The following is a 144179-nucleotide window of genomic DNA, read 5'->3' on the forward strand; positions in this document are numbered from 1 at the left end:
CCGTTTAACTCGGCCACCAGTTTCTTTCATCAGGATTCCTATTTGCCTGCTCCCTCCCGATTCTATGGCCATTCATGCCACAAAACCCACTTTGACAGGTTGCCCTAAATTCTGCCCACACAATTTTAAACCAGTCACAAAAAAGTCAGGAGAAAAACAATGTCTAAAGCCTCCTGGACACTTATGGGGGAAATTTTTCTCTCCTTTGTGAACAATGTCCAAATTGCAGCTGCAGAGCAGGGAAAAATGGGATCGAGTCCTGTCATGCCAAGAAGATACTAAGAGCTGTTTTTGGAAAGCAACTGCAGGACCTGACATAGGTAGTCATTATCATGGCAGTGGCTCAATTTCTGCCTCAATTCTGGCCAAAATGCAGCAGGCCAAAACTGGGGACACATTTGGACAACAACACTTGAATCTGGAAATTCAGGCAGGGGCAAGTATGTGATGAGGAGGAATGCACATAAGGTGCATGATCCCCAACTAATGCCTGAAAGGAGTGAGGAAAATTATTTTGGAGCTTATATCTAATTTACTTGATGGATTGAAAAAAATTAACAGACCATATCACGTTGTCCTCTGCAAAGTATATGTAACACAGAGTGCTGCAAAGTATATGTAACACAGAGTGTCATGGTACTTATAAGGTCACCTGACACTAACATATATGTAAGTTGTAAACATTTGAGTAAAAGAAAGGTTTGAAAGCCTTGCACATGTTCGTGTAAAACCTATATAACTATAAATATTATGCTATATTAGATCAAAATTCCTAAATGGGAACAGGTCATTTGGCCCAACCAGTCCATGTTGGTGCTTATTTTCCGCACAAACAATAAACTGAATGCTAAACACATACAACCAATGCAGAACATTAATCAACAAAGCTAATAAAAGGTTGAACTACTTAGCCAAAACAGCAGAATACAAGGCATATGAGGCAGTGATTCATCTTTGTAGTGCTCTGACCACACTACACCTGGAATAATGCATTCAGTTGTGGTTGCTAAGAAGCAAGAGAGACCTCATTTAACTAGCTCCACAAATACACCTAATTCTGACAGCTTGAGGAGGCCTTTCCCCTTATCCATCTCCAATGGTCATTTGTCTTTTAAGAAGTGGATGAGACTCCCCCTCTACCCCTCCCCAACCTCCCCCCACCAACGCCACTTAGCAAACACATAGGTAACTCCCAGAAAAGGTGGAAAACAAAGGCAACAATAATCTTTATAGGAATTCTGCCAGTCTTTCAGGCCCATTAATTGCTTTTAAAAAAATCACTGTAATGATCTACAATTCTCATATTTAAACAATTGTGTACAATCTTTACTTAAAATTTCCAAAGGCTTTGTTAGTTTAGGAGAATTCATAGTCAAAAATATAGGCTTAATTGTACATTATTTAGTTTTATTTCTACATCTTTTTATTTTAATAGTTTTTGAATCAAATCTTTTCTATGATTTGATAAATGCTGCTCATAAAATGCAGCACAATAACTTAAAATATTAATTCATTATTTTTTCTATAATATCATCAAAGCATCTCCAGCCTGCAATAATTAGTCGAAAGGCTGAGCTGCCAGCTGGTTCGTGTTTATTACATTATAATTCATTTTTTTCATAATCTGAATTTGCAACAGCTTTAATTTTAATGCTTGTTAACTTATATTGAAATAAATATCTTTAAACAGACAGAACTTTATTTTTGTATTCGGTAATTCAGAGAAAAAAAGATTAAAAAGTAAAGTCCAAAAGTTGTATTTGGAACTTAGACTGAATCCAAAACAAGCACACCTCCAATTAGCAATATGTAGATTGTGATGACAGAATTCTGTTTTTTAAATATTGCAAAATAAATCATAAAGCGGTATTTTTACTTGGGCAGAAATACGTACTCCCATATCAAAATATCCTGGCATCCATTAATATATCTGTTTTTCTACAGCAGTACTTTATAGGCATTGCATGCTCCAAACCTTGCTTTTCAGCTAGCAGGACTTCTTTACATATAATGTGGAAAAAAAGCTGGAAATAAATAACAGACATTTCAGTACCTGAAAGAAGAAAATTAAAGTTCACATTTCAAATGTAGAAGCTTTGCCAGACCACAATCTTCAAGTCTGCATCTGAACAGTTAACTTTGAACTTCTAGAGGTTACTGTTTTTATTTCAGATTTGCAGTATTTGCTTTTGCTCTTGATACAATATATTTACAATATATACAAAGCAACGAATTACCAACTACAAAAAATGAACCTACAGCACCTTTGTGCTTCTCTTGTGGTACTTAGGGCTTCACTTTTCTTCGGTAGACAGTATGTATTTGGTGTTTATATTTGCATGTCCAATTCTGCTACATGCAGAAGCAATAATATTTATGTGATAATGCATACTCAATTATTCCATTAAAGCAATGTCACAACATCCCCCTTTTCCTCAAGTAGAAGTATACAATACATAGTAAGAATAAAACACAACATAACAGAATTGCTGTGAACACTATTTACATAAGAGTTAGACTTCCACCCATCATTTAAGAGCTCATTAAAACTATAGGTGGTTTACTAATATATCCAGACCTTGTAAAAGTTAAATTCTTCTGAGATCTACAATCATCACCACAGTGTCTTGGCTTGTCGATGTAGATGTATGGGTATCCTGCACATTAGCATTGTGCTGGTTGGCTTCACAGTGGTCTTCCACAATTTCACTCTCAGACCTTACCCACAAACATGTCCTTCATGCTATTAAAGTATTAGACAAGATGCAGTTGGATAATTCCCATAGTTGACATCTGTTCCTTCTTAATGTCACTCCATTAGATGTTGTGACTTTGTATGGTCTTGGTTCGCTGCAACTTTACATATCTGTTGGGTGAAAACCTTGAACTTTTGCTGCACAATAAGCTGGACAATTCTGCATCTGCAAGCCGATTGTGTATAGACTTCACTTTCTTCCTGCACTGATGCAAGCCTGGGCCTTTGATGACTCAGAAGTGTCACTCTGTTCTGCCTTCCACGCATGATTTCAGCTGGCGACAGTAATCCCATGTCTAATGGTGTTTCCCGTAAATGCAACATAGCAACCTGGAAATCTTGCTTGTTTCCCTACATTTCACAATAAGCAATTTAACCATGAGAAGCATAATCTTAGCAGGACCGTTGGATCTAAGATAATATAGAGATGCTGTTCCATTGTTTATGCCCCATGTGGCACACATATCCTGAAATAGTTTGCCTGTATATTGTGGACCATTATCTGATACAATCTCCTCTGATGTACCAAAAAGACTAAATGTAACACTTATCATATTTGCTACAGATGTGATGTATCCCTCAACTGTGAGGATAGAGAGTTTTGAAAATGAATCTGTGATAAAGAGAAAATTGTCACCATGAATGGTGCACAGATCTGTTGTAATCCTAACCAGGAGTGCGATGGAACTTTGTGAGGGTGTAGTGGTTCCAGCTGTGTTGGGTTGGCTGATGCACTTGGCACACCTCGCACATCCTCATGGCTCTTTCAACATCACAGTTGATCCCAGAACAGTCCACAAGCTCCCCACCCCACCAGGTGTCTCATTCTCTCAATGCCCATGTGGCCCTGGTACAATTGTGATGACATATCCTGATGAACAGATTCAGGGAGTAGCACCTATGTTCCTTTAAATATGACTCCTCTTAAGATAGTAACACACCTCTATAGGGCCAAAAGCATTTTATGTTGTCTTAAGCCTCCTGTATCTTATCAGGCCAACCATCAACAATGCCTCACTACAATGCTTTCAGCAGTGGATCATTGGCTGCTTCTGCTCTAAGTTGCTTGCACTTGTGTTGTCCAAAGATCACCAAGTAAATATTAAGTATGTCTTTGACCTCTTTATCCATACTGTCAACTTGTAGGTCTAATGAAATATGCACTATATTTTTCAGATTTGGCAATCGGCTCAATGTGTCTGATATAACTATCCTTTCCCCTGGCTTATAATGCACTTCATAGTCAAATCCTTTGCTTTTGACTTGTAACCTTTGTAATCTAGGTGACGCGCTTGTCAGAGATTTACGCCATATCATTTCTAACAACATGTAATCTGTTTCCACAATGATCCGCTAACCAAAATTGTATGTCTAGAGCCTCGTAATTCCAAACACCCTGCCTCATGCTCTATGTTCGGTAATTGCCTTGCTTCAGTGAGACTCTTAGCAACATAGGATTTAGGAGCAGGAGTAGGTCATTCAGCCCTTCGAGCCTGCTCTGTCATTCAATAAGATCATGGCTGATCTGGTCTTAGTCTCAACCCCACTTTACCGTTTGACCCCCCCCACCCCCCACCACCCCCCCCACCCCATCCCCCTCCCATAACCCTTGATTCCCTTGTCTATCAAAAATCTGTCTAACCCTGCCTTGAATACATTTAAATAAATTTAATTTTTTTAACATTTAATAATAACTCTGAACCGAATGCTATCAGTTTCCATTCCTGCACGAGGCAAGCTCCTAGCCCTTTCTGCAACATATTGACTTCCAAGATTGTTTCCTTTCTTGGGTCCTAGTATTGAAGGAAACATGTCTTCCCTGACAATGACTGCTTAAGATATTCAAATACAATTTAACTGCCTTCTTGTCACAAGAACAGGACATCTTTTCCTAGCAATTCTGTCAATGATGATGCTCTCTTAGCAAAGTTGTGTATATAGGGACTAAGAAACTGAATAACCTTAGACATTGCTGCAAAGCTTCTTGGTCTTGGGATGTAGGCATAGATTGTATATCTTCTACTTTGCCTGGATTCGATGTACCCCAGTATTAGAATAAACTGAACTTAAAAAAATTAATGAGCCTTATGTTTATTTCATACTTTTTGCTGTTAAAATCAAAGCCCTCCCTCCCTTCCAGCCGTCTGCATTAACACATAAAGATTTTGATCATGCTCTTCCTTACTGGCACCCATGGCTGCAATGTCATCCACTATACATATGCAACCTGGGGCATTTTCAGTGATCCTAACCAAATGTTGCTGGATTAACTCTTGATTTACAGTTAAGCCAAATGGTAATGCCTTCCAAAAAATGCCTTCCAAATGGTGTTCTAAATGTGCTTAGTTTCTGTGATCCTTCTGATAAATGCCTGGGCCAATAACCATGTTTTGCATCTAATTTGGAGAAAAAAAATTTGCTTCAGCAAATCTTGGGTTTAATTCCTCCAATGTCATAAATCTATGTGGACACCTCTTAAATGCACAATTCAAATGTCTTGGGTCCAAACACACCCAAATTGTTCCATCTTTTTTTACTGTTGCACACAACGAATAATGACATCCATCTTCAGTTTTTCCTGGGTGTATACACTGCACTTCCCAGGGTGGATCAATTGAAGGAATTACATCAGCAATTAAATGCAAAATGGCAAAAGAAGCAACAGCGACATGAGGAAAGACTTTTTCATGCAGTGAGGATCTTGCACTGCTTGAGAGTATGGTGGAGGCAGGTTTAATTGAGGCATTCAAGAGGGAATTGGATTGTTATCTGAAAAGGAAGAATGTGCAGTGCTATGGGGAGAAAGCAAGGAGTGGAACTAGATTAATTGCTCCTACGGAGAGCCAGTGTAGGCACAACAGGCCAAACAGCCTCCTTCTGTTCTGCAACAAATTAAAACTCCGCACATCATCGAACCTGTTTGGGTACTTCAGCTGCAAGTCATGGACTGACTAGATAGGGTCATTTTTAACATTCTCTTTCACCAATGGTGCATTATTGATTTCATGTATGGTCACAATTTTGAGCTCCCCATACGCTGCTACTAATCCTGCTACTAACGGGCCATTCGTGTCTACCAAATAGAAAACCTGCGATGACCATGCAGACTTGTGATAGCTGAATTTTAATACCATTGTACTGATACAATGGATTGGTGACCCATTGGAACTTGTCAACCTGGCTGTCATAGGCTGTACCATTGACTCCCATCGGCATTTTAAGATTCTTACTGGAAGAACGCTGGCACTGGCTCTGGTCTTCATCTTGGCTTTGAGCATGTTTTCCATTTTTGTTCAGATATATAGGCCCATAACTTCCAAGCTCTGGGGCATCATATCCGAGGGTTACTCCAAAGATGTGCTGGGGGAAGTTCAAACTTCCGTTGGGCAATTGCCTTGCAATGGGAACCCTCCGAAACTTTGATTTAAATCAGAGTCTTTGGATGATTCTGACTGTCTTACAGCAATATCTATCCAGAACAAGTTAGAAGAATTAAAACCATTTCTAACTCCTGGATAACTATAGCACTGACTTGCACCGACCCCTCCCACAGGATTCCTCTCACGCACCCAACCCCTGATCCCCCAGCCTCCCCGCCCCCCCCCGAAAACCCAACTACCCCGCATCCCCCGACTGCCTTCCTCACCCCCTGACTACACCCCCGCCCCCCAACTACCCTCCCCACCCTCCAACTGCCCTCCCTACCCCCGACCATCCTCCCCACCCCACCCCTCCAAAGACCACCCAATCCCCCATCTCCTGACCACCCAATCAGCCCAGCCACCCCATACACCAAACCCACCCTACTCCCCTCCACCCATCCTACCCACTTACCTTACACAGTTACCTTCACCCTAGCTTCTCAAAGTGGCTGGACCTTTAAACTTACTTGCTTTATGGCAACTAGTGCTGTAAAAAAGGGGGTGTGGCATCTTTACTTCTGACTCAGCTGCCTTCGACACAAGACCTTTGGAATCTGCTGCAATGCACCTTTCTCACCCAGCCCAAGTCAGAAGGTTGGGCGAGAAAGATGCTGTTACATTTCAGGGTAAGTAACTAGGAGTGGAGTGGCAATCCAACTGCGATTGCTACTCCACGGAAGTTATGGCCCTATATGGTTGAATAAGGCATAAATCTCTAGCTGTGTAATCACGGCCACACATCTTGCCACATTTGTGGTTTAGAAAGTCTGCTCACTTTCAAGTAGAAGAGTTTTCTTCTCAGCATCTTCCACCTGGTCTGTTCTGTTGTCAACCTCATATATGTGTCTGTGCTTGTGTTGACTTGTGGCACACTCCTTGTTGCTGCTGCAAGTACACTGTATGCAATTTTTATTTGATAGTCGCTTATTGTAGCCTCTGACCACACTGTCATTGTCAGATATCCTGCACTGACCTGCTCAATGCCCTTTCAAGCTGCATGCCTTGTAGTGGTCTTGAAACATCAGACAATTCTGCAGCTGGTGCAGCAGAGTGCACTGCCCACAAGGTCTATTCAGTTTTGGCACCTTGGCCACTTCGCCAATAGTTGTAACCAGACCCAATGCTTGCAAGCGTTGCATTCCAGTCACAATGGCTTCATGCTCCCTTCTGCCTTTCAAGGTGTTGATGCCCTTTCTTTTTCTCTGATAGGTTCTCTGGAAGTTTTCGATTGGCGTTGAAGCAATAACGAGTTCCATGATTCTCTCCAACAACTCGGCTTCAGAGAAATCACAATCTCTGCCCTTATCACAGGATCAGCCTTACAAGCTGGTCAATTGATTCCTTAGGCTGTTATCTGAATGCCATTAACTCTAAACAGTGGATCCTGAAAGTCACCTTTATGTAGAGCTGATCTTCCAGTCCATTCCAGAACTTTACCAGCTCTTTTTAATCCTCATCAGATAGACCTGGTGTGTTCATTCAATGGAATCCCTCGTTTCCAATTGGTATTTTCATCTTCACTGCTTGTCTGTCAGGTTCAGCGATGGATAATTCCATTTTCTGGTGAGAAAAAGCTTGAACTCATATGGCCATGGACATCTGTGGCCTTCAAATTCATGACAGGAAATGTAGTTCCGATGCTCCTTGCTTCTCCAGGATTTTTAATTGAGTTTCCTTCAAATGAAATACTAAACAGTACTGCAGAATCACTGTGTCTTTGCCATGCCCAGCCCGGGGCTCTGTATCGCTGAAGCTCTGTGGAACTGTAGCCTGCATCGCTCACTTTTTCTTTTGCCTTGCCCATGAAGCTGTTTTCGTCAGTAACCGTACCACAACATCCAAATGGCTTGCAGCCTGTTAGCCCAATTCCAAATTGACCTTTGCAGCCTGATCCTGAACCGGCTTAATATTCTTGCTGAGCACTGACCCAGTTATCCTCCTAGTCAGTCACTCACTATTTCTTTGGGCACTGATCTCCAAGGGCATTTCTACCTCCCGTTATCTCACTGTATTTCTTCTGTGTTTGTAGCAGACTGCTTGTTTGTCCCAATTTCTTTTTTCTGGCTTCTCCAGATCTTTGGACTGACTCTACTCCATGATCTCTGCACTGAAGCAAGATCCCAATTTTCACTGTTGCACCTTGACTTTATTTCTGCAACACGGATTTCAAAATTGCACAGCTGCCACCATGTTGAGTTACTGGATTCTTCATACAAACTTACCAAATCACACTGATGAATGGTTAAAAAATACTTTGGGTTATTTTTATTGAAGACCCACAACACGATATACAAGATACAGGAGAGCTCTACACACACACCTAACAACATAATTCCTACTGCTGAGTCACATGCTGTGTGACATCACTTCCTGCAGTGATGATGCACACTCACGCAACAGTGAACATTTTAGCTATCCTCCTGTCACAAAGTTATAATGTTTTTCACAATATCATTGTGGTTTATTGTAAAGTAGTTTTATGAGTGTGTAGGATTCTGTCTGTGTGATTTAACTGAATTGGAATCAAATGGACTGCAAGCTTGCAATTATCAGAAGAGGTTAGGAATAAAAGGCATTTGAAATGCTAATGAGTAAACACGGATGAAGTCTTAGCATATAGGGTGTGAAGAAAATTTGCATTTTTAGACATGTGAAAGCGTTGTTTAACTTTCAAAGGGATGATGGGATGCTTATAACTAACAAGATAAGCAAGGCCAAGTAGTGTGCTTATTTTTTCCAAAGGTACTGACTATATTCCTTCAGTGCAATCTATTTCTTATGTTCTTATATTGGCAACATGAAATATTTTTATATTATGGGAAAAGTAATTTTTTATTTTCCATTCATTCATGGGATGTGGGCTTCGCTGGCTGGGCCAGTATTTATTGCCCATCTCTAGTTGCCGTTGAGAAGGTGATGGTGAGCTGCCTTCTTGAACTGCTGCAGTCCCTGTGGTGTAATATGCCCAAAGTGCTGTTGGGGAGGGAGTTCCCAGGATTTTGACCCAGTGACAGTGAATGAACAGTAATATATTCCCAAGTCAGGATGGTGAGTAACTGGGAGGGGAACTTCCAAGTGGTGGTGTTCCCATCTATCTGCTGCTCTTGTTCTTCTATATGGCAATGGTCATGGGTTTGAAAGATGCTGTCTAAGGAGCCTTAGTGAACTCCTGCAGTGTATCTTGTAGATAGTACACACTGCTGCTTCTGTGCATCAGTATGGAGGGAGTGAAAGTTTGTGGATGTGGTGCCAATCAAGCGGGTTACTTTGTCCTGCACGGTGTCAAGCTTCTTGAGTGTTGGGGGAGCTACACTCATCCAGGCAAATGGGGAGTATTCCATCACACTCCTGACTTGTACCTTGTAGATGGTGTGGACAGGCTTTGGGAGTCAGGAGGTGAGTTAATCGCCACAGGACTCTTAGCCTCTGACCTGCTCTTGTTGCCACAGTATTTATATGGCTAGTCCAGTCCAGTTTCTGGTCAATGGTAACCTCCAGGATGTTGATAATGGGGGATTCAGTGATGGTAATGCTATTGAGTATCAAGGAGAGATGGTTAGGTTCACTGCTGTTGGAGATGGTCATTGCCTGGCACTTGTGAGGCATGAATGTTACTTGCTACTTGTCAGCCCAAGCCTGGATATTGTCCAGGTCTTGCTGCATTTGGACATGCACTGCTTCAGTATTTGAGGAGTTGCAAATGGTACTGAACATTATGCAATCATCAGCGAACATGCCCACTTATGGTGGAAGGAAGGTCATTGATGAAGTAGCTGAAGATGGCTGGGCTGAGGGCACTATCCTGCAACAGTATATTGAATATTAAGTATTTTTGACTGTTCATGGTGGTTAATCTATTTGAACATAACAAGTTTCCAATGATTTTACAACAATGACCAAATGGCAGCTGACTCCAGTGCCACACCTTATACTCTATTGTTGATTATTACAATGTTGTTAGCAGAGAAGAATAATAAAATATCATTTTCAATAGGTAGTACATTACTCTACAGTGCATATCTCAGGAATCATGATGTTTTGTTGTGGCATGTTTTCTCCTGTAGACCATTACCAGATGGTGTGGGTTTGTGGTTTCTACTCCCTATTCCAGATATGAGCATGTATGTATCAAGTAAAAAGGAACTGAAAGCCTAAGTTGCTGCCCATGCTGATCCATTTCAAACATCAAAAAGACCCTCTTTATGACAGACATTTTTCATTAAGATTTATGCTTGTCATATTGATTTATAAAATAATTGGTTTCTACTGTTAAGATAATTTTTGATTTATGCTTGATTTTAAAATTCTTGCAGATTTTTATATCATTGGAAAACTAAAGTGACAGGCCACCATGCAGGACACTGCCAAGATGAAAAGGAGAAAAAGAGAAGATTGCTTAATGAGTAAGTAGTGATTAGGTGATGCTAAGGTTAAAAGCTTGCAGATTAAAGGTGGAAGGAAAAGGGAAGGGTGTAAAACAGTCCACAGTTTAGAGATCTAGGCACAGAATGAATTAAACAATTGTTTAAAGAGTCTTGGGGCAGAACTTTTCGTCCTGAGAGAGGGCAAGCACCCAACGCGAATGGGAGTGAAATAGTGCACGATGATGTCGGGCGAGCGTCCCGATATCATCGTGCACTCTTGCGATCTTTCAGTCGGCGGGCGAGCGCGAGAATGCCGACAACGGCCTGCCAACAATTAAGAGACTATTAAGTCCCTTAAGCAAGTAATTAATTTAATTAATTCGCTGCCCGCTCAACCATTAGGTTGGTGGGTGGGGTAATAGGCCAGGCAGCCTTTGCATTTCTTACAAAACGTCATCTACAGGTTCCAACGGTAACTAAAAAAAAATTAAAAAGTTTTAACATCATTTTTAACATGTCCCTCTTCAAGTGACTAAGTCACATGTGGGGACATGTCTATTTGATTTGTAAAATCTTTATTTTTCATTTTAAAGTTCTTCAACTCCCTGAGACAGCTCTGTGCCTTCAGGAAGCATTCGGTGCGCGCTCCCCCACACATGTGCAGACTTCAGTGCTCGCGCTCCTCCCGCCCCCACCCCAGCAGCACTGAGGCTTTCAGCGTGCGTTTCAAGCTAAGCTGGCCATTAATTGGCCATCCAATGCGAATTCACGGTCGGAGCCCGATCGCAGATGGTGGTCCATCTAGGTGCCATTCCTGGGCCCGCCCACCAAGCCCGCCCAACGAGTGGAAAATCCTGCCCTTGAGTTCAATATTGGAAGGATGCGAAAAGGAAGCAAGGCATGTGGCACTTGCAACATAGGAGGTGCATGTGAAAAGTGCAGAGCCGCACTGACCATATTGTTTAAAAGAACAAAAGAAAAATTGTGGTGGAGAACGACATTGGAAGCCAGAATTGAAAGAGGGATTACCTGTGAATGCTTGTGTTCTTGCTTGGTTTGCAAGAGAGGCACTGCCTCCACAGATACAGGAGTCATATTTAAATTCTGGGAGAACTTATTTATGTACCATTGCAAAATTAGAAGAGATAACGATGGTTATTGCGTCATCAAATGATATAAATAAGTTAAAGATGAGGTAACTCAGTCAATGCACTGCAAAAAGAATGGAAGCTGTAAGCACCAAGGCATAGGACTGGATTTTCAGCCCTGCCCTGGCTGGTAATGGAGGCTGGCAGAGCTGAAAATTAGCCCCACTAGGCAGCTTGCCAGTTTCCTGGCCCCATTCTGCCTCTGGGCCGACAGGGCTACCTGCTCACATGCAGGGGTCGTAGATCAGGCTCATTAAGACCCTAATTGAGGGCAATTAAAGGAGGTCAACTGCAAAATTCTAGTCAATCCCCAGCTCCTTACACAGGCGGGTCTCAGTTTAGATGCCTAGAGACAGGTTGGAGGACCAGGGCTCCAGGCAAGCCTCGAAGCCCTCCCTGCCTACCTGGGTGTGAGAACAACCACAGGCCACCCGCTAGGAGGAGCTCCCCCCTGACTGCTGAATTAATTTTTTTAATTAAAAATTTAAAGAAGTTGGAGAGAGGGCCTCACAATGTTGATGCAACCTCACTTATTTCCTCTGTGGCTCCTCTCAGTCTGGAAGGATTCTGATTGCCCCTCTAGCCTTGTGAGCCCACCCAACACCCTTAATTGGACAGCAAACCTGTCTCCATACCAATTAAGTGTAGGGGGGGTAGGTGGGGGCCGGGGGGAGGTGCCTTTTGAAATCCCAATGAGTGACTTCCCCCCGCCCCCCACCGCGGCAGGTTCTGGACCTATGTCTCAAATTCTGTTTCCCACCCGCAGAGGGAAAATCCAACCCATATAGACTGGAATTAAACAGAGAGGAGATGGTCCAGCATCCTTGGCTGAAAAGTTTGGGGGTGAGCGGCCTCCTGGAGCCCAGGAAACCCTAAGCTGATTTTACAGTTTATGGCCCAGAATGGTTGATGTGTGATCATGAATATCATGCACTTTGACACCTGTAAACACACAGGAGGAACAAATACAGTGAGGTCCATAAACTACTAGAATTCTACTAGACAGTAAGTGTTATAATGCCTGGATATAACTGCACATCTGCAATACAGTCTCCAGAACCTTTATAGCTTATTGTGCTCTGCATAATATCCATGTAGAAAAGGTGATTGTTTTGAAATTTAAAGTGTGATGATGATGAAAAGGAGAAGGCCTCCATCCTCACATCAGGAGGATGGTGCACTGAATGGAGAGGAGGTAGACAATGAGCAGCATCAGTTTGCAACCGGAGAAAGGAGGCAGCAAATTAAAGCTGAATACAATGAGTAAATAGGAGTTGTGAAACTGAATAAAAGTTCCTCACCTGATTATGCCTCCCCACGCCAAATAGTTCACAAGAAATTGCATTGCATAAGGCTCCTAAACTTTGTTCCCATCATCACAAGGTCACATATCTAGAGTCGATTCCACCAAGTTACAAACATCCGGAGAAATGTACTTTGAAGTTTATGTGGTCAATGAATTTTTATTTTTCACAACACAATTTACAAAAATCTTCTAATAATTTTATATATTCTAACTACAGTTATATCTTACCACTGTGTTTGTGTATATATACATATAATAAGTATATATATATATCTTTATTAATATAATTATATCTTACCTTTGTGCTATCTACCTCAGCTCTTCCTCTACTTGTACAAGAAATTAAAGAAGAACAATGCACCAAAATTGAATCCTTTTCCATTTAAGAGAACTATAACGTTAAGATGAATAAGGTCCAAAGGCGGATTCACAGCAGTTACAAGAAGCCGTTCTGACAAAGGACTAGACGCTACAACTGATAGAGGTACAGGGAGATCACAATAGATATAATGGTGTTCTCTCTCACCAGTTTACAGAATAAATCTTTCTTCCCCCATCTCCCATTAAAAAGTTGGAATGGAGCCAGGACACAATAGTTTATCAAAAGCATCTTAAAGAAATACAAGAAAATCAGATTATGCATTTGGCATAGAATCGCAACCATACGCTGTAATCTCAACTATTCAGAAAGCTATAGTGGCGGTTTTCAAAATCAACATACTTTATGATATCACAAGCAGATGCACCCTTGTGTATGTACTCTACTCATTCTATGATTGTCCAATGCAGCCTATAATCATAATTTAGGGCTATGATTCCTAATTTTGCAAGTAAATGGCAATAAGTTGCATTGTACAGAAATAAATGAAATTATAGTAAGTCATATTTGTAGAAATCGATGAATTAAAACTAAAGTGCTGAAATGATTATTTTGCCTCTATCAGCACATATCAGAGAACTGTGGCAGCACTGTGTCTCTCTGCAAAGCTCTTAGATTATGTGACGTCTTGCAAATTTCCCAACAATTGCACTTGTGTGTAATAGCTCACTTGGGTGCAGCACACAAATGAGTCAGGCAAAGAGGATCATATGCTAATAATGAAACCTGCCTGATTTATGTCTATTTAAATTTGTGATGGAAAAGCCTGGAAGGGGGAATCTTTGTTTATGGCAGTGCGATGCTCCATGTCTGATTTTGTTCGATGCATTAGGTGCAATAACAGAAAAATTGGCTCATATACTTAACCTATTGAAGCAACTTGTTGATATTGTGAATAAACATCCTCTGGAGATGGTGCAGTTTAATGCATTCCTGTGACATTCCTTCATCCATTATCTTAACATAGACAGTAAGCCAATTATTTTAACTGGGTTAAACCCTCTGCTAAAATAACAGATTGAAGAATTCAATGTAATGGTAGAATTGCTAACAGCTTGCATCTTTTAGCAACATTTTCTGTAAGAAATATCCTTTATTTATAGATAAATATAGATGATTTAAAGTGTAATGTACCTTAACGCACTAACTTCAGAATATTTGTAAAAGTCATAAAAGAAAAAAAATCAATTATCCCAGCAGTAGTTATATTTGTTAACAATTTCCTTATCCAGGAATGTAATAGTGATTTTCCATTGATATGACTTTACTTAACTGTTTTTGTAAGATTGTTATCTCCTCTTTTGAAAGTAAGTTACTCGTATGTAACTGAAGAAAAACTTGTACAAAATGTTTTAATAGGATTATTTTAATAAATAAGAGCCCAACTTCCTTGTGTGAGGAAATTGATAACATAGCTTGTTTTTTTTTAAATTGCTGATCCTAAATGTTTATAACATGCTAAAACTTCAAAGCCTCCTGCAACATCTGAAGGATTTTCCAAGCCTTCCAAGAGTTTCTGTTGATGTTGCATGTCATCTTGAGAGCAAATTCTGATCCAGTTCAATCTTTTCTCCTGCAGAGTAGCAAGACCCGAAACTGTAGAGGTTAGTTGAACAGCTGCTGCAACTGAGTGTCGGAGGTAAACTCAGAAACAGCACTTATAACATTTATTTCATTTCATTTGAGGAATGCTTGGAATATGACTTGCAGTTCAAATCATGTCAGTGGCACTTGAACTGTTCTCATGAGTACACCTGGTTATTTGCTTTTGAAGCTGTAGCTGTTTACTGCCTTTCACTGCAGTATAAAGAGTTCCATAAGTTTTCTATTGTACTTTATATGGCACTAAATGGAAACAGAAACAAAGATGCGTTTTATCTTCCAACATCTGGAAAGAAGTGACATTGTGTGCTGCTGCATTTCTTTATCCTGGGTAATCTGACTTTCAATCCAACCCAAATAGTTCAGATGATTGTCTCTTCTCTTTGTGGGACCAGTAGGTAAGGGAGAAGAGTTTGACCACTTTCAATCTGTCTCCCAATTGACGTGATTCACTGTGATGAAAGAACATTCTCTTTGCTAAAACATTACCCTATATTGCATGATCTTTCTGTAAAATAGCTATACAAGCTTCCTGTAAGACTCATTGCACCTGAACTGTCAAGTATCCCATGTTCAAAGTTTCTTGGGCAAACTTAATTTGTACAATTGTTTATTTTGTAAGATTTTGAGTTTTGCACTGGAAATAATGCATGACAAGAGGGATCCTAGACTTAAGCTGCCTGTGTGTTTTTTGCAGCTTTGATAAATTGTTACCTTACTGATTGACTAAGTTACTGTGAACAATTTAGGAGTTAAAAATGCAAAGCTTTAAGGATACAATTGCCCCTTTATCAGGTAAATAATGCAATAAGAAATCCTGACAATAATGAAGCAACATGCAAAGGGAGATTTTGAATTTATATAGCACCTTTCACAACCTCATGATACCCTATAATGCTTCACAACCAAATAAGTACTTTGAACCATTGCCGCTGTTGTAATAAAAGGCAATTTGCACTGAGAAAGGCTCCACTAATAATATGAAGCAAATGATCAGATAATGGGCGGAATTGTCCCAGTTTTGCACTAAGTGTGGTAGCTGGCATCAAAAATTATGATTTACCCACCACCTGCAATGGCGGATTTCATGCCATATTGTCCGCTTCCCAATGGGATTGCATGGGAAACACACCGGAACGCTGGCGGGTGGGCTCAGATTTGCCCGCCACACTGTGACCTCAGCGTTTCCTCACTCTGGGCGCCATATTTAAAGGTCACCAGAGCGCAGCTTACTTCATGTCTACAAACCATGACTGCTCCAGGTGACGGATGGCCCCGGAAACAAAGGTGATGGCAGCCCCCAAATTTAGTGAAGCCTCTCTGTTGGACACACTGGAAGGCCCCAGCGATGTCCTCTACACCCACTCTGGCAGCAGGAGCTCCACCAGAGTCACCAATCTGGCCTGGGAGGCGGTGGCAATGGCAGTCAGCGCCGACGGAGCACAGAGGAGGTCAGCCATCCAGTGCAGGAAGAGGATGAATGATCTCATCAGTTCCGCCAGGGTAAATCAGCCACCACATCACTCTCAACTCACATATTTCCAAACCCATCATACATCTACAAGGATCTCACACCTCAAGGGACAACAACACTAATTCTCACACACGCCCTAACATCTCCATTAGGCTCATATCCTCTGGAGCTCGTATCCTCATCCCATCCATGGCTCTGCTCACCACACAAACACTCAACACATCCTCATCATCTGCCCTGGCATGCATCCTGCTTACTCTTTCCCCATCTGTTTTCATGCAGGAGAAGCTGGCACACAACAGGAGGGAGAGGTTCCAGACTGGAGAGGGTGGGGGTGGGTGGGGGGGCAGAGGGTGGAGTGACCCACATTAGGCCCCTCACTCACTTTAAGGACCATGCTATCGTGCTAACTGGTGAGGATGTGGACTGTGCCTGCGGTGACAGTGAAGTCGGCGATGAACACCCACGTGAGGATCCTGCTCACATCATCCCTCTCTCAACACAACTGTGAGTGCTCTGTCTCCTGCTTTCGACTCTGCTGCCATGCACTAATTATCTCTACTTTGGTTCACAGTGGCCTCTGCCAAACTACCGACGCCCTCAGCCAGCCAGTCCCTCAGCTCCATCCAGGTCCTCACCTCCAGCCAAGAGGACACCTCCTCCATGGAACAGCTGGAAATAAGCAGCCTGGAAGACCCATCACATTGCTTACCCACACCCTCCACTAGCACAGAGATAAACACCTTGGTGGGACCTAGATCTAGAGCAGGCTCAGAGTCACAATCTGGTGGTCACTACACAGACATGTGTCCACAACAGGAGGAGACAGGTTCAGCTGAGCTCCCCGGCATTCGGAGGGCTGCTGGGGAAGAGGCATCCGTGAGGTCCTGCTCAGATGACGAGCCTCTGGATTCAGCCTTCCAACTCATCATGGAGAGTCAGCAGAAGGCAGGGAACATCACGCAGAACTATTGGAAGCCCTCAACAGAGAGGAGTTCGTCTGCCTGCTCTCTGATGAAGTGGTGCCCACATGTGCGCACATGGAGGTCTTCAAGGGAAGGGTGGCAGACTCCTTGGAGACCCTAGTCCAGCAGAACATGGAGATACGCGCAGACCTGCACTCCAGTGCGGTAACCATGGGTGAGTTCCTGCAGTGGCAATGCGAGAGGGAAATGGGGCACATGGATGTCCCTCCAGGTGTTCATTCCCCTCAAGGAGTCAGACCGAGGTCCTTGGGTGGCCAAAGGGAGGAGAAGCAGCAGCTGGGTCATCCACTCAGGGATCTCTGAGGCTGTCCGCTCTCTCTATGACCCCCTCAACCTCGACCTCTGTCACTGCAGAGGGAGCAGCTGGCCCACTGGAGGACAACCAAAGAAAGTCGGGGCCCTCCAGGCCTCAGGCCTCCAGAGGACGTACGCCAAAGTAATCAAAGGCAATAGGGCCAACCACCCCTGCTGCGGATGTCAGGGCAGCACCTAGAAGAAGTGATAGGCCGAGAAAAGTTAAGAAACTGATCACAAGTGGTTGCATGGGTGAACACATTTTGTCACTTTTTATAATCTGAAAATTTATTCACTTTCACGGGATAATGTCTAATGTTGTCATTCAGCTTCATTGACAGGCTTCATGAGTCCTCCCACTGCATTCACCCACAATGAGCTGTTCAGCTGCACGCAGCCAGTAATTCTGGAGGGAGAAATGTGTGTGTGGCAGGGCCTTTCGGAGTCTTGTGCAAGCACTCTTCCACACATGCAGAGCTTTCATCCATCAGGCTCAGATCACTGTCCCGAGTATTTTCGATGCTGCCTGTTGGGGTTCTCTTTCAGTTGTCCATCTGAACTGATCTGCATCTCTGCCCACGCACTATGTAATCTTCATTTGCAATTACACCAGTCCTCTCTGTTAGGATTGAATTCTCCCATTGTCCCCAATATGCCTTTTGTATCTTTTTCTTCAATTGTGTGGCACGCTGACTCACTGAGCTGGACCTGAACACAGCGAGCACCTGGAGCAATCATTCAAACTGCTCAAACTTCCTCAAAATCAACTTTGGCCGTTCTCAAAAGTGTGTCAGGTGTTCTTCAGTCCTTAATTTCTTAAATGAAATGTAAAAAAGATTTCCATCCCAGCCTCATCACTACTTTTCTGTTGTGTATTACACTAAGAAAAGACTCACCACAAGGACTCACTGCAAGCAGCCATTGTTGAACTAACTTTATTTACACCTCCCCAACAGAAAGGGTAGCAGAGAGGCAGCTGTAATATACCGCAGCATGAATTTCTCCATGTTGGGATTCTTGCAGGCTGGAGCAGGTGACATTTACAACATCTCCCAGTTTGCTGTCCAATGTATAAGAATGGTGACTGATGCTCCTCACGCCAGGAGAGGGGAATATCTAGCATTTCCTCTGACCAGAGTGCAACAAGCTGAGAGGTTAGGAGACGGACTTCCCCTAATACAGGGTGTCTTTGATTGCATGCAAGTGGCTTTGTGGACACTGCCTCTAAGTGCACAGTTGGTGTGCGACAATGCTGAACACATCACATCATGAATGTCCGATATCCTGGCAGCAGTCCTAATGAATTGATTATTTTGCGAGTCTGTTGTATCAGCATTTGAGTTGACACATCAAACCTGAGGGCAGCTGCAAGGCAATAAGGCCTTTCCGCTGATCACCTGGGCTCATGAAATCTGTGTGCAACCTAACCACAAGTGGGCATCAATGACCTTCACTTCATCATAAGGTCAGCAGTAATGACGCTCACTGACAATAAGAACATAAGAAATAGGAGCAGGAGTAGGCCATTCAGCCCCTCAAGCGTGCCCTGCCATTAATAAGATCATGGCTGATCTGCCCCAGGTCTTAACTCCTCTTTCGTGTCAGCACCTCATAGCGTTCAACTCCCCAATATTTCAAAAATCTATCTATCCCCCTTTAAATACTTTCAGTGATCTAGCCTCCACAACTCTCAGGTAGACAATTCCAGACATTCACTACCCTCTGAGAGAAGAAATTCCTTCTCATCTCAGTTTTAAATGAGTGCTCCCTTATTCTGTAACTATGTCCCCTAGTTCGAGACTCCCCCACTAGTGGGAACATCTTCTCAACATTTATCCTGTTAAGCCCCCTCAAAATCTTGTACGTTTCAATAAGATCATCCCTCATTCTTCTAAATTTAATGAATAAAGGCCTAGCCTGTTTAGCTGTTCTTGATAAGTAAACACCTTCATCCCAGGAATCAGCCGAGTGACTCTCTTTTGAACTGCCTCCAATGCCAGTATACCCTTTCTTAAATACGGGGACCAAAACTGTACACAGTATTCTAGGTGTAGTCTCACCAATGCCCTGTACAGTTGTAACAAGACTTCCCTATTTTTAAACTCCAACCCCCTAGCAATACAGGCCAAAATTCCAATTGCCGTCTTAATTACTTGCTGCACCTACATACTAACTTTTTGTGTTTCATGCACAAAAACACCCAGATTCTTCTGTGTTGCACTTTTTTGGAGTCTCTCTCCATTCAAATAATAGTCTGCCTTTTGATTCTTCCGACCAAAGTACATGACCTCACACTTTCCTACATTAAACTCAATCTGCTAAGTTTTTGCCTACTCACCCAACCTGTCTATATCCCTTTGCAGATTTCTTATGCCCTCATCACAACATACCCCTCCCACCTATTTTTGTATCATCAGCAAATTTGATTAAATTATACTCTGCCCCCTCCTCCAAGTCATTAATATAGATAGTAAATAATTGAGGCCCTAGGACTGATCCTTGTGGCACTCCATTAGTTAGGTCTCCCCAACTAGAAAAAGACCCATTAATCCCAACTGTTTGTCTTCTGTGTGTTAACCAATCCCCAATCCATGCTACCACATAACCCCCAATACTGTGAGCTCCTAATTTGTGCAATAACCCTTTATGTGGCACCTTATCACATGCTTTCTGGAAATCCAAATACACTACATCTACTGGTTCCCCTTTATCAACTCTGTTTGTTATATCTTCAAAGAATTCTAGCAAATTTGTCAAACATGATTTCCCTTTCACAAAACCATGTTGACTCTGTTTGATTGTGTTAAGCTTTTCTAAATTCTATTTCTTCCTTAATAATGACTCCAGCATTTTCCCAACGGCAAATGTTAGGCTGACTGGCCTATTGTTTCCTGCTTTTTGTCTCCCTCCCTTCTTGGACAGGGGTGTCACATTAATGGTTTTCCAACCGCTAGGACTCTCCCGGAATCCAGTGAGTTCTGGAATATTTCGACCTATGCCTCCACTATCTCTGCAGCCACTTCCTTTAAAACCCTTGGATGTAGACCATCAGGGCTTGGCGACTTGCCTGCCTTTAGTCCCATTAGTTTGTCAAATACTTTGTCCCTCATGATAGAGACTGTTACAAGATCTTTCCTCTCATTAGCTCCTTGCTTATCTAATACCTTTGGGATGTTTATAATATCCTCCACCCTGAAAACCGATGCAAAATATTGTTTGAAATTATCTGCCATTTCCCTGTTCCATGTTATCAGTTCTTCAGTCACATTCTCCAAGGGTCCCACGCTCACTTTAGCACTCTCTCTTTTTATATACCCATAGAAGCTCTTGCTGTTTGTTTTTATATGTCTTGTAAATTTACATTCATAATTAATTTTCTCCCTCTTTATTAGCTTTTTAGTCATCCACTGCTGGTTACTAAAAATTCTTCTGGCCTACCACTAGTTTTTGCTGCTTTTTATGCCTTAGTTTTTGATTGGATACTCTCCCTGGCCACCTTTATTAACCACGGGTGGTTCATCCTTTCATCGAGTCCTTCTTTTTGAACGGGATAAATTTTTGCTGAGCTTTATGAAATATCTGCTTAAATGTCTGCCACCACTCATTCACTGGCCTTCCCCTTAGTCTATTTTCCCAGCCCGCTTTAGACAACTCTTTCTTCATACCTCTGTAATTGTCCTTATTTAAGTTGAGGACACTGGTTTGAGACCCAGGTTTACCCTCAAACTGAATTTGAAATTCTACCATGTTATGATTGCTACCCCCTAGAGGATCCTTAACTATGATATCTCTTATTAATCCCACCTCATTACACATTACTAGATCTAAAATAGCCTGTGCCTGGGTAGGTTCTGCAATGTATTGCTCTAAGAAACAATCCCTGATGCATTCTACAAATTTGTCTTCCATGTTACCCCTGTCAATCTGATTTGTCCAGTCAATATTCAGATTAAAATCACCCATGACAATTGAAGCACCCTTCTTACATGCCTCCATTATTTACCCATTTATACTTCATCCTAAAGTGAGGCAACTCTTTGGAGGCCTATAGGCGACTCCCACCCATGATTTCTTCCCCTTGCTATTCCTTTTTTCCACCCAAACTGATTTCACATCACGATCTAATCACACCTATATCACTACTCACCACCACACTGATATCTTCCTTTATTAACAAAGCTATCCCACCTCCTTTTCCTTTCTGCCCATTTTTCTGGAACATCAAATACCTTTGATTATTGAGTTCCCAGTCTTGATCACCTGCAACCACGTCTCTGTAATAGCTATCAAGTCATTTTCATTTATTTCTATTTGTGCCGTCAACTCATCAATCTTGTTACAAATGCTGCATGCATTCAGATAAAGAGCCTTAAATTTTGACTTTTTACCATTATTGCTCATTCTGGTTCTGGTTCCTGCTGCACTCCTCTGCTTACATTTTCTGCCCCTTCCTGTCACACTTTGATTATCATTCACCTCTTCACTACCCTGCACCTCTGCTCCCTCATTTATTTTTGACTTTTTAAACTTCCCTTCAATTGAACCTCCCCCCACCGCCCCCCCCCCCCCCCCCCCCCACCCCACTGATTAGTTTAAAGTCCTATATACACCCTAGTTATGCAATTCTCCAGGACACTGGTCGCAGCATGGTTCAAATAAAGCCCGTCCCAACAGAACAGCTCTCTCCTTCCCCAGTCCTGGTGCCAGTGCCCAAGGAATCAGAACCCATTTCTCCCATGCCAATCTTTGAGCCATGCATTTACCTCTCTAATCTTATTTACCCTATGCCAATTTGCATGGTGGGTCAAGTAGTAATCCGGAGATTATTACCTTTGTGGTTCTGTTTTTAATTTAGCCCCGAGCTGCTCATAGTCCCTCAGCTAAACCTCTTTCCTAGTCATACCTATGTCGTTGGTGTCTATGTGGACCACACCAACTGGATCCTTCCCCTTCCACTCCAAGTTCCTCTCCAGCCCAGAAGAGATGTCCTTAACCTAGCACCAGGTAGGCAACGCAGCCTTCGGGATTCTCTGTCTTTGTTGCAGAGAACAGTATCTATTCCCCTAACTATGCTATCCCCAATTACTACTATCTTTCTCTTTTCCCCTCCCCGCTTGAATGACACTCTGTACCACGGTGCTGTGGTCAGTTCGCTCATCCTCCCTGCAATCTGTGCCCTTGTCCACACCGGGAGCAAGAACCTCGTACCTATTGGACAAGGGCACTGGCTGAGGCTCCTCCAAAGCTAAATTTTGAATCCCCAAATCTGCCTCACTCACAGTCACACCCTCCTGTCCCTGACCGCGGTCCAAATTTGATGTTATTAATTTAAGGGTAGTGACGGTCTCCTGAAACACAGTGTCCAGGTGACTCTCCCCCTCCCTGATGTGTCGCAGTGTCTGCAGCTCAGACTCCAGCTCATCAACTCTGAGCTGATGTTCCTCGAGCAGCCAACACTTGCTGCAGATGTTGTCACCATGGATCGCACCGGCGTCCACCAACTCCAATATACTGCAATGCAACACGTTGCCTGCCCAGCCATCTCTATTCTATTTAATTAATTAATTTGGATGTTAAATATTTTAAAAGTGAATTTCTTAATTGCACTCTTCAGCTGTAGTAGCGTATCCTGATTTACCACTTGGCCAATCAAAAGAGACACGGAAGAGATACTCACCAATCACCTACCTGTTTTCCTTTGACGTCACACTTCGGCTCTGACAGGTAGAACCAGGTCCTCCTCTCGTGCACTCCTCTAGGTGCTGCTGTCTCCCTGTCCCAGGGTCCTCCTCTCGCGCTCTCCTCTAGGTGCTGCTGTCTGCCTGTCCCAGGGTGCCCCTCTCACATTCTCCTCTAGGTGCTGCTGACTGCCTGTCCCAGGGTCCCCCTCTCACATGCTCCTCTAGTTGCTGCTGACTGCCTGTCCCAGGGTCCTCCTCTCACACTCTCCTCTAGGTGCTGCTGACTGCCTGTCCCAGGGTCCTCCTCTCGCACTCTCGCTCAGTGTTCAGTACCATTCATGACTCCTGAGATACTGAAGCAATCCATACCTGGGCACGATCCAGACTTGGACTGTGAAGTGGCAAGTAACATACGTGTCACACAAGTACCAGTCAATGACCATCTTCAAGAAGAGAGAATCCAACCATGTTGTCTTCTCACCATCCAGTTAGGCACTTTATAGCCTCCTGGATCCAACATTGAGTTCACCAATTTCAGACCATGAACTCTGTCCTCTATTTTGATTCTGTTTTTTTGCCATGTGCTGGTTTCAATCTTGTTTTTCATGCTTTTGCTTTTGGACAGAGTTATTTATTATTCTTTCATTTCTTTCATTTACACTCATTCCGAACAAATTTGTTTTGTCTCTTTACTATGACCATTACCACTGCCTTTTGTTCCATGACATCTTTTGTCATTTAGTCTCTCCCGCCCTCTACCCTATCCCAGACCTTCCCTTTTGTTCTTATTCCTCCTCCCCACTTTTCAACAGCATAAAACGCATCCCATTTCTACCTTCCTTCAGTTATGAAGAAGTCATATTCAAGTGGAAACATTAACTCTGTTTTCGCTCTCCACAAATGCTGCAAGACCTGCTGAGTATTTCCAGCACTTTCTGTTTTTATTTCAGATTTCCAGTATCCACAGTGTTTTGCTTTTATATCATTATTGTGTACTTGAATGCAGGTTATCATGCTGATTTATTTCTGAAATCTTGAATGAGAAGCCATGATAGTTTGTTGGCTAAACTCATTCTAAGAGCAGGTATCCTCTGAACCAATTGGATTAATTAATTGATCTGATCTTGTCCCTTTATACTGCACATCTCCCTTTAACAGAATGTGCTTATTGTAGGTATCTGAAGGATGGAACAAATACATTTTTAAAACCTCAGAATACACACACTATAAGGACACAATTAATAATATTTGGCCTATCCCATTCATTCCACAGATCATAAGCAATCTCCTCTGTTAAGGACTCTGTGCACTATTGTATTTACCTTCTCTGACTGAGATCAAGGCATTCAGAATTCAACTGGGATTTAAACCAAGGTCGTTTTGTGTACATAGAATTCAGTAATACCCCTAAGACATGCACTTACTCACATAGCTGTCAGAGAAACTTTATGATTTATGCATGAGTCCTAGTACTGCTGAATTGATGAAAACTTAGAAAATTCAGTATTTCTATTTGTAAACTTTATAAATTGCACATTTCACAATACTTAAAGGTGCATTGCAAGCCAAAATAAGGCAAATAGTGGAACAGGTCTCTATGAAGAATGTACTATTTCAGCCCTCCAATAAAAATTAAGTTCCAAATAATCAGGAATGACCCACAATATATCACTGCCTTGCATGATTTCAGCACTATTACTAATCAAAAGGTCTGCACTCAGCAATCTATTGGTCTATTTTCTTATCTCCTCCACTCCGCACCCACACCTCCACCAGACCCCGCCAACAACCCCACCACTGCCACCAGCCCCCCATCCCCAACGCCCTCTCCTCCCCACCCACAGCATAGTATAGGAGCAGACAGAAAAGACATAGTTGAAGTCCAGCTGAGAAACAGGAAGAGAATAGCCTAGAATGGCAGCCTGAAGGGTCCCAGGCCTTAAGAATATCGGCGAGGCTATTAAAAATATATTGGTAGCTACCTTTGTAAGTTTTCCTAGCCTCTGATCTTAGCGGGCCAGGCAAAAGGCCTATTATCAACATAGCTGATGAAAATTAAATGAGAAATTTGATGAAAATTTGATGAAAATTAAATGGGAAGGCTGTTGAGCTCAGCCCCTCCCCCACCACCCTCATTTCCATAGGGTGCAGCCTCTGCATCTTTTGGAGGCCTAAGCAATCACAATTCCTTGGGAAAAACCAGGATAACACAATGAGGGGAATGGAGGGTGTGCAAAGGCCCAATATCATGCGTCCCTATCCTTTCCCTATCTTTTGTAGCTGGGAACTGAACATTCCCCTGATGCACAGATAGGTCATAGTCTAATCTGAATAGCAGATTTGTTGAACTCCAACTTTTATTAGTTGAATGTATAACTCAAAGTACTATTTTTTATTTGAAAGGATGACAAAAGTTGAACTTATGTGACATATCATCCTTTTGGTTCTTTCTTTCTATCACAGTGTACAGAGGATTGAGGAAACAGGTTCATTTAGAGAAAATGGTTCAGTTTGTTTTGATACACAACAGCCCTAAAAAGGCTAACTTATCAATTCAAATACAAATATCAATACATATGAAGTTGCTGTCCTTAACCTGCTACTTTTTAAAATTTATTCTTTCAGGGGATTTGTTGCCCTTCATCTGAATGACTTGCTAGACCATTTCAGAGGCAACCATGTTGCTGTGGAGTCATATGGAGGCCATACCAGGTAAGGGCTAGATGGGTTTTTATGACAGCTGTCACGGTCACCATTACTGAACCTAGCTTTTATATTCCAGATTTGTTAATTATGTTTAAATTCCACAAGCTGCTATGTTGGGACTTGAACCCATTCCCCAGAGTATTAGCCTGGACCTCTTGATTACTAGTCCAGTGACATTACCACTATGCCACCCTAGCTATATTGATTGATAAACAGATTCATCACCAATCCTTGGTGCCGATGGGGGCAACACTGCTCACAAAAAAAGCTCAAATTCTAGAAGGATGGACAGAACACTTTAATCGCATCTTCAATCAGCCTTCATCCATCAATGAAGAAGCAATCAACAGGCTACCACTGGTTGCCATCAACTGCTCTCTTGAAGACTCTCCCAAACTGTTAGAAATAATTAATGCAATCAAACGCCTGTCTAGCAGCAAGGCTGCAGGAGCTGATGCTATCCCAGCTAAAGTCTACAAAGTTAGAGGTCAATGCCTGGTCAAGAAGTTCACTGAACTCTTTCAGTCTTTGTTGGAGCATGGCACCATCCCACACAAATACAAAGATGCCTCCATTTTCCACTTATACAAGCAGAAAGGAACTCACCAATCTTGCAACAATCATAGAGGAACCTCACTCCTCTCCACCACCGGAAACATCTTTGCCAGATTCCTCCTGAACAGCTTAGTGCAAAATCTCAACCAGGATTTGCTGCCAGGCAGTTAGTGAGGGTTTAGAAAAGGTTGAGGAACCACTGATCTGGTGTTTGCATTTAGAGAGCTCCAGGAAAAACACAAAGAACAGAACATGGACCTCTTTATTGACCTGACCAAGGCCTTTGACACAGTCAGCTGTGAAGGCCTTTAAAAGGTGATGCAGAAATTCAGCTGCCTTGAGAAATTCATCACAATGGTACAACAGTTCCATGAAGGCTTGTTCACGCGTGTCCTGGATGATGGTGAGTCTTCTAAGAACATAAGAAATAAGAGCAGGATTAGGTCCTTCATCCCTTCAAGCCCTCTCTGCCATTCAATGGGATCATGGCTGATCTTCTACTTCAACACCATTTTCCTGCACTATACCCACATCCCTTGGGCTGGAATTTTATGGCCCAGTTGTGGCGGGGACTGGACCCTAAAATGCGGTGAGCCATTCTAAACTCCATTGGTTTCAGCAGGAACGTAAAATCCCGTTGCCATAAAATTCTGAGGTTATGTTTTTAATATGTGGAAATCTATCGATCTCAGTCTTGAACATACTCAATGACTGAGCCTCCACAGCAGCGAATTCTCTGGGGTAGAGAATTCCAAAAATCCACCACCCTCTGAGTGAAGAAATTACTCCTCATCTCAGCCTTAATGACTTACTCCTTATTCTGAGACTACGCCCCCAGGTTCAAGACCCCCCCACCCCCACCCCCCCCCCCCACCCCCAGCCAGGGGAAACATCCTCCCTGCATCTACCCTGTCGAGCCCTGTAAGAATTTTGTATGTTTGAATGAGGTCGCCTCTCATTCTGCTAAACTCCAGAGCATAAAGGCCCAATCTATTTAATATTTCCTAATGGAGCAATCCCTCCATCCCAGGAATTAATTTAGTGAACCTTCATTGCCCTCACTCTATGGCAAGTATATCTTTCCTTAGGTAAGGAGACCAAAGCTGCACACAATGCTCCAGATGCTGTCTCACTAAGGCTCTATATAATTGCAGTAAGACATCTTTACCCCTATACTCAAATCCTCTTGCAATAAAGGCCAACATACCATTTGTCTTCTTAATTGCTTGCTGCACCTGCATGTTAGCTTTCAGTGATTCATGAGCAAGGATACCCAAGTCTCTTTGAAGTTCAACACTGCCCATCTTCTCACTATTTTAGAAATACTCTGTATTTCTGTTTTTCCTACCAAAGTGGATAACCTCATATTTTTACACATTGTATTCCATCTGCCAATTTTTTGCCCACTGGCTCAGCCTCCCCAAATCTCCTTGGAATGTCTTTGCATCCTCCTCACAACTCACACTTCCACCTAATTTTGTGTCATCTGCAGACTTGGAAATATTACCTTTAATCCCCACATCCAAATCATTGATATGGATTGTGAATAGCTGGGGCCCAAACTAGTACCCTACTAGTCACAGCCTGCCAACCTGAAAATGACCCATTTATTCCTACTCTCTGTTTTCTGTCCATTAAGCAGTTCTCAATCTGACCCATTCCCAGTCACTAATGGAGTTAATCAGGGCTGCACGCTAGTTCTATCCCTCTTCAGCATGTATTTCTCTGCCATGTTCTAGGATGCCTACCATGATAGTGACCTTGGCATCGAAATCACATGAATGAGAAGCTGCTCAATCTGAGATGACTCTAGGCAAAAACCAAGGTCTCCAAGAACATGCTTTGCGATTTCCTTTTTGCCAATGACTGTGCACTAGCTGCTAGTTCAGAGCTGGACATGCAACGTAGCATGGACTTGTTCACCAATGTACATGACAACTTCAGCCCTACAGCCAGTGTGAAGAAAACTGAAGTAATGTACCAGCCTGCTCCAGGAAAGCCCTATCTCGAGCCCAGGGTTTCAGTCCATGACCAGAACCTGTCAGCAGTGGATAAGTTCACTTATCTCAGCAGCACACTCTCTCGAGTTATCTATATTAATGAGGAGACACATGCAAGAATTACCAAAGCAAGTGTAACCTTTGACTGACTTCGAACATCAGCCTGGGAATGAAGAGGAGTAAGTCTGTTGACCAAACTGAAAGTCTATAGAGCAATCCTGCCCACTCTGCCCCATGCATGCAAGACTTAGACTGAGTACCAGTGTCATGCCAGTAAGCTCAACTGTTTTCACTTGAGCTGCCTTCAGAAGCTTCTGAAGATCAGATGGTGGGAGAAATTACCGGGCATTGAGGTGCTTACCTGAGCTGGCATGCCAAGCATCCACACCATATTGAGACAATCACAACTGAGTTGAAGTGGTCATGTAGCCAGAATACTTTACATTTGCTTATCAAAGAGAATTTTTTATTGAGGGCTTGAGTCTGGGCTTGCTCATTAAAAAAATTACATATAAATGAATAATAGCACTAAAAAGAAAGAAAATTACCCATCACAAAAGTCTGACTTTGATTAAAATATATTTAAAACTATTCCAGTACATTAAAATGTTCAGTCAATGAGTCTTTTCACGGGGGTATATCCTCACCCATTCATCACTTCCTATTAACCGTTAAGGATGACTTTCCTGGCAGTCAAAGGAAGTACTGTCGAACACTCTGCAGACTTCAGTTAGGAGTTTTGATATCGATTTTGAGTTCTGGGAAAAGTTCGCCCAGGATCACTGCACCTGGCACAATCAAATAAAAAACATTGTAGCCTCCTTCGAAAGCATATCAGAGGAAGAGAGAAAACACAGGAAGAGGAAATCTCAATTCAGCAACTCATCTAAAACTCAGTCATCTGCGGTATCCTGTCTCATTTGCAGCAGAACCATCAGACACAGATTGGCCTTAGCAGTCATGTAAGTACCCAGCGGAACTCTACCAAACACCCCAGATGATGAACATGGTCATCTTCGCCTCAAAGGACAAACAAGGAAGGATGTGGATTGGACTGGTGAATCTTCTCTGTCACATCAGGTGATCTGACAATTTCTACAATGTACCACTGGCATCATGTGGTACAACAAGATGTCTAATTCAACTCAATTCAATTTAAATTTCAATTCAATTTCAGTTTATTGTCCAAACGGAAATTCGTTTTGGGTACATTGCTTGATCATTAAAAATATTACATATAAATGAATAATAACACTAAAAAGAAAGAAAATTACCCTATCACAAAAGTCTAACTTTGATTAAAATATATTAAAAGCTATTCCAGTACATTAAAATATTCAGTCAATGAGTTCTAGCACTGGTGTATATCCTCACCCATTCATCACTTCCTATTAACTGTTCTTATAGAGAAAGATACAAATAAGTTCAAGGACTGGTTTGTCCTGCATTTAAGAGATTGTAGTCTTTTTCCTGAATTCAACAGTAAGACTAAGACAAGGGATGATTCTCACTGTTCATAACTCTCTTTACTTTCATCAAAATTCTTCAAAAGCAGATTTCATCAAGAAAGATTTGCTCATCAAATACCCTTTCTGCCTGATTCAATAACCTCTGTACCCTTAGAGTCTATTTTCCAAGGACAACAGTACCAGGAGAGACATCCAAAAGGATAGCACTCTCAACTACAGCCATGTAAAGGAATTTCATGATTTTGGGATCTACTCGAAGGAATGTTAACTTTCTGAGGTAGTATAATTGTGTATATTCCTTAGCCACAATACCTCTACACTGCTTCCCCCCAATTCAGCTTATCGTCTACTTTAATAGCTAGATCCTTGTAGTTAGTAGCTATTTCAATGTCCACATCATGAATCTTCATGGGAACAATATAACTAACTGGCTTTTTCCTTAAGTCAACCACCAGTTCTTTTCATTTTTTTGTTCAGGGGAGGTGATGGTGTAGTGGTATTGTCACTGAACTAGCAATCCAGAGATAATGTTCTGGGGGCCTGGGTTCAAATCCTGCCATGGCAGATGATGGAATTTGAATTTGAATTCAACAACCATTGTCGATTGTTATAAAAAACCTCTGTTTCACTAATGCCCTTTAAGAAGGAAATCTGCCATCCTTAACACAGCACTGTGGTTGAAAATGGCTTAGCAGTTGTAACAAACCAGTACAAAGCCACCGAAAAGGGAAGAAACTAGGTGGACCATCTGGCATCTGAAATGTCAATAGCATTCTCAGCCCTATTGACCCTGCAAGGCCCTTTGGGAGAGCTGTCTCACAGACTAGTCAAGCAACAGCCTGACATTGTCAGCATCATGGAATCATAATGTGCCAGACACCATCATCTCCAGACACCATCATCTCCAGGCCCAGAGAGGTGGCAGCACAGTGGTATATGGTTGGGAGGGAGTTGCCCTGGGAGTCCTCAACATTGACTCTGGACCCCATGAAGCCTCATGGCATCAGGCCAAACATGGGCAAGGAAACCTCCTGCTGATTACCATGTACTGACTCAGCTGATGAATCAGCACTCCTCCATGTTGAACACCACTTGGAGAAAATGCTGGCAAGGGCACAGAATGTACTCTGGGTGGGGAGCTTCATTGTCTGCCACCAAGAGTGGCTTGGTAGCACTGCTACTGGCTGAGTCCTAAATAACATAGCAGCTAGACTGGGTCTGTGGCAGGTGGTGAGGGAAAGACATCTTCACCAACTTGCCTGCTGCAGATGCATCTGTTGATGACAGTATTGGTAGGAGACAAAGTCTTGTCTTCACATTGATGATACCCTCTGTTGTGTGGTACTACCACTGTGCTAAATGGGATAGATTTTGAACAGATCTAGCAACACAAGATTGGGCAATCCATGAGGTGCTGTGGACCATCAGCAGTGGCAGAATTGTACTTGAACACAATCTGCAGCCTCATGGGCCAACATATCCCCCACTCTACCATTACCATCAAGCTATGTGCCCTGACAATATTCCAGCAATAGTACTGAAGACTTGTGCTCCAGAACTTGCCGTGTCCTAGCCAAGCTGTTGTTGCTGTACAGCTACAACACTGGCTTTTGTGGAAAATTGCCCAGGTATGTCCTGTACACAAAAAACAGGATAAATTCAACCTGGCCAATTACCGCCCCATCAGTCTACGCTTCATTATCAGTAAAAAAAATGGAAGGGGTCATCAACAGTGCTATCAAGCGGCACTTGCTTAGCAATAACCTGCTCACTGATGCCCAGTTTGGGTTCCGCTAGGCCACTCGGCTCCTGAACTCATTACAGCCTTGGTTCAAACAAGGACAAAAGAGCTGAACTACAGGGGTGAGGTAAGAGTGACTGCCCTTGACATCAAGGCAGCATTTGACCAAATGTGGCATCAAGGAGCCCCAGCAAAATGGGAATCAGGGGGAAAACTCTCTGCTGGTTGGATTCATACCTAGCAGAAAGGAAGATGGTTGTGGTTGTTGGAAGTCAGTCACCTCAGCTCCAGGACATCACTGCAAGAGTTCCTCAGGGTAGTATCCTCAGGCCAACCATCTTCAGCTGCTTCATCAATGACCTGCCTTCCATCATAAGGTCAGAAGTGGGGATGTTCGCTGATGATTGCACAATATTCAGCACCATTCATGACACCTCTGATACTGAAGCAGTCCATGTCCAAATGCAACAAGACCTGGAAAATATCCAGGTTTGGACTGACAAGTGGCAGGTAACATTTGCACTACGTAAGTGCCAGGCAATAACCATCTCCAACAAGAGAGAATCCAACCATTGCCCCTTGATGTTCAATGGCATTGCCATCACTTAATCCCCCACTATCAACACCCTGGGGGGATTACCATTGATCAGAAACTGAACTAGACTAGCCATATAAATACTGTGGTTTCAAGAGCTGGTCAGAGGCTAGGAATCCTGCAACATGTAACTCACCTCCTAACTCCCCAAAGCCTGTCCACCATCTACAAGGCACAAGTCAGGAGTGTGGTGGAATACTCTCCACTTGCCTGGATGAGTGCTGCTCCCAAAACACTTAAGAAACTTGACACCATCCAGGACAAAGCAGCCCACTTGATTGGCACCACATTCACAAACATTCACTCCCTCCACCACTGACACACAGTAGCAGCTGAGTGTACTATCTACAAGATGCACTGCAGGAATTCACCAAGGCTCCTTCGGCAGCACCTTCCAAACCCATAACCACTAACATCTAGAAGGACAATGGCAGTGGATAGATGAGAACACCACCACCTGGAAGTTCCCCTCCAAGTCACTCACCATCCTGACTTGCAAACTTGCCGTTCCTTCACTGTTGCTGGGTCGAAATCCTGGAATTCCCTCCCTAACAGCGCTGTGGGTGTATCTTCACTGTATGGGCTGCAGCGGTTCAAGAAGGCAGCTCACTACCACCTTCTCAAAGGCAACTAGGGATGGGCAATAAATGCTGGCCCAGCCAGTGAGGTCCACAGCCCGTGAATAAATAAAAAATAGAGTTCTAACATGGCTGGATTTGAGGCCATAATAAAAAAGATCCAGTGACACTGGTCTAGATATATCACTCGCATGCCTGATTGCAGAATTCCAAAGCCCTTTTCTATGGTGAGCTGTAATCCTGATATTGCAACAGAGGTGGACAAATGAGATGCTATCGAGGCACATCAAAGGCCACATATTTTTTGCAACATATTTTGCAACATTAACATTGATAGCAGGGAAAACATAACCACCTATAGGCTGCAATGCCAGCATGTCTGCTGGATCAACTTGAATGAATTTGAAACCATAAGGTTGTGAGATGGCTTCCAATCATCTGGCAACTCACCTAGTGGCCTCATCTGGCTTTCAACCTGATATGTACAACCATGCATCTGGGATTGGGCTCTACTTCCAACAGTACACCCATGACAGCAGAGACTCACCCATTGATTCAACAGGAAATTCCAACATGATTACTCTGTAAAAGTGGAGAAAGGGGCATTAGAGCTCACCAAGCAAGTAATTGCTGTTAGAGTAGATTGTAGCACATATTATAAAATCCCAAATTAATGACCCACTCAACCACAGTGCAATGTAAAAGGTTATATTTGGGGCTTTTGATTCAGTGAATGCAATCTCAACCACTTCACAAACTACCGCACAGTACAGAAAAATGTTTAATGCTTCACAGGATTGTACAAAGTAAGTGAAAAGCAATGCACTTTCTGGAAAGGAGACAGATATAGCTTATCTCCTTCCTTCTCATGCCCTCACTGTGTGGCAAAAAATTTGAACCTCACAGGAAGGAACTGCTGGAAGCAACTCATTCTTTCAAAAAAGTTTTAAAATGCATGGAAAGGAAAGGGGGGTTTACTATCTTTGGATGGGTGCCCTTTGCACATCGGACGCACCCCCCCAAAGATAGTACCCTCCCCTTCCTCCCCGCTTGCACTGCAAAATGCACACCCCCACCCCCTTTACTCCCCTCCCTAAGGTACCTGATCTCTCCCCACCCAATATCCCTCATTTACCTGAGTCTGGGATCTATTGGGGCCTTCATCCTAGCTTGCTTGCTGTCCTAGCAGTGTCCATTACTGAGCTCTAGCTCTACTAGGACTGCAAGAGCTGCCGGCCAATCAGATTGGTCGGCAGCTCCTGAGGGTGGGACTTCCTCCCGGTGAGGGGTGTGTCCCACTCTAATCTGCACGTTATTGTTGAGGGCGGTGTAGTAATTATAGTTTTGATAAACGTTAGGACTGTAGCTTTAAGAATAATCCTGTGTTGTAATCTGTGTAATCCAATCAGTTAACAGCACGGGGAACCTCGAGAAGGAATTCTTCTTTAGTTATAGAGTTTGATGCACACATGTAGCTGTTGCTGTTGTTTTGTAAATAAAATTCATTGTTTCCACCAAGAAAAATTGCCTGGAAAATCAACTCTATAACAGTCGGACTTTTTCTCGTCTGTCGGTTTCCCACCGATTGTTTTAGTCGGGGTGACAAGTAGTATGTTCCCAGTTTTGTAGCCAGCTTGATAACTGTTCTGCTACTTGTCCCCTGATTCCATATGTTTTGACATAGTCAGGAATCTATTACGTGGTCCCTCATCAAAAGCTGTTCTCACACAGCGGGTAAAATATACCAACCTACAGCCGAGGAGTCGTATTTTTAAGGTTCCAATCTTCTAAAAGAGCAAAGATTACCATGTATCAAACTTGCATGGGTAGAGGGGATATTCCCCATGCTTGAAGTGAAGGATGAATGGGAGAAATCCACTATACACATATATAAAACAATTCAAAAATATCTCATAATCCGCTAAAAGCTCTGAAAATTGTGGCAGGCCAAGAGGTAACTGCAGCAACCAGATACCAGGATGAGGTATTAAGAATGTTAGAGGTTTTGAGAATGACAGCTATCTGTACTTCCTAAAAGTTAGTCTGAACATGTCACTCTCGCAGAACTTCCAATATTTAATTAGGGCAAGTTGATCAGTTCTCATACTGACCAGAAGCATCTCTAAGCCTGTGCACAGCACCAGTGGTCCACAGGGAATTATAACGAATGTTACTTTCTTTCCTTAGACTGATTATAATCTTACTTCCTTAAGGTATTTTTCACTTAGCAAGATAAAGGCTAAGGGAAACATAACTCATAGGGACAATAACCTCATTGAGACAAGAATCATCTCAACCCTCAAAGCCATCAGCAAATATGTCCTAGCCACTCATCTCTCAACCTGTGTCAGGGGATATCATGTAGAGAAAAGTGATTAGGAGCATAAGGCTGTAAGAAGTTAGGCAAAAGCTGTAGACATGGTGGTAAGAAGTAATATTAGTATAGTGTTAGAAATTGTCATAATTTAGGAAAACATTATACTAAAAAATGAAAATGATTTGACTAAATAGAATTCCTCATGGACTGAAACTTAGTGGGCTAAGTAGATGAAATATGAGGATATAAGATTTCTATTACTGATGGAAGGTACAGATGCCTTTGGCAATGGAAGACTTAATGAGGTAGTGTGGAGGTGACCAGCCACGAGAGAAGGATTTTTATTTCTTTGTACAACTTTTGTTTTATTGAAAGCAAAAGCAATGATATACTATCTGGCAGTGTGCTGATGCATCTTTTTCTCCACTGTCTCCCAGTCATACAACCTTGTCTCCTGTTTAGACAGAGGTCCACCTCCTTTTTCACCTTTACCCTATTATGCGGTATGCAAGATGCTACTATAACTGTGGACATTCTTGCTGGGCTGAACTGCAGGATGCCAAATTTGTCAGACCTTCAACAAGACTTCAGAATACCAATGGTCTGCTCTGTGCTACTTCCTGTAATCCCATGGGCCTCATTATATTTGTACTACCCCTCTGTCTACGGATGCCTTACTGGAGTCATTAGCCATGACTGTAGGGGATCACCAACAAACATCTTGAAACGTGGTTTTGAATCATCAGAACTATATGGTGGATTGACATATGATAAAAGCATAACAACGTGCAGGACAAGATGACTGACATCATGTATTAGCTGGATATTGATAAAACAAAATTCTTCCTTATTAACGAAATTGAGTGGGTTTTCATGTGAGACTCTCAAGACCACTTGTGACTGGTCCAACTATTGCCACCTGTAGGGAATTCTGCCAAACTGGACTGCATGTTATCTTTGTTTTTCAGGTTTCATTGAGCTACTTAGGAATTTTGAGGGTCAGTTGAAAAGAAAATCAGTGATTTTTTTCACAAAATGTTTAGCTACTGCTTAACTAATGTGATGAAGGCCAACTGAGTCTGTCTGGAAAGATCCAGTAACAAAGAAAAAAAAATCAAGGCAGTGGTTACTTTCATTGCTACAGGTAATTCTGTGTTCTTCAATGAAGTGGACTTCAGGTCTTCAGCCAGTAGGTAGGATAAGTCTTCAGAAAAAGGTGCTGATTATGAGATACAGAGATATAGAAAATTCTAAGTAAGACTTTCTAGATCTACAAAAACACTTAGCGTGGGTACTGACACGTTGAAAACAATTATCTTCTTTGATGCTTTCACTTGGGGTTTTTCTAATCTAACCCTTCACATTTTTAATCTTAGAGGATACAGTTTGGAAGCAAAACAAATGATAACCAATGGTTCCATGGGCCAAGAAGTGGCTTAGAACCTTGGAAAACATTTGTAAGGTTAACAGAATTTAAATAAATGGGTAACTGCTCCATTAGAAAATCAAACAAATACATTAAGCATTCATGCACTAATAATTTGGTACTTCTTAGATCTTTTAGATGACTGGGGCAATATAAAGCAGATGCAACTTGTTGTGGTAGTGTGCTACAATTCACTCAGAGTCTGAGTTGCTGTGGAAACATATACTTTTACATACATGTTGTAGTCTGGAGGTTTGAATAGTGATGGTAGAGGCTCCAATTTTCTTCCCATCACATGACTGACCAGGAATCTCTCCAGCTTTTACCTCCTGCAATTGTCATGTGTTGGAAGGATTTGCAGGTTGCCAGATTATGAACTCACCTTCTTTGGCCATCAAGTCACTGAGGTGGGACTCAAAACCAGAGCTTCTGATTCAGAGACAGGGATGATCCACATTCTGCTACAAGATGTCCCAGATGGCCTTGGATAGGTGTAACTAATCAGGATGGGAGCAAGGACCTAAAAGGAGTGTGTGTTGGATAGTGGCACACAACTTATAGGTGATGAAATATTGCACTATAGTGAATTAATCTATCAGCATGATCTTTAGCTGCAGTTTAAAAAAGGTGATAAATGTATAAGGTTCATAAGTAGACATATAAGGGCTAAGTTTTCTAGCTAATGGTTTGAAAATGATGGGCAGTGTCTGGGAATTTATCTGAGGTGTACAGCTAATCAGTGAGGTTCCCCTTTGGTGATACAAACTTGGAAAATTAACTCCATAGAATGCAAATCAAGAGAAGTTGTATTAGTGTCATTGATCAGACCCTATTTGGAGTACTGTACTCTTCTGGTCACATAGGGCAGCATTTTCTCGTCGGCGAGTGGGGGAGTGGAGCTGTCGGGTCTCGATGTCACATCACGTCATTTAGATTTTCAGTTTGGCGGGTGCGCAGCTGAATCGGCTGCATTTCCGCCGAACTGTCAAAGGCCTATCAAGGCCTATTAAAAAGTAATTAAAGCATTTAAATGAGCTGCCCGTCCAACCTTAAGGTTGATGGGCAGGCGAAGTGCCCAGGCGGCCTTCACATATTTCATGGAACCTCATCCACGGGCGGGATGAGGTTTCATGAAGTGTTTAAAAAATCATTAAAATTTTTTCCAAAATTTCATTAACATGTCCCAGCTCATGTTTCAAAAGTTTAAAAATCCTTTATTTAAAAGCTTAACACTGAAACAAATTTCCCTGAGGGACTTCTGTGCCTCAGGGAGATCTCTGTGCTCTTTCACGTGCATACGCGAAAGAGCACAGGGAACCTCTCAGGGAATCCCCCCCGCCTGCACAGGGAACGCTCAGCGCTTCCAGGCGTGTGTCACGATGGGTGGGCCTTAATTGGCCCGCCCACGTAAAACGGTGGCGCAGACCCGATCGGGGTCGCCAATCGGGATCGCTCCAGCCCCCGCCCATCCCCGCACAACCACCCCAACGGAGGGAAATTTCTGACCATAATTATAGCAGAATTTTTTTGAGCTTATTAAGGCACAGAAGTGAATGACAAAGATTATTTCAATATCACAAATGTTAACTTATGCAGAAATTTAAAGTCAGTCTTTTTTCTTTATTCTTTCATGGGATGTGGGCATCGCTGGCAAGCCCAGCATTTGTTGACCATCCCTAATTGCCCTTGAACTGAATGGCTTGCTACACCATTTCAGAGGGCAGTTAAGAGTCGACCACATTGCTGTGAATCTGGAGTCACATGTAGGTCAGACCAAGTAAGGACAGCAGATTTCCTTCCCGAAAGGACACCAGTGAACAAGGTCGGCTTTTTCTTTGAACAGTCCTTGAAGTGACCATGTGGAATTATTCAAATGATCAAAGATAATTGTTCATTCTTGGAAAGTATGAACTAGGGTTAAAATTATGAAGTTAGCAGTAAAAGAGAGGTCTTGTGGAATTTATTCATCCAAAGAGGTGCGTGGAATAAGTTAACAAGAATGATCATTGACATTGATAGATTCAAAGGATAATTAGATATATTTCTGAAGAAAAAAGGGATTAAGGAATATGATGCGATGATTGATATGGAAGAGTTTGTCTATGAAAAAGTGGAAAGTTTAATGGCATTTTCACCTTCTTGAAATGTGTTGCATCAAACTTAGACAAATGACAAGTCTGAAGAAGCTCAAAAAAGTTGGAGAGGGAGGGAGTCTTCCTTTGTAGATCTGCAAATATGTTCCTCCTGCAAAGTCATATTGATGTGTGACACATACTGCATCTTCTGCAGAAATTTCATAATGTTCTACTTTTCTATCAGGGACAGTTTTTGCTGATGCACCAGCCACCCAATAAGTTCTATTCATGAGTTTTACCAGAAATAGTTCAGAGCCTTTTTCTGATAGTTAGAAATAAAAGTAAAGATAAAATCATTTGTTCTGGCAAATAAGGCATCAGGAACCTGATATATGCAATGCTGCACTGCAGGTTGGTGATATGGCAGATGTCACTAGCTTGAAATAAATTAATTGCACAGACATTCAAGGCACCATTGATTTTGACAGGGCTGATTACTGGAACTAGGGAAGTTAGACAAGATGTTGGAGCTTTCCTTGATTACTGTTGAAGACCAGGGAGTATTTATGTAAAACTTTCCCTCAGTAGAACAAGTCCATAACAGTTTTATTTAAAAATATGGTCTGTGGGAGGAGAGAATGTGAAATGACCTTTACTCATTTTGTGTCAAGAAAACACGCTGCAGAATTTTGATTCAAACCAAAATCAGATTTACTGAAGTCCGGAACAGTGACTTCACTTTAGTAGTATAAAGTCCAAAAGTGCAAACATCCTGGAAGATGCACCTTGCTCTCCAACAAACCAGAGAGCAATTGGCCATTTGAAGCACAAAGCTTTGCTGTCAATCTATGATAATCAATTATGTTAAAAATCCCTTGCTGCAGAATGCTGACTGGCCAAATCTGTTACTTCGGATAGATTAAGGTCAGGCTCACCCTCTGCACTCAAATTTATGAAGCTAAAGCAGACATTTGTATTTCACAGCTCTTACCAGTAGCCTATAATTCAGCTGTTAATGATATACAGTCCAGGTGTGTCCCCCCTGGCTAGGGCGGGAGGCCTAGTGAATACCATCACCTTTTGTTTTACATGTTTCTGTTGGGTAAGCTGTCATGAAAGTGCCTACGTGTATGCATGAAAACAGAGATAATCCAATTAAGAATCTGTCCACTGACTTCTCTCAAAGTTCTCAATCCTACGGTCACTTGAGGACAAAGGGCATATTTACAGCTTTAATTTAAGGGCATCCAGGAAAATTAGTCAATCAAGATTCAAAAGTAAGGTAACACAAAAGTAAGGGTTTGAATTTAGAAGGCACAACAAGCTTAACCAAGCCTCCCTTGACCTTTATAGCTCCTTTTGATTTTTGATCCCTTTCAAAATGGGATCAAATGACCCAGTAAAATCCAATCAACTGCAGCACAAACTAACATTTAGTTTTCAAAATAACTCAAGCTTTTTGAGAAGTTTTATTTTCTAATGGAAACAATGTACTTCAGCAAAGTAATTACTAGGTGTACATCAACTTAAACACAGACCAATGGATTGTTATGTTAAACAGCTGTTGCTACTAGTTTACACAAATACTAATTACTTTTGTAATAAAAAAAGGCCACAAATGAAGTATTTTACGATTATGAAAGATGTGTTTTCTTGTTCATGGAATATTTCTGTGTTTATGCTTTCAAGCTTGTACCATTGCTCCTGGAGGAAGTTGAGCTTCAGTATTTTTAACTTGTTTCATTGTTACAGAGTTTCAGTGACAAAGCTTTGTGTCTCCAAGGAGCTGAAGAAGTTGAAGAAACTTGGAAACACATTTCTGTCAATAGCATTCATTGAGGATTGCTAGTCTTGATTTGACCTATGATTGAAAATTTATTCACCCCAGTTTTAGGATGCAGGCGTCATGGTTTGTAATGTGCCTACACCCATTCAGATTGAAGTGTGCAACACACAAAACTCGTACATTAACCTCATCTGAATGATTGAGGCACTAGCTGGTACACCTCCAGCGCTGCTTTCAGCTTCTTAATGCTGCTGAAAAATGCTGCACACAGCAGGAAGCCACCAGCAGTGTTGTTTGTTCATCAGTAAGGGGTGCATGAGGAAAGAGAAGGCTACGCCTGAGTGAGGCGCAGACAGAGTATGGAGTTGGGAATTTGGTTCATGTGGTAAGTTCTGGTAAGCTTTTCTAACGTTTAAATAGAGATTAAGAGTCAGACTCTGGCAGAGAACTAACAACCTTCTAATGAGTTAAATAGCTGCTTTCCTGGTAATGGCAGCTGTCTGTCAATCAGCTGAAAGTAGTTGGATTAATAGGGAGCGGCTGCTTGGTAGAGGCAGTTATCTGTCAATCAGCTGAAAGATGGTGGTTCAATTGGCATTAATTACTGTAGCAGGAAACTAAACCAGGTAGTAACTCATTAGAAGCTCTATGTGAGACAGGCTCTTCAAACCGCACAGGCCATAAGGGGTGCACAAGGAGACAGGGGTCGACATTGAGTGAGATGTAGATGGAGTGTGGATTTGGGAATTTGACTCACTGGGAATTTGGTGCAAAAAAGCAAGAGATGCTCCATCTGATAGTATTTTTATCAATGTCCAGTAGTTGGTGAGTTTTTTCTTTTCTTGTCTCTAAGCTAGGAAAGTGTAAAATTCTATTATATTAGAAAAATAGAAAACCATAAAAGTTTTACATAACCTTTAAGTATCCCACTTACAGGAACAAGAGAAGGAGCTGATTGGTGAGTAAGTCTACAATACTTTCTAGTCTCCAGGTGATAGTGAATAGTTGAAAAGTAATCTTAAGCCATGGCAGGAAGGCTTGGCCGTGCAGAATGCCCATGCTGTGAAATGTGTGAAGTCGTGGACACTTCACGTGCCTAGACGAGCATATGTGTAGAAAGTGTCATCTGCTGCAGAAACTTGATCTCCGGGTTTCGGAACTCAAGCGGCGGCTGGGGTCACTGTGGTGCACCCGTGATGCTGAGGACTATGTGGATAGTATGCTTAGGGAGGTAGTCACCCCAACAGGTTAGGATCATGCAGGCAGAGAGGGAATGGGTGACCATCAGAAAGTCTAGGAGGACCAGGCACGTGATACCTCTAAGTCTATCTTGCTCATGAACAGGTTTTCCATTTTGGATGCCTGTGAGGGAATTGGCTCCTCAGGGTAGCGCAGCAAAAGCCAAGTTCAGGGCACCATAGGTGGCTCAGCTGCATGGGCGGGAAGAAAGTAAAGTGGAAGAGGAATACTGGTAGGGGATTTGATAGGGGAACAGGCAAGCATTTCTGCGGCTGTAGATGTGACCCCATGATGGTATGTTGCCTCCCTGGTGCTAGGGTCAAGGGTATCATGGAGCAGCTGCAGGACATTCTTAAATGGGAGGGTGAACAGCCAATGTGATTCACATTGGTACAATGACTTAGGCAGAAAGAGGGATGAGGTCCTTAAAACAGATTTTAGGGAGCTAGATAAGCTATTAAAAAGCAGGATCGCAGAGGTAGTAATCTCTGTATTACTACCAGTGCCATGAGCTGGTGAGCACAGATATAGGTTAGAGCTGCTAAATCCATGGCTGGTGGGATAGTGTAGGAGGGAGGAATTTAGATTCCTGGGGCATTGGGACCGGTTCTGGGGAAGATGGGATCTGTACAGCTGAATGGTTTGCACCTCAATGGGGCCGAGACTAAAATCCTTGCTGGGAGGTTTGCTAGCACTGTTGGGGAGGGTTTAAACTAGTTTGACAGGGGGGTGGGAATCTGAGGGTAGACTCAGATGGGGCAAAATCAGAAATGTTAATGGAAGGCAGAAAATCAGTGAGTGTGTCTGGAAGGCAGAGAAAACAAAAGTTAGAAAATAAAAAAGAGAGTTTGGCAGTGCTCAAGGGTATACACTTCAATGCAAGGAATATAGCAAATTAAGTAGGCGAGCTGATGGCACAGATAGAAATGTGGCAGTATGATATCATAGCTATTATGGAAACATGGTTTAAAGAGGGGCAAGAATGGCAGCTCAAGGTTCCTGGTTACAGGGTTTTCGGATAAGATAGAGAGGGGGGTAAAAAGGGAATGGAGGATGACAATTATTGTTTGAGAAGCAATTACATCTGTGTGGAGGGATGATATGTTGAGGCCAAATGGATTGTGCTTAAGAACAAAAAAGGGGCAGGCATACTACAGTGAGTGCACTAGAGACCCCCAAACAGTAAGGAGGAGATAGAAGAGCAAATATAGAAGAAGAACAAGAATAAATCTCTGAGAAATGCAAAAACAATAGGACAGTAATAGTAGTGGATTTTAACTACCCCAATCTGAAATGGGATAGTTTTAGTATGAAAGGGATGGTGGGAACAGACTTCTTAAGGTGCATTCAGGGTGTGTTTTTTGGTCAGTATGTAACAAGTCCATCGAAAGAGATCGTGGTCCTGGACTTAGTTTTAGGAAATAAGGCCGGGCAGGTGGAAGGAGTGACAGGGTGATAGCATTTTGGCGGTAGTGATCATAATTCAGTTAGTTTTAACATAATTATGGAAAAGGACAAAGGTAAAACAGGAGGTGAAGTTCTAAATTGGGGCAAAGCCAATTTTACTAAGCTGAGAAGTGATTTAGCAAAAGTGGACTGGAAACAGCTACATGAAGGTAAATCAGTGTCAGAGCAGTGGGAGGCATTCAAAGGGGAGACTCAACAGGTTCAAAGTAAACATGTTCCCATGAAGAAAAAGGGTGGGATGGCCAAATCTAGGGTCCCCTTTGGTTGTAAAGGAGCTACAGGGTAAGATAAGGCAGAAAAAGAAAGCTTATGTCTGACACCGAGAATTCAATACTACAGAAAGCTGAGAGGAGTATAGAAAGAGGAGAGGTGAAATCAATAAGGAAATTAGGAAAACAAAGAGAGGGCATGAAATAATATTGGCAAGCAAAATCAAGGAGAACCCAAAGATGTTTTATCAATATATTAAGAGTAAGAGGATAACTAAAGAAAAAGAAGGGCCCATAAAAAGGTAACCTGTGTGTGGAGGTGGAGGATGTGGGTATGGTTCTCAATGAATACTTTGAGTCATCTTCACAAAACAGGGGACAATGCAAACATTGCAGTTAAGGAGGAGGAGCGTGAAATACTGGATGTGATAAACAAAGGTAGAAGGGAGGTATGAAGGGGATTAGTATCCTTGAAACTGGATAAATCACCAGGGCTAGATGAAATGTATGCCAGGCTGCTGAAAGAAGCCAGGGATGAAATTGTGGAGGGTCTGACCATCATTTTCCAATTCTCACTAGATACAAGTGAGATGCCAGATTGTTGAAGGTCTGCTAAAGTTATACCTTTGTTTATAAAGGGGTCGAGGGATAGACCAAATAACTACAGGCCAGTCATTCTGACCTTGGTAGTGGGCAAATTATTGGAATCAATTTTGAGGGACACAATAAACTGTCACTTAGAAAGGCATGGATTAATCAAGGACAGTCAGCATAGATTTGTTAGAGGAAAGTTGTGTCTGAGTAATTTTATTGATTCTTTTGAGGAAGTAACAAGGAGGATTGATGATGATGATAGTGCATTTGATGTGGCCCACATGGATTTTAGCAAGGTTTTTGACAAGCTCCCACATGGCAGACTGGTTAAAAAAATAAAAGCCCATGGGCTCCAGGGGGATGCAGCAAGATGGATACAAAATTGGCTCAGTGGCAAGAAACAAAGGATAATTGTTGATGAATGTTTTTGTGACTGGAAGGCTGTTTCCAGTGGGGCTCCACAGAGCTTAATACTAGGTCTCCTGCTTTTTGTGGTATGAATTATTGACTTGGAAGAAAATGTAGGGGGAATGATCATGAAGTTTGCGGATGACACAAAAATTGACCAGGGGCTTGATGGTGAGGAGGATTGTTGGAGACTGCAGGAAGATGTTAATGGACTGGTCAGGTGGGCCAAACAGTGGCACATGAACTTTAATCCAGAGATGTGTGAGATGATGTTTTTGGGGAAGTCAAACAAGGCAAAGGGTTACACAATAAATTGGAGGATACTGAGCAGTGTAGAGGAAATGAGAGACATTGGAGTGAATGTTCACAGATCCTTGAAGGTAGCAGGACAGGTTGATAAGGTGGTAAAGAAGGCATATGGAATCTTTTAATTTACTAGCCGAGGCATAGAATGTAAGAGCAGGGAGGTTATGCTGCAGCTATAGAAAACATTAGTTAGGCCACAACTTGAGTATTGTGTGCAGTTCTGGCCACCTCATTACAGAAAGGACCTAATCGTATTAGAGAGGGTACAGAGGAGATTTATGAGGATATTGCCAGGACTGGAAAAGTGCGGCTATGAGGAAAGATTGGATAGGCATGGGTTGTTCTCCTTGGAACAGAGGAGGCTGAGGGGAGATTTGATTGAGATGTACAAAATTGTGAGAGGCCTGGATAGAGTGGATGACAAAGGCCTATGTACTTTAGTGGAGAGGTCAGTGTCTAGGGGTTAGAGATTTAAAGTGATTGGTAGAAAGATTAGCAGTGAGATAAGTAAAACTTTTTTCACCCAGAGGATTGTGGGAGTCTGGAGATCATTGCCTGAAAGAGTAGAACAGGCAGAAAACCCTCAGCTAATTTCTAAGATGTCTGGTTGTGCACCTCAAATGCTGCAACCTGCAGCGCTGAGGACCAAATGCAGGAAAGTTGGATTAGGCTGGGTGGCTCATTTTTTAGCCAGTGCAAGCGCAATGGGCCAAGTGGCTTCTTCCTGTGCTGTAAACTTTCTATGATTCTATGATGTGGCACAAACAGGCTACCTCTTTAAAAAGATTGCTGCAATGTCAATTGTTGCAAAATGAACACCAGCGCTCACAGAGGGATTACATGAGGCTGTGGAGGCACTGGTAGTGCAGGTTGGCAGGAGGAAAGATGCCATGGTCTTTCAGAAGGGAATGGGAGCATGTGGCCAGAAAGTTGAACTCCCAGAATTTGGACCTGGCAGCAATGGAACAAGAAGTCTAAAGGTGTCACGTGAGTGGTCGATGTCAGCGAATGCACCTTCACATGACATCTCCTACCCACAATAATACCTGCCTTCGAAGGTGCCTCCGTGTTGAGGTGCCCTCGTGGTCCCTGATGTGCCTCAGCAGCACCCACCTCTCCTGGCAGCATGAAAAAACTGAAGGCAGTGGCTACTTTAATGCCACTAGCATGGCTTTCTCCCTCCCCACGCTGCATTAGGCAGGAATCCTTCCAGGAGGCTGCAGAAATGAGTAGCTACCTGCCTGGACAGTCTCAGCCTGAAGAACCGCTCCTCAGACAGGTCCATTTAGATGACCATTGGATTTAGATTACCTTGTGCGTAAGGCATTCTACAAACAATCCCCCTCACCTGAAGGCTTTCCTCCTGCTTCTTATTGAGTCCTCTGCTGCTGCTTGTTTTCTTCCTCCTCCTCTTCCATCACGCAGAGCACTGCTGAACCAGCATCCATGCTCAGATTTTCAGGCTGCAGTGGGGTAAGGGTGCAAAATAAAGCACATAAATGCAATGAAATACACAGCAATAAATTCCTGACCCCAAATGATCAGTTTTAGCACCTGCAACCAATTTTGAGTTTGTGCAGATTGTAGCCACTTTAGACCTGGCAGCCGCTTTAGTGGAGAGTCAATCTGACCAGAGCTTCCGTAGATGGCTTGCCAATGGACTGAAATTCCTTGTTCTGGATGTTAAAATAACACCAGGGTCACAAATGAATCATAGCATTTCAATTTACATAAAAATTAGGAGGTTCCTGCCCATCTGCTGCAAGAGTCTCATCTCTGAAGAAATGCAGCTGGATGAAAATGGAACCATGAAGGGGCTAGTAAGTACACTCAACCCATTTTTAAAAAATTCATTCAGGAGGAATGTGTGGAGGTCGCTGGCTAGGCCAGCATTTATTGCCCATCCGTAATTGCCCTTAAGAAGCATTTCAAATTCCTTACTCGCCGTTTTACCACCCAACTGGGGTTAAAATTGGGGCCCATATCTCCAAAGTTTACGGTTCCCTCAGAAAACGTTATGTATTAAATCATTCTTTCAACAGGATTTAAAATATCTTCTGGTGCATTTGGAAAGTTGTCCTGTTGTAAATAATTTCTGTGCCCAGCTTTGCAAACAATGTAAATTTGTCCCACATTTACAATTGAAAGCAATAGATATTATCTTTACTGCCCGGATAGGTGGAAAATAATTTGACCCGAGGCCAAAATAAAAATAATTCCTAAATAAAAGCAAAATATTGCGGGTGCTGGAATTTTGAAATAAAAAATACTCAGCAGCTGTTTCCAGCACTTTCTGTTTTTATTTTATATTAAAAACAATTCTTGACTTCCATTAATTGTTACTTTTCCAGTTTTTGCATATTGGTTGCAGGTGTCACCGATTGCATGAACTATATCTCCTTGCACCTTTTATTGCCATATTTAGAATTTCTCACTTTAATGACACACCATTCCCAGACAGAGACATCCTGTGTAGCCTCTGTCAATGCACCCTGCAGCCTCACATTAGAAAAATTGCCCTGCATCCCACTTGGACCCTCTCTCTAGATTGATGTTAAACATGGTGGAATTGTTTAAATTCACCATGCAGTGTGTTATTCACATATACAGGCTGGAGAGATCCAACATTCAATGCACCCTCTGTGATGAATTAGCTGATCTCAATCAGGGCAGGATGGAAGTACAACAGTGATCCTGCTCTTTAGCCCTGTTGGTTAAGCATGTACAGGAGTGTTAAGAATAACTAAGAAACTACAGCAGAGAGATGGGCAGCAGGTCATATTGGTGTTTATCCTCCAGATGAATTATGACACCTATGACTGGGATACACCGACCCTCCACCTGACCCTGCAGTCATCCCCTCAATCTACCCTGATCAGGTAGCCTGATGGCAGTCATCAGTTGTGATTCTGTGATCCCGTGCTATCAGAGGGATATGGTGCTTGAGAGAAGCACATCTCAGGGAAAATTAAGATTAATGAATGGAAAATCATGGTTTGCGCCCCTGCAGCGCACTCCCTGTAAAAGCATGATTTGGGAATCGACCTTATATCTCAGCTGGTACATAAAGAATGTTTATTTTCCACATGATAATGAAGGACTGCCAATGCCTCTGGTGTGAATCACTACCTTCAGGAAAGGAGAATGGAGAGCTGAGGAAGATGTCAAAGGCATTAAAAAACAGTAAGTCACAATCTGGATGATTTTTAGCAAGGACCAGCGTCTTATTAATCAATAATGTAATGTATTGGAACTTGACTTCTGTGCTCCTGGTTACCTGCAAAATTACAAGACATATCTATTTGTATCAAACGTGTCTGATCAGATTTGTTCAGAACAATGGCAACTCAGAGAACAGCGAACTAGTGTGCCATAACAGGGTTATGATATTTATAATAGCGAACATCTGACCATCTCAACGCCTGCATTTTTCAGGTGCGATTACCTATAGTCACCCTCAAAGATTCAACTTTTTAACACCAATAGCTATTTTAAACCTTCATTTTGAAGCTGAATGTCCTCCACCTCCACACACCCTAACTGTTAGATTTTTAAAACATCTCCAGATGAACTGAAATCACAAAACAAAAAATCGGTTGCATTCTATTTATATGTTGTTTGTGTTTATAACTTATGTGGCATGCAGGTACAGAGGCAGGAAGTGCTTAAGGCCTCTTCCCACTGTGCAGGCTCAAAGCCTCACTACCAGCAGAAATTAGCCTGCTCCGGTGGCTGGTCATAGTGCTTTATTGAAATGCTTAAATTTATTGCTGGTTGAAAATCATTATCTTTTGTGGCAATGAAATTAAGCACATACATCTGGTCCAAGATATTAAGCTTGTGCTGCATGTTTTTTTTTGTAAGTAAATAAATGAATAAAGTCTGTAGGAAAAAAAGATTGAGGACAAGTCAGCATGCACTGTCTATGGGCTTGAAAAAAAAGATACAAATTCAGAACATAACATCCAAAATCAATGTGGATAAAATGTGCAAAGGTATGTAGGCACAGAGAGAAAAATGTTGCACGGGCAGTTATTACCTAGTGCTAATGAGGCAGCAAACCCACTGGCAACCCAGAGACTATCAGCAATTACTGTCAAAGTTGTCATGTACTGATGGCCTGTCTCCATGCGCTGCTCTGCATGGAGTCTTGACACAAGTTGGAGCTGGACACCTCCATGCTCTGTGAAATTATGTACTAGATTCCTGGCAGGATGCCCAGTGCACCTAGCATTTGGTGGTATCCGCCTATCAGCTTTCTTCAGTAGCTTGGGCCCTCAAAGTCAACATTAGAGTCTGATGCAGCAGAGCTGACATGCATTCCCAGCCTCCATCATGCTGGCAAACATGGAATCATCTTCCCCTGTCCTAACTCTGGTGGTTCGTCATGGGAAAACCCCCTCTCAAGCCTACAGATGAAAGCAAAATACTGCAGAAGATGGAAATCTGAAATGAAAAAAAAAATGGCAGCATCTGTGGAGAGAGACACGGAGCTCACGTTTCGTCGTGGCCGACGAGGGAAAAATTCAGGCTGCAGGTTAAGTGAATGGGCAAAAAATTTGGCAGATGGAGTATAATGTGGGAAAATGTGAGTTTATTACTTTGGAGGGAGGAATAAAAAAGCAGAATATTGGCCAGAATTCTCCCATCCCGCCCATGGCAGGTTTCGTGGTGGGCAGGAGCGGAGAATCCAGCAGCAGGCAAAAAGTCGCAAATCCACCATAGTAAAAACAAATTGTAATTCTCCCGACAGTGTGTTCATGGCAGATGGGTTATCCTGCCGACTAGTGGCACGAATGCCATTTGCACTCATTAGCATATCATGAATGCTCATTAAAACAGTTGCTCACTGGAATCTTGCCACACCTTTCAATCTTCTGTCACACCAGCGGGAAATTACGTCGTCCTCAAATCCATTTGTAAAAGGGTGGCATGCCCAAGTCAGACCTCAGTTCATTGGTAACTTCAAGGTGAGTGGAACATATCTTTTATAGCGCTGTGAGGGTCTTGTTGTGGTGAATGCCATTCTGCTGGGGCTGCAGAGTTGGTCTGCTCCTTATCTTTGCCTACATTGTCCCGAGGAACACCACAGTGCTGTGGTACTTATACAGGCCTCCACTTTCAGAGACTAGCACATCAACTGGGGTGGGCTGTGTGGTGAGGGTTAGGTTGACAAACACTATGGGGGCAAAGGGGAGGGAAGGCAGTGGAATGGCAGTCAGGGGGAAGGGCGAACATGACGGGGGCCTTTCCGGGGTCACCCTCTAACCTCCTGTTGCTGCAGGAATGAACAGGAGTCTGCTTAGAGGGAAAGGAGGAAGACTTCCTTGCAATGAAAGCCACTGAAAGCCAATGTCTTCATTAGCACTGATAAAGGGCTACTCAGAACTCAGTGGCTTCACATCATAGTCACTGCATCTCAAGTGTAACACATAGGAATGTAGAATTTGGGAATGAAGGCAATTGTGAAGGAGGCTGCATTATATATGGCATCCCATCAATGAAGGCCTGTCACATGTTTACCAGATGTGACACTCCTAATGGGCCAAAGGGCATCCACTCTTTGACCATGTGCAACTGATTGGTCATTAATATGCCACATCAGAGATTGGGTTATTCATCTCACTTAAACATTAGCATCCCATGCAGGGCTCAAGATGTTACATCTACAATGCCATCTTGGTCACCTCGGTGTGTGTGTTAGTGTCTCAGGGACAAGGCAGCATCAGCCACCATGCAAGTAGGTCAGGAGAAACTATGGACCCTTACAGATTCAAAACGTGTCATCTTCTGAGGTTCACTTTCTTGCTCCTTGAATCATTAATGTCTTCAATGTTTCATTTCAGAGAGAAGGCAAAAGCACATGTGGGTCCAGGGCTCAATACTGCCTTTGTCAGGGTCCCAGTGCAATGGAGGAGATGAAGGAGGGGGAGGCGACTCTGCGCGCAGCTCCAGCAGGAGAGAAATGGTCAAGTGGAGCCAGAGCACGAACAGTAGTACCAGGATGAGAGACCCAGACAACAGGGGTGACTCGCCAGACCTAGGGTTTATCGTCCAAGAGTCTCCCATTTACAAATGAGTGAGAGGTAATGCCATGCACGTCTGCGCTTGTCCCAAGCTCTGGTACATCACATTTTCCACATTCTTTGTGAAAACCTGATTCCACATGGAGTTGGAGGGTATCCCCTGCCAATGGCTTTGAAGGTGACTGCAGCACTCAATTTCTTGGCCTCTGGAGCTTTCTAAGGATCAACAGGTGACCTGTGTGGCACCTCTCAGTCCGCAACACATCGATGCATAAAGGAGGTAACAGGTGCCCTTTACAGGAACGCCCATTATTATGTCAGGTTTGCTCTGGATGAAGATAGCCAGGCTGCGAGATTCATCAGCTTTGCCGCCATCTCAGGTTTCCCTAGAGTGCCGGGTGCAATAGACTGGACCCATGTGGCTATACAGGCTCCATGGCAGCTGGCCCCAATGCTTATTATCTGCAAGGGCTATCATTCCATCAATGTACAACTGGTGTGTGATCACCAGAAGCACATATTCATGATTGTGCACGGTACCCTGGGAGTTGCCATGACTCCCACATCCTGAGTCACTCCCAGATACCTGAGATTTTTGAGGGGCCAAAATACCTTCAGGGATGTAAAGGGATAAGGGGTACTCGCTGAAACCTGGCTGATGACACCAGTGCGTCACCCTCAGAATCGTCCTGAGGAGAGGTACAGTGCTGCTCACAGCTCCACATGCTCCCTTATAGAGCAGACCACAGGGCTTCTGAAGATGCGTTTTAGATGCTTGGACTGCTCAAATGCCTCATTCTAATACACTCCCAACAGGGTTTCCCGCATCATCGCAGTGTGACAATGCAAAGAGGTGACCCTCTGCCAGAGGATGACCTGCAGAAGGATGAAAGCTTATCGGAGGATGAAGATCCAGAAGCCCAAGAACGTCACAAAGCTGCTGAGTGTCAGTATGAGCACCATCACACCATGGAGGAAGGAAAATGTGGGAGATATGCCTGTGATGCATTAATTGCTGACAGGTTCCAGGAAAAGTAAAGTTAAGTGAGAGAATATGGTCACATCTCTCCTAGCCCTCAATACCATTTTCTTTCAACTCAGGAGATGTCCACCCACTTGCAGCGAGAACGAGTCCCACATTCACGCTTGCGCGTTCTGACCTCATGAATCACCAGGCCATGACCTTTGCTTTGATTCGTGGGGCCCTGTGAGTGAGTTCACTCTGGGAACTGAGAGCCCACTTAGGAACAAGAGTGATACGAGAGAAGACTTGAAGCCTTCACCGCCATCTAATGATGCAAACACTGCTGTGACTGAGATGTGGACATGCTGCGAGATTTCCTCCTCGTGTGCATGTCTTTTCTTCTGCCACTACCAGTGAAGAGACACAAATGCCGCTAGATTATCAATGCTGATGAGCTGCTTGTTCTTTGAGGAAGAAGAGTAAGAAATGCTTACCTCACACATTTCCAATAAAGATTTAAACTCATCTCCCTGACATCACACAAGGGTGTGGAAACTATTTCAACTGAGGTTGACATCACAGGAATGTGAATCTCACAGTGGGACACTATCACTGAGTGGGAGGAAGGCTAAATCTCGAAATAAGAAGATTCCAAAGTACAAAATCACAACGTCTTCAGTTGACAGGAACATTCACATAACCATCGAATGTATTAACAGAAGTGCAATTTATTTACATATCTAGCACACCTGTGACCCAAAAGTGACATCAATGTTTCTTAAATTTCCTAACCACCACTATGCTTGGTTGCAGCCCCGACATCCACAGCAGAGGTGGAGGCAGCCCGCTGACTGCTACGTCTTGGTGTCTGTGATGACCTTGGCGGATGTCCTCTGGTGGCCCGAGGCCTGGAGGGCCCTGAACTGATAGGGGTCACCTGTTCAGGGGCAGTAGCACTTTCGGCGGCCTGAGAAGCTGGAGTGGATGGGGTCACAGGCAGAGGGGCTGTGAGCGGCTGCACACCCTTGGAGTGTCCTGAGAGGAGGTCCCTGGGGTGCCCGGCTGTTGCTAATCCTCCCTCTGGGGGCCCAACTCCTGCAGGAGATGGTACACCCGGAGTGAGGTCAAAGTGCCTCATCCCCATGTCGCCTACATCCTGATGGTGCCCAATGGGGTGTGTGGCCATGGAGTGCAGGACCGAGTGCAAATCTGTCAAGAGCTGCTGGACCAAGGTCTCCATGGTGGTCGCCAGCCTTCCCATGGTGACTTTGAGGCGCTCACATGTTGGAGCCACCACATCAGACTGAACGTGGACGGACTCCTCCATTGTTTACTCTAGTCTGCTGAGTGAGTGTTGAATCTCTGCCTGATGTTCTGCCACCTGTTGTTACATCTCCAGCATAGATTTGGCGGCCACTTCCAGAGGCTCATCATCTGACTTGGACTGAACAGGTGACTAGTCTCCAGCAGCCTAACCCCGAGCCTAATTTATATCTGTGCCCCACTGATGTGTGTGTCTCTGAGCTGGTGGAGGGTGTGTGTGAGTGCCGTAACAGTTTTTGCAGAGCTTCCTCCTCGAATGAAATCTGGGGGCTCACACTGCTGCTGGACTGGCTTGGGGGCTTCGAGCTGCTGGTGCCCAGAAAATAGAAAATAGAGTTTCAGTTAATGAGCATAAGCTAGGTAAGACTCACGGTGATTGTCAGGGTTTGATGAGGTAATGGAACTGTGATCTGTACTGGGTTGGTGGGAGAGGCCGGACTCCCCTTCCCCACAGGAGCGCCCCCTGTCCCCCCTAGCCAGCTCAGCTGCAGCGTCCTCAAAATCAGTGAGGGCGGTGATGTCAACCATCCCTCCCCGGTCTGCATCTCTAACCCCTGTTGTACACCAGTTTGGCCTGAATGAAGAAGGAAGATGAGAAGGGATGGAGCAGAGGTTGGGTGAGATGCATGTCCCCTGTGTGTGGTGAGCCTTCCCCAGGCCAGAGGATGGAGTGTGAGCAATATGATAGATGGGATGTTGATGTGAAAATCTTGGTGAGAGAATGAGTGTCCATGTGTGTCCCCCACTAATGGTTGCGTGAGATCCCTAAAGAGAGTAGCTGTTTCAGTGCATGATGCCATGATGAGAGTTTGCTATTGGAGGGAGTTGAAGGACGACTTAGCCTGGCGGAGCAGATGAGATCATTCATCCTCTTCCTGCACTGCGTGGCATTTTAGGCTCGGTTGCCAGCTGCGCTGACCTGCTCCGCGAAGGCCTCCCAGGCTGGAGAGGTGAGGCTGCTGTGCTTCCTGCAGCCATCCCTGGGATAGACCGCTTGCCTGTATGCTTGTACCCCTCTGATCAAGGCCTGGTGGGTGAAGCTGGTGCTGCCTTCTCTCTCAGACTCTCGGCCTTCCTCTTCAGGCTGCCAGACATCTCTAGTGGGCTGGAGAGAGTGGGATTGTGTGTTGGACTGGCCTTTAAATATGGTTCCCGCACCTTTGAACTTGCCAACTGATGGCAGCCACACAAATCAACTTCCGACCCGCCAGGTGACTTGGACTCAGCATAATTTATGAGTTCCCGCCATTCCGGGCAGCAAGGTAGACACTGCTGAAAACGCTCACCGCCTCACTTAGTCTCATTTATGGAAAATGCCGCTCATTATATAAATGGAGAGACTGAAATGTTGCAGTACAGAGGGAACTTGATGTCCAGCATTTGTTGCCCATCCCTAATTGCTCTTAAGAAGGTGGTGGGTGAGGGGTTGTGCGGGCTGGGGAGGCCTGGCAGGGAGGCACAAAGAAGGGGTATAGAGTTTGATGCACACATGTAGTTGTTCCTGTTGCCTTGTAAATAAAGTCAAATGTTTCCACGAAGAAAAGTTGCCTGAAGATCAACTCTATAAGAAACTGGTGACAAGGATTAATCAAAATCAGTGCTGTACCTTGACAGCAATTGTGAGTATCTAAGTTCATTAAAAATAACAGATGATATACTCATCTCGATCCCCTTGAGCCAGAGACAGATGACTGGCCTCAGTATATAGAACGTCTTGCGTTCATCTTTCAAGCAAACAAAATCATGGAGGAAGAAAAGAGGAGAGTAATCCTCCTGAGTACTTGAGGGAGCAAAACCTACAGTTTGGTTCGAAGCTTGACGGCCCCCAGTGAATTAGTAGACCTCGTTAAGGGACATTTTCAACCCAAGCCCTCAGTAACAATGCAGAGGTACAGATTCAATTCACGGAATAGAGCCCCGGGGGAGACCATTGCTACCTACGTGGTGAAATTAAAGCAATTAATGGAATACTGTGATTTCGGTGAAACCCTGAATGACATGCTCAAGAATCAGTTAGTATGTGATGTACAGGAGGATGCTATTCAGCGAAGATTGCTGGCTGAATTGTATCATGATCTTAAGAAAGCATTAGAAATAGCACTGGCGATGGAAAGCACTATAAGGGATTCATAAGCAATTCAAGGGGCGCAAAATGGCACCGTACTCCAAATCTGGTGGGAACAGTTAGCCAAAAGTGATGCAAAAAGCCAGGACTCCGCCGCGAAGTGGGAAACAGCCCCCGCTAACCGAAAAATGAGAAGGAACAGCTTACCAACTAAATCGAAAAATAACTTTCAGCGATATGGAAACTATCATTCTTCTAGTGATTGACAATATAAAAAAATAGAATGTTATTTTTGTCACAGACGTGGACACATAATGAGACAGAGTTAAATAGGCTTCCAAACAGCAAACAAAGTCCAATGAAGTTTATAGTGTCGAAGAGCCTGAACCAACAAATTCTGACATTTATTCACTATTCAACATGAAAGTTGGGAAGACAGAGCCAATATTTGTTACAATGCAAGTGAATGGTAAACCATTACCATGACACCTCCTCAAGGGCAACTAGGGATGGTCAATAAATGCTGGCCCAGCCAGCAAAGCCCACACCCCATGAATGAATTTTTAAAAATTAAAAATGGAAGTAGACACTGGAGCTTCTATCATTGTAATAGGAGAACACACTTTCAGATATCTAAATGAAGGTGATCAACAATTAAATTTGGAACAACCATCTGCCAAGTTGAAAACGTATACAAAGTTTGACATAAATCACGCATATCAGCAATTGGGGCTGGATGACACCTCTCGGGAAGTCATCACCAGAAATACCCACAGAGGGTTATATCAATATACCCGCCTGCCCTTTGGTGTTTCCTCAGCCTATGTGTCATTTTTCAGAGGACAATGTAAAGATTACTGCAGGGACTACCTCAGGTTGTGGTCTACCGGGACAATGTACTGATAACTCACCGTCACTGGGTAGACTGCCTCACAGAATTCACAGAAAAGGAACACTTTGCTAACCTCAAGGAAGCCCTGAAATGATTTTTAGAGTCATAGAGTCAGAGGGCAGAATTTTACGGCCCCGTTTCAGCGGGGATGGGGCCGTAAAATGTGACGAGACATTCTAAACCTCATTGGTTTCGGCGGGAACGTAAAATCCCGCTGTCGTAAAATTTCGCCCATAGAGTCATAGAGGTCTACAGCACAGAAAAAGGCCCTTTGGCCCATCAAGTCTGCGCCAGTCAAACAGGTACCTAACTATTCTAATCCCATTTTCCAGCACTAGGCCCATAGCCTTGTATGCGATGGCATCGCAAGAGCACATCCAAATAATTCTGAAATGTTAGGCAGGTTTCTGCCTCTACCGCCCTTTCAGGCAGTGAGTTCCAGATTCCCACCACCCTCTGGGTGAAAAGATTCTTCCTCACATCCCCTCTAAACCTCCTGCCCCTTACCTTAAATCTATGCCCCCTGGTTATTGATCCCTCCACCAAGGGGAAAAGTTCCTTCCTGTCTACCCTATCTATGCCCCTCATAATTTTATACAGCTCAGTCATGTCTCCCCTCAATCTCCTCTGCTCCAGGGAAAATAACCCCAGTCTACTCAATCTCTCCTCATAACTAAAACTCTCCAGCCCGGGCAACATCCTGGTAAATCTCCTCTGCACTCTCTCTGGTGCAATCACATTCTTCCTATAATGCGGATTCCAGAACTGCACGCAATGCTCTAGCTGTGGTCTAACCAGCGTTTTATATAGTTCCAGCATAACCTCCCTGCTCTTATATTCTATGCCTTGGCTAATAAAGTATCCCATTTGCCTTCTTAACCACCTTATCTACCTGTCCCGCTACTTTAAGTGACCGGTGGACATGCACAGCAAGATCCCTCTGATCCTCGGTACTTCCCAGAGTCCTACCATTCATCGTGTATTCCTGTGCCTTGTTTGTCCTGCCCAAATACATCACCTCACACTTATCTGGATTAAATTCCATTTGCCACTAATCAGCCCATCTGACCAGCCCGTCTATATCCTCTTGTAATCTAAGGCTATCCTCCTCACCATTTACCACCCTACCAATTTTCGTGTATTCTGCGAACTTACTGATCAACCCTCCCATATTCAAGTCTAAATTGTTTATATATACCACAAACAGCAAGGGACCCAACACCGATCCCTGTGGAACTCCACTGGACACAGGCATCCAGTCACAAAAACACCACTTGACCATCACCCTCTGCTTCCTGCCACTCAGCCAATTCTGGATCCAATTTGTCAAATTGCCTCGGCTATTACTTTCGTTATCAGTCTCCCATGTGGGACCTTATCAAAAGCCTTGTTGAAGTCCAAGTAGACTATGTCAAATGCATTGCCCTCATCTACACCCCTGGTCACCCGTTCGAAAAATTCAATCAAATTTGTCAGACATGACCTCCCTTTAACAAAACCATGCTTACTGTCCTTGATTAATCCCTGCCTTTCCAAATGTAGATTAATTCTGTCCCTCAGAATTGCTTCCAATAGTTGCCCCACAACTGAGGTAAGACTGGTTGGCCTGTAGTTCCCTGGTTTATCCCTTCTTGAATAATGGTACCACATTGGCTGTTCTCCAGTCCTCTGGCACCTCTCCTGTGGGCAGAGAGGTATTGAAAATTATTGCCAGCGCCCCTGCTATCTGCTCCCTTGACTCACTCAACAGTCTGGGATACATTTCATAGAACCATAGAACACCACAGCACAGAAAACAGGCCATTCGGCCCTTCTAGTCTGTGCCGAAATATTATTCCGCTAGTCTCATCTGGGGCTGGAGATTTATCTACTTTTAAGCCTGCCAGACCACTTAGAGCCTCCTCCCTTTCTATGATAATTTCTTTAATTATATCACAGTCCTTCTGCTTGATTTCCATACCTACGTTGTCCCTCTCACTTGTGAACACCAACACAAAGTATTCATTTAGAACCCTACCTATGTCTTTCGTCTCCACACACAAATTACCACTGTTGTCCTTAATGGGCCCCACTCTTTCCCGAGATATCCTCTTAATGTTCTTGTAAAATAACTTTGCATTTTCCTTTATTTTACCTGCCAATGTTTTTTCATGCCCCTTTTTGCTCTCCTAATTCCCTTTTTAAGTTCCCCCTACACATACTATACGCCTCTAGGACTTCCGTTGTTTTGAGCCCTTGGTATCTGCCATAAGCCTCCCTTTTTCTCTTTATCCAATCCTGTATATCCCTTGACATCCAGGGTTCCCTGGATTTGTTGGTCCCACCCTTTGTCTTTGCTGGAATATGTTGGCCCTGTACTCTCCCTATTTCCTTCTTGAATGAGTCCCACTGCTCTGACGCAGATTTATCTAAAAGTATCCGCCCCCAGTCCACTCTGGCCAAATCATATCTGATCTTATTAAAATCAGCCTTCCCCCAATCTAGAACTCTGATTTCTGGCCCATCCTTTTCCTTTTCTATAACAACCTTGAATCTAACGGAGTTATGATCACTATCTGCAAAATGCTCCACCACTGATACCTCTACCACTTGCCCGGCTTTATTCCCTAAAATTAAGTCCAGGACCACCCCTACTCTAGTAGGACCTTCTACGTACTGGCCAGCATCTTCCAGTCGGCGAGCGGGGACAGGGCCCGCTTGCCGATGCATAAAATGACATGGGGTAATGTCGGGCGTGCGTCTCGTTGTCACCCCATGTTGTTTAGATTGTCAGTTCGGCAGGCACGCATCCAAGTCGGATGTGCGCCCACCGACCTGTCAACGGCCCATTGAGGCCATCAAAAAACCAATTGAACTCATTAATGGACCCTCCCACCCAATCATAAGGTTGGCGGGCAGGCTGGGAGCCCTGGCGGGCTTGTGAGAAAACATGAAACCTCATCCACGGGCAGGATGAGGTTTCATGAGTGATTTTAAAAATGCTGAGTATTTTACAATAAAATTTATGGACAGTCCCAACTCATGTGACAGTGTCACATGAAGGGACATGGCGGGGAATTTTTTTTCTAATCTTTATTCAAAGTTTTAAATCGAAGCCGATCTCGCTGAGGCAGCACTTTGCCTCAGGGAGATCCGTGCGCTCTTTCGCTTGCATGCGCAAAAGAGCAGACTCCCGACTGAGGGAATCCCCCCCCACCCCCACCCGCACAGGGAGCACATAGCACTTCCTGGCGCACATCACGCTGGGTGGTCCTTAATTGGCAAAATGACAGCGCGCCCCCAACCGGGGGCAACAATTGGAAGCCCGCCCTCTCGCACCCGCTCCCGTACTTCCCCCCCAATGGGGGGAAAATGCTGCACACTGGCTTAAAAAGCTCTCCTGGATGCATCTTAATAATTCCGCTCCCTCTAAAGCTATCTAAACCTATAACACTATGACTAATCCAGTTAATGTTGGGGAAGTTGAAATCCCCCACCATTACTACCGTATTATTTTTACACTTCTCTGAAATTTGCCTACATATCTGCCCTTCTATTTCTCTCTGACTGTTTGGGGGCCTCCTTACGAGCAGGAGAGCGTCTGAAGAAGGAAAAATGCACTTTTCAAGCAAATTAAGTCATCTATTTGGGCCATGGGATAGATGCTCAAGGGTTACACCCGGTTGAAGAGAAGGTTAAAGCAATAAGAGGGGCATCTGCACCCAAGAACACCTCTGGACTTAAATCATTTTTAGGGATGATAAATTATTATGGGCGATTTTTACCAAATGTATGCTCAGTTCTGGCTCCTCTGCATTCACTGCTAAGAAAAACCAGCATTGGGCTTGGGAGTCACCCCAAAAAGAAGCCTTCATGAAAGTAAAACAGCTCTTACACTCTTCCAATTTGTTAGTGCATTATGACCATGAGGGAATTGGTGCTAACCTGCGATGCATCCCGCTATGGAGTGGGAGCAGTACTATCTCATAAAATGGATGATGGTACAAAGAGGCCCATAGGCTATGTATACAGGACACTTACCACAGCTGAAAAAGGGCAACCCCAGATCAAAAAGGAAGGTCTGTTGATTATTTTTGGTGTACAAAAATTCCACCAATACCTGCACAGGTGACATTTCATGATAGTATCAGACCACAAACCACTTCTGAGTCTGTTCAGCGAGGAAGAAGCTATACCTTCCATGGCCTCCTCAAGAATACAAAGATGGGCTCTAATTTTAGCAGCATATGAATACATCTTTGTACATAGACCAGGGCTTCATATAGCAAATGCTGATGCACTGAGTCGCCTGCCCTTGCAAGAGAATGATGAACATATCCCAGTTCCACAGGAACTCATATTAATGATGAATTTTCTAGGTTCCTCACCAGTCTGTGTCAGACACATAAGAAACTGGACGAATCGTGATCCTATCTCGAGTGAGAGACCATGTGTTATATGGTTGGTCCCAGGAGCCAGTCTCTGATGAATTGAAACCGTTCTTCAACCAAAGACACGAGATGAGCCGTCAAGATGGTATTCTATTATGGGCTGCATGGGTAGCGGTTCCTCCACAGGGAAGGGAACCACTCTTAGTAGAGTTACACAGTGCCCATCCAGGGATCTCCCGAATGAAGACCTTAGTGCGCAATTATTTATGGTGGCCAGGGATGGATGGTGATATTGAAAAGGTGGTAAAACATTGTGTGCAATGTCAGCAGCTACAAAAGTTGCCGGTGGCAGCCCCATTGCACCAATGGGAGTGGCCTGGTAGACTCAGGATGCGATTGCATGTTGACTGCATCGGTCCGTTCCTTGGAACCATGTTTCTACTGATTATAGATGCTCATTCCAAGTGCTTAGATGTTTATGAGGTAAAGTCACGAACACCAGGCGCTACTATAGAAAAACTACGCCAGAGCTTCGCCATCCATGGATTGCTGGAAGTAGTCATCTTGGATAATGGAACTGCATTTATAAGCCCTGAGTTCCAACAATTTTCACCCTCAACGGTATCAACCGTGTGAAGGCTGCACCATACCATCCATCATCAAATGGACTGGTGGAAAGGGCAGTACAAACTTTTAAGGCGAGAATGACAAAGTTAACAGCTGACTTGCTGGAAACCAAGCTTGTTCATTTTCGATTTCACTACAGAACAACACCCTATACTACGACAGGAGCAACACATGCAGAAGCGCCATCTTCAAACAAGGCTAAGCCTGATACTTCCCAATTTGAGGGGAAGGTGGAGAAAAGTCAAGGGAACCAAAAACTGACGCATGATTTGCATAGTCGTGAGTGACAATTTACTATTGGAGAAGCGGTATGTGTAAAGAATTTCGGTGGAGGACCAAAGTGGTTACCTGGTAAAGTAATTTCATTGATCGGACCATTGTCATACCATGTGGAAGTGGAGGGCTGGATCACCCATAAGCATGTGGATCATTTAAGAAAAAGAGAGATACCCCAACAAAATGATGTTCCGCCATAACCATGGCTGAACCAGTCGTTCTTGTTGAAGATGCTCAACCAAAGACAGACATGCCTGATGTCTCTATCAGAGTGGAAGTCATTGAACTGCCTGTGCCTAATGAGGTACTTGATGTTAATGCGGTTCCAGAGAATGTGTTTCCTTCAAAAGAATCTGAAGTCGTGGAGCTGCAACGTTCCACATGGATCAGGAAGCCACCTGAAAGACTGAACTTGTAATTTCATGACCTGTGTAAATATTGTAATGTCATGAGATAAATATCCTTGTAAATACAAAATGTACAGAAAAGTTAAAGGGGGAGGAATGTAGTAATTATAGTTTTGATAAATGTAGGACTGTAGCTTTAAGAAGAAACCTGTGTTGTAAGATCACGTGATCTGTGTAAGCCAATGTGTTAGCAGCATGGGGAACCTCTACAGTGAGAACACTTCTTTATTTATGGAGTTTGATGCACCCTTGTAGTTGCTACTGTTGTCTTGTAAATAAAGTTAAATATTTACACTAAGAAAAGTTGTCTGAAGATCAACTCTGTAATAGCCCCATTGAAGATGGAGATGAGGAAGAATTTTTTCTCTCAAAGGGTCATTAATCTTTGGAATTCTCTACCCTAGACAGCAGTGGAAGTTATGTCATTGACTATGTTCACGGTTGAGACAAACAGATTTTTGATTTACAAGGGAATCATGGGTTACGGGGCCAGGCAGAAAAATGGAGTTAAGGCCACAAACAGGTCAGCCATGACCTTACTGAATGCAAGTGAATTCTTGTGGGGTCAAATGGCCAACTCGTGCTCCCGTTTATTATGTTCTTATGTTCTACGCTATATAATTTGCATGGTGCCTGTATCTGGACTGGTGCTTGTGAGAGTGAAATGCTGTATCATCAGAAAGCCTGGCCTCCTATTCCTCCGCTGGCAAACAGGCATCCATATTTTTAGCAGGCACTCCTCATGCCCAAACATCTTCAGCAACTTCACTCATGACCTTCTCTATATATAAGATCAGAAGTGGGGATGTTTGCTAACGATTACTCAGTGTTCAGCACTATTCACAACTCCTCGGATACTGAAGCAGTCTGTGCCTGTATGTTGCAAGACCCGGATAGCATTCAGGCTTGGGCTGTTAAGGGGCAATTAACACTCACACCACACATGTGCCAGGCCATGACCATCTCCAACAAGAGAGAGAGAATAACCATCTCTCCTTGATATTACCATCACTGAATCCACCAGTAACAGCATCCTGGGAGTGACTAAAACCAAAATCTTAACTGGACAAGCCATAGAAATACTGTGGCTACAACAGCAGGTCAGGGGCTTGGAATTCTGAGGCGAGTAACTCACCTCCTGTCTCCCCAAAGCCTCTCCGCCATCTACAAGGCACAAATTAGCAGTGTGATGAAATATGTTCCACTTGTGTGGATGAGTGCAGCCCCAACAACACTGAAGAAACTGGACAACATCCAGGACAAAGCAGCCCGCTTGATCAGCACCCCATCTGCACCTAAAATGTTCACCTCCTCCACCACTGGTACAACATGGCAGCAGTATGTGCCGTTTACAAGATGCAATGCAACCATTCACCAAGGTTTCTGTGACAGAAAATCCCAAACCCGCAACTTCTCTTGCCTAGAACAATAGCTCCAAATTCTCCTCCAGGCTGCACACCATCCTGAATTATCGCCATTCTTTCACTGTCACTGGGTCAACCTCCTGGAAGTCCCTACCAGTGTCCCTCCTGGCCATGCAGCAATCGGGAATGTACAGTGTAGGGAACAAACAAGCTGAGCGCAACCAACAATCCCTTTAACATGTGCGCATGTGTGATTGCACATCAACCTTAAAGGGATCATGCAGTGCAACAAGCAGGGCATGCACAGCAAAGAGAATTTTGAGGGAACATTGCTAACTGAGCCTAACAGTGCTGTGGAATTACTATTGCTACACAGACTGCAGTCCTCTAAGAAGGCGGTTCACCACTATCTTCTCGTGGGCAGGTAAGGACGAGTAATAGTTACTGGACTTGCCAGCAATGTCTCCATCCTATGAATTAATACATTTAAAAAAATTAAAAGAGAGCTGTTTATTTACCTTGATAGACTTGATGATGCCATTGAACTTCTTCCAGAATTGTAGCAATGTCCTTGGAGTTAGGTTCTTGCCACTGACATCCTCGTAACTGTCTTTCCACTGGCAATGGGGCTTTCACTGGAGGGCTTTCTGCCCCTGGGAGCAACAGGATCTTTCTCCTCCTGTCCAAGGCAGCATCAGAGGACCTTAATTCTCTCCCAGTACTTGCTGCATCCATTTCTCACTTAAGAACTGAGTCCTTCCTTTAGTAGCCAGAGTGCATCTTCCCTTTAAGAAGTGCTGGCTGCCTTTAAGTAACATCACAGATGCTCGCTATCCCTCAAACGGGTGTGCAGCCAGCGCTACCCACAGTATTTATTGGGCATGATAATTAGCAGGCAGGATGAACATTATATGTTGCCTGGGAGAATACAAGCTTGCACATTCAATGCTCCCCACTGAATGCTCGTTTTTAGTTGTGATCAAATTCTTAGGCCAATTCTTTCAGAAGAGGAGGGGAAAACTGAACATTAGCGAGAAAAAATAAGTCAAAGAAAGAAGTGCATGAATTGTAAAAATCTACAAGCCTTTTGTTTGCAGAATGCTCCCTGGTGAGTTTGTGCCTGTGATGAACTGCCATTTCTATACATAATAAACAATCTCTCACTTACTTTATGCAGCACAGTTTTGATATCTACAATGTGACTCTCATTGTTTGACTACATTATTCTAACAGATTACAGAAACCCGTGATTGCTAATTAAATAGTTAATTATTCATGGTGCTTTTCTATTTGCATAGCAGACACATGTTGGGATATGAGTTATTTGAGGTTTTTGAATCTTAAAAAATAAGGATTCCTCAATAAATTAATAAAGGGGCCCAGGGGTTTCATTAAAAGGTGGCTGGAGGCAGCCAGTCCCAGAGAAAACCATAGGTGGCTCTTTCTCTTTTTTTAAAACCTTTTTGGGCCAAATGACTTGGGCCTGTGCATGCGACTCTTCCCTCAGGCATCTAATAGAACAAATTAATGAAACCACTGTTGTCTGCTGCACTGCTTTCATCCCATCCTGAATTCTCCAGTGGTTTATATGGGCAGATCAGGGTGGGGGAGGGGGTCTAGCTCCATCCCTTCAGAAATAAGAATGGAATTGAGCAACAAATAGAGGAAGCACAGGCATTTGGATTAAAGAAAGACCAGCAAAGAGAAGAGGCGACCAAAAAGATGGAAGTCATCTATCAAAGTCTGACTGATTATAATCTACTCCAGTCTGCAAAATAAGCACAGACTTATATATTTTAAAAAGTTAATGGCCTCCTAGTTGGGCCTTACCTTTGGTGTTTCTGCAGATGTAGAATATTTAAAACCCCAGATGCTTTGAGAACTATGTCATTGGACAGGGTTCGGAAATTACTCTCAAAGATTCATATAAGCCGCATCCTTTCATCGGTACAATTTTACAAATACCCGGACGCTCTTTTTCACACAGTTTATGAAATAACTCTCTAATAATTTGATGCTAGTTACTCTCCAAATCATAGAAGTACTAGCTTTCACAGGTAGGCCTACTCCACAACAATAACAATTGCTTTTATATAGTGCCTGTAACATGGTAAAAATGTCCCAAGTTGCTTTGCAGGAGTACATCAGACAAAACATGACACCGAGATAAAGAGATGGATAGTAGGAAGGATGATTAAAAGCTTGGTAAAAGAGATAGATTTTAATCTCGATCATAAAGGAGACGGGAGAATCAGACAGTTTAACGCTAAAGGCAATGACTTCAGTCTTCTCAATATTGTATTGGAGGAAATTGTGGTGCATTCAGAACAGATATCGGTCAAGCAGGTTGACATCAGAGAGGCAGAAGAGATGGTAGTGAGTTAGTGTTGGATATCATCACTATACAGTTCAATTTTAACATGATCCATGGCAGAAACAGGCAAGGAGGCAGATAAAAAATAGGGCTGACTTACCCTCTACTTACCAGCTCTGAGCTAGCCAACTACACTTTAAGGCAGCAAGGATATGCAGGTCAAGCTCCTATGGCATCACAGACTGGCAAGAACAGAAACCAGGGACAGATGAGGCTGAGATCAGTAAGCTTTTAACATTTTATTTCATATTTTTGTGTGCCAATAGGAGTGGGAGTGTTCTCCTGGGTCCACATGGAAATCTTAGACCTTTCCTGCCCCGGACTTTCTCCCTTTCATCCCCTTTTTAATGGGATTTTCCTCCCACAAAGCGTACTTTGTGTTGGCACTGTACCAACGTCCCTGGCTTTGGCCTCCTGGTGCCAAATTTCAATGACACAACAGCTGCTTTCTGCTGACTTCTGGCCTTTTTGATAGGGAAGCTCACAACTGACAGGCTAATGATGTCTGGCTGTTAAAATCGGCCATGCCTGCCTGTTGCCGATTCTGAAGGGGCGTCCCTGACTGGGAGCTAAAATCAAATTCCATGGCTTTGAATGATCTTGCTGAGAGGCAGCATGAAAGTTATAAGTGGCAGGGGAGGTGAGGGCAAGAATAAACCATTAGAGGAACTCCAGAGACAACAGGGCGAGGCTGGAAGAGAAGCCATTAATGGATAATCACTGGGTACGGTAAGATAGATAAGAGTGAAAATGGGGAGGCAGTTAAACTAACAATCTTAAATTTAGTGACAAAGAAATTCATGGCCTTTGCTGGAGGTGAGGCTAGAGCGAGGCAGGGGAGTGGGGGGTGTTGTTAAGAAGATGGCTGATGCTGCAACTAAGAAGCCAGATTATTTCACCATGACCCTAGGCTAAGGAATGATTTTGGTCGAGGTGAATATGATCTGATAATGCTTGATGTGATCTATCATTCATCTCTTAACAGACTTGGGGCCTGATTTTCGCGGACTTGGGAAGACTCCACGGACCATTAAAAATGGTGAATAGGACACGGATGTGGAAGTTCCACCCTCATTTCCAACAGATCCAATTTTTGCTGGCAGAGGAAAGGGGCAAGGTATGACACATAGGAAGCCCGAACACAGCAGGGCCATTTCAACATAGTGCTGATTTCAGACAAACCCCATTTCACCTGGTCCAAGGGCCTTAGCCCGCAGTGTGGGAGTCACAAATTGATGGAATAGATGTAAATGCTCTTGAAGGGTAGATAATGTTTGTTTAAATGTCATGATCAGAAATTTTTCTAAATTACTCACTCTTTAAACATGAAAAAAAGGTTTAAGCTGGCAATGAGAATTTTAAAAAATCCTCTGGTGGACTGCTTTGATTGACAGGCCATCTGGTGTAAGTTAGAAAAAAATCTGTTCATGCAACAGGCCTTTGTTGACATTTCCCAAGTATGCCATTATGAATACTTGGCTGCGTTTCAAAATCTACAATTTTCTCAGTGGGGGTTCTGCATTCACAGTTTGATTGAAAGTTTAAAGCGGCTATTAAAGGATTACCTGGCTTTGATGTGGGGTATGAATAGAATTGTGCTTGTTTTTATATGAGATTAACCACTTGAGGAGATTTAAAAGCTTTTAAAGGGTTTCATGAATAGGAGTTTTTTTTTCGCTATCATGTGTGTATGAACGAGAGCTGTATTATATTGTTAGATGTTTATTTCTTTTCATTCCCACGTGGCTCCTGTTGTCTGCCCATGTTGAATACTGGATGAGTGACTATGGAGGCGGCATGGGGTATGAGGGGGAAGGGGTTTATGAGGTGACATGGGTGTTGGTGGGACATAAGTTGGCATGGGGGAATGATGGGCCATAGGGGATGATGGCTAGTGAACCTACCAGCTTCTAATACAACTAGGGCAAAATCCCAGAGAAAAAAGGTAGCCCTTCTGACCAGCCCGCCTTGGCTCATGTCCACCCCTCCCGGAGCCACTTAGGATCTGCTTCCGGGGCTGGCAGACACAACTCTATCCTGCTCCCACCTCCTTGGAGCAGAAACTGAGCCTAACTTTGCCCTTTGAACCAAGGCGGGTCTGCTGAACTGAGAAATTTTTCGATTCAAGCTATCTGCCCCATTAGCAAAAACCCGGCACTTGTTCTTTTTTGCTTCTGTACAATTCTTGCATTCAGATTTTTTCTCACTTGTGTAGTTCTGGATTGCAGTGATATTGAATAGTTTGAATTAAATCCCAACAGTCATGTGGTTTCAATTAATTTGCCACACTCAAATGTATAATAAAGGGCAGAATTTTCTGCCTGTCGGGTGGGCGGGTCCGACCCAATCTCCGGCGGGCAGGGAGCCGAACCCCGCTGGAGAAGCGGGCCCTGCCACCATTTTACGTGGGTGGGCCAATTAAGGCCCGCCCAGTATGACGTCCGGCGGGAAGCGCTATGCGCTTCCTGTGCGGGCGGGGGGAATTCCCCAAAAACGAGAGTGCGCTTTTTTGCACATGCACATGAAAGAGCGCACATCTCCCTGAGACTAAGTGGTGCCTCAGGGAGATCGCTGACACTTTGAAAAATATGAAAAATAGAAAAAAAAAATTCCCTAACATGTACCCCTCATGTGACAAATGGCAAAATTCTGCCCAAAGTGTTTATTTTTTCAAAATATACTACATAAAATAAAACGGATAAGGAAGAGGTAAAGCACTGTAACTGCTATATTCCTGGGAGGCTTAAATAATGGGCTTTCATCTTTTAAAAATATTTGACTGTGGTCTATGCAGAAATGATTTAAGGGGCAGACTTTTACGTCCTGCGGGTGAGCGTGTGCCCATCCCGATCGGCTGTAAAATTGCGCAAGCTGACATTGGGTGAGCGTCTCGACATCATTGCGCACTCGCGTGATATTTCGATCACCGGGCACGCGCAAAAGTCAAAAGCACACCCGCCGACAATTAAGAGGGCAATTAAGCCCATTAACAGCACACTTGTCTGAATTTTTTTGTGGCCCGTCCAACTTTACTGTTGGCGGATGGGCCAATCGGCCAGGTAGCATTTACATTTTTCATGAAACCCCATCCAAGGGTGGGGTGAAATCTCCGTTAGGAAATGAAATAAAAAGAAATATCTGGGGACAGCATTTTTATGAGGTATGCTTTCAGGTGCTTGATTGTGCTGCATGGACATTTTTTATTTAGCTTTTCAGTGCTTCATTTCATTATTTGCAGGTTTGCAGCTCCCTGAGGCGTCTGTCTGCCTTCAGGGTGCTTTCTCGAAGCGCTCACCTGCGCCTATGGTGGCATCATCGCCCGCCTTCTTCCCGCCCCAACCCAGCGGTGCTGAACTTTAATTGGCCAGCCAGCGTGAAATCGAGGTCGGGGGCCTGTTTCCTGGCTGCTCCCAAGCCCATCAATCTCATGCGCCCGACGAGGGAAATATTCTGGCCAATAAGAAAATTGGATTTTTACGTCTTTTAAAAATAACATTAATCTTGTGTCTTGAATTGCATTGTTCTGGAGAAGTCCTTTACAATAATGATATGGTGCTGAAATGACACTGTGAAGTTCCACTCTATGTTGATATGCTTGAAATTCTCATCACCACACTAATGGGGACTTAAACTCATTTATTTAAAACTAGCAAATGTCTCTAACAAAAAAGTGAGAAAAAAAAAACAAATTTGAACAAATGGGTTAAGCATTCATTCATTGGTATCCCATGGTCTAGCTTCCAGGCCTATATGGTAGAAATTCATGTTGGCAATTTTATCATCAGAACATGCAATGTCCTTCTATTGAACTCCTCTCTGCTATTTTAATAGAGGCATTAACCAATGTATTTCAAATTGGTTAACTGCTCTCTTAAAATAGCAAAGTTATTTGACTTGACTTTGATTCTTATCGCTGACAGTATTCCACCTTTAAACTTTTATCTCTTAGCTTTTTAAGATAAACGTCCTCTCAAGCAATATTACATTTTGCTCATCATACAATGTTCTTGAACTGATATAAAATAATATAAATTTTTGCTGCAGTTTGATGATTTCCAGTGGCTTGGAGAAATTCAAATACCACTTTAAGCTACATTTAATTAATTCAATCAGGAATGCAGATGTCTTAGGCAAACATTAAATGATATGGCTGTAAACTGTGGGCAGTACTTAAAATAAAGCTCAAATAAACTAGATACAAGTTTATGCCTTCTATTAAGTTATACTTTTATTGGTAGCTAGGCAGGTTCCATTGGACAAGTCTCTCCCATGAAGCATTTTAAGCACTGTTACATTAAACGACTGAACAACAAATAGTTTTACAATGGTTGCTATTTCAACCCACTTAAATGAGGAAACAAGCTTTTGGGTACTGACAGTGAATGTAATTTTTATCACATTAGTATAAAAGTTGATTTTATATCTAGATACCTCAGATATTACCCATTCCTAAAAGCAGTTTATAGTGAATTCATAGTGAGCCCTGCAAGTTTATCACTAGTTTCTGGTAAAATTGTAACAAACTGTGCAGCATTATATCAGGTTATTGTGAATTGTGCTGAGTTCAGATATATAATTATCATTCTGTGGTGAGTTACTGTCATGTTTAATTTTTCCTTACAGTATTTTAGATTCATAAGACGTTCATGGGAAATATGATTAACAAATGTGGTTGTGTTTCTAAAAACAGTTTGTAGAATTTGGTCAACTGAAAACTTTGCTGGTCTGTATTATGTTACAGAGTTTGTGCAAATGCCTTCTTTGATGGGGCAACTTCCTTTCTATAAATAGCTTAATTCTTTTGAATGTTTTATCAATTTCACTTAACATTGAATTGGTGAGCCAGTAAGCTCATGGCACTGATGGCAATACTGAGAAACAAAAAAAAAGTCTCCTTTCATTTCCAGATGATTTCACAGAATTGTTCCAAAAAGTAAATCTTTTCTATGTTTCCTGCAGCTAATCTCTATGATTAATTTGAAATTTCATGCTGGCTTTACTAAATCAATCATAACCCTTTGCACATTTCTGTCTACCCCTCAAATCCTTTATCCCTTTTCTTGTTAGTGACATTTGCCCCCAACTGTGTGGATGGACACCACTTTCTTCCCCTTTTAATGCCATACAAGATTTGAATAAATTGACAAGATCAGATAAATAAGATTAGTATCTGTATCTTTAAGCTGCTTTTACACGCTGCAAGCTTTATGCGTATTTGTAGTGTCACAACAAGAGATCTGCCGATACGAGTAATTCTGCTTCTCCCCAGTACAAACCAGTATTCTTACCTACTTATTAATGTTTTATCAAGTCATGCATTAAAAAGCATAGAAAGGAACCAAGCTATAACATTGATATATATATATATAAAACTACAGGCTATTCACAGGAAAAATAACAAAAAATTGTACGAATAACTGACAATCACAAAACGCTTGATTCCAAATATGCCATTTTGGTGCAATGTTTCTATCAACACCCAGAGTAGTAAACTCAGGAATACAACCATTCTGTGACCAGCTGAAGGTGTTTTTACCTTTAAGACCCAGTTCTGGAAAATTAATAATCAAATGATGGTTCCCAAACTCCATGCTATGTTTCTCCTGGTTATCTTTGACACGTGCTGCCTCACCAAACTAAGGTTGACTTTTAAAAGAGAGGAATTGCAGCTCCATGCGTTTAGTTTTGAGTGGAGAGTGAATGGCATACTTACAAAAATACTGTCTCCATTGATGTCAGGTCTTCGTAGTTCCTGCATCTGAAATTGCAGAGCGTAATGGAAAAATTGCATATCTGCCATCTTGGCACACTCCTCAGGCAAAACATCTTGAAGTTATACTGCTGCTGATATTAATTGTTTCCAATATCATTAAGAAAGCACAGAGCAAGTTGCCATTGAGGCTAATCTTCACAACCAACCTTCTAGCACCTGAAGACAGGTAGTGAGGATTATAGGCTGACCCTGTCATGAAAGTAGGACTCTGTTATTTAAAAGCAAAATACTGCGGATACTGGAAATCTGAAACAAAAACAGAAAATGCTGGAAAAACTCAACTGGTCTAACAGCATCTGTAGAGAGAAAAAAACAGAGTTAACGTTTCGAGTCCTTATGACTCTTCTTCCTGAATTTTCCAGCATTTTCTGTTTTTGTTTCTGTTATTTAACATGGCTTTCTCAGGGCAAATCTTAATCCCATTTTCCTCACCTAACTTGGAATGCTGAATACAATGGAATACAACAAAAACAGTTTATTGTGCCACAGCAAAACAGGTATATTCAGTAAAGCTACACCATGTGCTATTCTAAAATTAAATTCAGCACCACACAAGCAGGACCTATTTTACCAATCCCCCGCTTAGCTATGCAACTCCAACCCAATAAATAGTTCTGTTCCATAAGGAGTAACATCCTATGTTACTAGAAGGCAAACTATCTGTTACAGAGCTATACATCAATAAACATGGTAACAATACACATGTTCTTACACTCTCATCTGTCAAACTATGTTAGGACGGTCCCACAAATATAGCTGCTTTCCCTATAGCCTCTTTTTCTAAGATCTACGACAGAGTTGAAGCAACCTTAGAACCATAATAATCTTCTTGGAAAAGTTACTTGTTCCCCTTCCACAGAAACCAGCTTGGTCATCTGTCAGAAAACCTGTTTCTTTCAAGTATTTTTTTTTCTGACTATACCAAAACACTTATGCCTCTATAACAGTAGTTTGAGCATTCAAGAGAGATGTACTGACTGAGGTATGGTCTCTGTTATTTCGGGCTCTGTTGCAAAAGTCTATCAAACTACCACATACTCCCATGGTGCTCTGCAGTTTTGCAAATCTGTTCAGCTAGGTTGTGTAAATACAAATACTAAACCCCTCAAGACTACCCGTTAGCTGCTGCAGGTTATCCAGACAAGTCAAAATGACTGGAGTAAATTTCAGTGTTTAGCAAGCATCATTTATTTAATGGTGGAACCCTTGAGATTTGAATCTCTGGGCTTAACAAGTGAGGATGGACTTAAAATGTGCAACATCCGAATGAAACTTGTAAGCTTATTCATTACTTGTACTAATTTAATAAGTCTGCTTGATTCAATGTATCCAAAAAGGGAGATAAGTGTGGGTAATTTTGGATAGAATGCAGGTGCTGGCCATACCTGGCCTACTGGACCATTGCTGAGGTACCCGGAACAGACCAAGAGAAAGAGAAAAGCAACAAAACGTACATCAAGGTAACATTTGAAAGATATTTTACAGCAGAATAACTTTGCAGGGCAAATCATATGAAACCTCCAGGCCTGTACAGACTCCAGCTGTTGCTTTATCAGCCCTATTATGTGCTCAGTAATCATCATGGTGGTTCCTTCGCTTTCATTATACCTGAGTTACTCAGGATTGGTGGGGTTGAAGAGAAATGTTATGGGCTATATGTATGGGGGCTCTCCCTCATATTATGGATCTCCCTAATCAGCTAACCCACTATATTCCTACAAGGGTTGAATATTGGGCAGTTGGGGTGCAGTGATAAAGTGTTGCAGGAGAAATATATCATGACGGTGACCTGGCTCCCGAGTACAACTATGCTTGATCCTGTTTCTATGATTGGACACTAATGGACATTAATGGAGTTACAGCCTTTCTTATTCACAAAGGCTTCTGGTATTCTGGAGTCCAGATGCTGTGTTGTCAGTGACTCCCTGGATATGAGGGAAACTAGCCACTGTTACAAATTCTCAAGCTCTGTCATATATCTGCAGCTGCAGGAAAAGTTGAACTAGCAGGGTTTCTTGCAGAAAATATTATCCCATCAATCCATCTCTTTCAGTCTCAGCAATCTGGCACCCAAGCACTATCAAAAGTTTGTAGAATTGAGTAGAAACTCGTGGGAGTTAGATTATCCCCAGCAATCTGAATTGCATGATGTTTACAGAACAGAGGCACCACAAATTTGTCCTGCTCTTGGCTGATGTTCTTGCTTTGTTCCTGGATCTCGTCCCTCCCTGACCACAGTCCTTGAGGTCCAGGTGTATGTTCCAGATAGACTGTTTCCAGCTCCGGTGTGTTCCAGCTCCTAGCTCTTCTCGGAGAGTTTTAATGATCCACCAATGTTGTTAGATTCCACTTAATGCTTTCAGAACTCATCTTCACTTTTATCATTCCTAATTTTAATTTATTCCTTTTAAGTACCCCCATATCTCAGCTATTGCAGGTCAGAGCCCACATTTTTCATCTAAGGCAGTCCTATGTGATTGAGGATGATTTGCTTCCACTCTGGTTTGATTGGTTCTGAAATGGCTGATAAATCCAATCCATGACCTGCAGACTCTGCCACATGCAGGTGGATGGTTCTTGAAGGGCTGGGTAGATGGGTTGTTTGGATGTTTGTGCGATCCCTCCGACATCTCGACTTTGTGCCTGCACGTTCCCGAAGAAATCTCTCAATGTGCTCAGTCCCTCCCTGAAAGAGCCTATTCCATTTTCGTCAGTTACAAGCCTCTCCCATGAGTTTGACATTTTCAGGGCTACTTTGTGGACATTCCTAAAGTGTGCTCACTGTCCTACTGGGAGTCTCCTGCCAAGACCCAGTTCCAAGTGCAGCTGTTTCTTCAGGAGTCTGGGGTCAGGCATACGAATAATATGTCCCACCTAGTGGAGCTGGTTTTGGGTGATAAGTGCCTCCATGGTGGGAAAGTTGACTTGGGAGAGGACACTGCAGTTGGACTGCCATTCTTGCCACCGGATTTGCAGGATCACGTGAAGGCACCATTGGTGGTACTTCTCCAGTGCTCCGAGGTGCCTGCTGTAGGTGGTCCAAGCCTCTGAAGTATATGATAAGCATGTGATCACTGCTGCCTTGTACACCATGACCTTAGCTTTGGGTTTGGGATACTGGTCCTCAAATACTCTCTTTCTCAGTCGACCGAAGGCTGAGCTAAAATATTGGAGACAATGATTGAATTTTGTCATCTACGTCTGCCTTCATTGAGAGGAGACGTTCAAGATAAGGAAAATGGTCCACATTTCCAGGATCTTTTTGTTGATCTTGATCGACGGGGGAGATGTATTTTTTGTGGGAGTTAGTTGGAAAAGGACCTTGGTTTTCTGGATATTTAATGAAAGGCCCATTTTCTCATATGCTTCAGAGAAGGAGTCGATAATCACTTGGAGCTCAGTTTCTGAGTGAGCATATTCACAAGGGTCATCTGCATACTAAAGCTCTATGACTAAGGTTGGAGTAGCTTTGGTTTTGGATTAGGTTGAACAGTTTCCCATCTGTTCTATAGATTATCTCCATGCCTGTGGGGAATTTACTGGAGGTGAGGTGCAGTATTGCAGCAAGAGAAATGGAGAGAATTGGTACAGTGACACAGCCTTATTTGACCCCAGTTTTCACCGAGATAGGATTTATGGTGGTTCCATTCATGAGGATCACAGCAGGCATGTCACCGTGGAGTAAGCGGAGGATGGTGACACATTTCTGAGAGCAGTCAAATTTGAGGAGTATACTCCATAAACCTTCACGGTTGATAGTCAAAGGCTTTTATGAGTTTGAAAAAGACCATGTTTGGCAATATTCTTGGTCAGAGCCCACATTACAGCTTCCAAGGCTCCCCTTGTTTCACAGTCCCACGAGATTCCCCCAATGCGCAAATCCCATGTCTCAGTGCTCATAGGGCTCTGACCTAACCTCCACACACCACTGCACACAAATCATTTTTGCCCATATGAGTGATTCTAAAGTCCAGTTACCCTCAAAGTTCTCCCAGGCCTTCAATCGCCATCTCGAGAGAGACAAATATATTAAGATAAAAGTTTCTTGGCTCTCAGCAAGGGCACATGTAGCAGAATTGCACTCTACCTGCCCATAATTTTCTATTCATTAACTTTATTGGACAAAAATCACAGGCTGCAGCAATTTTGCAACATATAGCCCCAGCACGTTCCTAGGGATATGACATCATCTTTATCCCAAGGACAAAAAGAGAGAGAGGTACTGGCACCACAATGAAATAAATATCACATTGTAAGTGTAAAAATGACATTAACACTTGAAATTTAATTTGCTTTTTTGAAAGTTAAATTGCTGCCTCCAACCTTTTCAATAATGCATTTTAAAATCCATAGCAGATGGATTTGACTTTAGTTAGCATTGAAAGGCATCCAGTGACATCTTCTAAATCATTCCAAACACTCCCATTACAAGTCCTCAACAAAGTACACTTGAAAAAGGCTGATTAAGGATGACTAGCATTCTGATCTGTTTGATATATTCAAAGGAAGCTTTAATAGGAAACCTCCACCCCTGTTATACCCTGTCCTCACAAAACTTTTAGACCAACCATACAGTGTTTGCAAATTATGTTCCTACTCCCTCTTCCACCACACACTCCACCGCATCCTGTCACCTCTCTGTAGCACCTTGGGACATTTTCCTTTATAAAGGTGCTACATGAATACAAATTGTTGTTGAGATGGAGACTGACAGGCAGGAGGTGGAAGCCAAACAGAAAGACAATGAAATGGAAATAGGAAAAAAGAGAGTGGGAAAGAAGCTGAGGCACAGGAAGAGAATGTGAATTTTACATCCTTGAAGAAAGCCATAGGAAATCCATTATGCTATTGCACAGTACAATGCTTCTTTCATACACAACATATCTGGTGACTCATGAGTAATGCCATTAGAGATCCACTAGTAGGAGAATTTTCCACTTCCATGCTCCTCAGCCCATGAGTTTCTGCCCAAATTGAAACGGCAGAAAATGGTGGGCTGGGTACAGAGAAACAGAACATCCCAGCTGTAATCTTTAATTATATGTTACTTTGAACTTGGTCATAATAGGACCAAAAAATACTCTGACTGTGGTCCACTCCACCTGGAGCTTAACTATTTGCACATAATTTCTGTCTGCTTGACTCATATCAGACTAGGACATACGTTATAACATAAAGTTTATGGGTCCAGGCCTCTATTTGTTTTACAGTGATATTCTTTGTGTTTTTTTAAATAGAAATCACAGCACCTAATCCATAACACATGTTTATAGGGATAACCTTTTAGTTCTTAACTCAAACAAAGATTCAGATATGTTTCTCTATTCAACTAAATGGAGATTTAAATCTGAAGATCTAACATGTTGAATATAATTTTGTTCTGCTGGATATTCTGAGAGTGTCAATATTCGTGCACCCTATTAAGCATCTTAGTGTACAATAGATATATTGAAAACAGCTTGATAAAAACAAAAAACTACTGCGGATGCTGGAAATCCAAAACAAAAACAGAATTACCTGGAAAAACTCAGCAGGTCTGGCAGCATTGGCGGAGAAGAAAAGAGTTGACATTTCAAGTCCTCATGACCCTTCAGCAGAACTGAGTGAAGTTAGGAGAGGGGTGAAATATAAGCTGGTTTAAGGTGGGGGGGTGGGGGGGAAGAGAAGTTGGGGTTGGGGTGGTTGTAGGGACAAGTAAGCAGTGATAGGAGCAGATAATCAAAAGATGTTACAGACAAAGGAACAGAGAGGTGTTAAAGGTGGTGATATTATCTAAGAGAATGTACTAATTAAGAATGGATGGCAGGACACTCAAAGTGCAGCTCTAGTGGGGGTGGGGTGGAAAGACTGACAGGGTATTACAGTTATAGATTTAAAAATAATGGAAATAGGTGGGAAAAGCTTGAGATGACCCTAATACAAAAGCAAAATCTGCAAATGCTGGGAATATCAACTAAAAGCAGGAGATGATGGAGATACTGAGCAGGTCAGGCAGCATCTGTGGAGAGGGAAACAGGGTTAAAATTTCACAGGTGCTGCCTCACTGAGAGCATTTCTAGCACTTTCTGTTTTTATATTGAGATAACCCTACTTGGTTTAAAATTGCATTTTAGACTGCATGTTATGATGCCCGTGCCACATGTGCTTCCAGAGGAGAACCGGCTGAATAGACACTGACATAAATTGACAAAATTCATGCTTAAGCATAAATGTAGTTGAGATATTTTAAATCTATGGCAATTACTTAATTTTATATGAATATCATCAAAGTTATGTGATGAGACCTGGAGATGCTACAAAACGCAGCATATTTTACATTAAGAATTTTAAGTAACACATGGTCAATGAAATCTGCTGGATTGTGTTGATCACCTGATGCTGGGGAGGAGATTTTTTCAGGAGTATTTTTCCCTTATTGGCCCTGGGTCTTTTTTTTTGCCTCTCTCAGAAAATTATATTGCCGGGGTGGGCAGAATTTTTAAAAAAATGACCAGTGGTTGAAAATGTGAGGCATGAGGCACCTCAGCCACCATCTTGGCACCCGAAACCTGCCTGGTGTGATACTCAGGTGAGTTTACAAATGGGAGAGCAGTCTGCTTGTCTAAAACAGGCATAAGGCAATTTCAATATGCAGAACAGTATGATTATCACCAATAGCGAGCAAGTGTTGATCACCAAAATCGATAGGGCCTCCCACTGGCTGTTATCACTCCGTCCACCACCTGCCTGCTGCGCACATGAAAATCAGAACCATTGTAAGCTCCAGGTGTTGGTTGCACGTATTTAACTGAGGGTCCAAAAAGATTGCATCTGTCAGAATGTTAACAGTTGTATTTGGAATTTTTGGAATTTAAAGTTGCTCTTCTTTTCAGTATGGTTGCAATTATTTATCAAAAAATGTGGAATCACTAGTAAATCTCCTGCAATGTTGCAAACAGAAGTTATGATCAAATGAATGGTAACAATACTCTGCCCTGCCTATCTGTCACCCCTATCCTTGCCGACCTAATTGAACTGACAATGCCTCAAATTTAAAATTCCCCTCCTTACATTTAAATCTCTTTCCTAGCTTTACTTCTCCTTCTCTCTGAAGCTGGATATGCTGGCAGGAATGCTGCTACTTGTTTTACCAGCCAGGATAATTCTACCTGACTGTACATTGGCTAGCAGGACTATATCTGGAGCTAAATTAATAGAATATCAGGCCTCAGGGGCAAGTCCATCACTTCACCCTCGCAGTTCTAGCAGAAACTAATCAGGGAGACAACTGAGTCCTGAATATGTGACTGTGTGTTATCATATCAGAACTAACTTTCAATTGTTATGGCCCCAAATCCCAAAACTTCATCAACAACTAAGCACTTGTACAATAGGACTTAGACAGGTTAAATGCATTGTACCATCAATTGTTAAGTCCTAGATGCTCATATCTAGTGCTATGTGTTAGGCTTATTCATCAGCATTTGCTCAGTCTAGGGCCTGAATTTTACCTTTGATGGGCGTGCACGATCAGTGGGCCTGGGAGTGGTTGGGAAACGGGCCCCCAACTGCGATCGACACCTAACTGCAATTTCGTGCTGGCTGGCCAATTAACGGCCAGTCAGCCTGAAACGCGAGCTGAAAAGCTCAGCGCTGCCAGGGTGGGGGCGGAAAGAGAGAGGGCGATGACATTTCCGTGGGCGTGGGTGAGCGCTGCGAGAAAACTCCCTGAAGACAGACAGCTGCCTCAGGGAGCTGCAGACCTGAAAATGTGAAAATAAAGGTTTAAAAAGCTGCAAAAAAAAAGCCCATGCATCACAATCGATCACCTGAAAATGTAGCTGATAAAAATTCTGCTCACAGATATTTTTAATTATTTTATTTCATAAAGGAAATTTGATCTCGCCCTTGGATGAGATTTGGTGAAAAATGCAAAGGCCACCTGGTCGATTCACCCATCCACCAACCGCAAGGTTGGTCAGAGACAATTGCGCCATTAATGGGCTTAATTGCCCACTTAATTATCAGCGGGTGCACTTCTGGCTTTTGCATGCGAACACTGAGCAAAATATCGCACAGGTGCGCAATGACATCAGGAAGCTGGCCCAACATTTTCTTGCGCGATTTTGCACCCGCTCGTGTCAGATGCGCGCCCGCCCATAGGATGTAAAATTCAGCCCCTAGATCCTCGTGTGGAATTATCCAATGCTGCTGTGATTGACAAAACACTGATGAATGTGTCACTTCATTGTGAAGCTAACCATGTGGAGGTTTATTGGATCCAACTTCTGATCATTATTTGTCTGTTGCTATATATGTTGGAATTTCACATTTCATTCTGCACTCAATTTAAATGCTACTTTTAGTTTTTGATTTATTATTTTGCAAGAACACACAAAGCATGTGTTTATCTTTTTATTAAACTCTTGTTATATTCATTTTCCTTAATCACTGATGCACTCAATGTACTCCTTTCTTTACCAATTGCCTTTCATCTTAAAACTGGATGGTTGGCTGGTGGCTAGCACTTCCAGCTTCTGGATGTCTATCATCACCTGAGGGATTTGATTCATGTCAATTCACTGGGGCAGGCAGCATCACAGGCCAGTCCCCTGTGTGACCCGTGCAACGTTCCTCATTGTTATCGCTGAAGCGGCTTCACAAAAACAAATCTGCCCCCCTCTGACTTCATTTCTGTTAGGTATAGGGGTTGATCTCAAGGTTCTATTGTTGTTAGTTAACATGTTGCATGATTGGAAGTAAGAAAATGTGTGAATAATGTAATTGTGCCTTTAAATAAAGTGCATCATACAATGAAACCTGAATTGTTATAAAAATGTTCAACCTTAATTAAAGTCACTACTGATGCATCATAGAAAGAGAGAATCCAAACTTTTCCTCCTCCTGTTCCTCAATTTTGAGAAGGTCCAGGAAGATCATCAGGGCCACTGCAGAAATGCTAGATGACACAGGTGCAATTGGTGGCCTCCTACCTCTGCCCACGTGTTCAAGCCCCCCCAATCAACGGGTGCAAGTTACTTCACATGGCTCCTCAAGCAATGACTGCAAAGGCTATGCTTCACCACAAAGCCATGAATCTGTTTTGTTGTTAGAAACAAATCCCTCCTCCTGGACCAATCATTAATGATGACAGCACCCTCAACTGTGTCAGACCCATTCCCCGCACTTCTGCTCTCACCCTTCCTCTCCCTCCCAGAGCCATGATAGGGTTCCCCTTGTCCTCACTTTTCACCCCACCAGCCTCCTCATTCAAACAATCATCCTCTGCCATATCTGCATGTGCTTGCGTGTATATGCACATATTACCTTCATAAATAATATACTACTGCAAGTAATTATATGTAAGCCACTTGTCAAATAAGAGAAGATATATATTTGTCAGGTTAGTACACATATGTCTCTGGAATTAAATATGTATGAAATGATACAAACTAAACAGCTTGTAGAAAAATAAATCTATGTTTAAAATTTAATACTGTAATTTGTAAAATGAGCTGCTGTAATTAATGGAATATTAAATACACTCTCAATGATGTTAGAACGTTAAGACTAATCAAACAACAAGTTTATATAGTACCTTTATAGATAATAAAGAACCTTACTGATGTACATATTATAGATAGAGAATAGCCCTCCATCAAAATGACTAGCAGATTGAAAAACAATTTACCAGAATTTGTTTTCTAAAGAAGAAAACTCAGATTAGAAAACAGTTTGTGCACCATGTCTTAGATGCCAGCTGCTGTTTACGCGAGTGTAGTGTCAAGTTTTACTAAATTAATAGAACAGTTTTAATAGAGCGCTGCAAGTCAAAACAACTGTGCTCAGCAACAAGTCAGCAGTTTAACTGTATCACAGTCCTTTCCAAATGTGGCATCCAGCATAGCAAACACAGTAACAATGATGATGGAACACGATGTCTCAGAGAGAAATCTGCAACCATATAAATCCAGGAGCTCGATGTGCCAGCCAAATAAGTTTCAGGTTTCAGTAAATATCAAGCAAGTTATTTTGGTATAAGGTTAGCATATTATTACCATAAAATTAATTATCATAATAACAGTTCATATTTAATTCATTTTATTCTGTGATTGTGTGTGAGAATGAAACTGGTTGCACTTTCTGGAAAGAGGTGAAGAGAAATTGTATTCTTTGAAGATGTGACAAGCAGGGTGGATAAAGGGGAACCAGTAAATGTATTGGCTGGTATTTTCTGTCCCCATTGGTGTCGGGCATTGTGGCTGATAATATGACGGGAAGGCCAAAAATCAGTTTCACGACGTTGTAAAGCCAACTTGCAGTCGTCCGCTCCACCCGTCAATGGTGGGTCACCTTTCCCACCACCACACGCCGGGAACATGATTTTAATACTTCTGCACCACGTTATAAGCCTTACCCACTGGAATCATCCCCCTTCATCAAATTTACTGCCCACATTGGCAGTAAAATATGCCAACCCAGAACAAGTCTTTGACAAGTGTGACGTGTAGAAGTCGGGACTTACCGTTAGGGCCTTGCTCACATCGCGGACTTGCGAGGAGCAGAAGATACTGGAGCCTGACAGCTACCAAACCCTGGAGGGACACTTGCATCACATGCTGGGTAGATTCTGATGGACATGGCTCTGCCGCGAAGCAGCTCACGGAAAGTGGAAGGTCATCACTGATGTCTGGGGTCTGCTTTGGGACATCAGTGTCTTGGCCATGGTCTTCTATCGATGATTGTTGAGGGGGTGCAGAAGAAGGTCTATGTTTGACTGGGAGAAGAAGGTGTACCGGGGTGGGGGGCAGGTGGGGGGCAGTGAGGTTGGGAGGCGGGGAGGGAACATGGAGGGTGCAAAGAAGGAGAATACAGCAACTGAGGAGCTAGGTGTAACGGGGGAGGAAGATGTAAGGAAAGAAGTTCAGAGGGGGGGAGGATTCGGGAGGAGGGAGGAGTTCATGGGGGGAAGGAGTTCAGGGGCAGGAAGGAGTTAGGGGGAGGAAGGATAAGGGTGGAAAAAGGAGTAAGGGGGGAGGGGGGATGTCCAGGTGAACATGCAAGGGAGGGGTCTGTGAAGTCGATGACTGCATCCTGAGGAGCGAAATGATGGTGGGTGTAGTAGGAGGAAATGTTGAGGATGAAAGAGAGCAGAGTGAGCCAGTAGCATGGGAGGGTGAGAGTGTGATGGTAGTGGTAGAAGCGACGGCGAGGGTGGTTGGTGGGGACTCAGAGGCAGACAGGGACCCTGGAGACAGGAAGGAGGAAGTCGGGGAGGTCGATGTAAATGGGAGTGGGATTGTTGGGAAGACAGGGAATGTGCACATTCACCTGGACATCCTGTAAAGAAAACAGTTCCAGCTGGTAGGTGATGACGGAGAGGTGGAAGATGATGTCGGGTGGTCAATAGTGATAGGGGAAAGGACATGGGTGACTGGGGGAGGGGAAAGGATGGGGCAGCTTAAGACATACTTCACAGCTATCACCTTGTAAAATCGAAAGCGAAAGGTGTCTCATGTTGGGTGGGCAGAGGTGCTGAATGGGAGTGTGATCAGTGAGTGGGTGGAGATGCAGGGCAGCTCAGATGGACAACTGAAAGAGAGCCCCAGCAGGCAGCATTCAAAATGCTCAGGGCATTGAGATGAGTGTGATAAAGGAAGGATCCGCGTGCATGGGAGAGTGCTTGCAATGAGGCCCCAAAAGACCCTGCCACACACACTTCTCCCCCCAGAATCACCCGTGGGCCGGCTGCGTGCAGCTGAACTGCTAGTTTGTTGGGGGGAGGGGGGGGATGCAGGAGGAGGACTGGTGAAGGCTGTAAATGTACCTGGAAGGCACCATTACACGTAATTCAGTGAAAGTTGTGAGGAAGATACTGAGGGCAGCATTTTCCGGTCAGCGAGGGGGGGGCGGAGTCTGCTCGCCAACCTGTAAAATGACGCGGGGTGACATCGGACGTGCGTCCTGACATCACCCTGCGTCATTTAGATTCTCAGTCAACGGCCTATTAAGGCCTTTAAAAAGGTAATTAAAATGATTAATGGATCTGCCCATCCAACCTTAAGCTTGGCGGGCAGGCCGGGAGCCCAGGTGAGCCTCAGAAAAAGCATGAAGCCTCATCCACGGGTGGGATGAGGTTTCATGAGGGCATTTAAATTTTTATCAAATGTTTAAATAAAAGTTATGGACATGTCCCAACTCATGTGACAGTGTCGCATGAGGGAACTTGGCAGCGAAAATTTTTTATTACCTTTATTTCAACTTTTCAATCAGAGCCGATCTCCCTGAGGCAGCAATTTGCCTCAGGGAAATTTGTGCGCTCTTTCACACACATGCACAAAAGAGCGCACTCCCGGCTGAGGGAATCGCCCCCCCCATCCGCACAGGAAGCGCATAGCGCTTCCTGGCGGACATCACACTGGGTGAGCCTTAATTGGCCCGTCCACCTAAAATGGCGGCATGCCCACAACCAGGAGCACCAATCGGAGGTCTGCTCCCCTGCGCCTGCTCCTGCACTTCCCCCCCAACGGGGGGAAACTGTTGCCCCATCCATGGGCGGGATGAGGTTTCATGAGGGATTTAAAATTTGTGTTACATTTTTAACAAAAGTAATTAACATGTCCCAGCTCATGTGGCAGTGTCATATGAGGGGATATGTCAATAAAATTTTTCTCACCCTTTATTATCTTTTTAAAAGTAACACTGTTCTCCCTGAGGCAGCACTTTCCTCAAGGAGATCTGTGTGCTCTTTGGCACGCATGCGTGAAAGAGAGCACTTCTGGCTCAGGGAAACCCCACCCCCCGGCCGCATAGCGCTTCCTGGTGGACATCATGCTGGGCGGGCCTTAATTGGCCCACCCACATAAAATGGTGGCACGCCCCCAACTGGGGGCGCCAATCGGGAACTTGCCCGCTCACACCCTCTCCCGCACAACCCCCCCGACAGGGGGAAAATGCTGTCCTAATAGTCTGTAAAGGGATATAGATAGGTTAAGTGAATGGGCAAAAAATTGGCAGATGGAGTATACTGTGAGGCAAATGTAACGTTGTCCACTTTGCCAGTAAGAATAGAAAAGCAGAATATTATTTAAATGGAGAGAGACTGCAGGATGCTGCAAAACAGGAGGATCTGGGTGTCCTTGTACATGAATCACAAAGAATTGGCTTGCAGGTACAGCAAGTAATTAGGAAGGCAAATGGAATGTTGGCCTTTAATGCTAGGGGAATGGAGTATTAAATAGGGAGTTCTTGCTGTTCAGAGCATTGGTGAGACCACAACTGCAGTATTATGTTCAGTTTTCGACTCTTTTCTTAAGGAAGGATATATTTGCATTGGATGCAGTTCAGGAAAGTTTCACTGAGCTGATTCCTGGGATGAAGTGGTTGTCTTATGAGGAAAGTTGAACTTATTAAAACATAGAAGATTCTCGGGGGGCTTGACCGGGTAGATGCCTGGAGGTCGTTTCCTCTCGTGGGGGAACCTAGAACTAGGGAGCACTGTTTAAAAATAAGGATCCTCTCACTTAAGAAGGAAGTGGGAAATTTCTTCCCTCAGAGAATCATTAGTCTTTGGAATTCTCTTCCACAGAGAGCAATGGAAGCTGGGTAATTGAATATATTCAAGGCTGAGCCGGATAGATTTTTGATCGACAAGGGAATTAAGGGTAATGGGTAGAGGCAGGAAGGTAAAGTTAAGGCCACAATCAGATCAGCCATGCTCTCATTGAATGGCAGGGCAGGCTCAATGCACAAAATGGCCTACTCCTGCTCCTATTGTTATGATCTTATAATATTCCTGGCTAGTTTATTTTCATGTTCTATTTTTTTCTTTTTTAATCAATTTTTGGTAGCCCTTTCCTGGTTTCTAAAATACTCACAACCCTAAGGCTTACTACTATTCTTTGCAGCATTATAAGCCTCATTTTTTTATCTAATACTATCCTCAACTTGCTCAGGAAGCCATGGATAGATTTTTCTCGCTGGGTTTTTGCTTTTTAATAGAATGTATTTTTGTTCAACATGTTGAATTGCTTCTTTGAATGTTTGCCATTGCTTATTTATTGTCATATCTTTTAGTCTACTTACCCAATCAGCCTTTGCCAGCTCTCCTTTCATGCCTATGTAATTGGCCTTGTTGACGTTTAAAATTCTTGTTTATTACTTTCAAACTTAATATGAAACTCAATTGTATTATGATCAATTTTTCCCAGCAGATCTTATACTGTAAGATATTAATTAATCCTGCCTCATTACAGAATACTGCATCTAAAATAGCTTTTTCCCTAGTTGGTTCCACAACATATTGTTCCATAATGCAACATTCAGCACTTTTTCATATTCATCAGCTCGAATTGACTTTTGGTTTACCATCAGAAACTTTGTTAAGTTTGACTTAGAATTTTCTTTTTTTATGATAATAGTTTTTCTGCAATTGTGCAACTTAATTTAAGTTAAAATATAATTAGATTACTGTGTTTTAAACCCCTCTAAATGGCCAAGAATTAAGTGCAGCTTCATTCTGTGTCAAAATAATGGCTCGGAAGCAATGATACAGATTAAATATAACAACAAACAATACAGAGTCTGCCATTGATCATGATGTAGAGCCATAGATCTCCTTCATCTCTCCACAGATGCTGCCTTATGCTGAATAATTGGTTCTGTTTTCTGTTCTGTTTTTCATATCAACCTGGGTTACTTCACTATTAGAAGATGGCAATGTCGTTCACTTAAGAAGCCTTAAGTTAGTTGTTCTCATACAGAAGTTGCAAATAGGTAGTCTCCCCATAATCTTCTGCCATTAGCAGCCATCTTGTTAAAGGTCACATGGTGGGAGGTTGGGAAAATTCCAGAAAAGGAGTAACTTGCGCACATATTCACTACCTGGCTATTTATGTTAGAAAAGGAAATATCTTGCAGAAAATCATACGAGATGCTTTAAATAACATCCAATACAAAATTATTCACTAGTAAATTTTCATTATCTCATTTTCATGACATCAGTTTTCAATTTAGGACTTAATTTTGACTCATGCTAAAACAATAGTGAACTAGCCTGGTCTTGTCCCCTTCATCTATTTGATAGAAATGAGCTGACTGAAGCTTAGTCATAAGCCTCCCAATAACAAGCTGATGAGAACGGCAGGTATCCAAAATAAATTTCTATTTAATAATTTTCTCTTCTCTGCAGAAACCATGGAAATTCAAGAACCACATTGAAGTTTATTTGGAGCCAAAGATTTGCACCACTCTTCCATTGAAGGAGCTAACAACTCTTTTATCTGGTTGAAGCAGGTTTGCATTCAATGGATTCGAAGCCAAGTAGATTGATAGAATGTTAACAAGCATGAGATTATCATAGCACATTAATTACCTTTAATAATAGGTTCATACTAATTTTACTGCATTCTGCAATTGTGTGTGGCCATCATACTGTTCTGCATCGACTGTAAGTGGTTACACTAGGTTAACTCTGATATATGATACAAACAAGGTAAATCTGCTTTCTTGATTAATGAACTTTCCATCATCAGTAAATCTGTTTGACCACCTGCCAAAGAAATGTGCAATGCAAATCTTTTATATTCCTGATTTTTCAAAACCTTGTTAGCTTTGGGAGATAGTTTTCATGATGCATTATTTATCTTTCTCCTTAAAAAATATTTTTCTAGTGCAAACATACCCTGTAGGCTTTATGAACAAGCTACCTAATGTTGGACCTCATTAGTGAAGATATGAACTGGCTATGAGGAGGTAGGAGAGCAGTTTGACATGACTTTCCCTCTAGGTTACTGTTTCTCTCATGGAGAGGAGAGCAGCTGCCATTTAGCAATTCAACTGAGATTGGGAATTCAGTGGATTCTATAGGCCTGCTTGTTGGTGCTGTATTGTATCACCATGTTTCCTTCAGCTGTGGCTATTGCAGTTATCCGTAAATTTTTCCTCATGTAACTTTTCATCAAAATGAATAAATTAGTTATAAAATTAATTATTAAGTTAATAAACAATTATTCATAATAAAAGTCAGGCCCTAATTGTTTGAGAAATGTAGGGATGGATTTAATGCAGCCCATCACGATGGAAAACATGGCGCCTGGGCCCACTGAATCGCGGGAGAGGCTGCACAGTCTCCTGGCACAGGAAAAACTCTCACGATTCAGTTAGAGGTGGGACGGGGCCCAAAACTCGCCTGCTCAGGGCAGGTTGTCAATTAGACTGACTATTGAGCCAATTGACTTCAATTATTCCTGAGCCCACTTGAACTTAGTGCTGGCTCAGGGATTACATGCAAGTGCCACAACTTTCCCGTGCGTCCAGAAGGCCGCGAGGCAAACCCTGTCAGGCTTGCCTGTGGCTTTCTTGGGACAGGAGGTACCTCTTTCAAAGACACTTCATGTCCAATCAAGGGACACAGCACTGGGGGCGTGGGGGCAAGTGTCTTTCCACTGAAAGACACCCCGCTGCCTTGGCCTCCAACCTCCCTGCTCCCCATCTCCGGTGTTCCCCTTCCTCCACAATCCCCCTCACTCACCTATGGCCTGGGTCCCTTGGCGATACTAGGCCTCTCCCTGGCTACATTACCGGCAGCTTCCAGCGCTCCCAGCGGTTCTGCCTGTAATGGAGCACTGCTGGTCTTTGATTGGGCGGCAGCTCTCAGCAGGCAGGATTTCCACCCCCGTGGTCCTGGATCCCAGGGAAGGCCCAAAGCTAGCCAGTTAATTGCCTGAGAGGCAATTAATCTGATTGGGCCTTCTCCCCAGTGGTGACGTGGTTTGCCCACTGATTCTCTGACTGGTTGGCTGAACCTACATCAATTACATTAAATTCTGCCGGTTGTATATCATATTATTCCAGCACAGTTTTACACCAAAGCTGCTCCATATGCTTAAAACGGCTGGAAAAAACAAATAAAATTACATAATAAACATGCCCATAATATGTCAACCATATTACATCACAATGGCCCAAGAAAATCCTTCACTGTAGATCCCTTGATCATTTGATCATTTCCTGAAGATGCTAATAGGAAAACGTCAAGAGACTTTATTATTGGAAGGCACTCACAATGCCTAAATCTTGGAAAAAAAATTAAGCTGCAGAGATTTCTAACCGTCTGGCAGATCACATGAGGAAACAATGCATCCGAACGAAGATCATATCCATCCAAAGGCATTCAAAAAAAATACAGGAATAATTAATTAGGGGTGGAGAGACATCATCTTGCCTCGAATAGAATTCAATTTTTGGAGGTAAAATCAACCAAATAATGGATATTTACCATTGAGCTGTAAATAAACATATCGGCCTGAATTTTCATCCTTGACGTAGGTAGGGGGGAATCAGGAAAATCCTTGGCTTGGTCCACCGCCTCGAGAGAGAGTGGCCATAAAGGTGGGATCTTCATTGCCAGGGGTTGGATGCAGGCTGGAGGCAAGACCCAGAGGCTGCCGGGTGTTGAGGTGATGGTTTAAAAGGCCCAACTTTGTGCTGTCGGACTTCTTCCCATTTATGCTAAAAACAGAAATGCCCTCCAGCCCTCATGCTCACCTTCCAAACACTCCCCAGGTCCCAAAGATTCCACCTCATTCATTCCCCCCACAAACCCAGCCCCTATGGGCCCTCATAACTCCAATGCTTACATAATGAGGCCTAGTTGAGAGCCCAGGCACCCATTACGCTTTTTGAAACAGCTGTGCCCCAGAGAAAACATTGCTTTATTGACAGCTCAGGCTCTACGAATTCTGTGGTCAATTTCACAATGTTTATTTACACAAGATTAAGTGGTTTCAAGTGTTTGTCAGTTTTGTTATCGATACTTTAAAGGGTTTGGACGATTGACACTTTTATTGCCTTCTAAGTGAAATGACTTTTAAAATTTTAATATGTATAGTGCAGAATAATGAATGAATTACTTTTTTACAAACTGTCACTGTAGGTTTCATTGGTTATATACTGTGTATAACGGGTCAATGGGCATGGGAGTGCCATCACTTCTCATTTGGGGTATGGGAGGCCATGGTGGGGTGGGGGGGGGGATTGGGTGGAAGGGCAGGACTTGGCAGAGGAGGCAAGATGGGCCATGGGGGTAGGTTGAAGGGCAGAGCTTGGCATGGAGGCACGGCACCTTTTGAACTTATCTTTTTAAAGGTGCTATCATGCAGATTAGTATTCATGACTCCTCAAAGGAGTTGTGAACCATGACTCTTCAAAAACCTGGCATGACTCCATGAAAATTGTGGAGAAGTAGGACATGCCTATCTCCGCAATGGAGCAGGCCAGGTCGGGACTGCTGGTTGCAGGGTTTTGGCAGGAACCAGCCTTTACCCTTTAAAGGCACTCCCAAAAGTCAGACAGCCTGGGGATTGGGTCGGGAATTCTGGAATTGGGACCCGTCTGCCATTTTTATAGAGCTCCTGAGTCATCCCAACTCAACAAAAATCCATAGGCCATCATCCCTATTCATGTACGGCAATTTATTGCAGCCACTGAATTAAGCTGTTCAATACTGAGTTAAATAATGTTGTATTGCTTCTTCAACTCATTTGTCATATATTAACATATAAAACCGTAATTTTAAAGGAAGCTCAGCTATGGATTAAAACAACGATGATGTATCAAATTCCTTTTCATGGTTAGGGACAATAAAGACCCGAGGTTGAATGTGTCGCAACTAAGGAAAAATAATGTCACAAATCATGGTGTAAAATGTTGGGAGATATTCAACAGAATTTTCAATTTTATTTAGATAATTAAATCATTTGGCCTCAGAAATAGTGGCTGAGTTTGGCATATTTAAATAAGAGCTGCACTCCAATAATCGTCCTCATTTGACGTTTTAATCAATTTAGCTTATTCTCTTCGCTGTGTCCTTAATAGATTATAACATTCAGCTGCAGTACTTACCCTAAGTGCTACGCTATTGTCATTGGTAACGCAACGCAATCAGTGTTACTGTAATAACCTCCTATTTTCTCAACCCAGAACGATCTATTCACCAAGGAAATCTCTGTGCACCCAGTTTTCCCTCATGTTCCATTTTATATTGTGTCAAAGACCGGGAAGTGTGAAAATATAAACATCACACTTTTAAAAAAATCAAACCATGCTTGCATACCAACACTAATGATAAACACACGAGAAGTAACAAGTCTGAGCATCTTTCCCAAACTTAATTGCAATGATTTGAAGTAAACCTAAAAGACTTATAGATTTTTTTCTAATGAAATATGGACACCAATGTGGATACAAATTAGACGTATTCCCCTTCAAATGCTCAGCCAGTTAAACAATGAACAGACGAGTCACAGGCCAGGATTTTCCTGGTTCAACCCCCAATTGATGCTGGTTTACTAATTTTAGCTGGGACATTGCAAAAACTATGCAAAAACATCCTCGCGTTATTAAAAAAATTGTTGAAGGCTTGCTTAATTGCATAAGTCTTCCTTAAAGAAACTCACAAGGAAGCTAATGACTCAAATACTTACTGAACCATTTTTTTAAAAACAGAAATGACCGGAGGTTTACTATTAAGCTTTTGAGATCTTAAAAGATATCCTTTTTTTCAGTAGGCAGTCATCTACTTAAAACATTTGTACTTCACCACAATTGTGGTTTTTTAAAAAATTTGAATGATTATAATTATTAAGTTCAGACATTTTGCTCTCCATGCTACATTTCTTGAATTTTTGACTTTGTTTATCATGTTGCAGTCTTATGCTTTGTTACTATTACAGCAGAAATCTATTCTTATCTCCACAAGGTAAAACATGCCTTCACTATTTTTGTTTCCCATGTGCGTGTATCAAAGTAGCTTAAAGTAATGATTCATTGATAAGCTCGAGCTAAAAAACTCAATAGCTAACTCTACTCGTAACGCTTTCTTAATGATTGCCTTGGAAACTCTATAAAAAGATTGTGATTTTTTGGCCATTGTTCCCTGCAAGCACTATTCTGAACTAGGAACATCTTACCACAGAATCAAGCCCGAAATATCATCCTTGATGTAATGACTTGCATCTCTTGTTACAAACTTCTAAAGAGAAGGGCACAATAATATGGTGTGACACAGTGATCCTATTGTGTTACTGATTATGCTTGCTGCTAAATATTTTCCTCTTTATTGAAATCTTATTTCAAAATTAAGTTAGCCACATGAAAACAAGATTGTATTCCTTCATTTCACAGACTGAGCTTCCTTTGTTTTCAGAGCAGACTTGTCCAGGAAATGGAGATAAATAAATGTTCCCAAAAATAGCCTTTAATATATTTTTTTCTATACAATTTCTATACAATTAATGAGGATGTATAACATGGGGCAAAGGAGGCCTAGAAGTGAAATTATTAATGCTGTGGAAAAGAAGATTCAATTGCCCAGATTTTGAAAAGTCAAGTGTTATCTTTACTAGGAAAGCATTACAGACCAGTAATATTGCATGGCTGATGTCAATAGGTCTCTTAACAAGTTTACAGAACTAGTGCCAACCATTTAACTGTATGACTTCTGAAAACATTTGCAGCCATTGCTCCAAACTCATTTGAATCATGTAAGTTAGATTTTCATGTTGCCACTTGTCTGCACGTCAGCAGTGACAGCTTGGCTTAGCATGATTTGGTCCCTCACACATCATTGTTTACTAGTCAACTTTCAATCTGCTGTCAGGATGATATCCTGTCACTTTCCATTTAGTTTGATAGGTTAGCTTTCCTTGTGCAAGCTGAGGCAGTGTTGGACTGTCATCAGCTGTCAAACCGTTAAAATCTCTTTGTTCATTGAGCTGGGAACCGAAGGATTATTAATTTAAGCATTCCCATCAATTCTTCTTCCTTACACTATCTAATCACTTCCGAACTAGCTAATATAATTTACTTAAATTATAATACCTTTGTTTAACCTTAAGGAAGGTTTAAGTTTCACATATTTCAATACTCATACATAACTTTCAGATGGCATTTAATTATCCTATTTAATTAAGCTTGAATGTAGCATCGTTGATGTTCAGTGTAATTAATGTACAATTTAATACATTATGTTTAACTTTAAGAAGGTTTTTTATGTAATTTCCTTAATTTTTGAATATTCAGCAGAGACAAAATAACCTAGACTTTACTAACCTACATTCTATTTTTAAAAATTTTATGTTAATGTTTATGTTCATTGAAATATGTGAATAGAACAACTTTCTTGGTCCTTGTTTCTCATTTATATTTTAAAATTATTTATTATATATTTTCCCAGTTTTCTCCTTCTGTGAGCTTTTGACTCCTTGCTAAGGTGAGGCTCCATGAGCATTAGTGGTATCTAGCACACCACTGATATGTCCAATGATTGACTATCATTCAGGTATGATCATTCGTAGTGAGCATCGGTGACCTATTTGAAGGTGAATCTGATCGCCTCCAATATACAACCAGTGGTTCTCGAACTTTTTTGGTGAAGAACCCCTTTACAAATTGCTTAGTAATCACTGACCACGTCCTCATCATCAAAATGATGATATAATATCATACTTATAATATTAAAGTGATACATGTCAAAAGTATTTTAATAATGCTGTTAATAAAACACATATTTGCTTACAGATATCAGTGAGATGGGTGTGCCTAATTTTCACTGAACAATATGTAGTGCTTAATTATTTATAAAAACACTCCCCAATCTTAACAAGGCTGAACCCATCTGACGCTCACCTTGTTAACTGCGAGTCTACCTGGTGACCTTCATGCTGCTCTCAATGCTCCTCCATGCATGGTCCCTCCCAAGTGAGAGACCCAACCCACTCTGCGCTGCATGTGTGGTAGCCGCACTCTACCCGCTTCCCAGCTCGCACCAATTCCATCTCTGGCCACCACTCAATTACTTAGTGGGCTCCTGAAAGTATTTTGCAGACCCTAATTTGAGAACCACTTAGACATACATATTCACTGGCTGTTGGATAGTAATTAGGAGTGGAACCATGGCTTATCTATCCTTCTTACCCATTGAGACCAATTGTAGCAGCTACATATAAAAATTGAACTAATATAACAAACATTTCATCTCTCTGTGAGAGATATTTGTTTTCCAGATTGTTGAATTCCAAGAAACTAAAAAATAGAGCAAATATCCAGAAAATGCAAATCAATTATCTCATATAGGCTATTTCTTCTTTCTCACCAATTTTCTTCCCCCTACTCCTATTATGGGAGACAATTTGATGGATACTGATTGCCCTCCAGTCTCTTTCAAGGCCATTATTCATTTATGAGTCTTAACAATGGCAATGGAACTTTACACTGATTCTGTCTTCACCTGATGCCAATTCACATGTTTTCACATCAGTGTTACTGAAGATTGATCAGGAGTGGGGTTTCTGGTCCACATTCCTTTCCTAGGGACACTGAGACCTATTGTTGTCCCACTCGCTCCATCATCACCACAGCTGAGATGAGCTGAGTGAGTACAATATGGAGTTGGAATCTGGCTCCTTCCTGCTCTGTATGGCTCAGCTACTTATTGGATACACTTGCTGAGCTAAAAGAAAAGCCTTCATTCTTTTTAGAAGGGTGTTCAAAGTGCAGCATTTGATTTCTCTGGAATAGAGCAATTTTCTGATTTTACAATTTCTAAAATCAGAAGCATTAGACCACAGATGGAAGTCATTCAGCTCTTTGATTCTTTGCCAGTGGGAAATCTTCAGCTGATGCTATCTACTCTAATTCCATTTCCTGCTTTTCCCTGTATCCTTTTATATTCTTCCTTTTCAAATAACATTAGATTCCATTTTAAATGATGCTCTACCCTCTGCCTCAATAGCTATTTGTAGTGAAGCATGTGATGTCCTAATGACCCTTTGTAGGAAGAGTGTTCTTCTAATTTCCCTCCCATTCTTGCTAATGTAATTCCAAGTGTCCCAATATCACTGATTTGCCAGCTAGCCAAAACAATCCTTCAGTGTATTCCTCAAATCTTTTTATTGTTTTGTAAACTATGCTTAGATTCTACCCTTGACCCGTGTCTCAGTGCAAAAAGCCATAATTTCTCAAGCCATTTTTTGTAAATAAGACCTGTAATCCTGATATTAATCTAATGAATTGTCACTCATGGCTCTTAGACTTCAGAAGTTGTCTAATCAGTGTCTTATAAAGAATACACTTAAGAACACTGTTCATGATCTTAGGATGTCCCCAAGTGCCTCACAGTCAATAAAGTACATTTGAAGCATCACTGAATAAGTTTCCGATAAGCAGGGAGTGACACGTAGTCGTGTTGGATCCCAGTCACCAGTTTGTTGGGACTTATTGATCTGGGTTGCATGCTTGCTGTGGGATGGCTTAGTTGATACAATGGACAGAGTTGATCAGCAGACACTTCTTAGGTGGAGCATATTCTGTTTATTTACAAAGGTACTCAGAAGCTACACTTGGGTGCTTTCAACTCAACCCTGTCTCCATAGTTCTGGCTACTAACTACAGACGACTGACTATTGAGGCAGCCTATGCTACTCTTCTATTGGTTACATAAGATCATGTGATCTTCCTTTATACCATCCTTCTTAAAGGTATACTACACATTAAATACAACTATTATTACCACAAGTGAGTAGGAGCCCCAGAGTTAGGTGTGGCACATCCAGCAGTGGCTTTTTAACCCAGCAACCGCTTTACCGTATTATTTCCAGGTTTCTGGACCATTGAGCTCATGCAGGCATGATGACAACCTGCATGGGTCATTTTCAGCTCCAATATTTAAAGAGACATTGCAAACATGAAATTTGTTGAATTCTGGGACAGGGAGCAGAATGCAACAATTTCATAGAATGGAGTGCACGCACTCAAACTCTGCTCCTCGCTTTAGTGATGTCTTCCTGGATCTGATGCCGGGGACTGCAAGGGCTCACAGAAAGTTACTGTCCTCTACTGGTGAGGAAGAATCAGTGAAATCAAGAAGACATGGCTGGAAGTTGTCCATAAGGTTAGCAGTAGGAATGTCATTCTATGCTCATGGATTTAATGCTGAAAGAAGTTTAATGACCTAAGCAGTGCAGGAAAGGTGAGTGCAGTGGTAAATGCAGTGGTAAATACAGTGGTAAATTCAATTACATCCTGATGTTTGTATCATGCCAAACCCCTCACTCTAGTGCACTAGAGTCCACTCTAGCTCATCATTCCTCAGACTTACCTTGTGGGTAAAACCGATCCCTCTTTTTTTATGAACTCCTCATATCCATCTGCCCATTAATCACCAATATTCAGCCCCATTTTTATACAAAATGTCGTGCCTCTCCCTCGTTGTCATCCTCAAAAAATGTTTTCCACATATCCATTCAACACGTGTCATTAATCTCACTCCCAGCTCTCTTCTTTCCCTCCTTGCAGAAGATCAAAGCAGAAAACGTGAACGGGAGGCAGAGAACCCAAGGTGGTCTGCAGCAATATCGCAACTGATGGAATAAGCCCATTAAACCTGCAGTTTTATATTCTGAACACACTGAACACAATTTTTCAAGAACTAAATATACCACAATATTGAGACTGCGGGCTGTAACTTCCATGGAGTAGCAATCACAGTTGGATTGCTACTCTGCTCCTAGTTACTTACCCTGAAATGTAGCCGCACCTTTATCGCAAGACCTTCTGACTTGGGCTAGGTGAGAAAGGTGCGGTGCAGCGGGTCCCCCAGGCCTTGTGCCGAGGGCAGCTGAGTCGAAGGTGTTGGGTGGTTAATGGAGGGTTCTGGTGGTCAGTCAGGGAGTCAGGTGGTTAGTGGAGGCTTGGGTGGTCAGTGGGGGTGGTCATTAGGGTGGTAGTCAGTGGGGGGGGGGGGGTGGTCAGTGGGAGGATGGTGAGTTGCTGGGGATGGGTCAGTAGGGGGTCAGATGGTCAGGGGGTGGTCAATGGGGTTTTGGGTGATCAGCAGGGGGGGCGGTGGCGAGGGTAGTCAGGCTTCCATAGGTAGTCAGGGGGCTGGGGTTGTTGTCAGGGTTGAGCGAGTATAGTCATGGAGGTTGGGGATGTAGTCAGAGGTGTGGGAGCTAGTCCCGTGGTGGGGTCAGGGTGGGGTCAATACCATAGTTATCCAGAAGTTAGAAGTGGTTTTAATTCTTCTAACTTTTTCTGGATAACCATTACTTTAAGACACTTAGAACCATCCGAAGTTTGCGATTTAACTCAGTTTCTGATGGTTCACATTACAGGGCAATTGCCCAACGGAAGTCTGAACTTCCCAGGCAATTGCGATCCTTATCTGGGGATTTCTGTGGGGTGGTGGGGGGTGGGGGGTGGGTGCAGCACATCTTTGGAGTGCTCCCTAAGTACAACGTTTGGAGCTTGGAAGTTATGGGCCATACTGTATGGACACAAAAGCTAGTTCCCCTACCCACCCCCCACAAACTTAAATCCCTAAATAAATGACACTTTGTTTTGATTGGAAAGTGGACTAATGCTTTTTCGATGAAACGAATAATCCACTAGCAAAATCATGCGAGTGCATCGTTTTGAAATGGGCAATTTTGGAATGTGCTTTTTATGCTGATTATTGATCGGTTCTGGAGAAAATGGGAGTTCTTTCATCTTACGCAAAGGTAAATTTTTTCAGCTATAAATCCAGTGCCCAGCCATTGTTTGGTATTCTTCTGATCCTGTACAATTGCTACCTACATGTAGATGTTGCCTCTGACCACACCTATCTGAATTGAGCTTATTCAAGTAACCAGGTTTCCAGTCAGGTTTTGTCTGATCATATTTCTGCAAGCATGCTTCTCATTGCTAGAGCTTCCAAAACTTTATGGCATCGCTGCTCTGAACAGGCATTTTATTGTCTCTTTAACTATTTTACATTCTACAGGGATTATCATACGGTGATATCATTGATGTAAAATGATCTCACAAGAAAAGGCTGAATCATTCATGGTTTGAAGTAAAAATAAAATCCTATCACATCTTGTCTTAAATGATGAGGAAACTCTGGGGGTTACCATTGACCAGAAAATGAACTGGACCAGCCATATAAATACTGTGGCTACAGTTCTAGTAGTTTTAGAATAGCCTCGGGATCACAATCTGGTGAGTGCATCGCACTATTTGATCCACAGCAGCCGGCGGCAGGGACTTCCCAGGTTTCCAACTCTTGGAGGACTGCTGGAGGCCAGAAATCTGCTGAGTCCAAGTCAGATGAGGAGCCTCTGAGCTCGGTCATACCTCAGTTGCTGAAGCTACAGAGGCAAGCTCAGGAACATCAGGAAGGGATTGCAAGGCACAATGGAGGACTTCGTCCGCATTCTGAGGCGATAACACCGGCATTGCAACACACCGAGGTCAACATTGATGGGATGGTGGCTGCTGTAGAGACCTTGGTCAGGGACATCGCTCATGCACTGCTGCACGGGCTGAACTCCATTGCTGATGCCATAGTCGGCTTCGAACAGTGTCAATGTGAAAAGGGTGCAGACCAACTCAATCTCACTCCAGCTTTCCCTTCTCCTGAAGGAGCCAGCTAGGGCCCTTGGGCATCCACAGGGAGGAGGATCAGCAGGTGTGTACCCATTCATCCAAGTGACTCCGTGAGTGTCAACCCATCCAAATTTCCTCTTCCTATGACCCCAGTAGCTCCGCAGGCTGAGGAGGGAGCCACTGCCACACAGCAGGACCCTGAAAGCAGGCCGGGGCCCTGCATATCTCGGCCCTCCAGAGGACCCCCACCAAGGTCAACACAGACAGGCCGTATCCATCAGCAGGCTGTCTCCACCTCCGCTATGGATGTCAGGGGAGTACCAAGACTGGCCTTGTTGTATCATCACTCTGCTGCAGTCTGAGGCCGCCGCACAGGTGTCATCAGCCACTTTCTCTGTGGGTAGCCCTTGTCCCCGAGGAACCAACCTCTGTGGACCCTGGAAGATGTCAGGGATCTGAGACCTGCTAAGGATGTAGGAGCTGTGGATGCTCCCTGGGAATCATGCGCAGACCTGCAGGATGCGGTTGTGGTGGTCACAGACCAGCTGAACATTCAATGCCCTTGCAGTTGATGTAGTTGATTGCTTGTTGCCATGGAGATCTGAATGCAACATGAGTGCAGTCTATGACACCCTGCACCTGTGGAAAATCTGAGATCTGCGCAAAGCCCAGCACTCTTGCATCCTGGCTTTCCTGATCCCGGAAGAAATGCAAAGTTCTGGTCCTTCACGAGGATGGCGTCCGTGACCTCCTGGATACACTTGTGCGCGGAGGTTTGTGAGATCCCACACAGGTCACCTGTGGAGCCCTGGAAGGAGCCACTGGCATAAAAATTGAGCACCACGGTCACTTACATGGCCACTGGCAGTGGATGCCCTCCATGTCTCCGTGGTTCCAAATCCTGCAGAATGTGACCGACCTGTTCCCTAGGCATGCGCAGTCTTCAGCGACACTGGTTCTCAGCTATCTGCAGGAATGACAGGCACTGTCTATAGACCCTGGTTCTAGCACGGTGTCTATGGTCAATGGCTCTCTGTGGATCTTCAGCTGATTGTGTAGCAGGCCCTGCCACCCCTTCATCTTCATCCCTTTGCTGAGCCAGGCACCTCTGCCGCTCTCTTCTTCTTCTCTGGTCTCTGTAAGCTATGAGGCACACCACTAAATCATCAGGCTCCATGATCCTGATGTCCTCCTCTTGCAGGATCAAAGAAAGAGTGGGTTAGTATAGGTGTACTAAAGCCACTCTTGGTTAAGCCATAAGGCCCCTTCACGTATGTAGGAGAGTGCTGACCACCACTTGGATGGCCAGTGTGTAGTGCGTTTCTTGGCTGTTGGAAACCCTACCACCTCCGCCCCGCTCCATTTGACCAGTTGGCAGCAGCTTCAGCCACTGGACTGCAGGCTGTGCTCTCAGCTCAGATGCAGGCATTCTCCTAACCTGCACTGCAAGGCTGAACTGTTAGCTTGAACCATGATGGATACTGGTGCAAACCTTAATAAAGACATTGCAAGGGGCTCTGAGCACCTCCAACAGTGACTGCGCCATGGCCACCTTTCACAAGGGGAGTGTACAACTTGCCCAGTCGGCCAATTGCTCTGCTGCCCCCTAAAACGCACTTAATTTGCAGTCGGCGCTTGAGGGGTGAAAAGTTCTGGAGTATTTGGTGGAACTTTCATGCTTTTGTGCTGCTTGAGTGGGCAGAAAAGCTTCAGAGGCCGAACTCCAAGCATGTCAATGGAGCTGCTGCTGAACAGTCTCGGCTCCAGGAGAATGCTCACTTTTGACCAGCTTTTCCAAGTGCAAAGCCGCGTCCCACACACTTCCTCCTCCCCACAGCCCCCTACCCCCTCCCCCCACACCCTCTGGCATGCACTCAAGTATTTCCTTCAGTCTGCTTGAGCTGCTTTGTCTCCTACGCCCCCACAACTACCCCCCCCACCCAGCCTAACCTGCACTGGAGCCCTTGCCGCAGGACTGCACTGAAATCCAGCTGGGAAAAAAGTGACTTGCCAAGTGGCCCCCATGAATGCACAGTGCATCTTCCTTGACGTCCTATGGGTGAAGCTCATGAACGATGAGCAAGGTTGTATGCAGTCACCTCCGAGTTCCTCGCGAAGTTCAGTTCGCCAGATGCACGCCTTGTAAAGGCAGTCATGAAGCAAGCCATTCTGAAGTCATGCCGATGTGGGCGGTAAATTTGACGTGGGGTGATGATTCTTGCTAGCAGGGCTTATAATTAGATGCAAATGTATTAAAATGAGGTTCCCAATGTGTGGCGGCAGGAAACGTGGCTCGTCATGGATGGATGGAGCGGACAATCGCAAACTGGTTTCACAGCGGCACAAAACCAATTTTTGGCCTTCTTGCTATATTGTTCCTCCCCCCCACCCACTGCCCGCCACCCTGACACCCGACGCTAATGGGGCCAGAAAATTTCGGCTACAGCCGTCGTCAGTTCTGGTCCCAAATTATTCTTTCTGGTCAGGGTCAGCCTTTCATCATTATGATGCCAATGACATCAAAAGCTAACAGCTCCAACAGTTGCCTGTCTTATTTATGACCCTGTGATACAACGGACCTGAGAGATCTTGATAAGGACGGCAGGTGCAAAAAAAGGAGAAAATGTTCCAGGTCTCAGCATTCACATTCTTTTTCTTAATAAGCACAAACTCCACCTCCCACTCTGGGCGCTACATGATTGTGTTTTGAAAATTTAAGCAATGAGGGAAAAGAGCAACAAAACTGAAGTCCTCCTTCAAGCAGCTAGAATTTCTCAGTACAAAGTATAAACTAATTTGGGGCCAAAATTTTATTTGAGAAACCTGTCTTACAGAGGCTGAAATCAGAGCTGTCAGCTTCTAATGTCTGAGTTCTATTAAGGTCTATAAACAACCATTGGGTAAACTTGGTGCCGAAGGGAAAGGACTAATTTAGTTGAAGAAGAGCATTTGTTGTGGAGATAGCTCCCACACCATGACAGAATTCACAGATGGGCATCAAACCTCAAACTATAATTGGTGGCTAGATGTGATTTGGATGACATAACTTTTTTCAGATAAGGTGATCTTTATATAATCTCGTTTCACTACAAATAAGTCAATCAGTTTGTCTTTTCTCTGTAAGGTGGAAAACGCTACATCAGCAAGATACAGCACTACCCGATTTGCTGAAAATTGACTCTGCTCTCTTGCATCATCTAGTTTTCCAGGTGACTGGAGTCATCATCAGCAAGCTTTCAGACCAAGAGGTAACACAGTTTGACCAACAACTGTTGCTCCTTCAAAAACAGCAGACTGATCTGCTGAAATTTCTGAGTTAATTTACAGCCATTAAAATGAGCTAGGGCAGGACGTTCATGATTAGGCTGAGCAAACTCTATTAGTTTAGCATATCAAAAATGCACAAAAGGTATGGGTTAAATTGCAACTGGATAAATTGTAAAACCTCACTCACATATGTTATGTAAGTTATTCTCAGTCCCGAAGACTGGAGAATTCTGAACTTCCTCTAGAAAATTTTCACTAGATACTTTGTCTTTATTTTATTGTGCCTTTATTTTGCCTTTCGTTTTAGCACTGTTGCAACCAGATCAATTCATTATAAACAGAACGTTACCAGTATTTGGTAATGCCTGTATAATCCTCAATCGCCCTTCTCAACAGTTATCAATACAGCTCTCATTTAATCCTGAATCAATTCCTTTCACTGGGATTCCGTTCCATAATCCTGCTTAATCTTGTTATCCCTCGGTCTGAAAATTTGCTGCTGATGGGTTTAGTTGTCCGGAAAACTGGACAGTATATTTTAAATATGTGAGATGTGATCCTGCATTTTCCCAATCATGTAACCATTATAGCTTCTTTGGACATTTGCATTGGAGGAGAGAAGAACAAAAAACTGATAGATTGTGTTACGGAGAGGAGGGGGGGTTAATTTAAACAGCATTAATTTCTCTCCTCACAATCCACCCGTAAACAGGAAGGTGTTTTGATTTGTTTCCCTTTTCATAGGCAATGCCATATTTCCCCAACCCCTTTTTTTTGTGTGATCCAATTTTCCACTAATAACCCCACAGCAAACTCAAGATAGGATGAACTCAAAGGATTAGTTTATTTGCACACACTCAAAACGCAGGGGGAGGGTCGCAACTTTGCCTCCACACAGAGTGAAGTGAGAGATAGAGAAGAGAAAGATTTATAGTACAGAGACCACAGGGAAAATAAATATTGGTTCACATGAGTTCCAGAGTCCAGAATCAAAATCCAATGAGGTATTCCTTCATAGAGGTCGGTGGGTTGAAAACCGATGCTGTGTAATTCACTTTTCTGGTGGTGTTGACTTTACACGATAAGATAGGCACACAGAGATGAATCAGTCTAGTAGGCAATGGTACATTACTTCCACCTGAAGCAGGATAGATAGGGCTCGATGTTCAACCTGGGACAAAGCTCCTTCAGTATGGCATGCTAGTCAAATGTTAAACAGCAGACTAAGCAGTACAGCTCAGCAAGGCATTATTAACTGGTTCAACAAGCCAGAGGCTTAGGTCACATGACATTACCTCACTGCAAGATCTTCAACAAAGGATGTTTGTCCAGGATCTAGAACTCGGCTTGGTCTTCAGGACTGTTATTATGGGTTAAAAACAATGTTTGAGAGGCCATTGTCTTAGTAGATGTTCTGTCTCCGCTAGCAAGCCTGGGTTATCAAATACAAAAGGCTTTCGGTGCAGCTCCCTTTGAAGTTGGGCTGTGCAGTCCCCAGGTGATCATCAGTATCTCCTTGGAGATAACAAGGGGTGAGATTTCCAAAACTGCAAAGTGGCTTCTTTTGTTCTGGGGCCACAGACAGACACGGTTTCAGCCATAAGAAGGATCTTTGTTCAGTTTTTTTAAATTTTAGAAATAGCCATGAGGATATCTATATATTTTATAACAATATACAGTGTGAGGTCTTATTCCCTCACAATTGTCTCATAGCAACCCAATGATATAAACGTATTCTCATAAATGATGATGTGTATGGTCACACTTCTAACATATCATTTCCAGCACATTTTTGACATTAGAATGGAATTTTTACATTTTTGTATCTGTAAGTTGGTAAATATTAGTTTATACCACATTACTATCCTGCAATGTCTGTGCTACAGTTTCAGAGCACTTCTGAGCCTTTCCTGAGATGCACACATGATGCTGACTGGAACTCATCATACTAAATGACGATGACAAAGATCATTATTTCCGTTGTAGGAGTGGCTTAAATACCTGACTTGTAACCCTAATGCATGAATTAAACTTGCTGCCACATCAGCTGACACCAGCAGAGGTACTTCATGCTAAAGCCTGGAGAGGCTTTGATTAATTAGCTTGCAAGATTGTGGGCATTTTTTTAATATGTTGGCACAGATCTTGCAGTCAGTGGCTACATGCTGCCATTTGCCGCTGACCTCAAAGAAAGCTGTCTACAAAGATCTAGCATGCTCTTTGTTGTGGATTTCATATTTCCTGAAATTAATTTAATTTGAGCAGCAAATATAAAGGATCACTGGAATTCACCTTTGAGCCAGGAGTAGTACGGTAAGGAAAATGTTAAATTTGTTAAAATGTCTGTGGAATCTGTAATTATTTTTAAGAACGTTTGAAAAGGACTTTTAATGGTTTGTACCAATTATAAGGGATCAATTGTAATTTTCATGGATAATAGAAATACTGGTGGTGACCTTGGCCTTGAAGCAGTACCAACAGGAAGGAAATTAAGACAGAAGCCGTGAAGCCAGGCACAAAGGATAGCTACAAGCAGGAGATATGGAGGGTGAAGGTGCTCAGCACATGGGTGCAGCCACAAAGAGAAAGTAGAGAGAGACAGAAAGAGGAGCATAGAATTTGTGTGAGGAGAAGCCAGCAAATCTCTATGAAAAGGTCAGTTTTCTGTTTGGCAGTAAAAGGAAAAATAGAGTTCTAGAAGCTCTAGGGGAAGTGATATAGGAGTGAACCAAAAGGGACTGATTCCTAAAAAAGTGGTGCGAATATCTTTGGCATATGAAACAGCTGAGAGTTTGTAACAGCAGACCAGATTGTGAACTGAATGCTGTTGGTTTGTCAGTTGAAAAGGAACTCTGGAAAGCTACACCATCAAGACTGATGTGACCTAAGTGAGAGTGGGTTGGTAGACATGCACCATGTCGGTACTAACTGTATCCAGACATCTCACATGGAATATGCCTGTTGGTGAATGCAACTCAAGGGCTGAATCTATTGAGTTGGAAATACTATGAGACTGCATGTGGTGTCATATCTGTGTGGGGAGTGATGTGGGTGCTTGTGATTGTATAAGACATACCTTTATTTTTATCAAATATTTAAAATGAAGTTTACTTTTTTACTCTAAGTGTTATTTGCCTGTTAACTCATGAGTAATTGACGTTGGCTCTGATTTATGTTAAAATTAAAGTTAAAAATGCAAAGTTTTGTTGGTAATTTCTTCATTTGTGGGTTGTTTGGTACATTTAATAATTTAGGTTTATGGTTCCCACAGGAATCGTAATAAACAGAAGTGATTTCAATAAACAGGCTAAGCATCCATTCACATTGAAGATTTCTCACGACAGTAAATCAGGAAGTAACAAAAAGGTTTTGTTATTAATTTATTTTATAATTTTACAGAAAGCAAAATAAAGATTGGGGCATACATATCCAATTCAGGTAGAAGTTGAAATATCATTAAGAAAAATGTTAAAGTTAATTTTTATTATTTTAAAAATCCATTGAATTTTTATCATGGATGGAGAAATTTGACATTCCACAACTATAAAATTAGTTTCTCATGGCCAGAGAAGTTGTTTTCAGTAATTAAGATTTAATATACTGTTAAAAACCTAGTTACACCTCATTCAATGAGGAGTAAGTTTTTCAAGTGTTTTTAAAGTGAGAATAATAGCATAAAAAGTGGAAGTTCATATCAATTCAGTAATTTCTAGTTGATTCTCATCTGCAAGGAGGTCAACATTACATCCTGTAGAAGAGCATGGAACTACTGAAAGCAACCTTAAAAATTTGTGCTTTGAAATGTGCATGTGCAGATGTCAGAAGTTGCTTTCAGTTACGCATACGAACATTTGGGGAAAATTTTTCCTATGGCAGGCGGGCTGGGCAGGAGCAGGCAGTGGTGGACGCTGAGCCAATCGCCGCCCGCGATCAGCTGCGCGCCGCTATTTTATGCGGGCGGGCCAATTAAGGCCCGCCCAGCGTAATGCACGGCCGGTAGCGCTCACCGCTACCTCTGTGGGCTGGAGGAGGAGGGAGAGTCGGGGCCTGCACTCCTTTGTGCATGTGTGCGAAAGAACGCAGCAATCTCCCTGAGGCAGTTCCATGCAAGAGGGAGATTGAATGGATTATAAAAGTTTTTAATAAATAAACTAAAAACTTACTTAAACATGTCCCCTCATGTGCAAGTGTCACCTGAGCTGGGACATGTTTGTGAAGTTTGGAAACTTTATTTAATTATTTCATAAAACCTTCAGGAAACCTCATCCTACCCGTGGATGAGGTTTCCTGAAAAACGTGAAGGCTGCTTGGGCTCTTCGCCTGCCCACCAACCTTAAGGTTGGATGGGCAGCATTCTTAACAAGTTTAATTACTCTTTTAATTGCCTTAAAAGGCGGTTGACAGTTCAGTGGGCACGCAGCCGCTTCTGGCACGCGCCCGCCGAACGAAATATCGAAATGACGCGCGTTGACGTCGGGATGCATGCCCAATGTCATCATGGGCCATTTTATGCGTAAGCGCCTCGGGTCCGCCCCCGCCTGTCGACGGCAATAAAGTGCCCATGAACTAGGAGCAGGAGCAGGCCATATGGACCCTCGAGCCTGCCCCGCCATTTGATAAGATCATGGCTGATCTGATTGCTGCCTCAACGCTACTTTCCTGCCTTCCCCACTAGATCTTTTAACTCTTTTGTCAATCAAGAATCTATTTAATTCAGCCTTAAAAATATTCAATGGCCTTACCTCCAGTGCTCTCTGGGGAAGAGGATTCCACAGATCGATGACCCCTCTCATCTCTGTCTTAAATGAGAGACCCCTCATTTTTAAACTGTATCCCCTAGTTCTAGCCTCTCCCACAAGGGCAAACACAGAGTAATGGCAACAAATGCTAATGATTTTGCTGTCGTTACAGCCACAAAATCTGGGCCATCATTTCTGAAGAGAGCTGTCCTTTCTAACCTGTTGGACCACTGAGATATTCTACCTCACCCCCCTGCCCACCACTCCATCATAATAAAGTTCCAAGTGAAAATTATGTGACTCTCAATGGGACTAAACGATTCTATATATTAACAGAGAATAGGGAAAAGCAGTCCAGGATGGAGGAACAGACAGAGGAAGCTTTTGTAGATAATATGCCTGAAAAGTTATCACCCCCCCCACCTCAAAGATTTTACAGGTCAAGCAGATCTTTCAAAGATTTCAGTATGGAGCTCTGCGTAAGAAACATCTACTTCACTATTGTGAATGGAGGAGAGTTGTGCGTGTTTCTGCATGAAGACCTGTAATCAAGACCTGTCTGGGGCTATGAGAGTGACCACTTCACTTAATTTTTGTGCCACTGGCTTATTTCAAACAGCGACTGTAGATCTGTGCAATGGCACCCAGACCACCACCCAGGTGTGCATTTGTCAGGCACCTATGGTTAACTCCCTCAACTTTTATAATGGAATTCAACTGTCCAATTATGTGTGGCCAGATATCGGATTTGTCCTCAGGAATTCTGCCCTCTCTATATTCTTCAACAAGATAATCAAGTGAACTGATGACTTGTAGGTGACAATTGCTACCAGGACAATGATGTGTCAATGAATGGTAAGAACAGCAGCTGAGGAGCATGACAATGAAATACATGCTATATTATTCCATGAGCCCATTCAACCTTTACCACCTGCAGCAAAGAGTCATATGCCTTCCAGCTGTGCAGTTTCTAAAAAATATACTTCACAGGTGAGGGAGGTATTCTTGACTTATATGAAGAGACTATGACTAAGAGCATGACTAATTTTCCCATTAAGTTAGAATGACTGAATACTATGCTGCTGATTTTCATTTTATGTCGGGTTTATAAATTGGACAACAGTTAGGTGATTTAAGTAACACATTCATTTGATAGCCACAAAACTTTACTAGTCCTTATATTTTATAATGAGAATATATATAAGTAGTTCTGTATCTTTACAGGTAAACAGGAACCAGAAGTTATTGTAATTAATTAATTGTGACAATTCTCATCTCACTAATTAGTCAAATCATTATGACTGAGTAGCAAATATTTTGGAATTATTATGTTCACACGGTAATTTTGAATATCAGTTTTCAGCAAAATTTTCCAACCAACAGAAACATAGGGGCAGAGTTTCACCCTTGTTGGGCAGGCTCGGCGGGGGCAGATGTTGGGGGGGGGGGGTCAGGAAACTGACTGCCGCCCGCGTTCGGGGCCGGACCATGATTTCATGGGGGGCTGGTGGGCCAATTAAGGTCCACCCAGCGTGAAACGCTCAGCGCTGCCTGTGCAGGCAGGGGAGTGGGGAGTGCGAACTTTGCATATGTGCGCGAGTGAGAACTTGAAAATCTCCTTGAGGCACAGAACTGCCTCAGGGAGATGAAGAGTTTAAACAAAAAATAATGAAGAAATGAAAAATGTTATAAAACATGTCCCCTCATGTGATTCTGTCACATGAGCAGGGACTTGTTATTAATTAAATTTTAAATTTTTTATTTTATTTTTATTTGCTTAGGAAACCTTATCCCGCCCGTGGATGAGGTTTCCTAAAAAGTGCAAAGGCCGCTTGGCCTTTTTGCCTGCCCGCCAGCCATAAGGTTGGACGGGCAGCAAAAAATTCTATTTAATTGATCCTCTAACGGCCTTAACAGGCCTTTTAATTGTCAGCGGGTTTGCAGTGTTTTCCTTATGACACATCAAACTTGAAGTTACTTACTTCTGTAGGGACAAGTCGAAAGTATGCCACAGTCTCTTGTTCTGGTTGCCTTCTGAATACTTCCAAACTAATCAGCTGGTTGCTTTCTTTTGCCACAAGACTTTATGAGGATGACTGTAGATTTTTCCATTAGCTTCAAACTAGACAATTTTCCAGCTTCTTTTGCCTCATGAGAAATCCAAAGTAAGATTAAGCCCTACCTGCATTCCACATGGCAATGTGTTGAAGTTAGCTTTTTTTCTTTGCTTACTGTGTAGGCCTAACTATCTGTCATTTACTTTGGCTATCTTCTCTCAGTGAGCTGCACCTTACACTAAATTCAAGCTGCAACTAAAACTCTCAGCAAACACCCAGTTAAATTGAAACCAGAGAATCTCCATAAGCTCAATCCATCTCCATGACAACCTGGCATGCTCCATGATGTCCTCAAACAGACCTTTAAGTTACTTTATAAGCATACTTTATTTAAAACTCTGTCTTTGATCTGAAGAAGGAAATGGATTTTATAACCCTTCAGGGTTTACCAAATGCTTTTAAACTAATTTAGCTCTAACTCCCAAAATAAAAGTATCTCACTGGACTGACTTTATGGCAAGGATACCCTTCTACTCTGACCTTTTGAGACAACATGTCCCAGCTTTTCAATAAACATGGCCCATCCTTTGAACTGTAATTAACTCAGGCTTGTTTAAATTGCATTCACCACAGGTGTTTAGCAGACTTAAATTAAGTTTTCCCCCAGTTCTCTACAGTTAAACTTTAATTCTTCAGGCCACAAGTTATATTCTAAAACATAAATTATGAACTAAGTATTCCTGACAACAGATAGATTATAATTGTAAGTTTTGGCAACACTGATTAACATAGACTGTTTATAAATCAAGTCCCAGGCAACTACAGACCTAGATTTCTCAGGATGCCCTGTGGTTGACATTTCAGACTGAACTTAACCTTTGAATCCTGAAATTTGCTTTACTTACTTAAACATTTAGTTACAACTTTTAAATTGTTACAGTAATTTCAGCACATTGGGTGGAATCTTCTGAGCCCGCTGGTGGCGGGTGTGACAGGTGGCATGCGTGGAAAATATGGTCCGACCTGCTTCACGATGATGTGAAGGCAGGTCGCGATCGTCCGCACAGCCCGCCAACAGCGGGACGCACTTCCTGCCATCAGTCGGCGGGGAGCTAATTATAATACATTAGCATATAATTAAAAGGCCAACCCGCCAGCCTCTTCGAAACCCCGCCGTATCATCCGTCCACATTGGCGGGAAAGCACACCGTCATGTTTCACAACAGCACGCAGGTGACGTGCACTTGGTGGCCTTCGCTTGGGGGAACTGAGGTGAGTGAGCAGCAGCGTCTCCACAGCTCGCCTGTTGTTTACAGGCCTCAGGGGTGCCGGGGGGCGGTGGCAACTGATGCCTGGCCTCGGAGGCGAGTGCTTGTGGGGGCAGTGGGGGGGGGGCGGTGCAGGGGCAAGTGCTGGCCAGCCTCGGAGGTGACTGTTGTCAGTGGGGGGGGGGAATATGTGCTGCCCTGCCCTGGCACTGTATTCCATGCACAGGCAATTGTGATGGGGCAGAGTAAGCAAGGGAAATGGCCATGCATTGGGGACACCTGTTTAGACTGACCATGCCTCTGCAACTGAGACAGATCAGGCGCAGCCACAGTGATATGACTGGGGTCAGGCTCCTAGCCTGCCCGCCCACGCAAGCAATGCGGAGGCACCAAAGGGCCACCAAGCGCTCCATACATTACCCGCCACCCTTCACACCCCTGGCACAGCCTTCGAATCCGCCACCACTTTATTGGACTGCGGAGCAGTTGGACTGCACACATTGTACAAACTCCTTGCAACACTGGCCATGTAACAGTCACTGCTGGAGGCGCTCACAGCCCTTTGCAATCTCAGCATCCGGGTTTGGACCCCGTGTCACAGTTCATAGGGCAGCCATGCAGCACACTCATCTCTGGCCATCTGAGGGGCGACCAGCACTCTCCGGGGAGTGTTAAGGTGCGGTCACACAGGGCCAGGAAAGGTGCTAAGTACAGCCATGATAACCACATTTCTCTCTCATGCTGCAAGAGCACCACGTCAGGATCATGGATCCTGGTGACCTAGCTGTATGCCTAATGGCCTGTAGAGACCATAGAAGACGGAGGAGAGAGCGACTGAGGCTCCTGGCTGTGCAAAGGCAGGAGCAGCAACCTCATGAAGAAGGGGCAGCAGTGGCTCCTGCACATGTTGCCCAGGAGCGACAGTGAGCCGAGGCTGGTCGGTGCCTAGCAACACCCAGGGACTATAAACACCGCCTGCCATCCCTGCAGATGACTGAGAACCAGAGTCACCGATGACTGTGCATGGCTAGGGACCTGGTGGCTCACATCTGCCACTTACTGCAGGACTTGGCAAGGGGACATGGAGGATATCCACTCCCAGTGGCCATGAAAATGGCCGCGGCACTCAATTTCTATGCCAGTAGCTCCTTTCAGGGCTCCACAGGTGACCTCTGTGGGATTTCACAATCCGCCACCCACAAATGCATCCATGAGGGCACAGATGCCATCTTCCCCATGGCACACAACTTTGTGTATTTCGCCCAGGACCAGGACAGCCAGGATGCAAGGGCCATTGGATTCGCCCTAATCTCGGGATTCCCACAGGTGCAGGGTGTGATTGACTGCACTCATGTGGCGCTCAGGTCTCCATTGCTACACTCAGTGGACTTCATCAGCTGCAAGGGCTTCCACTCACTGAACATGCAGCTGGTATGCGACCACCAGAAACACATCCTGCAGGTGTGCGCACAGCTTCCAGGGAGTGTGCACGACAACTACATCCTCAGTCGCTCACAGATCCCTGATGTCTTCCAAGGTCCACAGAAGCTGCAGGGTTGGCTCCTTGGGGACAAGGGCTACCCGCAGAGGCCATGGCTGATAACACCCATTTGGCGGCCTCAGACTGCAGCAGAGCGGCACTATAATGAGGCTCATGCAGCTGCTCACAGCTTAGTGGAACAGGCCATGGGGATGCTGAAGATGAGGTTCCGGTGCCTGGACCAGTCTAGTGGAGCCCTGCTATACAGTCCACAGAGGGTGTCACGCATCATCGTCGTCTGCTGTGCCCTTTACAACCTGGCGCTGCAACGGGGGGAGGAGCTGGCTGAGGAGGAGATGGAGGAACTGGAGGTCTCCTCCGATGAGGAGGACGCTGATGGGGATGAGGGTGATGGGGTCCTTGGTGGTGACGATGATGGGGATGAGGCCCTCGCACTGGCTGGATGGGGCAGGCGCGCTTGGGAGGCCCTCATAGCTGCCAGATTTGTGGAAGATGATGACAACATGCAGTGGGGTGACCCCATAGATCCTCACATCACAGTTGTGAACATTTGACTCCAGTCTGGCTTATTGCAGTGCCAATATCCTCTGTGAGAATGCTCCTGTCATGGAGATGCAGTGGATGCCCTAATAGTTGCTCGATCACAGGAGGATGATGACAATATGCAGTGAGGACACTCCATAGATCTTCACAGAGCCTCTGAGAATGTCTGACTCCTGTCTGGCCAGGGGCAGCTTGCTTGTGTTTGTGATCAGGGCCAACTCAGAGACACAGCCATGAAACTTTAGACGCATCTGATGCTGTGTCTGCCTTCAGCACCTCAGCCCTTCAGGAGCTGGTGCACAGCATCACTGGTCGCAGATGCTGGTGTGATGGGGGCCAGCCCCACCTTAAAGTTGCTGAGAGCACACAGAGAATATGAGAGAACTCTGGTGCCTGCCCACTACATTCTGGCAGCAATGACCAGCACTGCTGAGGTGCAGGCACCAGTAATGTTTCCAGGGAGTGTGAGGCTGGACCATCTGTGGTCTGAAGGCTGTACAGAGCACAGGGAAGAGACCCTGGACTGAGACACCTGCCTTTTATTTTGTGCAGAAAGGTTTCACATCTGAATGACAAGAACACTGCTCAGCATAACAAGGAGCCACAAGCAGGGAGACATTCTTAGGAGTTTATTGACAATAGTGAACAGTATGTACAAGTGATCAACACCCGTGCCCAGGCTGTGCAACTACTTTTACTTAACTTTCCTAATCCTGCCGCTACTTCTTGATGCTCCCCAGACATCCATAGCGGAGATGGTGGAGGCAGCCTGCTGACTGTGTTGCCCTGTCTGTGATGACTTTGGCGGGCGTCCTCTGGAGGGCCGAGACTTGGAGGGCCCCGGCCTGCTTTCAGGGTCCTGCTGTGTGGCAGTGTCACCCTCCTCGGCCTGTGAAGCAGGAGCTGCGGAGGTCACAGGAAGAGGGGATTTGGATGGGCCGGTCACTCTCAGAGTCACCTGGGTGGATGGCCCCGGAGTGTGCACCCGCTGATTCTCCTCTCTATGGGTGCCCGAGGGCCCCTGGCTTACTCCATGAGCGGAAGGGGTAGCTGGAGTGAGATCGAGTTGCCCGGCACTCCTCTTACTTACACACTGTTGGAGGCCAACTTTGGCATCAGTGATGGAGTTCAGCCCGTGCAGCAGTGCAGGAGCGGCGTCCTAGACTAAGTTCTCCATGGCGGCTGCCATCCTGCCAGTGTTGATCTCAGTGCGTTGGCATGCCAGCGCCTAAAGACGGACAGACTCCTCCATCGTGCCTTGCAATCTGAGGAGTGCAGTGGACATCCCTTCCTGATGTTCCCGAGTTTGCCTTTGCAACTCCAACAACTGTGACATGACCGAGTCCAGAGGCTCCTCATCTGACTCGGACTCAGCAACGTTCTGGCCTCTGGCAGTCCTCCGAGTGCTGGGGGTCTGGGAAGTCCCTGCTTCCACCTGCTGTGGATCAGACAGTGCGATGTGCTCACCAGATTGTGATCCCGAGGCTACTGTAAAGCTAAGTCCCAGCGAGTTGTGTGTCTCTGCGCTGGTGGAGGGTGTGGGTGAGCGCTGTGACAGGACTTCAGGGATGGTGCCTTCAGATTCCTCTTCAGAGGTTTCTTCGGAGCTTGATTGGAGGCCCTGGGACATGGATTCAGTCGGCTGTGTTGGCAGATGTGCCTGTGAAAGCAAGGGGAGATAAGGGGATAGCAGCAGCCTGTGAAAAAGGACACATCATTCATGGCATGGTTGTCTGATAGATGTTGCACTCCTGGATCCTCACTTGGTAGCATCGACCTCACTGTCAGCACAGGACCAGCCCCGGTCATCACCAGCCAGTGGGATGGCTCTGTTTTCGAATTCTGTCAGAACTTTGATTTCTGGCCTCCTTCCACCTGTCTGTGACCTTTCCCTCCTGTTGTGAGCCAGTATGTTCTGCTTGGATAGAGTTGGGGAGAATGTATCAGGATGCTTGCTGGGCCAGATGATAAGTATGCCTGGCCTGTGTGGGTGGTGAGTGGACCCATGGACGGGATGAGGACAATGATGGTGTGCGTGAAAGAGTGAATGGTGATGTCCCTTGGACTGGCAGTGAGACTGGATATTTGATGGGTTTGTGAGTGTGTGAGTTGGGAGCGATGAAAAGAGAGATTTACCCTGGTGGGATGGAGGAGATCATTCATCCTTTTGCGGCACTGGGTGGCTGCCCTTCTCTGCAGGGCATTTGCGCTGACCACCACTGCCACCACCTCCTAAGCTGGGTTGGTGACTTTGCTGCCCCTCCTGTTACCAGAGCCAGGGTACAGTATATCCCAGCGGGCCTCCATGGCATCCAGAAGTCGCTCGAGGGAGCTGTCATTGAAGCGGGGGGCTGCAGTCTTTTTTCCTTTGCTGGCCATGTCTCCCAGGCAGCGGTGGTGAGCTGGTGGCGATAAGCGCTTTGCTGGCAGCTGCCTTTTAAAGATGGCAGCCGACATGATGCAACAGTGGGGCGATGGAAGGCGGGCGGATGAAAGCTCACTCGTCAAGAAATGGCATGTTTCGTGGGAGTGAATAAATAATGAGATGGGCTTAAGATGATACGGCTTGAAAACCTGCCATTTTTGGTGAAGAGTGGGCCTCCATTTTACCCGTCCACTACCGCACTTAGAGCAATTCTGGGAAGGTTCCGCCTGTTGTTTACATTTAGTGTAAACTATAATGCATGTATATTCTGGAATGGTTCCTACTATTCAAGTCACCAATAACACCATTATTAACTCTTATGGAGGAGTGTTCATCTCCAATATTAAATTTCAATTTAACTGCTGGACTCACATATGGAACTTTTTAAAAAGGAAGTTTGAACAATTAAAACAAAGACACTGACTTAAGTTGGCTGCCATGGTCACCTGACACATCTGAAACTGCAAGTTGGTCCAGGTTCTGGAAATTTCCAATGTGGATTACAATTAGGACATGTCCAGGCACATCTCCTTTGGAGTTTCATACCTTTGATGTCAAAGATTACTTCAAGGATGGACTGAAGCTTATAATAGCTTACACCATTTGCATCACTATAAAAATCACATTCATAGGACTAGGAATGTAGAGCAGGAGTAGGCCATTCAGCATTTAAAGCCTGCTCCCCCATTCAATAAGATCATGGCTGATCTAGTTGTGGTCTCAATTCCACTTTCCTGTCTGCCTCCCATAACCCCTGACTCAGTTGTCTATCAAAAATCTGTCTAACTCAGTCTTGAATAAATTCAATAACCCACTGCTTTCTGGGGAAGAGAATTCCACATACTAATGACCCTCTGAGAGAAAAACAATCTCCTCATCTCCATCTTAATAGGGAGAACTCTTATTCTTAAACTGTGTCCCCTAGTTCTTGTCTCCCCCACAAGTAAAAACATCCTCCCAGTAACTACCCTATCAAGTCCTCTCAGGATTTTTTGTTTCAATAAGATCACCACTCATTCTTCTAAACTTCAATGGAAATAGGCCCAACCTGTTCCACCATTCTTCACAGGATAAGCCCTTCATCCCAGAAGTGAGTCGAGTGAGCCTTCTCTGAACTGCTTTTAATGCAATTATATCTTTTTTCAAATAAGGAGATCAAAACTACACAGTATTCCAGGACAGCTGCAGTAAAACTTCTCTACTTTTATATTCCATTACCCTTCCAATAAATGCCAACATTCCTTTTGCCTTCCTAATAACTTGCTTTACATTCAAGCTAACTTTTTGTGATTAATGTACTAGGGCACCCAGATCCCTCTGTACCTCAGAGTTCTGCAATCTCTCTCTATTTAAATAATATGCTGCTTTTCTATTCTTCCTGCCAAAGTGGACAAGTTCACATTTTCCCACATTATACTCCATTCCATTCCATCAGGCGGAGAGAGAAAGCCTACAGAGACAATGGCTACTTTGGGGTGTTGATATATGTTCTTCCTAGCTCATCACAGGGAAAAATGGGCCATTCAGAAGTGATGGTTTGGGCATTAAAAAAAAATCACCTAGGCCATAACACAATAGCCAAGGTTTGTCCAGACATGAGCTAATCAACTTCTGTGGAGTACTCAAATCATTATGGAGAGAGAAGTCATGTGATCAAGGTCACCATTTTGAAATGACCTTTATGACAACTCCCTATTGCTTTTGGCGCAGTCCAGGGAAGAAACATCTGAAGGCAGCAACAAATTAATGTGCCTTTCTCTCTTTCAACTAAGTGAACTCTGCCTGCATATATCATAGCGGGGACAACAGACAGAAATTCTGAAGAAGACTTCAAATTCCAAAGCACTGTTTCCAAAGCAAAAAACAAGGACCACCATTTAAAGAACTGCCTCAGCCATGAAGAACAACAAATGACACATAGAGGAGAATTTTCTCCCCGTTGTGTGGGGTGGGGGGGGTTGGACAGGAGCGGGCGTGGGCAGGCATGCAGCTGATCGCCACCTGTGATTGGCTGAGCACTGCCATTTTACGTGGGCGGGCCAATTAAGGCCCGACCAATGTGATGCGTGCCTGGAAGCGCTGAGCACTACCTGTGTGGGTGGGAGGGGGGGTTGCCTGATTTGGGGAGTGTGTTCTTTCACGCATGTGTGCAAAACAGCGCAGAAATCTCCCTGAGGCACACGGCTGCCTCAGGGAGATTAGTTTAAGTTCTGAAAATTTTAATAAAGAAAAAAAAAAATTTAAACATGTCCCCTCATGTGAAAGTGTCACATGAGCTGGGACATGTCTATGAATGTTATTAAAAACTTTTATAAAACTTTTAATACCTCCTTGAAACCTCATCCTGCCCATGGATGAGGCCCCATGATAAATGTGAAGGCTGCCTGGGCTCTTCGCCTGCCCGCCAACCTTAAGGTTAGACGGGCAGCTCATTTTATTGTTTTAATTGATATTTAAATGGCCCTTAATAGGCCTTTGACAGTTCAGCGAGCGCGCAGCCAACTCGGGTACGCGCCCACCAAACTGAAAACCTGAATGACGCGAGGTGACATTGGGATGTCTGGAGTGAACGCTCTATTTATTTACCTTCATCATTGAATCTTAATTTGGCCAAAAGTTAACCTCCTCTACTTTATAAACTGTAATTTTACATGCTTATGTGTGTGTGCATGTGTGTGTGTGTGTTGCGAGTATCAGGATATGTGCTTACCTTTTAAAGTATTTTTATTTCTGTACCTGCCTGTTTTTTTACACAATAAAAACTAACCCCTTTTGTGTTTAAACTTGTCACAGTGAGTTCTTTAAAATCAGCATGTAAACGGTTAAGTGCATACACTGAATTGGCACATTCATCCTCATAAATTTTTAAAAACCCTGCTACAATCAATCGGGGAGTGGGGAAAAAGGGAGAGTCCCTGCACCTGTCCTCACCTGGTTGTAATGTAACACAGATTTACCTGAACCCAAACAGGGACTGCATCTCACTTTCCCGTAACTTCGTTTTCCATTCTGCTGCGCACTTTGTTACTCTCTAGACACATGATATTCTACTTGGTCTCTGTATTTGATTACCAATCTGTTGTCAAGCAAATGCAAGATGCACCACAGTCCTTTAATTGTTGCTGTGCTATAAAAGAAACACAAGCACCTGATGATGCTGCAGTTGTTTTACAATCGCAACGTATGTGAAGAGTCTTGTGGATAAATAGGGTGGATCTTTCTTAAATTAAGGTCAATTATTAGCCTTTAAGCAAGGTGCAAGACCTTAAGGCCCATACAGACTGATAATATTACCCGCATGCTAACTGCAATTTCTGGCATAGCGATACGTACAGGAAGAGCAGTACTGCACACTGCCACACAATAAGTATATATGGAAAATGTAACAACACCACATAGTCCTGGGCTTTTGCTTCCATTTGATGCTGAAGTTATGAAAATTTCTCTAACACTCAATTTTTAGCTAATTTTCAATAACATTAAGGTAAATAGAATGGCCTAGATCTTCCGGTCAGCAGCAATAACGGGTGCATTGTCCCTGCCTGCAAAGTTTTCTGTACCCCAATGGAACTGCCCATTTTCAGCAGAAATGGGACAGCACAACCTCTCCAAGGTAAGTCCAGTGAGTGCAGGAGAGTTGAGGGAAGGAGAGGACAAAACCTCTTTTTACAGCACTAGCCACCGTATTCAGGCAAGTTTTTAAAGGCCTCAGGTCTTTCAATGAATGAGCAGGGGTTAGTGAATGGACAAGTGAATGGATGAATGAGTGAGCGAGTGAGTGAGTGTGCGGGTGAGTGGGTGGGTGGGTTAATGAGTGGGAGCTGTGTGAATGAGGGGATGGGCTGTATTTTACAGGGGGACTTATTCCCCCACCAGAAGAGTCCATCATCTACCCCCCCACCCGAAACCAAGCTGCCACGCAACGACATTAGGTAGTGGGCAGGTGGAGGGGGTCTTAGTTTATTAAGTCTTAATTTATTTAGAGTGGGCCTTCCTCCTCCACCCCCACTCCTCCCCCCCTCCCACACTGCTCCCATCCCCCCACACCACTCACCCCATAATAAATCTGAGAGAAAGCCTCACCCTAGAGAGCTGCCAGCCAATCAGATTGGGAGAAAAATTCAGACTGTTAATTTATTTACCATAATCCCTTATTTGGGACCATGGCTCATCATAGGTGTGATGTCACATGATACCTTAGCCATCTTGGCTCCTTTCTAAAGATAAAGCAGAAAGTTCAAAATGCTTTTCAGAAACATCTTCAGAGACACAGACAGAATTCCATCAGAGCAAGAGAGAGGTAGTGAGAGAGGATACGACAGGCAAAGACTTCGACTGCTGCAGCCAGTTAAGCAGCCAAATAACCACCTAGGTGGGTAAGTGGGTGGGTAAGTGGGTAAGTGGGTGAATGAGTGAGAAAGTAGGTGAGTCAGAGGGTGAGAGAGTGAGTGAGAAGGTGAGTAAGTGAGTGAGTGAATGGATGAGTGAGAAGGTGAGTAAGTGAGTGAGTGAGTGGATGTGAGTGAATGAGTGAATGGGTGTATGTGTGTGAGTGACTGACTGAATGATTGAGAGGGTGAGTGGGTGAGCTATTGAGTGAGTGAGTGAGTCAGTCAGTGAGTGGCTGAGTGAGTGAAATAGTGAGTAAGTGAGTGGATGAATGAGAGGGTGAATGTGTGAGTGAGTGGGTGAGTGAGTGTGAGTAGATGAGAATGTGTGAGTGGGTGAGTGGATGGGTAAGTCAGTGAGTGAGTGTTTGAGTAAACGGGTGAGTGAGTGGGTGAGTGGATGGGTAAGTCAGTGAGTGAGTGTTTGAGTAAGCGGGTGAGTGAGTGGGTGAGTGGTTGGGTAAGTCAGTGAGTGAGTGTTTGAGTAAACGGGTGTGTGAGTGGGTGAGTGGATGAGTAAGTCAGTGAGTGAGTGTTTGAGTAAGTGGGTGTGTGAGTGAGCGAGTGGATGGGTAAGTCAGTGAGTGAGTGTTTGAGTAAGCGGGTGTGTGAGTTAGTGAGTGGATGGGTAAGTCAGTGAGTGGGTGAGTGGATGGGTAAGTCAGTGAGTGAGTGTTTGAGTAAGCGGGTGAGTGAGTGAGTGAGTGGATGGGTAAGTCAGTGAGTGAGTGTTTGAGTAAACGGGTGAGTGAGTGGGTGGATGGATAAGTCAGTGAGTGAGTGTTTGTTTAAACAGGTGAGTGAGTGGGTGGATGGGTAAGTCAGTGAGTGAGTGTATGAGTAAGCGGGTGAGTGAGTGGGTGAGTGGATGGGTGAGCACTCGGTTCAGGTGGACAGTCAGGCCGGGGAGTGGGTGTGGGGGGTATGTGCGGATTGTGGGGTGTGGTTAGGTTGAGGGGGTAGTCATGTCAGCTTGAGGGACCATCTGGTTGGGTATGGTAGAGTTGGTGGTAAAAGCAAAAAAACTGTGGATGCTGGAAATCCAAAACAAAACAAAAATACCTGGAAAAACTCAGCAGGTCTGGCAGCATCTGTGGAGAGGAGCACAGTTAACGTTTCGAGTCCGAATGACTCTTCAACAGAACTAAGGAAAAATAGAAAAGAGGTGAAATATAAGCTGGTTTAAGGTGGGGGGTGGTGGGGTGGTGGGACAGGTATGGCTGGATAGAGGGCCAGTGATAGGTGGAAATAACCAAAAGATGTCACAGACAAAAGGACAAAGAGGTGTTGAAGCTGGTGATATTATCTAAGGAAAGTGATAATAAAGGTATAGATATCCCTAGTGGGGGTGGGATGGGGGGAAGGGATTGAAATAGGCTAAAAGGCAAAGATAAAACAATGGATGGAAATACATTTAAAAATAATGGAAATAGGTGGGTAAAGAAAAATCTATATAAATTATAGGAAAAAGGGGGATCGGAAAGTGGGTGGGGATGGAGGAGAGAGTTCATGATCTAAAATTGTTGAACTCAATGTTAAGTCCGGAAGGCTGTAAAGTGCCTAGTCGGAAGATGAGGTGCTGTTCCTCCAGTTTGTGTTAAGCTTCACTGGAACAATGCAGCAGGCCAAGGACAGACATGTGGGCATGAGAGCAGGGTGGAGTGTTGAAATGGCAAGCGACAGGGAGGTCTGGGTCATGCTTGCGGACAGACCGAAGGTGTTCTTCAAAGCAGTCACCCAGTCTGCATTTGGTCTCTCCAATGTAGAGGAAGCCGCATTGGGAGCAATGAATGCAGTAGACTAAATTGAGGGAAGTGCAAGTGAAATGCTGCTTCACTTGAAATGAGTGTTTGAGCCCTTGGACAATGAGGAGAGGGGAAGTAAAGGGGCAGGTGTTGCACCTTCTGCGATTGCATGGGAAGGTGCTGTGGGAGGGAGTTGAGGTGTAGGGTGTGATGAAGGAGTGGATCAGGGTGTCCCAGAGGGAATGATCCCAGTGAAGGGAAGATGTGTTTGGTGGTGGCATCATGCTGGAGTTGGCGGAAATTGCGGAGGATGATCCTTTGAATGCGGAGGCTGGTGGGGTGATAAGTGAGGACAAGGGGGACCCTATCATGGTTCTGGGAGGGAGAGGAAGGTGTGAGGGCGGATGCGCGGGAGATGGGCCGGACATGGCTGAGGGCCCTGTCAAACACTGTGGGTGGAAAACCTCGGTTAAGGAAGGAGGAAGACATGTCAGAGGAACTGTTTTTGAAAGTTGCAACATCAGAACAGATGCGACGGAGGCGAAGAAACTGAGAGAATGGGATGGAGTCCTTACAGGAAGCAGGGTGTGAGGAGCTGTAGTCGAGGTAGCTGTGGGAGTCGGTAGGCTTGTAATGAATATTGGTGGACAGTCTATTGCCAGAAATTAAGACAGAGAGGTCAAGGAAGGGAAGGGAAGTGTCAGAGATGGACCATGTGAAAATGATGGTGGGGTGGAAATTGGAAGCAAAATTAATAAATTTTTCCAGGCCCAGACGAGAGCATGAAGCAGCACCAAAGCAATCATCAATGTACCGGTGAAAGAGTTGTGGGAGGGAGCTGGAGTAGGAATGGAACAAGGAATGTTCCACATACCCCATAAAGAGACAGGCATAACTGGGGCCCATGCGGGTACCCATAGCCACACCTTTTATTTGGAGGAAGTGAGAGGAGTTTAAGGAGAAATTGTTCAGTGTGAGAACAAGTTCAGCCAGACGGAGGAGAGTAGTGGTGGATGGGGATTGTTCGGGCCTCTGTTCGAGGAAGAAGCGGAGAGCCATCAGACCATCCCGATGGGGAATGAAGCTGTAGAGGGATTGGACGTCCATGGTGAAGAGGAGGTAGTTGGGGCCAGGGAACTGGAAATTGTTGATATGATGTAGGGTGTCAGAGGAATCACGGATGTAGGTGGGAAGGGACTGGACAAAGGGAGAGAGAATGGAGTCAAAATAGCAAGAAATGAGTTCCGTGGGGCAGGAACAGGCTGACACGATCGGTCTGCCAGCACAGTCCTGTTTGTGGATTTTGGGGAGGAGGTAGAAGCGGGCCGTCCAAGGTTGGGGGAATATCAGGTTGGAAGATGTGGAAGGAAGACCTGCCACTTTCAAAAACAGTTCCTCTGACATGTCTTCCTTCTTTCTTAACTGAGGTTTTCCACCCACGGTGGTTGACAGGACCCTCAGCCGTGTCCGGCCCATCTCCCGCGCATCCGCCCTCACACCTTCCTCTCCCTCCCAGAACCATGATAGGGTCCCCCTTGTCCTCACTTATCACCCCACCAGCCTCCACATTCAAAGGATCATCCTCCGCCATTTCCGCCAACTCCAGCATGATGCCACCACCAAACACATCTTCCCTTCACCTCCCCGGCAACATTCCGCAGGGATCGTTCCCTCTGGGTCACCTTGGTCCCCCCCTCATCACCCCCTACACCTCAACCCCCTCCCACGGCACCTTCCCATGCAACCGCAGAAGTTGCAACACCTGCCCCTTTACTTCCCCTCTCCTCACCGTCCAAGGGCTCAAACACTCCTTTCAAGTGAAGCAGTATTTCACTTTCACATCCCTCAATTTAGTCTACTGCATTCACTGCTCCCAGTGCGGTTTCCTCTACATTGGAGAGACCAAACGCAGACTGGGTGACTGCTTTGAGGAACACCCTCGGTCTGTCCGCAAGCATGACCCAGACCTCCCTGTCGCTTGCCATTTCAACACTCCACCCTGCTCTCATGCCCACATGTCCATCCTTGGCCTGCTGCATTGTTCCAGTGAAGCTCAACACAAACTGGAGGAACAGCACCTCATCTTCCTACTAGGCACTTTACAGCCTTCTGGATTGAATATTGAGTTCAACAATTTTAGATCATGAACTTTCTCCTCCATCCCCATCCCCTTTCCGATCCCCCTTTTTTCCAATAATTTATATAGATTTTTCTTTTCCCACGTATTTCCATTATTTTTAAATGTATTTCCATCCATTGTTTTATCTTTGCCTTTTAGCCTATTTCGATCCCTTCCCCCCACCCCACCCCGACTAGGGCTATCTGTACCTTTATTATCACTTCCTTAGATAATATCACCAGCTTCAACACCTCTTTGTCCTTTTGTCTATGACATCAGTTGGTTAACTCCACCTATCATTGGCCCTCTATCCAGCTCTACTTGTCCCAAACCCCCCTTAAACCAGCTTACATTTCACCTCCTTTCTATTCTTCCTTGGTTCTGTTGAAGAGTCATACGGACTTGAAACGTTAACTGTGTTCCTCTCTGCAGATGCTGCCAGACCTGCTGAGTTTTTCCAGGTATTTTTGTTTTTGTGTAGAGTTGGTGGTGTTGGGAGAGAGAGCTGGGTCAGGCTGGATTGGTGCTGTATGATTTGGGGAGCAGTTGTGTCAGTTCAGTTTTGGTGTCTAATTTCTGAATTAGGCAAGGTATTAACTAGCATAACATTTCCTGAGTTAGTATCTGGGTAAGTCTCGTGTATCTGAGCCAAGTCTCCACCTGAGATCTATGTCAGAGACATTCTGGTCCCGGTAAGGTCCTGGACAACCCATTGGAAGTTTGAATCGCTGGACAATCTCAGCACACGTGTGCACATCAGGACTTTCGCAGGGCCCTGATGCACAACAGTGACTTAAATCCAGATTTTGCTGCTTACCCAACCACTCACCCAATTGGGGAGGCGGTGGCGTAGTGGTGTTGTCACTGGACTGGTTATCCAGAGACCCAGGGTAATGTTTTTGGGACCTGGGTTCAAATCCCATGATGGCAGATGGTGGAATTTGAATTCAATAACTATCTAGAATTAAAAGTCCAATGATAACTATGAAATGATTGTCATAAAAACCCATCTGGTTCGCTAATGCCCTTTAGGGAGGGAAATTGTCCTTACCTGGTCTGACCTACATGTGACTCCAGACCCACAGCAATGTGGTTGACTCTTAAAATGCCCTCTGAACAAGGGTAATTAGGGATGGGCAATAAATGCTGGCCTAGCCAGCGATGACCGCATCCCATGAATGAATAATTTTAAAAAACTCCCTCAGACAATCAGATTTTGCTGCTCTAGACATTTAAAGATTTGGACCAATTTCTTTGATTATCTTGTGCAAGCATAGACAGATTCTTATTAATGCAGTATTTAAATGAGTGAGTAGACAATTTCAAACTGTATTTAGACGTGGGTAGTCCAATGGAAGCTGGTTTAATTGAGAAAAAAAATTTCAAAGCTTAAAGTGAGTCCTATGCGTTGCCTCTATGGAAAACTGGGGTCCTGCGGGTGTATGAATTAGCTATGAATATTGGGCTTGTATGTAATGTGTACAGAACAAGGAATATGTAAAGTTTATTTCAATAAATGAAATGATAAGATACCAATTAGAAAAAAAATGACAGATTTTCATCTTGGCACAATTGTTTTTTTGACAGCGAATGAAGTCAGAGCAGTTGTGCAGACAGACAAACCAAACAGCAGGTAAAGAGAGAGGGAAGGGATGTTAAAGCTGGACAGCTGGAAAAGCAGAATGATATTAGCTATCACGCTTTGATCATATACCATGTTGCTTTATTTAAGGGTGGAAAGACAGGCATCTGGAAATATTAATTTTTTAAGTGGCTGGAATCGAATGCATAACCCATGCCTTGCTAATTGAATAACTGCATGAATCAGCTCTGAGTCAGCGGCCACAACATTGGATGGGACCAGAAAACAGGCACAATGATTGTGATGTGGGTTTATTCCATGGCCGTTGCTTCCAAGGCAGGCAACATACATACTTCGTGCTGCCTGCCAATTTACATGATTTAGTGTGCAGCCTTGCTTGGAGCATTGTTGTGTGGCTGCACACCTGAGCAGAAGGTGCAAAACCATGAGAGGTTGGCATGAGTTAAAGCTAGCATGCTCTAATTAAAGTCATCCTGCACCACTTAAAAGGAAGATGCATTGTAACTGGAGCAGGTGCTGGAAGTCATTCTGCAAATGATTCTAACCTGGGAAAGACACAAGAATGGCACAACATGGCAGAGAGCAGGTTCCCACGAAATTACCGTGCATGCAAGGCTGTGTAAGAAAGCTCTGAATGGTCCTTACACTTAAATGAATCAGCCGCGCACGACAAAATAAACAATTAGCGGGTAAGTTGGCATAGGCCTTCTCCAGAGCAATGCAGGCAGCGGAAACATTGTTTCAAAACCCCAACAGGCTGCTTTATTGCATTTCATGTGGAGGTGCGGCTTCTGTTATATGCATGCTGCTCACTTGTGCATGGGTTGTGCACACGAGGCATGAGTCCTGTCTTCATAGCCCTTGTCACCCTGTAGCCTCCCTCTTATTTGTTGTGATGTTCTAATTCAGATGGCACACTGGACCACCGCAGAATGATGGCAGCATGTTGGCTGCCAGGATATCAGGAATTGATCTGCATGAATTGCTGTCTATGGTTATACAGCAGCTAGATATTGAGGAAGTGGAATTCCTTTCACTAGTTGCACATCCCAGAGTTGGCATGTGGCACCCACAAAGTGATCTGTATGCAGTCCACCACACCCTGCATGCAGAAACACCAGCAAATCTCACAAAGACACATGCTTGTTCTGCCAGCTTCACTCTGACAAAAAAAAAAGAACTGTTTTCAGCTCTCCTGAACTGCGATGCCTTACTGACCTCCCTTAAGCAACAGTGGGCAGCAAACTGGGAGATGTTGTAAATATTGCCTGCTCCAGTTGGCAGCATGAAGGAGAGGATACCTCAATACCAAGGCATTCTCGAACCAATCAGTAAGTACCCTAAAAGTAGTTGATGATCCTTTTAAAAAGCACTGGTGAAGGTGGGGTGAGGGGTCCTTCCTGCTGCTGAACACATGTTGAGCATTGAGCTCCAAAATGGCAGGACTGGTTTATCAGTGTTACATGTTATGTTGATTGATGTCATGATCTGCCTACACTGCTTCACAAGCCAAGCATGCATACACTGCATACTTATGGCAGACGGCCCCTCCGCTAGCGCTAATGCCCTTACCAAAATGGCATCTTGTATGGCTAGCACCAGAGGTATGTGCGCGCACCATGGTTTTGGCATGGTAATGGTACTCCACTCCCATTTCTAGTGTTATGTGTCAATGTCCTCATGTACAGTTACAACAAAGTCTAACATAAGCTTCAGGAACAAATATCTCCTCATTCCCCTGAGCAGCTTGCAATATTCGGGTCTGAATGTTGGCTTCAGTAACTTTAAACTTTCCACCGGTTTTCCATGCTTTCAATTGCTCACATTTTCCTCAAATTTTTCCTCTGAAAATTCTGGCACCATGTAGCTGAATATCAAGGCCAGCATGCTCTCAATCATATGATTTGTGAAGCTTCATTAGGAGTTACGAATTACATAGCCATAAAAAACCTACTGAATGTTTTGTGAATCATAGACATTCTTACAGATCACAACTTCCCCTGCTTTACATTCCCATTATTATTACTTATATAATTTTTTACCCACATTTTATATTTTCTCAGTATTCTGTTGTTTTGAAAGGAAACAATTATTATAATTTTAAAGCCTGCTTCAAAGATGCTACCAATGTGGCTTTCTATCTAGTTACTAAACAAACTACATTTGATTAACTTCCTAACAAGAAGTTACTTTACACTGATAAAAGAATTAACTCTGATAAACGTACACTTCAACCAATTATTACAACATGATCCTCAAGAGCTAAACATTTTGCATGTTACAAGAGGGATCTAAGCTATAATGCATCATACAGAATATAGCATCAGATGAAAAAGTTGAAGGCCAAAGACTGGTAGTTTTATAATGTTGTATCATTACAAGCTTGCAATGAGGACTTAAAAATATCTGGCATATACCCAAGTGCGTAATATTAGAATTCAAATAAGGAAGTGAATTTTCTGTGGTGTTCTAAATATTTGGGTAGGAAAACAAGTGTATCGTATGGCATAATTGTTGGGTGTGTAGACGTTTCAGAAATCATCACTAAATCTGAAGGAGTCAATAATGATTTTTGTTAGTTACTGTATTTGTGTAGGAGGTTTTTTTTGTGGCCTTGATAGCAATGGGCTTTGTTGTGGGAACTTGGAATGTGGTCAAGTTTATTTGAAGCAGCAGCTTATGGAAGGCAGCTGTGTCATTCAATAGGAACAAAATGAGCATTAAGACCGACTCACCTATCAGGAGAATCAACTAATACGATGAAGGGAGGGAATCACCACTCCATTCCCATCCAGCTCACTTACTTCATGGTACTGCCTGAAAATTGGGATGCACTGACTGTTCCATTCTGCCTGCTTGCTCCAGAATGCCTTGTCCATACACCACCATTGAAAAACACCACCTACCCTTTAAGAACTGAAAGCTGGTTTTAAGAAACAATAGCCCAGGCAGATTTCTCACCTTTGCAAATTACAGTGGTTGCAGGATAGCTAGTCCTCCTCGGAAGATAGAAAAATAAGTCTCATCCTCTATGCTAAATCTGCAATGTAAACTGGGCTAAATCCCCAAGTAGTAATAGTTGCCAGGGATGTGATCAAAAACAATATCTATATTGATACCCAAGTGTGAGCATATTGTGGTTTGTAGATCAATATTTAGAAGCACATTAAAATTCAAACATTCAGTGTTCAAATTCCATATAAAAATGACAAAGAGAGCGAAACTGAAGATGTATTCCTATACCAAATCTTCAGGCAACTGAGGATAAATCACCTGCATTAATCTGTGTTGGATCACCAAGGAAAAAACAATCACCTACCTGGTTCAACCCCTCTGGCATTGTCTGTGGGGCTGTGTCTGCAGGTCCCAGAAGCACAAGGGAAAAACTCGACACACCAAAGCTTTAAAGAGCTGTAGGCTGGTTAAGTGTATTCAGCCTGGCCCATTGTCTCGAAGGAAATGCACAGGCCAAAAACTAAATGGTGCAGCTCATGCTAAATTTCTGAATATTCCTTAAATGCAATTTTATGAAAGATCAGGAGTGTATGGAGCTTAACTTTGGCGTTTATCCCTACTGATAACTTGCAAGTATCTATAAAAATAAATCCATATCATCACTCTATGCCCCTTATATGTGAGCGTCTAAATGCATGAACATTTCTCTTTAAAACAAGGCAGTTTATGATGTATCATTCTCTATAACTACATAATTATAAATAAAGAAAACTTATTGCTCTTCCTGTCAAGCTAGTATGGGGCTCTGTTACTAAGAATTACAAGAGAGACTAATTGATTATGAGTTTTAAGACTCCAAGCGCTTTAAACTGACTCATTGTCATGCCTTGAAGCCCTAGTTTGCATCTTTTCTTTTACACTGTTGCATTTGACCTGACAACAATGAAAGAATAATGTGTCCCATTCTTGCTTTCCATCACAGCTTACAGAACTGATCCTGTGGCAGTGGTTTTAGACAGACATAATTAATCGCTCATCTTCCCTCTGCCACATCTATACATCACCCTGGCAGCTGGAACTGCCTCTTGCTTAAAAGGCATCACTTTCATGAGGTGCTTGTCTGATGTTCGGATATGACCACAGGCAGAGATTTGTGATGTGTTGAATCATTTTAAATACGAGGGTGGAGATATTCTGTGCACCCAGACTCCGACATGCCTTCCCAGGAAATCAATAGATGCCTCTGCGAAAATCAGTCACTGAGAAAAAATTCTGCTACAGCAAAGCCATGCAGAAAGTAGGGTTTGACATTACACGGCACAGCTGGAATCTTTAAATCCTAGAAAATTGATCATGTTAAAAATACATTTTTTGCAAATCAGCAAGATCATTACCATTCGGAAGAGCTGTTTATAATCAATATTGTTTAATGACTTTCCAGAATTATTGAGTTTGCCATTACTAGTATTTGGATAAGACTTGCTCAATAAGCCACTAATAAGAAGAAGCTTGTTTTGATTAATGTACAAATTTAGCAGAACTTTGGAATTACCTTCAGAAAAGATTAACCACTCCCCACGCCCGCATGCACCCCCCCAACCCCCCACACCACCCCACACTGCAAGTGGGATAGATCAGTTTATAGCTGTACTGCAAGAAGCTGCTCTCTAAATCTACACTTTACAAAATTATAAAATATCGTTTTTCCTTCAGCCTTGGAAGATTTGGGCTGGATTTTACCAATGTGGCAGGGGTCCTGCCACCAGAGCTGAAAGTAGGAGGCAGCCCAGCTTTGGCAGGCAGCAGAACCCAGGGCCACATTTGCCAGTGGCTGCCAGGGTTATACCATCTCTACTAAAGACCATGGAAAGCCCCAAAGGGCTGCCAGCGCCACCGCTAGCAGTGGCCATTGCTCGGCCTGTACCTGGGAAGGGAAGGGAACTGGGGGGAGGGGCCAGTCAGTCAGTCAGTCTAGCGAGCGGGCAGGGGGTGCCGCTGAGGGCCGGCGCTGTTGTTGCTGCAGGGCCGGCCATGCCACTGGGTGGACTCTCCCTGGGTCAAAAAGTGCCTTAAAAGGAGCCCCATGGTCCCAGAGCCTACAGGGAAGGCCACCAGGTCTCACTGTATGGTCAGCCACACGATGAAAGGCCCCAGCAGCAGGTAAAATACTACCACTGGCAGGAAGCTCTTAATTGGCTATTTAAGTGGCTCAATTGGGCTCTGGGCAGGTGGGCGGGCCACCCACCTTTTGTGTCACTGGCAAAATGGCATAGCAGCAGGACGATGAAGGGCAATGCCACCTGATGCCTTTCTGCACCATTTAGCCAGCCTTCCTTCCTCCAGTCCATCCCCAAAGGGCTGGTAAAAGTCAGCCTTATTTTGAAAAATGAACATTCCACAGAACAAACTGAACTGTTTGACCATATTATTTGCATTTTAGAGTTGCCCATAACCCCCATTATAATGCTTCCTTTTAAACGGTTCAAAAGATACAAGGTGATTTATTCCCATGGATCTTCTGTGTTGTACAACTTCAGGCAGTTACTTCATATTTCTGTGCCTCTTTGTTCAACTCTTATCTTGCCTACTCTACACAATTTGCTGTTGCATTGAGGATTTTGCTGCAATTTTCCATTTTGAACAGAACACAGAAGCAACTAGGAATATAATCAGAAGCAATTCCCACAGATGCAGCGTTCTTAATTTGATTTCTAATTGCCAGGGATTGCTTTCTAAAGTCTGCTGTGCTATTGAGATATTTGGAAGGTTGAAGCGATGGGTAGAGAGGTGTTCAGAATGTTGCAAGTACAATTTCAATCTCAAAGAAATGAGAATTAAATTGAAGAGAACATAGAGCTGAATCTTCCGGTCGGCGTGCAGGGGCGGGGGCGGGCCCGACATGTCGACGTGTAAAATGACACACCTATTTTAAAATGTTCTGGCCTACTTGGGAGATCTTTTTACAACTGACGCTATTATATTTATTGTAATTTCAGAGAGATTTTGTTGGTTACAAAGGGAGCTGTACTGGATATTTTGCACATTGAGTGAAGTATCCATTATTATTCATGCGTTTTACAAAATAGAAAGTTTCTGCAAGTCAAATTTGGCTGCCGATCTGGCTGATACTGATGATGTCCTAAGGGAAGGCCAATAAAGTGTAAGGATGGGAAATTGTTGGCCCTTTGCATTCTATTTGCTTTCTATTTGCATCTTTGGGTGTTTCACTATAGTAAAGGCGTCACGTAACTGTAAGTTACAGGCTGATTGCTGCATGCAGAACTGGTGGAGCAGGCCCCCCAAAGACAGGACCCCACCTTTCTTCCCACACAGCTACTCTCTAAAACATAACAGCCTACCCACCACCCCACCCGGCCTAAACTGGCCAAACCCTTCCCTCCCAATGCCCCAGACTTACGTAACTCCAAGTGGAGCAGGCACAGTGTCTGATTTACATATTCAATGTCATAACCCCTGTTTCAAATGGGTATCAGGCATACCTGGAAAACTATCATTCAAAATACAGCACCATCCCATAACCAGGAGCAGGTCAGGCACAGGACATTACGCCCTGATATTGATCCTTTTTACACCCCCGCGCCCCATTAACTACCCAGAAAATGGGCATAATAAAGACCAGTTTCTACCCTTCTGAATGTGTTTTTACCTCCCAGAGCCACATCCCATTTAGTTACATAGAAATTATAACGCCAACACATGCCGTTTGACCTAACCAGTCCATGTTGGTATATGTCCCCCATATATGAGCAGTAGCCTTGATCCCATTCTCATGTCTCTATTCTTCAACAAGCTTTCTACTCTATTCTTAAAAGTTTACATGACCTATGGTTCAATCACAACTGCCAGTAGAGAATTCCACAGCATCACAACCTCCTGTGAAAAGAACAGCTTCTCCTCCTCTCTGCCCTAAATCCCTTACATTAAATTTGATATCCATACTCCCTCATTCTAGACACCTCAATCACTGGAAACAGTGCGCTCCATTTTACATGCCCCCATCAGATGTGTTTTCAACAGGACTGGGGGCATGTAAAATGGGGTGGTTGCCCATCCCACTGCTCTCCCTCCCACCCCTGAGCTCACCCCCATAACATGGCAGGAGGGCGGGCACCAAAATCAGCACCCTGCCCGCCAAATTAAAGTAAATAATCAGGGGTCAATTGAGCTTGTTAACAAGCCAATTGACCCTCATAATACGCTGTCCACGCCATAATCTGGTTGGCGTGGACAGCCGGGCAGGAGTGGGCAGGCTTGATAAAAAAGTCTTTTAAAGGACTGGAAGAACGGAGGTCAATATCATTGGAGGGTACCATTCGCACATCATGGGGCAGATCCCCCAAAGATAGGACTCTACCTTTCTTCCGACACAGCTACTCTCTAAAACACATCACCCTACCCACCAACCCCCTGCCTAAACTAGCCAAATCCTCTCCTCCCAATGTTCCAGACTTACCTTACTCCAGGATCCATTGGGCCTTCTTCTTGGAGCTTGTTACAGTGCCCAAGGCCTGCTCTCCCCCACAGTGAGGGGTGGAAGTCCCACAGTAAGGCAATCTAACCCGCCTGCAGCGTGTTATGATTTTATTTCCTGGGGAGGGGGCAAGCCGTCCACCTGCCTTCTCCAACCCCGTAAATGCAGCCCACTGTTTCCCATCCCTTCTTGATTAAAAGCAGCTCCAATTTTACATACCTGTTTTCATGGGCAGAATTTTACGTTTGTCGGGTGGGCGGGCCTGACCCAATCGCGGGCGGGTGCAGAGCTGATCAGCGCCAGCGATCGGGGCCGCACCACCATTTTACGTGGGCGGGCCAATTAATGCCTGCCTCAGCGTAACGTCCAGCGGGAAGTGCTATGCGTCCCCTGTGCGGGCAGGGGGGATTCCCTAAAATCGAGAGTGCATGCACACGAAAGAGTGCACTCATCTCCCTGAGGCTAAATGCAGCCTCAGGGAGATCGCCTGGACTTTTAAAAATATTAAAAATAGAGAAAAGAAAAATCCCTAAGGGACATGTTCATAATTTACATAACAACTTTATTACAATTTTTAAAACCCTACATGAAACCTCATTCCACCACTGGGTAAGGTTTTATGTTTTTTCTAGTTGCCGCTAGGGCTCCCGGCCTGCCCGCCAACCTTAAGGTTGGACAGGCAGGTCCACTAAGTACTTTAATTGATCTGTCAATGGCCTCAATTGACCATTGACAGGTCGGCAGGCCCGGAGCTGATTTTGCTGCGCCCCCGCCTTCCTGAAAATTTAAATGGGGCGGGATGATGTTACTTACCTTGACTAACTGTTCTCACCACATGCATGCATGCTTCCATTCTCCTGCTCCCCTCCCTTGTGCCATAGAATTCAAAAAGAAAAACCCCTAATCTTGCACATAACTACACAAAGTTGAATGGTGTACATCACCTTTAAACAAACATGACCCGGTTGCCACGAGATTCTTCTGTGCTGCTGACTATACCTTGAAAATAGGACGCAATTCAAAAAATGTTTTACACTAATGAGTTCTCATGGCATGCAAATGTTTTACATGTATGAACCCGTACAGGCCTGTGTGAGGCCCGACACACCATAAACACGCCACTGACTTTGGACGGAATTGTCCCAGAATTGCACTAAATGCGGGATTGGGCATGAAAAATGATATGTTAGCTGCCGGCCTCAATGGCGAGTTTTCACACCATCTCGCCCACTTCCCTCCTAATTAATTATGCAGCCACAGGAAACACGCCGCCTCACTCGTGGGCAGCCTCTGAATCACCCACCATGCCGTTACCTCACTGTTTCCTCACTCCAGGTGCCATATCTAAACTGCAGCCATACACACAGTTCTCAATGCCTGCAGCCCAGGACTGCTTCAGTGAAGACATGGCCCTGAAAGCCAAGAGAAGTTCACTGACCCGTCACTGGAATGCTTTTTGGAGGCCCGCTATGATGTCCTCCCCCGCCTCTCTGGCCACAGGAGATCCAGCAATCTCATCAATCCAGCTTGGGAAGCTGTGGCAGTGGTGCTCAGTGCCAACTCTGCACACCACTGAGCTGGCAGTCGTTGGCTTTCCAGTGCAGAAAGAGAATGAATGATCTCATCCATGCCGCTAGGTTAAGGCAACCATCTCGTCACTCTCAACACACACACTCACAAGCCCATCACACATTCTCTGACATCTCACTCACTGCCAGCTCAAGGGACATCACCGGACACTCACCCTCATACCTCCATCTGGCCTCATCTCCTCTGGGGCTGCCTCCTCAGCCCTCACCCTCGAGGCCGTTGCACAGATCAACTTGTGCCCCCACACACAGCCTGGGATACCCCCTTTCCCCTGTACAGCCCTCGCCCTGCAGCCTCTTCCCTTGCCTGAAGCCACTTCACCCCCTTCCCCAAGCAAGCCCCAGCCCTGCAACCATTGAAAAGCCACCCCCGCCTTATGGCTGGTCTGGTAGGTAGAGATCCACCCATGAGTCCCCCTAAAAGTGATGTGGTGCTGCCCGCGGAGCCTGGCACTGATGGCTGCAAGTACTGCTGAAGCAAGGTTGGCAAACAAACCTCGAAGTCACGAGTGAAGTGCAACTCGCATACGTACAGCTGAGAAACACATTGGCGTGCAATCATGTCGACGTACCCGGATGATCCAACATGGGGGGGGATGACTCCGGTGAGTGGTGCTTATAATGAGATGCTAAAGTATTGAAATTAGGTTCCCGACATGCGGCAGCGGGAAATGTGACCCTCTATTGACGGGCGGAACACATAATCGCAGACTGGTTTCACGACGGTGTGAAACCAATTTTTGGCCTTCTCGCCATATTGTCCACTTATGCCCATCATGACATCCACTGCCAACGGGACACGACGATTCTGCCCCTTATGTTTGCATCTCAACCCGTCGTTTGGAAACGAGATTTCGCATCCCACCTAATTAAGTCATCTCACACGCCATATTTCCCACTCTTGCAGGCTCCATAAAATGTTCCCCATAGAAACTAGTGTCATCTCTGCCTAACGCTGAGATATAAAATGTACAACAGGTACCAAGTAATGGATCACCAGAGATTAAAGACAAGGGAAAAGTGACCCAGGGATTGGTGCCTGGGATGGGGTCAAGGCCCAGGCAATGGATCAGAATCAGTGTTGGGAATTGTGAGACTAGTACAGGGAACATTTATTGTCAAAGAAACTTGATCTCACTTTTAAATTTCTGATGTTTGATGATCAATATAAAACAAAAATACACCGTTAAAGCAACTTTACATGTTTGCAAAAAAAAAAATATTTAAGTTTATATCTTAATAATTTCCAAGCTTGGTGACTATTTTTCCCAATTATTTTAACTGTTTCTTAATAGTCTCTTGCTTCATTCAAAACAGTAGCTCTTTTTACTGATATGTTCTGCATTTGTCCTGTTTTTTTTGAGCTCTGATTGTTCCCCCTGACTTTCCCACTGTGCTGTTGATAAAATTAAAAACTGAAAAGCACACAAAAACCTGTGTTTTTGAAACAATAAATATTGATTTTTTAAAATATATAATTTGCTGTAGATTACTCTAAGGAGTTCAAATGCACCTAAACTGGTCTAAGCTACTTGTACCTGAAAAAGCCACAAGTTAGCTTCATCCACCTGGTAACCACAGTTCAGCACTTCCTCAGTGCCGCACAATTTTTTTTCTGTTGCTGCTGTATAGCCTGAGGAAATATTATAATTTAAAGCAATTCTTGAGAATTTACCATGGAATCCAGAATCAGGAACACATAGCGAAGTCTATTGGACACTTAGAACTTCATTTTATTTCCTCTCAGCATGGCTCCTGAGATTGCCTGTGGTGGGTAGTGAGTGAGGTGGCATGGAGGACGTGAGTGCAAAGGGAAGTGGGTGGTCACATGAATTAGCACGAATTGGCATTAAGTCGGCATAGTGACTACAATGGGCCATAGGGATGGGTGGGGGCTTGGAGGGTATGAGAGGTGATTTGGGGTGAGTGGAGGCCGTGGATTGGCCTGAGTTGGCACGTATGGGCATGGGGAGTAGGATGGGAGTGAGGGGCTGTGAGAGGTGAGGGCTAAATGGCCTAATGTTCAAGAAAACAAGAGGGGTGAACCCCAGAAAACAAAGATAAGCCTCTTAAAAAGCCCACCTTGGCCCTTGGCAGCCCCTATAGCCACTTCCAATCTGTGTCCAGGGGCAGTGGGCCTGACTCCATCCTGAATTCCCCCCCGACCCCCAACTGGAAGGAAGATCCCACTATTTGAGCCACTTTTCCTGAGGAGGGTGCGGCAGCCGGGAGATTTCCCGGCTCTGTTCACCTGCCTCAGGAGCGAAAATCAAGGCCAATGTCTCAGGTTGATAACCCTTCACCAGAACAACACCCAATGATGGAAAGAAAAATAGGATAGCAAGAAGGATTTGTTAAGCTATTATTATTGATTATGCAATGTAAAAATTATAAACTTGGAAGGTCATCCATCCTCTTAAGCGGAAGTCATTTTTTTCTGGATTGTACCTAAGCAATGATCAGTTCAGATGGTCCTGAACTATCATTGGGCAAATTCAAATAATGTGGAAGGCACCAACATTACAGCAAGTGGTTGGGGATTTGATTCAAGTTGAAGCTAGGATGAAGCTTAATTTGAGAAGCGATATGGACACTGTACGACCAGACCTATTTCTGGAATTAAAATATCACAAAATAAGCACTGAGAGTACCAAAAAAGAAATGCTACGAGTTAGAAGCTAAGCTGTTTCATTCCTATGATCGGCAAAGCATATTAGAACGATAGTTTGAATGCTGAGAGATTGAGTTCACTAGAAATAACCTAATATTATTGTTAATTCAGTACTTTTAGCCCCCTTTATTCTCATGACCACAGTTGGCTTCCCTGGTAACATATTTCCCAAACCTCCTGGTGCTAGAATTGATAATTGGGATTAATTCAAATTGTCTTTAATATTTGATGCAAAACCTCTTATTTTCTCTCCTGAGGTCATATCTTTTTTGTCTCTTTTTAACATATCTTGCCATAATATCCTGTATTTCCACCACTTTTGAATAAGCACAACTAAGTAGCATATATTGTAACATCCCCTCCTAAATTTAAACAAACATGAAACCTGAAAATATTGTATCATACATAAACACAAAGATGATGCTATAATTTAATATTGTTTGAGGTTATTGACATTCCCAAGTATCATGCTAATGTAATTTGATATTACTCAAATAAAGAATTTTATCAATCAGTAATGCTGTAATCTATATTGATATGAGAATGTTGCACACTTAAGATCTACTACAATGGAATTAATTTATAGTGAACTCAAATATAGCCAAACTCCATTTACAATGAAAATTATAATTCCAATTCCCAATTCACTTATCAAGGAGCAGAATAAAATATCATTCTTGTTTGAAAAAGATTACTGCTCATTTACATTGAAACTTTTAATGTTAAATCCTACAAGGAAGAGTGTAGCTTATTGCAACAGTGGTAAAATATTTAATAATGGAACAATTATTTGTGTAAGGCAAACTATGTTATACACATGTGAATGGAAACAATGAATTATGAGCAACCTTCTCCACATATGCTGCTACTAGTGTCAGCTTTGGCTCAGTTGATAGCATTTTCACATCTAGATCAGAAGGTTATGAGTTTGAGTCTCAATCCAGAGACTTGAGCTCAGGATCCAGCATAACACTAGTGCAGTACCGAGGGAATGCTGCACTGTGAGAGGTACCTGCTTCCAGGTTAAATTTTAAAATAAGGTCATGTCTGCCCCCTGAGGTGGACATAAAAAATCCCATGGCACTATTTTAAAGAAGGACATGGAGCTTTCCTTAGTGTTCTGGCCAACATTTATTGTTCGACCAACATCAAAAAAACAGCTGATCAGGTTATTATCATATTGCTCTTTGTGGGAGCTTGCTGTGCTGTATTTCCTACATTACAATAGTGACTACACTTTAAAATGTACTTCAAGTTGATTGTAACAGTTTTAGGATTTCGTGAAAGGTGCTATATAGATGCATGCTCCCAGCTCCAGGTTAAAACCACGGACCATTAATGGCCACTGCTCAGCTTCCTCCTGATTGCTTCCCCACTTCCCACTGACTCTCCTGAGGCTCTTGGTTGATGTCTTCATTAGTTGTTCTCATTGTTCCTCCTGGCCCAACTATCAATCTGCCTCTATAGCTGTGACTGCGACCATACCTCACCTGTACTATGGTGATGGACCAATTTGCTGATGGTCCTACCGCAGCCACACTGAGGGTTGAATTTTACGCTCCAAGATCAGGAGTGTTTCCCATTTTGCGGAGCGTATTATGGGACGTGAGGATGTTGGTCGCCATTTACACATCATCATGCCAGTTTCCAATAATATGGCAGGTTAGAGGGTCAAAAAGTCAGGAACCTGCCTGTGTTATTTAAATATTAGTTTAAAAGGAGTTAAGCTAATTAACTATCCATCTCACTGCAATAATACAGTCAGAAGGCAATAATACGCCCTCAAGACAAGATTTACGACAGGTGAAGAATCCAGTTTTTTAAGGGCAAGCTTGTTTGGACGGGTTTTAAACCTGCAGCTGAGACCAGAGTCTCAGTTTTGCAGTTCAAACTCTGTTGACTGCAGGGACTGTTCATTTGAGTGGACAGAAGAATCTTTTGGACGTTTTCCATGAGGAGAGCTCTCCTCTGATTCAGAGGGCTCTTTTGATGGATTATTTTCCTGTCCATTAGCCAGCAATGAGGGGTGAAAAGTGTCTGAAACAGGTGGGGATTGTTGTCTCAGTTGGAGACACAACCTCCAATAAGGAGGAGAGAAGGATTAGGAGGAGGAGAAGGGTGAGAGGAAGGAGGGAACACAGGGAGGCTCAGGATACTGTGGTTCATCAGGAAGGGATCAGAGCAGCACCAGACCCCAAGGGTCAGGAGGAACCCAAAAACCCTCAGTGGCGGTGCAGACAAACTTATGCCACCCCAAGGGTGCACAGGCATATATCTAGTTCCCTGCAACTGACCTCAGGAGGCCATTAAGCCTTTCCTGGCATTGGGACTAAGCACTCCTCACCACCTCAACACTGTTGACCTCATTGGCTACCTCCTCCCATGCAGCACGTGTCTGCCTGGGCTTCCTCCTCTTTCCAGTGCTTGACATGATCTGGTGATGTCATCTCCTGCATGCAGGAGGGCACCAAGGACAGCCTCACTGAATCTGGGGGCAGCTTTTCCCCTTCTAGAATGCCTCTCCCTTCCTCCAATGGTGCAGATATCTATGCATGGCAATATGTAATAAATATACAACTTCTAACTGCCAAAAGGTAGGACACTTGCAGAATTTTATAACTTCTGCCACCTATAAAGTTTGACATGGTTGTTAGAGGTTAGCTGAAATTTAAAATAAAGACAGGAAATGCTGGGAAATGCTCAGCAGGTCTGGTAGCGTCTATGGAGAGAGAAAAACAGAGTTAATGTTTTGAGTCCATATGACTCTTCTTCAAAGCTGAAGTGAGGTAGAAATGTAATGTGTTTTATACTGTTGAATAGAGGGGAAGGAGCAGGTGGAGCAAAATAGAAGGTCAGGGACAGGTGGGAGCTCAGGAAAGATTTGACAAAGATGTAATTGACAAAAGACAAAAAGAACGGTAACAATAGTGTTAAAGACTAAGGCAGGTGCTAATAGTGGCATAAAGGTCAGATAGCAGAATGTGTTAATAGCAGAATAAGGGTCTTGGACCTCTGACAGCAAAACATAAAAACAAATTACAGACTGGCCCTGTGATTGGAGAGCGTTGGGAAAAGAATATCAAAATAGAGGGCAGAGATCATGGTCTGAATTGGTTGAACTCATTGTTAAGTGCAGAAGGCTGTGAAGAGCCTAACCAGGAGATAAATTGCCGTTCTTTTAGTTTGCTTTGGGGAACTGGAGGAGCAGCACCTCATCTTCGGATTAGGCACTTGGGCCGTAACTTCTAACTAGCGTCAGAAAGAGATGGCCTGCAGGAATTAGAAGAAACAAATACATTACTTACCTACCCTTGAAAATTACACTGACACTTCTATTCACTGGAGCTGCTTGGAGCCTGCATCGAAAGACTCCTCTAAGGCCCCAGTGAAGTGCAGCTCCAGTGGATTCAAGGAGGCCACGCCCCCTTTCTTATAGCACTAGCTGGCGTAAAGCAGGTAAGTTTAAAGAGCCAGTGAAATTGGCAGGCCAGGAGGAGGCCGTGGTGGGTGGAGGAAGGCAGAGTCTGGTGGGGGGGGTGCGATTGGGGGGGTGGGAGGTTGGGGTTGGGGGTGTCAGAGGTCACGGGGATAGGGGTGGAGATTTTGGAGATTGGGGATGGTCGAGGGTGTTGGGGGGTTCCCGTGGGTGTTGGCCTGTGTCTTTACAATAGTTACTCAGAAGTCAGAAAAGGTTTTGATTCTTCTAACTTTTTCTGGGTAGCTTTTGGTGTAACCCTAGCAGAACCATCCAAAGTTTGCGATTTAAGACACATTTTTGGATAGTTCCTAGTGCAGGGCAATTGCCCAGAGGAAGTTAGCATTTCTGGGAAATTGCCATGCAAACCATTAGCTGGGAATTTCAGAGAGGGATTCCCCAGTGCATCTTTGGTGTACACCCCAAATCCAACACTGAGAAGCTCAGAAGTTATGAAAACTTCAGGCTATAAACTCTGCCTTCTATTTTGATATTCTTTTCTCAACGCCCTTCCCGCACAGGGCCAGTCTATAATTTGTTCTTATGTTTTGCTTTCAGGAAGCCAAGACCCTTGTTCTGCTATTAATGAATTGTGCTGCATTAACACCTGCCTAATCTTTAACACTATCATTGCTACCCACTTTGTTTTGTCCATGACATCTTTGTCAATCTCTCCTGAGCTCCCACCTATCCCTGACCTTCTAGTTTGCTCCACTCTTCAGCTCTGAAGAAGAGTCTTACAGATTTGAAACATTAACTCTGTCTCTCCACAGATGCCGGTAGACCTGCTGAGTTTTTTCCAGCACTTTCTGTATTTATTTCAGATTTCCAGCATCCGCAGTATTTTCCTTTTATTTTAGCTAAAATTTAAATTGGCTTACCTTATCAGACTGAAGGATGCACAAATCTTCACTATGTATAGCAGATACACTTGATTGATCATCTGATGGGTCACCTGACACTGTCACATGCCAGGGGGCCCTTCAAAATGCTGCCCATTACCTTATTCCAGGTGCCCTGCAGCTTCCGAGACTGGACATCCCGCCCTCTAGCACTCTTTGAGTGGGATGATGGTCTGCAAGCCACCTTTGCCGCTAATTCATGGCAATTAGTGTATTATCAGGCGCACACCCATGGCAGGCTCAAAAGTCGGAATACCGCCAACTTCCGGGTGTGGAACCCCCCATCGAAGAGCAACTGTATTATTCAGCCCTGAGTGTGTGCACTGTTCTCTGCACCATATCACACCCCAATTCCAATGTGTTTCAATTTCTAGGCTAAAATATTCAATGATGATATTGATTGACTCGGAAACTTTGGCCGGGATTTTCAATGTCCACTGGCGCCAGGTGTGCTCGGCGGTGTGAGTGGACAACATGGCGAGAAGGCCAAAAATCAGTTTCACAAAGGCGTGAAACCAGTTTGCGATCATCCGCTCCACCAGCTGATGGCAGGTTGCGTTTCCCATCATCAGAAGCCGGGAACCTCATTGTAATACATCTGCGTATTATTATAAGACCAGGCGCTGGACTCATCACTCCCCGTGATGGATCGTCTGCCCACATTGGCAGGAAAACACGTTGACATGTTTCACAACAGCACATAAGCGACATGCACCTGGCAAGCTGCACTTCGCTCAGGATCTCAAGGTTTGTTTGCCTGCCTTGCTTCGGGCAGCACTCGCAGTCATCAGCGCCAGGCTTCACAGACAGCACCGCATCACTTTTAGGGGGACTCACAGCAGGTCTCCACCTGTAAGATCAGCCATATGCGAGTGGCTTTTCAACGGCTTCAGGACAAGCGCTTGCTTGGGGAAGTAGAGAAGTGGCCTCAGTCAAGGGAAGAGGCTACAGGACAAGAGCTGTACTGGGGAAGGAGGGTATCCCAGGGTGTGGGTGGGGGCACATGTTGATCTGTGCAAGTGGCCTCAGGATGGTGAGGGCTGAGGAGGAGATGAGGCCAGATGGACATATGAGTGTGTGTGTGTGAGAATGGGTGGTGATGTCCCTTGAGCTGGCAGTGAGTGAGATGCCAGTGAATGTGCGATGGGCTTGAGTGTGTGAGTTTAGAGTGATGAGATGGTTGCCATATGCTGGCTGCATGGATGAGATCATTCATCCTCTACCTGCATCAGATGGCCAACCTCTTCTGCGCAGCATTGGCACTGACAACTGCTGCCAAGGCCTGCAATGCTGGATTGGTGATGCCGCTGCCCAACCTGCGGCCAGAGTGGAAGTAGGGGACATCATGGCAGGCCTCCACAGCGTCCAAATGGCGTCATTTAACCTGGGCACTACAGTCTTTTTGCCTTTCGTGGGCATCTTCCCTGCAGTAGTTGTGGGCTGGAAGCACTGAGATGTGTGCACGCGGCTGGACCTTAAATATGGCGCCTGGCGTGATGAAGAGCGAGGTGGTGGCGTGGCAGGCAAATGAGAGCCTGTCTGCCATGGAAGCGACGTGTTTCCCGGAAATGCATAACTAATGTGACGGGTTTGGGATGATACGAGGTGAAAACCCGCCATCGTTTTTCCTGCCCGCCACTTCACTTAGTGCGAATCTGGGATGATTCCACCCTTTAATTCAGGGATAAGCCTAGAAATGTTCCCCATAACACTCCTAAGCAATATATTCATAAATAATCAGTCAACGTTTTCTTCCTTAACACTGCAGTTATGAGCAGATGAGTTGGTATTGAATCCTCCCCTCTTTCTCCTCACCTTGTTTGACTGCAACAGGTTATTTTTGTTTTGAAAAGGATATACTTGCCAATTTAGTGAATGTTTAATTATTTACATGCTGTGATCATTAAAAAAAACAATCAGACAGGTTTCCCTGGGTTTAAAAAAGAGAGTAGTTTTATTATACTTAACCTGCAAATGTAGGTTAGAGTGGGGAAGGTTAGGTTGGCCAAATTAGAGTCCTTAAAAAGTAAAAAGATGATACAGTCTGTAGCTTGGTGACTCAGCTGGCTTCAGGCTGAATTTAGTGTCCATACAAATTTCCTTCAGTGGTCCTGATGCTTCCAGTTTCAAGAGGTCAACAGCTGAATGGATTATTCTTCTGGAGACCATAGTGCTGTGTTGAATTTTTATTGAGAAATCTCTGTTTGCATCATGATTTTGTGGCCTCCCCAGAATTTTTAGCCAGTAAAGTGGTCCGCCCACCACATGCAGAGGCTGCCGGCCCAATGGAAGCAGCCTCCTTGTTGAAAGCTGAGGGAGGAGGAGGGGGTTGGTGGGGTTGTGGGCCATCAGAAATGGATCATCCTTGTCCCATTGATAAGGTCTTGAGCATGAAAGGCCAAGGAATCACATCCAATACAGATCCAGTGTTTCCCTTCCAACCTGACGAACCGTCTGATCTCAATTTAGGTAACTTCATCACTGTTCTTCAAGTCAGCGAGGGCGCCCCCATTTGAGATGCCCTCGCAGTCCCCGGTCTGCCTCAACAGTACCCACATCTCCTGGTGTTACTGCTGAGGCTCAAGATGCCAGCCCTCTGATTGGATCTACAGCATCATGAGCCCGCCCAGTGAGCTCGGAGGCAAGCAATTAACAGACTGCCTCCATGAAGATTTCTGAAGTGGCCTCGCTGCCAGCATGTGTAGGGTCAGGGCGGCCATTTGGCTCTATTGTTGGTTCTATCAGGAAAATCAAGCCCACAGAATCATACAGTGCAGAAGGTGGTCATTCAATCCATTGTGCCTGGTCTGGCTCTCTATAAGAGCTACCAGTTACTCCCCCACTTCCCTTCTCTTCCCCAGCACTTTTAAAGATGCAAAATTGGATCAATCTAAATCAATTATTCTACATAATTAATCTCTTCATACACAACAGAAACAAACTGATCATTTTATCATGTAATAATGCACCAATATTAAACAGTTTGTGTCATGTTTAACATTGAAATTGACCCCAGTGATTAAGAGACCTTAAATATATTTATGCATGGCTAGTTTTGGTGGAAAAAAATAAGTTTGGTGATTTCATTCTGTTGCTTGGCATCGCTGTGTTTGCTTAGAGCTGTGCATGTCTACACTGGCTGAAAATATCTATATTCAGCAATGCAGCTTCACTTAATGTCCCTTTGGTGCTTTGAATTGTTAGTACAAAATTCTAACACTGTTCAGTGTAATTTGCATCAATTTACCTCAGTGAAGAAACATGCAGACATCAAATCCTCGAGTGCCAACAAATGGTACCTTTGTCAGATTTATTGAGCTGGTGCGAAGGAAAAGAAACAATCTTTCATAATGAATAAGCCAGCGTTACTCTGTTAATTGAACAATACATACTTTGTCATATTTATTGCCTGTGTGCAGGGATACTCCTTTAATACTCTGCGTGTCACTAGATCTGACAGTTGCCTGTGGCTTCAGACTGCTAGAATGTTGATCTCAAATTCTGCATTAGGATCCAAATTGTATTCATGTGCCAAAGGGGTTCTGTATGAGACTGAGATCAATATGAATGGTGCACTATTAAGTCATGTGATACTACATGCTTCTATTATGTCAGTCATCATTGATGCCCCAACTTACCTGTGTTTTGTCTCTGACCTACATAAGCTATTTCTGGTTGTCTCACCTGCTGTAAACCATACTCAATTGCACGCAATGGCATTCCTCCAAATCCAATAATTGGGGTTACTGATTTTGACAATTACAGGATTTCCTGATTAAGTTTACTTTGAAATAATGAAAACTGTTGCAGAGTTGAAGGTGAATGCAAAAATAATATTTTCTTTTATTATTTAATTTTGGTTGTCCATGACCGTCTCCATTGGCACAGTTAATAACTGATTTGCTTCTTCTGTAAATTGTTTGTGTAAACATTTGATCATTGAAGTGAGGAGACTCTGGTGCCCGCCAATAATAGAAAAGTTTTCCATTTTGTATCAATTAAACAGTGTGCCACCCAACATGTTATCTTTCAAATACTAACAGATATGTTGTGTCTTTTCTGATTTTATTTCACTCGTCTCAAATTGGACAGAGCATTTGTCAGGTGCAATATTAAACCGCTTCTGTTGCCATGATATTCTGCCTCACTTCAGCCTGAGAGAAACATACTCTATCACAACTGTGTGACATTTTCATTTCTCTTGCTTTCTCTCCTTTTAGCCATCTCTGAGTGAGATTGCTGACTAAGTGCCAATTAGCGTCAAATTTGAGAGAAGTTTGGTGCAATAGACTTGCATCCACTGGGAGCTGGATTAAAGCCACATGAATTCACTTCTCCATAAACCCTAGTCATCCTCCATATCTGAAAAAGATCACAACCTAAATACTGCAGGGTAAGCTTCCACATTCAAACACATTGTGTCACTAGTCCTTCAAGGCAGCAGTTTCTTAAGGGCAGCTAAAATTAAGTCAATCTCCCATTTTCCTAACTGGCATTGAATTCTCCCACCTCCAGCCACTCACCACAGCTAGTCAAAATTATAAGCAACGAAGCAAAAGCCAAATAATGGGGAAAAAGTCACATACAAAAGTAAAAGTGATAGGTTAGTCATCAGAGCATCCACTGTCATTTCAGATTAGGGGGATAGTAAGACAATGCTCCGGACTGAGTTTATGTGACTTAAAGCCGGT

General features: G+C 43.6%; 2 long non-coding RNA genes across 2 annotated transcripts; one reads left to right on the top strand and one right to left on the bottom strand.

The window, feature by feature from the left end:
• Positions 1 to 6770: 6770 nt before the first annotated feature.
• On the top strand, positions 6771 to 14356 carry LOC144680346 (uncharacterized). Its single transcript, XR_013576542.1, has 3 exons — positions 6771 to 6803; positions 10491 to 10580; positions 13314 to 14356. It is a non-coding gene; the product is annotated as an uncharacterized LOC144680346 (long non-coding RNA).
• Positions 9096 to 90358, bottom strand: LOC144680345 (uncharacterized). The gene is made up of 3 exons (XR_013576541.1): positions 90226 to 90358; positions 46231 to 46345; positions 9096 to 9979 (listed from the first exon to the last, which is right to left on the bottom strand). It is a non-coding gene; the product is annotated as an uncharacterized LOC144680345 (long non-coding RNA).
• Positions 90359 to 144179: the final 53821 nt, after the last annotated feature.

This window comes from Cetorhinus maximus, chromosome 5 (assembly GCF_964194155.1).
Source record: "Cetorhinus maximus chromosome 5, sCetMax3.hap1.1, whole genome shotgun sequence".
NCBI lineage: Eukaryota > Metazoa > Chordata > Chondrichthyes > Lamniformes > Cetorhinidae > Cetorhinus > Cetorhinus maximus.